Here is a 112,832-nt window from a genome sequence, read left to right on the forward strand (position 1 = left end):
ACACCCTCCCCTCTGCTCACACTTTTTGGAGGTTTTGTTGATGCTAAATCTCCGCTCCCCGCGGCTCCTCCCTCTGTGGCGGGCCCTGGTAACGCTGCCCTCAGACGAAATGTCAGCCGGCCCACGCTTTACAGCCACTGCCACCTTGTCCCGTTCCCTTTTTGTGTGTGCGTGTGAGGTGATGTGCATTCATTTCCATGTCTTAAAAAGGTCAACGCGGTCCTCTCTCTAATCCTGTTTCCATTGTCCCTGTTCCTGCTAATTCCATTTCTTGTTCCCTCAACGTTCCCTCAATGTTATCACTGGTTAAATGCTGCCTGGTAATGTTCGTAATGGAAGTCCATGTATTCTAAACCAGCAGGAAAGCATCCCGCAAAACCAGAACATTTTCTTTACATTGGAGCAGTGGTAATCGGAACGTTGCCGGCTTCAATCCCAAACTGGCAAGGTGCCACCGAGGTTCCCTGCTCCCCGGACGCCTGTCATGGCTGCCCACTGCTCACCAAGGGTGATGGTTAAATGCAGACGACACATTTCGTTGTGTCACAGTGTGCTGTGCTGCGGTGTTTTAAAGTCACAAAAACTTTTCCACTTTTTCACTTTTCACTTACTGGATGCAGATCTCCAACAGCTCTCATCTCCAACATTCAACCAGGAAATCGTGAAGGCCAATCCAGACTCTCGGATGCTTGATATAAGCCGTCTGCAGCAGAAGTGCAGAATAGTTACTGAGTTTAATTTGACCTGAACTTCCATGAATAGCACATCAAGGCTAGAATGTTATATTTTCAGCTCCGTGGTGCATTCCGATCTTCGGCGTCAGTGTTGGACGTACCTGCAAGGACTTTGAAAGAACTCAGAAAGAACACTTTGCTGCTCAGGGCCGAGTCAGCATCAGGGCCCGGATTACGTAAGCGGCGAGGACCCGGGATCCCGCTTTCCTCGCTCTCGACTGCGTTTCACTCCCACGCCGCTGCCGTTTAACTCGTTATTTTCACATCAGCGGTAGACAATTACGCCCCCCTCACAAATAACCTCCACGTTAACGCACCCAACGAGTGGCGGTTGGCGAGACATCCACGCGGTTATTTGTCCATCAAGTTCCAATTCCGCACAGCAACAGATGATGCAATAAAACCCAGTCTGGAGAAATGAGGTTCTGACAGACGTGAGAACAGCAGCCACCAGGAACCGTGAGAAGAACATTTCTGTTTTATTTTATACCTTGTTACACATGATTATTGCATTCTAGAATAGAACTCTAATTAACTAAATGATCAATCCTGGAAGTTGATGCTTCATGTTCTCACAGCTTGATTTTGGAACGTTCTGAAGAATAAGGATATATTTTAGATATATTTAAAGGAAGTAACTCAGTAATTTAATCATGTAATAAAACTTTACAAAAGGGCAGTGGTGGCCTAGTGGTTAAGGAAGTGGCCCCGTCATTTGAAGGTTACCGGTTTGAATCCTGACCCACCAAGGTGCCACTGAGGTGCCACCGAGCAAAGCAGAAGACACATTTCGTTGTGTCACCATGTGCTGTGCTGCAGTGTTTCACAATGACAATTACTTCACTTTCACTGGAACCTCCTCTTTATATTTAAACCACTTACCTAATGAATAAATTGTTAAATTAGAACCTTAAATAAATAACCGAAAGCTTTTTATGTGGAAAAAAACATTAGTAGGCCTGATAAGAGGAAGAAGGTTCATCAGGTTCTGCTTGTTGACCCGCCCTCAAACTGGTGTACTCGTGTTCTGGCCTGCAGAGAAAGCCGCCAAGCGTTCTACAGGCCCTCCGCTCCCCAAGAACGTGCCGGAAGCCGCCTGGCATCCGGTCCAGAGCCCGACCGAGAGCCAAGAGGCCCGGAAAGCTGCCGCTCCCCCTCCTGCTCGCTCCCTGCCAAACTCGGATTCCGGCAGCGGCCCAGAGAACCTCCTGAGAACCGAGCAGGTGTCAGTGTGCGAAAGCCACAGCGTGGGAGGAACCTTAAAGAGCAGCGATCAGATTAGACTAAACGACATCTACTCACACTGCTTCAGCTCCAGTTTATTCCCAAACATCACGAGCTTCCTAGAACATTAAGAATGTTTTAAATTGCACTCGGTACCCGGCAGAAGCAAACGAGGAGAACCACGTGCTTCTCAACGTCAAAACATTTACATCGAAACCCTGCTTTGTTTTTTCTGTTTGCTGTGCTTTATTCACTTTTTTGGACATTTTGAACGTGATGAATTTTTTACTTTTGAAACTAAATTTTTACTCTGCAGAGTTGACTATGTATCACAGAAGAAGCACTTCACACTGACAAATGGCAGATTTTATATATATATGTCCCGAATCTTGACATTTACCGGACATTTACCAGCTGAAATGAAGCCCAGTCCACCAATCCATGTGTGATATCATCACCATCTTCAGAGCTGGAGGAGCTAGAGACGTGCTGAAGTTCAGGCTCTAGAAAGCCTGCAGAAATCTGTTACGTGCGACGGGGTGCATGAATGGACGCATTCATGCGACTGGGAACAAACAGAGTGTCTAGTACAATAAACACGAGGACAGACCAATACAGGATATCAGTTTTACGACCCAACAAGGACATGAGACAACAAGCAAACATTTTTATTCAAGGCCATAGCTGTACACAACCAGGAGAACGACAAAGACAATACAAAAGTCCGGTCCGAATCGCCGATCCGGCGTCCCCTCCTGGGAGTCAGATTGTGAGGCCGAGCTGAGAAGGCTCAAGTGTTGGCTTCACTGCTTCATTGTGAACTGAAGGGTTCCTGGTGGCCCATCCATCCATTGATCCTTTTTAAATATAAGACATCATCTTCCTGTTCACTTGCTCTGGACCATCTGCTGCCCACTGCTTTGTCCATTAGGGTTCAGATGTGACCATGACGGGTGTACGTTTGTCTACACACACAAAGGCGGAGCTGAAAGCCTAATAAAGTGTCCTGCAAGGTTCTGCTAACAGTTTTTGCTGGACTGATGCTGTTTACGCTGTTAATTGGCACCACCGCCTACACTGGAGGACTCAGTTGTGTGTGTGTGTGTGTGTGTGTGTGTGAATTCACAACTTTGAGTTGTACGCAGGAGAATTTGACGATCTTGCATGTTGTGTGTGAGAAAGTGAGAGTTATTTTCGATACAGAAACAGAAGTGTGTGTGTGTGTGTGTGTGTGTGCGCTCTCACCACACGTAACACGATCTTCCCCCGCGGGGATCGTAATGGATTCTGTTGCCCTTGTCATTAAGGCTTCCCGTTAGATTAGGTGAATGAGCGGTGAGGGTCCCTCGGGCGTCTCTTACAGCCACTATCAGCACCCAGTCATCACTCCTCATTATCCGGTCAATCCTAATCACGTCAAACGTGCTACAGAATGAAGCTCCTGCTTGTTAAGGTAACCATTGCACAACCGTTTACGTTATTTCCATTATATTATATCTGAAACCGCAATATGGCACCCGCTTTATCTGCAACCTGAGGTCTCCTTTGGAGATTAAATACAATTTACAATAATTTAATAACAGATTCAATTCCATTCAAGCAATGTATTTCCACTGGTTGCCGGGCAACATCTCAGCGAAAGCTCCACTTTGACACATTAGAAACCAAATTTTTGCTGAGTTTAGGTTTTAGAACCTGAATGAAGGTTTAGAATTCGCTTCTTCTCTGGCGTGGAACCGCGCCGCGGATCTCATTTTTTGCCTGTGCTGAGTGAGGAACACCTGCTGGTTTGTTTATCGCAGGAACACCGACCCCTCCACTCTCACAGATCAGGGAATACTGTGGGCATGAAATCCAATAGTGAAGACACACACACACACACACACACACACACACTATAACAAATGATCTACCCCTTTCTGGAGGCTCATGGCTGAATAGCTCCACATATGGAGCACCAGATGCTGTTAATAAATAACATTACACACACACACACACACACACACACACACACACACACACACTTTGTCTTTCTGGGGACATTGTGAGAAGTTTCAGACAGACACAGACCTCCTGATCCCCACAAATTCCATTTAAATGTCCCTGGAGGCAAATGATTGGTGCCAAACGAAGACTGTAGAACAGCAGCTGAGTTTGAGATGTGGAGGATGTGGTTCTCCGGCTGCAGTCCAGATGTATGTGGCATGTTCTGGTCACATGACCAGAACCAGGGGAGACGTGGGCCCAGTCTGGCGGGGTTAAAAATACTTGCTGCAAGAGCTGGCCGATGGGAGCGGGACGATAATGCCGACAATCTGCTGCGCTGCTCTGCCAACGGGTGCAGGAAACACCTCGCCACGACGCCCGGACCTCACAGAGCCTGAAAACCGGGCATTAGCGGAACTGGCCACTTTGTAGCAGCAGATGTGATGACGCAGCAGCGGAGGGGGCTGGAGACAAGCCAGGACAAAGATCCAAAACGTCAGAATCAACATCTGGGGCCGGGAGAGACACCATCTGGTGACGTCTTCAGGCTCTCCAGACTCCAGGCCCTGAAACCGAAGTGAAAAGGGGGAGCGGGCGAATGTTGTTCCCTTTCAAGGACAGACCTCACCTGGAAGCCCCCGCAGAGCAGTGTCATCCCGAGTAAAGATCTACCCGTCAGCGCCCCGCCGCTGCAGCTGGGAGTTGATTTCCGCACACGCGGCAGAACGTTGCTCCAACGTTATGTACACGTTGCATCACGATGATGACATCACAGCGTGTCCACCACTGAAGGACAGGTCACCTTAACGTAGAGGCCGCAATCAGACATGGAGTAAAACTGCACATCTTCCGCACAGCACTGCTGTTCCCAAAACTGGGGGCTTGTGGGCGGGGTCACGCCTTATCTGTTTAGTCTGACAGTAAATTATGCACGTTTTTAAATTTGTGTCCTCAGATGTGAATCCGGGCCAGGTTTTGCTTCTGGTCGACTCGCACCTTTTTCCCAGGTGACACCGGGTGCATTTTATTTACATCCTCACATCACAACATTCCGCTCAGGAGACATTTTACAGCAGCGAGAGTGAGAGGCGGAGGAGGTCAGGCCGCCGACAGGAAGGACAGTTCTGCTGGACGCGTGGACACCTCCGGGGACAGCAGACACGCACAGGACGAACGGGAGAGGAGACGTGGCCTGAGTCACAACGCTTTAACCGTCGAATTCAGAGCCAGAGGGTGCATCACTGTCAGGGACGAGGACGGGTCCCAACCGAAAAAAAAGAGAGAGACGCCATCGTTGCCCCTGTCAATTTAGAGTGGACATTTGTCAAACCTGGCACCCCTTCTTGTGGCTGTATAGCTGGTATACTGTACAGCAAGCTGATAGAGATTTTTGGTATTTATGGTATTTTCTGTTCTTCTCCTCATTATGTTATTATGATCTGTTTTCATTTTTTTAACCAACTTGAATAGCTCCAACGGAGCTGAACTTCAGTTCTGGTTCAACAACGTGACAAAATCTCAGCTTTATTTTACACAAAATCCCGGTTTACTTTACATCCCACGTCTGATTCCAGTGGTAACGGGGATTCGCGTTGTTTCCCTACTTCTTCCGTCAACGCTCAGCTGTCTGGCAACAGGTGGATCTCCAGCCACTGCGCACAGAGAGATATTTTCATTTCATTTTTTAAGCATCTTTATCTGGACAACATCATCACTGTAAATAATTCATGAACTAGAAATATGAACTTATAACACCATAACACACCACCAGCGTTATAATGTAATAACACGTACACAAGAGGCTAGTGCAAGGGGGTTATGGGTAGACGCAGGAATAAGGGCCCAACAGCAGAACAACGCGGTGGCACGCGGCGGCACATGGGTGTTTAAAAATGCATGCCAGCGACTCTGGGCACACAATCCAGCCAAGTGGAGACGGAGGACCTGAGGGAGACCAGGCCTCGGCGGCCTCAATCTTCTCACTGTCCCCAATTAAGGTGCTGGGAAGAGATGGGCAGGCACCCCCCCGCAGGACCAGCATTGCTGTGCAATTATTTCTGTTGCCCAGAAAATGATCTTTGATGTTTTTATGAACAAAGTATAAAATGGGGAGGAGCCTGCGGGCTTGATTGACTTCCTCATTAAACCCCCTCCTGTAAAGTAAAGTGTAAAGTGAAGTGATTGTCACATGTGATACACAGCAGCACAGCACACGGTGCACACAATGAAATGTGTCCTCTGCATTTAACCCGGTTCGAATCCCGGTCCGCCGAGGCACCTGTCATGGCTGCTCACTGCTCACCAAGGGTGATGGTTAAAAGCAGAGGACACATTTCATTGTGTCACCGTGTGCTGTGCTGCAGTGTTTCACAATGACAATCACCTCACTTTCACTAATTGCTGTAGTAGAATAAAAGTGGCCGGAGAAGTTGGTGGCTGCACACCAAAGCTTTCCAGAGATTGAGATTGACGTTTCATTTATTTGCCTCCCAACCAAACCTGACTTCTCCACAGAAGCCATCAGTTTATTGTGTTGCCGGTACTTAGCATACTAAGTGGGAGCGAGTCTGTGATTTATGTCCTGACAGCCCAACTGCCTCGTGGCTTAAAATTTCATTGGAATTTTTTTAGTTTCATTTTCCAAGTGCACTTGGAAAATGTTACGATCACAATAATAGAAGCGCAGAAATATAATATTTTAAATAAATGATCTTCTCCCGCCGCAACTACAGTCTGCAAACCATAAGAGGACTTGAGAGGGCAGGAAATGAAATCTGCACTCTTTGTTTCTCCAGTGGGAAGAACCTTTGGAAAACGTGGCTCACAGCAATGAACCTGGTTCTGTTGGATTCTTCTTGGCTGGTGAGGGCCAAATATGGAGCAACATGTAATAATAATAGTAATAATAATCAATAATTACTCATAAGAAATGTGCAATGGTGACACATGGCCCAAACCTCAAGCCTCATAACCTACAAACTCATAAGGTTGCCCACCCCTGTTCTAACCCCTTCCCATTCAACTCATGATTGCCTGACCCATTATTCTCAACTCTACCCAACAATTGATGGTCCAATTCCCCCAAACAGACCAATCATCTTGAGGAACCATTTCTGATGGCAGACCCATGAAGATCCATCCCCCCGTTCAGGCAATGATGGTCTGCCTCATGAAGGTCCAACCCAACATAAAACGATCAGACTCTTGTAGGACTTCTGACCCATGATGGTCTCCCCAAAACGTGACTCAAAAAAGATCTCTGTTTTAAGAATAAGGTTAAAGAACTCATATCTAAAAATAGATTATTCGAACACACTACAGCACACGTGACAGAGAGCGATGCTGATTTCCGCCCCAGCCAGCGTTGTAGAAGAGTGGAGCGAATTATCACGGGTCACCAGGTCACGACAGGACTGATTTACTGCAGCCGCTGCACTTACATCTTTAATCCACTCCGGCGCCCCGGATCATGGGTTCGGCAACACTCCGGGAGCCGACCCCGACCTCAGAGCCGACCGCCTGGCCGATCACTCCGACACGTCTCCTTCTCCACTTCGGACATGTGACGATGCCAAAGCCAGATGGGATAAAACCACGAACACAATAGATGCATCTAGTTTCACAAAAACAAGGACAAATAAGGAACCCGGCAGCGATTTAGTTCTATTCCAATAATCAACGTGAACTTGACGTGACGTCGGTGAACGTGCCGCTTGGACTTAATAAACTCGTCGCTGCACCATCAATTCCATCATTCCAATTCTGCTGATGACCTCCAGCGGAACCCAGGGTTTGCAGAGCATCCGTCCAGCTCTCAGGGTCCAAGGACAAAAAGGATGGAACATATGCGTCTGTCTGAAGAGTCTATGTCTACGATGGTCTAATTAAATACACCTTCGTTAGCACAATGACTATTGATTCTCATTTATATTTTATTAACTGCTGTTTTATGTAAATGAAGAGGTTGTAATCAGTGTGCAGACCAGGCCAGGTCCACGGCCGGGTCTGGAGTCCAGTGGTCATTACGTCCAGACAGCCGAACGCTGTGCTCCTTATCCCAAGAGGTCCCCGGTCTCTCACCAGCCAGTCAGAGCAGGTGCTCGGCATTCTGGGAGGAAGGCGAGAAAAGAACCGAGGGAGGCGTTCTTGACTAAAACTGTGTTTATTCAGTGCATGGTGCTCTATTTTACAAATGCTCCTTTTTCCAGTGAGAGTGAGGAAACCGAGGCTCACAGGGAGGAACAGGAGTGTCGACCTGCAGCTCCACGTCCTCCAAACGTCTGGCTCAGGTGCCCGTCTGGACACCAGGCCCGTTTCAGAAGCCAGGGGGACGGAGGAATGTCACAAAGACGACGACGACACACAGAGAAACTACAACACATTCCGTGTCTGTACAGAATACTAATTCGCACTATAAAAAGAGGCATGTTTTTAAAATAGACATTTACAGCGGCATGTTCCGGACTCGAGGCGGGGGACGGCATGCGCCGCGCCGCAGAGGGGGCTGAGCTGCTCGATCAATGATGTTGAATTCACTGACTCCCCTGAGGTTGCCCTGGCAATGCTACAACCGACAGGTCAAAGGTCACGTAAGGACACGGTGGTTACGTTTGACGGGCAGGACCGAACCCAATCATTTCTGAAGCCTGGACGAGACTAAGCCCCGTCTTAAAGGGACAGGCTGGTGACAAATGACGGTTGAGGTAAGGTGGTAACTGGATTCTGTGGATATTATCATGGTCAATCGTTTAAACCAATTTTCTCTCCTTTTCTTCAAATGGATCATTTGATGGACAGATTCTAGTTGCCTCTTGATTAAGGAAGGTCCCAGCGTGAATCTGTTTGGCCTGTCGCGCTTCGGGCACTGCAGCCTATCTGGCCCCTGTGGTTTAGTGCACACCGCCCCCTCTGGTAGAAAAGTAGAAATACACCCATAAGTTCAGGCAGACGGAAAGACGTCTGCGATTTCTGGTAAAAAAAAAAAAAAAGAAGAAGAAGAAAAAGAAGAAGAAAGACTGTAGCTGGTGGCTGGAATGCTGTGTAGTGTCGAACTTGAAAAGAAAGAAAGGAAATTCAACTACGTTTACCTGCATTTCAAAAGGCAGTCTATCTAAAATGCAGATCACACACGAAAGCAGACTATGAGAAATAAATAGGCATAAAATGCAACACACTGCGTCCCCAAATCTGGGTCCGACGACAGAGTACGGTGACAACACAGACGGTGACAGTAGCAAACGAAAAACAGATAAAACAGGAAACAAACGTGAAGAAAACATTAAAAGGTCTGAAAAGTCATCATTGGCCCCCAATTTTTTTTTAAATTAAAAACATTTTTTTTACACAACAACTGACAATAACAAAAAATACTTTTTTTTCCAAAAGGAAAATAAAATTTAAAAAATATATGAAACACAGAAAAAATAAAACCAAACTGTAATATAAGGATTGAAGAAATGGAAACCGTGAGAAATGTTTGCCAGAACCCTACATTCTCCTCTAGCAAAAAAAAAAAAAAAAAAGTCCCTTCGTAGACTCAGAAAAATCCAATTACTCGCAAAAGTCTTTTCCTTTTAAAAAAGGTTCCTCAAACATCCACAATTTCATCGCGGTGAAATGAGCAAACCCTTTAAAAAACAGATCATAAATGATCTTTTATAAATTTTTACAAATTTAACTAAATTGTTTCCATTATTTTTCAACATTTTTGTTTCTTTTCTTACTTTTTTTTTAAGAAAATTTAATTGAGGCATTTGGGTTTGTCTGCAGAAGGTGAAGTGACGAGGGTCGGAAGGTCCTCCACGTGACTTTGTTTGTGGAGGTTCTGGCAGTGCTCCTGGCTGGGGGTGAAGATGGGGAGGGAGAGGTTCTCAGGTCTTTATGAGGGTGGGGTTTAGTTTAGGGGGTCGTGTAGGTTCTTTTCACAATCTTGCTGGGTTTCTTCATCTTCACTTCTGCATATGAAGGGAGAGAAGAAGAAAACAGACAGACATGAACCCAACTGAACATGGTCAGCGCTTCTAAAGCTGCCAACAGCATTTAATTGCTAAAAATTTGGTTTGTCAACATCCAACCACGACAAGGAATTTTTCCAAAATATCAAATGCAATAACACCTAATCTGGCAACACTGAACGCACAGTCCTGTCTCCTTCCTTCCTACAGTCTTCATCACAAACATAACATGGTGCTCATCAATTAGGCATGCATATCAATCATCAGAGATTTAACGGAAGAATTCCGACTGGCCAGCGAGAACGTCCCCGTCGCGCTTTTTATATAACTCCATCAAATTATGGCCCTGATGTGCAGTGATCCATCATTCTGAGAGGACAAGTTTCTCCACACGTTTACTCTGCGCAGTCCCTTTCATTCCTTCACTTGTGAGCGGGACGAACGATGGGACGACGTGAAGAAATAGAAGGTGTTTGTGGTTCCCCTCAGGTGACGGAGCGGAATCTCCCGCTCTGAGATGGAAAAACACCTCCGGGGATGGGGGGAGGGCGGAGAGGCGTGGAACGTCAGCATTCTTGTCCATCTGCGAGCGGGAAAAGGCACAGTGTGTATACATACCACCCTGGCGGCTGGTTAAACAGCACCAGGCCCCGCACAGCCTCACACGAACAGGGCGGCAATTAAAGCCACATGGCCCCGGAACATTTACAGGCCCCGTGTGGAGATCTCCGCTCCATTCCGGAACACGCTGAAGTAAACTGTGCTCGCGTCAGAGCGAAAGGTCGCGGAGTCGGGGTCAGGAGAGGACGTGTTTAGCCTCAGAACGATTACGGGTTGTTTGTTGCCTCTAACGACCCGTGTCGTCCCTCCCACGTCGGGGATGGAGCAGGCAGCGCGTTTACGTTCCGCGCAACCTTCCAAGCTGCCAGGCCAGAACGCTGCTGTGTTCTAATGGATCCACCTTTATATTCTGAGCCTGTTCTGCCTTCTGAGCTCTGGTCCCAGGCTGGTGAAACCAAGCGCCGGCCGGGAGATTAGAATGTGTTGATGGGTCAGACCAGGCAATAAAGCTCCCTGCTGCGTCTATTTCTTATTTATGAAATAATAATAATATTAAAAAAAGAAAGAGCGAAGAGAAGCTCATCCCCAAGGGAGTTGAAAACATGTCGGCCTGATAAGACTGAAGCTGAGCGCGGGGCTTCTTTTCCTCAACCATCAAGAGCACCATCGGAACATCAAATAGGCTGGGATGAAGAGCGGAGTTCTACTCTTTGAACTTGCAGAGTGCAAACTTGAAGAAACCACACACATACACACACACGCTGAATAATTTCATTTTCAAAATGCAGTCTATAAAATGAAACTATTGCACTTTATGTATACCTGATATCTCACTAATGGGTAATCTTTGTATTTTTGTGTATATAACAGTCAATTATATTGTATATTGTCGATGTTTTTATACTGTTGTACTTGAGAGACGCCATTGACCGGAATCAAATTCCTTGTATGTGTTCTCTGATTCTGAAATTTTAGAACTATTTGAAGCATTTCAATACTCAAGGGCTGATTGTAATAACAAGTGCATCTATTTTAAGTAAATACCGATATTTCATAACATTTGAAATTTTACTAGGCAACTTGAATGCTTCAATTTGCACTTGATAAATAGCACCATCTAGTGGCGCATCCTAATAAGACACTGAAATTTGATGAGCCTGGGTTTGTCTATATACCACTATTTATTCATATTGGAAAAAACGCAAAGATATACACACACACAGACAAACACACACATATACATACACATATAAATGTATGTATGTGTGTATGTATGTATGAAAAATTCATCCCAGCCAGACAAAATCTGCATGCCTAAAAATGCAGCGTTCCTTTTGGTGACTCTCAGGTTACCTTTACTTGGGGGTGATCTCCGTCTCCTGGTGCACCACCACTTTCGTGACGGACATGTCCGGGTGCTGCTCCTTGGCTTCCCTAATGGCCTGGGCCAGAGCCTGGGTGGAAGCGAGACGGGAGGAGAGACAGACAGACGGCTCAGGCGTGGCAAAGGGAGAACTGAGCTATCGGAATAATCTGTTCCCCTGGCAACAAGCTGCTCTGCGCGTACCCTCGAGACGGCAACAAAGCATGCGGTTAAAAGGAACGCAATGGACCGTTATTGGATTGTGCCTCAGCTTGTGTTTGGATAATGGGGGCCTGATATGCCTTGTTCTCTAATATCCCTGACATTTACAGCGCCGACTCACCTTATCGTGGTCGATCTCCGTGTCACCGGTGATGACAATCCTCTTCTCGATGCGGGTCTCCGAAATCCCTCCTTTCACCGTCTGCTTCACCCCGAAAGTGACAGAGACAGAGACAAAGAGAAACGGTGAAAGGTCAGAGGTGATCATGATGTTCTGATCGATCAATAATGTTCAATGATTCAATGATGATCCAATTTGACATAATGGGAAAGCACTAGCACACACACGTTGTTATTATCCAGTGTAATAATACATTCCTGCAGTCCTGAGATCCATGTGGGACCCGACAAATTTCCACAGGAAACTCATCAGTGAGGTGACAGGAGCTTCGGCTGCAGTGGCAATTTGTCTGTGGTGCTCACCTTGGTGATCTGGGTGGTGGTGGTGGTGCTGACCGTCTCTGAGGTGATGGTCTGTGCCGTCAGCAGCATCCCGGCATCCTTTTCGGCCACCGCGTCCGGCTATAAAACACAAAGTGATTATTATTCCATACCATATCTACAATCCTACATTACTGATCTGCATGCCAAATTTATCTCCACCCATATTGTAATATTCCCCATTTACATGAAAATTGTCAAAGAACGACATTAGTGAACAGTTCTGATGTTTGTTGCATGCTAACAGGTCTCAAAATACACCTGTCAACCTCAAGAGGTCCTGTAGCATCATGTATCACTCAATTTGTGCAAATTAAATTTGTGAATATAAAATACACCTCATCCAGAAAAAAACATGCTTCAGATTACTAAATCTCTCACAAAACAAAATGTTTTAAGGCTCCGCACCCTTATGAATTTGACTTGTTTCATGTTTCCTTGCATGTTTGACACTGCCCTCTAGTGGAGGTTTCACTTAAACGATGGCCAATGCTACACAAGGCACTGTAAAGCCCTTTAAAAGCCCCCTGACATAAAATATAGTTATTTTTTTTTGCTTTTATATCGTCTTATTGGTCCCCTAATACTGTATCTGATTCAGCCTTGGTGCAGAATTACAGCCACTTTGATCCAGTCCCACAATGAGATTTGAAATGAGAAATGAACTCCATTCACCAACCACAACGTTTGGTGCAAACAAGAAGTCACGCTGCCGTTTTTCCAGAAAAAAAGAAAAAGAACCCGCTGGTTCTTATTTGTATATCCAATCACCGAGCTGCAACTGCAATGCTTCGCACGTTTGGAAGCTATGACGGTCGGTGGAGATAATGTTTTAGGGGAGGGGTGGGAAATTCTCTGGGTGGAAAAAGCACGAGAAACGGGAGGTAACCTTTCCTGCTCATCAATTCCAGATCCGACCGTCTGAGCAGCCGCGCTCTGAACGGCGAAGCAGAATGACCAAAACACTCTTCACGCCTACCGCCATTTCTAGCCACGGCAGGACCACAGACAGGCCAGGGGAGCTCGTATTAACCTCACAAAGTGACATTTTCATGTCAGGGGAACGTTGCCTCTCACCTGTGTGGATTCGTACGTAATGGTCTTAGTCTCCGTGTGCATGAGCGGAACCTCCTTGGCAGCGATCTCCCCGCGGAGCGAGTTGGTGACGTCGGAAACGGTGAAGGTCTCGGTCTTCACCAGCGGAGACTGTGGGGGAGGATTTTAACAGGTTTCAACTCAATCTTTAGCCCAAAAGGCAAAAAAAAAAAAAAAAAAGATGCCGCAGGGGAATGAGAAGGATTGGACGTTAACGAACTTTAATCTGCCGGGGAACGTCTGGAAGGCATCAGGGAACACTTACTGCAGAAACCGCGGCAATAAAACACTCACCCTTTTATAAAAGTCAGCAGGGAGGAAATGGCTGCCAGTTGCGTCGCCGTCGCCGACGAGCGGTTAAGAGTACACGGGAAGTGGGGGGTCCTTAACCGACGCCTGTCCTAATGGCGGGGGGAGCTCGGGGTGTCAAACCGTGGGATGTGGCGCCCTGTGGGTGGTCCTCGGAATTTACCCACAATCCTCAGCCCAGATATGCAAATCGTGTAAATAAGAGCCGCCACAAATCAAGTTTCACTACGCCCGTTTTAATCTTTCATCTTCCAGAGTGCAGCCGAGGAGACGAGATTGATTTAATCCTGTTCAGCGGCACGCACACACACACACACACACACACACACACACACACCGTCAAATGCCACTTCCAGCCGATAGAACGGCGGGACGCTGCCGATGCCATTTCTCAGTGGAGGCGGCGTATTAAACGAGAGACACCAGAAAGCATGCCGCTAATTAAAGAGACGAGGAGGACGAAGGCAGCGGGACATAAACTGTCCATACTCTGAATACACAGCTGAACCGAGATCAGCTTTTTGTAGGTTGGAACCAAATCCATTACCCCCGACTTCAGAACAGGAACGTTTTCTCTAATTAGCCATATGAAAATTTAACTTCTCACAGGAGCCTGAATAGAAGCCTGAACATGTTCACCATGTCCATTCAGCACTGATAGCACGCCATAAATGTTTGACTAAGGGCCTTGTTTCGGGGCCACACATAGCAGGCTACGAAAAGTGGACATTTAAATGACGGCAGCACAATGTCATGAGAAATAAATAATATGCAGTAAGAATAAATGAGTTATTTAATTCAGCATGATGTTTCACCCACTACATACCACAACTCAAAACGCATTTTCTATGAATTATTCTCAATGTTTCTTATATCGTAATTGCAGGTGCCCTGCAGGATGCGTCATGTACTTAAGATGTGGCATATTTGAAAATAGGGCCCTCAGTGGAGGCGTGACCTTCAGCGGTCTCGAATATCGATAAATCCCGACGCAACCCATCAATTTTTCTACATTGCTTGACAATACATACGTCTTCCAACACGTCAGTGAGATGAGCGTTAAGGTCTGAACCAGGTGTCAGGTGAAAACACGTATGGTGTTCAGAGGGTGTTCATTTGAAATAGTCGAGTATGTTCTGCACGGCATCGACGCAGAATCATCCACGTCTGCGGCGTGATGTAATTATGAGATTCATTTGAACACTTCTAGCCCTAGGTGCCTGATCATTTTCAGTACAGACACGAGCGCATTCGCCGTTTTCGAACCCAAAAGGCCTGAACACGATTTCAATCAAGTAGAAAGGCCAACTGATCCCTCAAAATTCTGTGACGAAGCCCAACACTGATCTGCGAATTGAAATGCTCCACTTACGAGAATTAAAAAAAAAAAAAAAAACTGCCATTCAGTCATAAATGTATTTGTATATAAAATCCCCAGCTTTCTGCATCTAATTGAGGTCCAAAGAACCAGAAGCTCCATCAGCCTGCAGGTCAGCATAGGTGGCTGAGGGCAGAGGGTTTGTTCTGAACCACATAAATCAAGGTTGAACTTAAGCATGTAATGTCAAATTTCATAAATGTGTAAGACAGTCGGGTCAATTTTTCAGCATCTCCATGACCCAACTGGCCTTAATTCATCACTTTGAACTCCATGTCCTCCTCCATCTGGTCCATCTCTCTCTGTTCTCCTGTCCCTGTGTGTGTGAATAGGTGGTCCTCCCCATTCCCTCTCCAGTGAGGCTGGGCGGAGTTCTGATTGTCCTCACGCGCAAAATGAAAGAACGTTGATGCTCATCTGGTAGCAGTACTGCAGACCCGTCCTGATCTGGACAAGGAGACGGCGCCTGAGCGCAGAACCAAGAGCTCCAGACAAGATAATGGTGCTGTTCTTCAAAGAACATCAGTCATTTGTTAGGAGCAGCATTTCAAAGTTCTACAAAGTTCTCTGTAGGTTGGGAACGGTTTCTTTTTTCAGCCTGTAGAGATTTATTCTGTTGCGGTTCTTTAGAACGTTTCCCGAACATTCCCAATTAAAAGAAACTGGCATCTGAGACTGTGGGAACATGGGGCTGACCAGTCACTACTGATCTCTATTTAGACCATGCAGCCCTATTAGAACACTGTGGGACGTTGAATGTTCCGATGGTTTGTAAAAGACTGAATTTGAGAAGGTGAAATATTGTTGCATATTGATTCTTATTGACAATGAATACAGTAGATCGGGAAGCTCTGCCTGTTGTGACAGGGGGAGGAGCTTCTGAGAAAAGTGGTGAGTTCGTTAAAAAACAGTCCAAGATAGGAGACCGGAGTCTTTCCTTCAGATGAAGATCCACCAACACAGTGTGAGGACCATCACCAGCAGTCCAGACAGGAAGAACGAGACACGGGGGCGCCGAAGCACCACGGGATACAGGCGGCAGGACGGGGCCATGCCCCTGTCCTCATCGGGCACTGCGATGGACACCCTCAACGTGCGCTGCACCAGCAGCTCTTCATCGCCACAGCGGTACTCATCATCCTCCTCCTCGTCCTCACCTGGGAGTGGAGGTCCCCCCGGTGCAGGAGCCCACCTCACCCTTACCTGCCGTCCTCCCCGCCACACACCGGTCCTCCCTCGCTGCGCCCGGCAACGGGAGACGGAGAGAGAGAGACAGAGAACAGTGAAGAGACGAGTGAATGGAGGACAGACGAGGGGGGACAGGATGGATGGAGGAAGGGTGAGTTGGATGTGTCAAACTCTTGTCTCTGCTGAACTGCCAAGCCCAGAAAGCAGCGGAAGCGCTGGAACGTTTTTATGAGCTTCTGCTCTGTGGTGGAAATCTAGAGAAGCTCTTAGAACCAACGTGGTCTGGACACCACGGAAGAGAAACGCCATAAAAAAGTGGTCTGAGTGGGAGTGGGCTGGCCTGGGGAGCCGAAGCTGGGGACTAACGCCGACCTGGACATTCTGAGAGATGTAGGGGAACTGGGTTCTAACTCTTATTTCATGGAGATTATCTTTCTCCTAAAACAATGTGCTGATCCAGCAGGACCTCTTAAAAGTTCTGAATCTACGGTTCCTATAACTTCCCAGAAATCCGACAGTGTCCCCTTCCATTAGAAGTAATGACAGCTTGAGCAGTAGCAGCGATAGAAATAAACCTGCCAGGTTCTGGAGGGTTCTGAGTGTCCGTCACTGGAACGACTCTCCGAGTGACTCATCACGCGAGGAATGAAGACGGATTTTTGCTCTAAATAACGTCATTATGGTCGTTTCTGCCTCACTTTCCTACAAATCTGACGCGGAAACATTTTTGATGGTCCCGGTGTCCAGGTGCTGCGGTGCTCCTCACTGGTGTGATGATCTTCACAAGTGCAGCTGGCCTGCCTGGTTCTGATCACATTCTGATCACATGACTGTTTCTCCTGTGTGTGTGTGTGTGTGTGTGTGTGTGTCTCAGGTCTGGGAGTAAAACTGTTTTTTAAAGGTCTGGGTGCCTGCAGACACCTCTCTTGGGTTTGGTCGAGGTCTGGGGACGGGCGGATGAGGACACAGCAGGGAGGCGGTGCACGACATTGATTGGACGAGAGAAAGAGTGGCGGAAAGACAAAGACAACGTAAGACAGGGGGAGGGGACAGAAAAAGGACAAGACAACAACATGAAGAGGGGAGCGGGTCAGTTTCTCCTCGTCTCTCGTGGCAGTACGACAGACATGCAGCTGAGCTCGAGGGTCGAGGTCCAGCCATGCGATTGGAAGATGAAGCAGAGCAACAAAGCCCACGGCAGCCAATCAGAGAGCAGACATAGCCAATGGGAACGAGGGATTCTGTTAGAAGGGGGCGGGCCAGTGAAGCAGCGAGCGCAATACAACTGTTGCTTCAGTTGAGGCCAAGGTCGTAGCTAACAGCTGCCACACACACACACACACACACACACACTCCATTCTTTATCTCAGTAAAGAATCGCCAAAAAGGGTGTTTTTTTATTTTTATTTTAAAGTACCTTCACCTCCGTCACACCACCTACTGCCCTGTGTGCTGCAGCACAGGTGGAGGTCTTCACCTGTGTACACACACATGGCAACAGCGCTTTTACACACACCACCCGGAAAGTTCAACCGGCCACTTTATCAGAGACACCCTGTGCATTCCGACTGCACAAGTCAAACGTTCGTCCCTTTACCCGTGGTCTCATGTGGTTATCATTTTTTGTTAGCATTTAAATATTACATTTACGGCATTTACCAGACGCCCTTATCCAGAGCGACTTACAATCAGTAGTTACAGGGACAGTCCACCCCCTGGAGACACTCAGGGTTAAGTGTTTTGTTCAGGGACACGATGGTAGTAAGTGGGGTTTGAACCCTAGACTTTGTGCTCTTCTGGATCATATATGGGTGTGTCCGACAAGCACCCCACTAGCCGCTAGTTATCTTTATGTTGGTGAGGAGGAACTAACTACCCACCTAGCACTTTATGTTGGTGTGCAGATATTTCGGACACCCAAAAGATTTATGAAAACTTTAATGTTTAAATCAACAAAGTTTAAACGGGGGAGGAGCCTATACGACGACTGACAGCTCACACACCCCCTACTTCCCCATCCTGACGATACGTGACATACACGGGTGTAGCACATTTACGGCCTTATCCACAGCGACTTACAATCAGTAGTGACAGGGACAGTCCCCCCCTGGAGACACTCAGGGTTAAGTGTCTTGCTCAGGGACACGATGGTAGTAAGTGGAGTTTAAACCTGGGTCTTCTGGTTCATAGGCGAGTGTGTTACCCACTAGGCCACTACCACCCTCTATACACTTTCTCCTCCGTTTCCCTCCGTTCTCTACACCCCTAATACACCTTTTACACAAACGTGACCACGCTCACTAACAACACCAACATGCAGATAATCTTACACATTTTTACATTCATTTTCCATGACTTTTAAACTACAAATTTTCATGACCGTATGTTCTCTGTGCAAAATTTACATAAAGCCGGCAAACATAGACAACGTTTCTCACACAGTCTTACAGGGACTATGTACTTTATACATTATACACTCAGGTGTCAATCCAAGTTCAAAGACTTTTCCAGAACCATAAGAACCCTGATTGTGGCATTAATTAAATGAATTATTTAAATAGCTCTAATCACTGAGACTGTAGGTATGTGATAAAGGGGTTCTTAATAAATGTGTCTCAGAGCAGACATACTACACGTGATAAACACCAGCACCTACAAAAAAAAAAAAAAAACCCTCTCGATAAAGGTCGAAACCTCTCTATTGGCTCATCAATCATGCGTCTCGTTTAAGGAGAGCCCCACATCCCGACAAAGTTCCCGCCGAAAATCGATTCTCCTCATTGTGCCTCTGATGAATCTGTCAATGAAGCTCAGCGCTCCCATAAATCTCCGTAAAGCTCCCGTAACCCGACTGTGGCAGAGGACATCTGCGGTTTATTACGGATAAATGAAGTTCACAGACAAACTTCTAGGCAGATGGGGGGGGGGGGGGGGGGGCGCTGAGAAAAAGACGCGTCAGCACCACCATGTGCCGCAGCTACTCCCTGCATCCGGCCGCTATTCCACCGGTGACTCAGGGGGCGGGGCGGGGGCGGGACTCACCACGTCGGCTCCACCCTGCAGCTGCCCGTTGATGCTGGCCGTGCGGAAGGGCGAGTGGGTGGACAGGCGCTTGTCCCACTCGCTGGGCCGCGGCTCCGGCACCGACTCCATGAAGCTGCGCTTCAGCTCGCTGATGCTGGTGTGGTGGCGCATGATCTCCGTCTGGGTCTTCTCCACGTCCTGAGACAGAGACAGGAGGTCGAGGAGCGTGAGGCGGAGGAGGAAAGCACAGGAAATAAACATTCAAACAGGAGATGAAGGAGAAATGGACGAATATAAATGAACGGAAGCAAGAGGGGAAAATCAGAACCAAGGTCTAAGGTTCTGTTCGGTTCCATTCTCAGACGGATGATGTCGGGGTCACGTGACCTGCAGATGTTCTCTGGACCCCCCGGACACCTTCAGACAGTTATTAACATTCACGACCAGCAATATTCTTTCTGTGTTTCAATGGTGTGTAGATCTTGCCACCAGTTCCCAGCTCATAAATATTCATCACTAGGAAAGGAGAGGAAGTTCTTGTCACCTTCGGAGAGAAGGTCCGTGTCCTGGTGGTACGGAGAACATCTGTGAAATGGTCTCGTCTGGGATCCAAAATTCCCACCTGCCCCAGAACCAGGGTGTACACCTGAATGTTCTGAATGTACCTGGTACACCAGGAAGCAACTCCTGTGGAATTCTGGGAGGAACTGATCCCACACTCTCTGCAATTATTCATGCAAAACGAAGATCTAAACTAGTTTAAAAAATCAATTTCAAATCCATAACCAGCTGAAAAAAAATTTACTTTAATGCCTCAAGAGATTTATGTTACAGGGTGTCTTTAAAAACTATTGGATTTTTGGACTATTTCTAATAAATGTATTTAATGTGCTGCCATCAGCAGAATTTCATCAAAGCTGCAGTTTTCTCAGCTTTAAAGGTCCCCTATTATGAAAATGCCTCTCTCCTCCTCATTAGCATTTAAAGCTACAGACACCGAAATGGCACGTCCTGGGGGAGTCTCACTGTGAAACACAGTATTAGGGGACACTAAGACCAATATAAAAGCAAAAACAATTCATAATAGGGGACCTTTAACATCTCCAGCCCTGATGCACCAGGCCGTCTGGAAGTTGGACCAGGTCTGGTGGTCGAGGGTGGTGGTTCCAAGATGGCAGGGCTGTGAGGGATGACCCGGGCGTCCCATAATGCATTCTGTTTAGCAACAACCAACGGGACGGGCATGACATGACCACGAGACACACGACGGAGGAGATTCACCACGTTCATCAGAGGGGTGGGACATGATGAGGGCAAAGGTCACGGATTTGGATACATGGCTGGGGTGGGAATTAAGGTAAGTTTCAAAAACAGGTAGTCCTGTTTCCATGGCAACCACAGAGTGACCAGGGAACGATAACAACAAAACATGTACTCATACGGAAAATATATGACTGGGAAGGTAATTCATAAAAAATATGAATTTTAAAGACCAGAAAACATGCCCTTCCCAAATTACATATTTCATCCGACTCGGATTACTGGTGCATCTAAATAAGATGAGAATTTGGTGGGAAAAGGTCAACTGTTTCTGTAATTTTATTAAAAATGACAAACCTTCAAATACACTACAGGCATCACATGCAAAAAGCTTATGTTTTATATTTGATGAAAAAAGATTATTCACTGATAAAAATCAGTATTTGGTCAGGGTTTTAAGGTTTAGGTTTTGGTCTAAAAAACACAAATGACCTTTTTTCCACCATATTTCCATTTTTGAGAAGCACCAGCAGAGCTCAATCACACACACACACACACACACACACACAAACACACACAGAGAAAAGAAAGAAAAGCGAGTACTTGCATTAGTGCTAGAGAGGTAAATAGTGCATGCCAAGCCTTTAGGATTAAGCTACAGAAAAGAAGAAAGACAGAGCAGGAAGAGAAGCAGTGAGGAAAAAAAAAAAAAAAACGGAGTGGCGGAGAATACGGCGGTGGCGGATTCGCGCAGAACTCCCATGCAGACGTCATGCAGCGGCAAACAGTCAAAGGGCAAGAGGCCGGAGCGCCGCCCCATACCAACCTCCAGCATTAAATTGCTATGCCGGATATAAATCGTTTCGCCCTCAACTTTCTTTGCTCTTTTCTGCGAGACACAACAGAAAGGGAGAAGAGACAGAAGAAGGAGTTGGTGTCCTGACGTCAGGTCACCTCTGCTGTTTTTCCGTTTTGAACTTTTACTGTTTGACTTGCAGTCGCATCCAGTGCAAAACCACCGATGGGAGACGTGGTGACGCAACCCGGAACGCAGCAGACCAACTTAAAGCAGGCGGGCGGAAACAAACAGGGGAGTGCAGCAAAGCAGAGTGCAGGGGTCACAGGTCAGAGATGCTGGCTTGTGGTCGGGTGCAAAGGTGAACACTAAATATGCAACCATTCAGTGAAGAGCAGAATGTGCGGGAAAAAAAATTAAAACGTAAAGATTTAATTCAATTTTGACTGAAAATACAACTGGAGGAACCATTTATCACAAAGCTGACAGATTTATTTAGAATGAGCAATAAACTGGATTTTTTTTTTTAATTCCGGAATTTATTCCGTTGCTTGAGTAAAAGCTTGTGTATTTTATGCAAATTTTGCAGACAGGATTAGCATTAGAAGTGTAGTGAAAGTTGTTGTTAATTAGCGAGAGCCTGTAATTAATGTTAATGCTGTCGTGTGGAAATATGCATAAAAGAGTAAGAAGGCGGAGCGTAGCATATTCTCTAGCGTGCAGGTCCACTGCTACGGGAACACGAGGGTGTGAAGATGCTAAATGCCGCCCAGGCAGGGTGGAGACGAGGTCGCTCGGTTCTGCTCCAGGGGCGGAGTCATGGGCGGGGCCAACACTAACACTCAGCTTCCAGACATTTCATGAAGTGAAGGAGGAGACCTGCAGCGTGGGGGTCTTGTATAATGGTGCTTATACAAGCGTGAGGGGAACACAAGCAGACATGCGCACACACACCCGCGCATAAATGACACAGCCTCCGACGGGCGGAGCAGCGGGTGGAGCTGAGCAGAGATGGAACCGATGGCTCCTCATGCGTTCAGACGGACTGGAGGACGCTAACCTTCCTCACGCGCACCGTCTCGGCACCGACCCGAGAAGACTGAGCGTCCCCGGCGTGGGGCGGGGGAGGAGAGGCACGTAGGTTAACACACTTCATTTCACACACACACACACACACGCATGCACAGACATAGACACACACACAGAATAATCTAGTTTTTTTTTTACCTCCACAAACACACATGCACAGTCATACATAAACACACACACACAATAACATATCAACCTTTAAAGCACACACACACCTGCATATACCCACCAATGTACATTACTTATATTAAGCATTATTAGCACACATATGAGCGTTTATAAGAAGATTATAAACAGATTATAAATAAGCAGATTATAAACACACACACATCAAAACAACCCAAAATGCACACTCACACACACACACACACACACACACACAAACAACGTTCAGCATGCTGCCTGTGCTGAACACACACCTGGCTCTTTCTCCCGCCGTTGGTGGCCGTCACCGCCGGGGCATGATGCCGCCGCTCTCGCCGGGCCACTGTCTGCAGCAGCACACACACACACACACACACACACACACATACACACACTGCTACTAAACTGAAGGTTATGTGATGCAAGTCTGCAGACACTCAGCGTCCTTTAAAAACGGTAATGTGTGAATTAGTCCAGCCGGCCACATTACTAGAGATAATGAATTAAAATTCGAGATATCTGGTGGACGGAATAAATAGAGCGGAGCGTAAATTACATGTTTCTATTAAAGTGGCCAGGTGACTGGACTGAGTATAGTCGACCGCTCCATACTCAGGAATCTGAAAAAAACATGTATTTCATACTTAGGTTACATTAGCCTGTGGGAACAGAGAATGTACAAAATCAGACCACGTGACCTCCGCGTAATCCAATCAGACGCTGCGGAGAAGTGTGTAAACACGTGTGGAGGGTCTCTGTACCTTCACTTCAGGTGCTGGCTGGGCTCTGCCGCCGCGTGTTTTGGCCAGGTCCGGCGTGCGAGTCTCCACCTTCACATCCACCCTCCTCTCGGACGAGTGCCCCGCCCGGCTCGTCGGCGTCGACACCTCCTTTCGCTCCGCACGGGGTGCGGAGGACGCCACTGGCGACGGGGCGGAGTCTCCGGGGGAGATGGGTGACATGACGGGGGCGCTGACGGGACGAGTGCCCTTTTCTGGAGTCGACACCATGGCTGCAGGGTGGAGCACGTTTACGGTTTTAGCAAAAGCAACTTGCAAACAGGCAGCAAATATGAAATATTTTTCATAGGTGTCACACACACAACACAAACACACACAAGTAGTGTGATAATCAATGTGATAAAGAGTCATCTGATTTTGTTACACTGTTCATTAAACACATATAAACACACAAACACAGTGGGTGAAGCCCGACCTCCGTCTAGACTGCGGGACGCCCTCTTGCTGGCTGACCGCTGGAACAGGGGGGCCGGCCTGTCGATCATGGAGCTGGCTTGCCGGGTCTGCGCCTGCGTGCGGCCGCTGTAGCGGAACTTCGACCCCAGCGCCAAGAATTTACGCGGGGTGGTGGCGGCTTCGGTCGAGGTCAGCCTGGGAAAATAGTTTTCTTATTAATGCTCACCTGTGCGTGGTTTCATATTCACGTATCAGCTCCCCTTAAAATGACAGACGTTGTTTTTCAACCCCATCCAAGGCCTAGAATTACACTAAAAGATTAAGAGAAGAACAAAACCAAGACAGAAATATCACTTGAATCCATTCCTTGCTCAGCCCTGCCTCCCGGTTCACGGTCCCCGCTCGCTTATTTGGGGGTGCTAAAGATCGCGGGAGGGGCGCAGAACTGAATCTACGCTGAGGTTACCAAAATTATATTTGTAAACAATAAATCATATTGTTATAATAAAAACTCTGCATAATCATGTGCGCTATATAGTGAAAGTGAAGTGATCGTCATTGTGAAACACTGCAGTACAGCACATGGTGGCACAACGAAATGCTTTTAACCATCACCCTTGGTGAGCAGTGGGCAGCCATGACAGGCGCCAGGGGAGCAGCGTGTGGGGACAGCGCTTTACTCAGTGGCACCTCAGGATTCAAGCCGGCAACCTTCTGATAACGTGTTATTAATATTGTGCCAGTACCGTGGCTGCCGTGGGGAGGAACAATGGGGATGCAATAGCACTGTCGTGTGGCACAAGAAATGATGCCATGTCCGATACCACTGATTTCCTTTTCCATCCAATACAAAGTAAAATTTAGGCTGGTATCGACGATACCTGGTACAAAGGTGATTGGAAAATCGAAATAAAAATTTGCGTGTCAAAGGCTTCAGGGAAAAAACAGTTGGGAACCACTGTCTTAGATCCAGTAACGAGAGTGGAAGTGGATTATTTTGAATTATTGATAGTGAATAGTGAATTATTAAAAGGATAATTTTATCATGTGGCATCTCAAAAACCCAGAAAATTGTAAAACCTCTCAAAAAGAAAGTGGACGTCTGGTCACCCTAAATAGTACTCATCTCTCTTTGTTCTGGCCATCATTTACATTTACATTTACAGCATTTATCAGACGCCCTTATCAATTAATTCCATATATTGCAGAAAAAAAACCTTGAGAGACAGTGTATTTTCCCAAGGGTTGTTGTAACTCAGTAGTATTCAATTATTAACCTTTACCAAACATCTATTTATTGCTGTGTATAGCAACTAATCTAAATTAAGCAATATTAGCATTGGTGTTTCACTAAAGAATTATATAGTTTTATGTAGATTTAGAATATGACCAAATTTGATCAAATTTTAGAACCAGCACTAACCATTTACATTTACAGCATTTATCAGAAGCCCTTATCCAGAGCGACTTACAATCAGTAGTTACAGGGACAGTCCCCCCCTGGGGGGACGCAATGGTAGTAAGCGGGGTTTGAACCTCACAGGCGAGTGTGTTACCCACTAGGCTACTAACACAATCATTGATTAAAACGATGTGACAATGACAGCAGTGTTGTCTTGAATTGGAAATACTGCCACCAGCAGGTGATGTAGAAGAACTGTGACTTTAAATTAAGGAGTTTGGGGTAATTTATGCAAAAATTATGCAAATAGAATTGGAAAAATGTGTCTTGTGCAGACGATTTGCTGATTTTATGGGCTTGGGACTTACATTAACATGTAAATGGAAAGTAGGTGAGAACAGACTCACCTGAAGAAGGTGTGGTGCTCCACACACACTTTCCACAGCTTCTTGGCGGCTTTGTAGTTGGGCAGCTTGAAGCCGATGGTGCTTTCATAATGTTCCAGCTGTCAGACGAGAAATCTGATCAGAACTTTATACTGCTGCGTGCGGAACATTCCACGTCTGGAACCTCAAATCACGCTCAGTAGTTCTAGTTCAGCATTCTGGGCTATTCCGGGTACGGTGAGTACCTCAGACGGACGGATCTTGATGAAGAAGCTGCTGCGTTTGTAGGAAACCTTCAGCACTTTGGGCCACGGGAAGCGGTTGATCCGCAGCTTGTCCTTATAGACCATCAGGCCACTGGAGCACACGCCCAACATAATGTCAACACCATCCAGGTCCTGGTCGAGACGACAGACGGACGGAACCATCACCACATGCACTAACAACCACCGTCCACCAGGGGGCAGAGCACCACTCCGGATCGCAAGCTGATGATTCCCATATTTTATTTCAGTCCCTGGTTTGAAGTGAACAGATTGACCTCATTTCTGCCATTAAATCTGTGGTCGTGTTTACAGCCTTTTTTAGGAACAGAGACACGCTCTCCTCGGCTAAAAAAACGGAACATGATTCCCAGTCACCAGCACTGTTCAGGCCAACGAAGAAAAAGCTGTTATAAAAAGACGATATAAATAACGGAGCATTGATTCATTATACGTTGATGGTATGGGTGCTGACCAGCATACGGTCCCAATCACCGAACGTCTCGAAGCTGTAATCTGTCGGGGGCTGCGATCCCGACCCATGATTACCTTGGCCTGGTGGAGGTCCACGCCGTACATGGCCAGCTTCTTTGCGTTCTCCAGAAACATCATGTCGGCCTGGGCAGGGGTCATGGCCCTGATAGAACAAGGGGAAAAAATGCTTTAAACGTGGAGCTCTTTTTATAGCATAAGAAATGTTTCCATCGAATAAATGTGCTGACCTGTAGGTGCGGTGCAGCTCCACCATCTTGTCCTCCAGCTCTCTGCTCTGCCCGGCCGCCAGCCGCAGCTCCTTGGCGTAGTCGCTGCCGTGGACCTCGGGGTCGTACTCGCCCAGCTCCGACTGCAGCGCGTACGACCCCAACAGGGCCAGAGTGACGAACGAGCAGGGCAGACGCCCGCCCAGGATGTCCTTACGCAGCTGCAGGCACAGGTAGTACCTGTGGGCAGGGGTCAAAGGTCACCGAGGATTTTTTCTTTTTAATGATTAATATGCATCAATGGGTTAGAGAGAGAGAGCGCGGGAGAAGAAATCGTACCGCGTGATGTCTTCAGACAGCTGGGCGGGGTCGGGGGGGTAAAACTTCACGTTGAAGTGAAAGTCATAGTTGGTGCCTTCAATTTCATCAAAGTGAGAAGGTCAGCGTGAAACAGAACGTCTGATCGACAGCTTCCGTTTTCTGGGAAAAATCCACTTACCCTGAACCTGCCTCCGGATCTCCTTGGTGACGTCCAGCCAAGTCTGTGGAGCGCATGGAGAACATAGTCAACATTTCCAGAACTGGTTTTAATAAAACAGAATAAAATAAAACTATAGGACAGTAAACAAGACAACCAACAACATAAAAAAATGATTTTGATCTTTTTTTTTTGCTGATGAATAATTTTAACATACTGATTGGGGTAACAGAACAGGACAGAAGAGAAATAAAGTGACTTCCTGTGTTATATGGTCATTTCCATCCATTTAAATCTTCTGGACAGACACAAAACGACAAAAATAAAACATTTACATTTTATATTTACATCTACGGAATTTACCAGACGCCCTTATCCAGAGCGACTTACAATCAGTAGTTACAGGGACAGTCAAGTGTGTTAAGTGTGTTGTTCAGGGACACAGTGGTAGTAAGTGGGGTTTGAACCTGGGACTTCTGGTTCATAAATGTTTCATCACCCCTAAGCTAAAAACCAAAAACGGCTAAATTTAAAGTAACTTCATTACATCTGCATGGAATAGAATAGAATTTTTACCTTCGCCGTTGGCAAGTCGGAGATAACCAGGCCATAGTAGTCTCTCTCCAGAAGGTTCAGGTGGTCACACACCTTCGTGAACAGATCCTGGCCTTTGGCATGTTTCTACACACACACACACACACACACACACACACACACACACACAAATACACGCGTACAGGAATTAGCACTAACGAGGAAAGTAGACGGCTGTAAATTCAGCCTAGAGGGCCGTGCCAGTCTGGGAATTAATTAAGTGGTCTCTCTCTCTCTCTCTTCCCAGAGGGTCCCACAGACCACCAATCAGGGAACGTTCCTGCTCCACTGGGGACGGTCCTTCTTCGCGATCTGGATTTCTCTCATCCCCACTCACGGAATCATCATGCAGACCTGCTAATGTGGTTCTGGACAAACATCTGCAGATGCTTCAAGACAGATGTTCTCTAAGCATGCAGATGATCTTCACATAGCATAGACTCGTGATCTAAACCCAGAAGAACAGCGGTTCCAAATCCTGGTCCAGGAGGACCCCCTTTATTATTCATTATGATAGATGCTGTTAAGAAACATAGAGTTGTGGTTGGACTAAGAAGATTCTGGTCGGGGGTCCACCAGAACCAGGATTAGGGACCCACCAAGAAGCTCATTGGCTCCAGAACTCCATGAAATCCATGATGAAGAGTGGCTGTGTGTGTGTGTGTCTCTTACGTCCAGCTCGCACTCGTACAGAGCGTCGTCCAGCAGTGTGACCCTGCAGTGCATGATCTTGGGTCGGCGCTGGGCTCGCGGGGGTTTGACTTCGTCCTTCGCCGTCTTCTCCTTCTCCTCCTCCTCCACTCCGTTCTCCTCGCCACATCCCTCCCCCTCCACCGCCACCTCCCCCTCAGCCTGCTCGTCCTTCTCCAGCTCGCCGTCCTCTCCCGCCGTCCCCTTGGACTTCCCTCCCTCGGCCTCCACGTCCCTCTCAGCGCTGGGTTCCTCCTTTGGCTCCACCTGGACTGGCTGTAGACAGAACCGTTACATCCTCATCACTTCTTCACGTTCTGTCAAATTAACCATATATCTGCCTTTTTATATTGATCATGACCCGGTCTCACATTCTCTATGTTCTATCGGGAATAAAATGGACAAGGTTTACAAATCATTTTGGACAGTAGAGGTGTGAAACTTCAGTGGTCTCATGTTTCGGTGATCAAATCAATTATTGCATCCCATCAATTTTTCTACATTACTTTACATTATGTTTTCAAATACGCCAGTGAGATGTTTCAAAGCGTGCAACGCTAAACAATGACGAGTGTTAAACAGCGTCAAGCGAATGCCAGTGAGACGGCAAACGAACGCAGCTACGAGGCCGAACTCCTACCCAGAGCGCCGCTGTACTCAGGTCAGGCCACCACGGTCACTACTGGCTCTACTTTTTAACTTGAAAATCACCACGCAACGTATAAAATAATCAATTACGTTCTGTACTGCATCAATGCAGAATCATCCTGCATCGTTTATAAGATTCGATTAAAAAACAATTAAAAAAAAAACTTTATTAAAAGACGCAAAAGCAACAATTATCATAAATCACTGAAATTTTAGCTACTTCTGACGTCATGCTTCGCTGCGAGAAAGCTTGCAAAACTTCCACATGCATGTTGCTGTATGCCAGGTTCAGCAGCTGGGGCCATACGGAAATGATTATTTGTAGAAAAGGGAAATATTAATATTTCGTTTTTGTACCTGGATCTCAGCGCTGCTGAGCGAGTGCAGGTCGAGTGCAGCGTCCCCCTCGATGCGCAGCTCTGGCTCCGGGTCGGCGATGGGCGCCTTGGGCTCGTCCTTCTCCCGGGCCCGTTCCGTGTCCGCCCCCTCCCCCTCCGAGCACTGCGAGCGGCGCTTCAGGAAGGAGGAGAAGAGGCGGGACAGGCCACGCCCGGCCGAGGTGCGCGTACGCGGCTTCAGCTGCTGCTCGTCCTCGGGGGGGCGCGACGAGGCACCGGGGGAACCGTCCCGGGGGTCCGAGGGCCCGGGGTCCGGAGCCGCCTCCTCCTGCTGCTGACACGCACGCTTCTGCTGGCTTTCCGCCTCGTCTGTCGTCATGGCAACCACTGTTAATAGGAAGTCTGTTTAGAAACTTGAAACTATGCTGATTCTCTTAGAACCGAACCCTGTTCTAGACACCTGTTCTCTTCCAAAAGAATTACATAACCTGACCTTATGATGCTGTCCTATTTCCTACTTTAAAAATGCATCATTAACTAGGTTCAGTAGACCAAGGCTCTTCAGTAGAGTACTCACACTCAACTAAAAACCCAGGTTCAAACCCCACTTACTGTCCCTGAGCAAGACACATGGGGGGGGGCTGTCCCTGTCACTACTGATTGCCAGGGTTGCCAACATGCTGATTGTGAGCGTGAGACCCCTCTGAAGGCCACCGAATGCACTGAAAAGGACCACATGCAGCATTATTCCTGCTCATCAGTGCAGGAGTAGACACGTGGGGTCACATGACCATCACCCCGCTTTCCCAGACCTATAGGGACAGAGACGCCTTTCACCAGATCCGGGCCGAATTCCTGGGAAAATACATGCATGCAGGGGGTGTGTGGTCATTACGAACATCCAGATCATCACCAACATATGACGATGATGGTAAAATAGCCTGCATAGTGTACGTTAAACTGTTCACAAGACGCAGAACAAACACATTCCGTGAAAGAAATGATTTAAACCACCTTGAATAAGTGGAATGGCTGATCTGATTTCACGTCAGAAATCCCAGTTGATCTGGAATCAGTGACTGGGCTGAGATGTGCATTACTCAGCATCCGACCGCACAACAGAGAACGACGCCCATCCCCCAGCCGAAAATCTGTCGGCCCGCCCCCTGCTGTTCCCACAGCTACGCCCTCCCACACACACACACACACACACACACACAGCCTGATAATAGTAATGAGGTCCTCATCACACAGAGTAGTTTGCTTAATTGATCCACTGTAAGGTCACGGCTCTGTGTGTGTGTGTGTGTTAAGAAATATTTAGGCTGTTTTAGGCTTAAAGGTTCTTAAAAAAAACTAGAGTTACACAGCGTTCAGAAATCTCTCATTAACGAAACACACACACACACACCAGGCTGGGTACTTCATGTGTGTGTGTGTGTGTGTGTTAACCCAGACACCTAATGTGTAACAGTCAGAAAATAGATCAATTTATTATAGGACAGAACTCTAGAGTCCAGCCAATCAGAGTAAGCATGGCAGGCCACGCCCCCTCCCAGTGACTCACCGCTCCCGCTGAAGTGTATTGGTTTACATAAAGAAGCATAAGAGGATCACCCAGCCAATGACACGAGGTCAGGGCCGCTGGCTGGGAGAGCTTTCGAGAGAACCGAGAGGTTATTCTACAGAACACGGCCGTGAACGGACTGGGTGTGGCGATCTGTATGTTGGAGAGGAGGTACAAACTTCCCACCCTGCACTTCATGTTGGTGTGGATTTATTTCTGGCACGCAGAAGATGAACTTTAATGATGTTCTATAAACAAAGTATAAAAGGGGAGGAGTCTGTAGCATGACTGACAGCTCTCACACCCCTACTTCCTCATTCTGGACGATTTAAGCCCCCTCCTGTCAACGCGTGACACGCCCAGGTGTAGCGCAGCGTCCACATCCTCGCTTTCTCCTCTGTTTCCCTCCATTTTCTACACTCCTAATACCCCTCGTACACAAACGTGACCACGCCCACCACCAACATCTGTCATCTGACCTGACCTTCCTCCGCCGTTAATCCAATCACACACACCATCACATTAGGTACCATGAAGATAACACCTACCCCTCACATCACACTACCCGGGTTGAGGGGCGGAGCTACATCTGGCCTCATTTCAGACATGCCTGGCCTTCCTAATAAATTCAAGCAACATTTAAAATAGATTTTTTTATGAGGTTCATACACAGACAGATCTCATTAATACGAGTATTGAAAGGTCTGCTCTCCAAACACTTTATCCCATTACATCTGACACACACACACAGATAACAGATGGTGTGTGACCGACCGCCGAGCTAGTTAGCTTAAAGGGGCGGCAGCGCTGCTGTCTCAGTGACCTATGACCCCTGCCCACAGCAAAATCAACCCCAAAACGGCAGCAGCCGATGGATCAATAACTAGTAGCACATGGACCAGACTGGGGGTGGAGCTAAAGTGAAGACAATGTCATTGTAAAACACAGCACACACACACAGTGACACAACAAAATGTGTGTCTTTTAACCATCGCCCTTGGCTGAGCAGTGGGCAGCCATGACAGGCGCCCGGGGAGCAGTGTGTGGGGACAGTACCTTGGTCAAGGGGACCTCAGTGGGACCTTGGTGGTTCGGGATTCGAACCAACAACCTTCTGATTGAGGGTCCTTACCTGCTAGGCCACCACTGCCCCAAATTCAGATGCTAAGAACTGAAGACACGTCTATGCATGAAAGCTTGCCACTGAGGTTCTGTTCCTCCAAACATGATGAACATCTCACCCAGATGTTCCTGGTTAGGCCACCAGGGTCACTGCTGCATAACATGGACACAGACGTTCTAGAGTCTTTTTTCAACCTATTCTGTTCCCTGCTGCTGAGTTGGATCAATCCGAACCAACGTTGCTGAAGCTAGAGGGATTTTCAGGTCACCAGGAGCCTGCCTGTACAAAATGGAATAATATTTTATTATTATCTTATGCACCTATTCAGAACCAGAATCATAAAAATGTATTGATCCCAGAGGAAACTGCTTATGCCCACTAAGACCCAACAATAACCATATAAAAATATACACAAATATATACTAAAATAAATAGCTTACCCCGTCTTAAAGTAACTGTACCAAGGCTCAGGTCAGTAGGAGAATAGTACAATACACTAATAGCACACCATCAGTACACCAGTAGTATCCCAGTCCTAACCCAGTAGTACACCAACAGTACACCAGTAGTAACCCAGTCCTAACCCAGTAGTACACCATAAGTACACCAGTAGTATCCCAGTCCTAACCCAGTAGTACTCCAACAGTACACCAGTAGTAACCCAGTCTTAACCCAGTAGTACACCATAAGTACACCAGTAGTAACCCAGTCCTAACCCAGTAGTACTCCAACAGTATACTAGTAGTAACCCAGTCCTAACCCAGTAGTACTCCAACAGTATACCAGTAGCATCCCAGTCCTAACCCGGTAGTACTCCAACAGTACACCAGTAGTAACCCAGTCTTAACCCAGTAGTACACCATAAGTACACCAGTAGTAACCCAGTCCTAACCCAGTAGTACTCCAACAGTACACCAGTAGTAACCCAGTCTTAACCCAGTAGTACACCATAAGTACACCAGTAGTAACCCAGTCCTACCCCAGTAGTACTCCAACAGTATACCAGTAGCATCCCAGTACTAACCCGGTAGTACTCCAACAGTATTTTCCTATAATTCCATTTTATTTTTCCTAAATTCTTCTGAAGTGGAGTGGATGCGGCAAAAAAGAAAAAGTGCAATGTGACAAATCACATTTAATCGCTGTTCTACAACATGCTTGAGCACATACTGTTTGCTTTCATAAACCATTCATGTAAATGCATGGGGCAGTGGGGGTAGTGGTGCGGTTAAAGAAAGCGGCCCCGTAATCAGAAGGTTGCCGGTTCAAACCCCAGTCCGCCCGGTCTGCCACTGAGGCACCACCGAGCAAAGCACCGTCCCCACACACTGCTCCCCGGGCGCCTGTCATGGCTGCCCACTGCTCATTGAGGGTGATGGTTAAAAGCAGAGGACACATTTCGTGGTGTCACTGTGTGCTGTGCTGCAGTGTTTCACAATGACAATGGTGTGAGAACGTCCCGCCTCAACAGGAAACACAACGGATTCCATTTTATTTGTTGGATTCTGCGATCCCGTCCGTGTTCAATATTGCACGAAAGATTTTACACGTGATAATATCATAAACCGACACTGCAGCTCATTCTACCCTGGAGGGGCGGGGCCAGTCGTCAGGGTCTGTTAATTAAGGTTGTTCTGTTGTTCTGTTGTTGTTCAGGAAGTGTAATTAACCGACAAGAACCGGAAGAAGGGTGGAAGCGGGCTGGCGGTCGTGAAACGCGGGTTGAAGCCCCGGGACGTGGGGACGCGCTGCTGCTGACACGACATAATCCAGCACGACTGGGGGTCTGGAGCTGCAGGTGCAGCGTGTGCAGGAAACACACACACACACACGCACACACACATACGCACACACGGAAGGAAAAAAAAAAAAAAGCACACATATACACCACGAGACAAAGAGACGCAAACACACACAGTATCCACAGGACACAGGGGAAGACAGCTCATAAGATGACAAGCACACACAGAAACCAGGAGTGCAAAAGGGGGGACAGACGCGGCCCGCGGTGGGACCAGAGGACACCGCTGCTTGTTGTGATGTAGGAGACGGTGAAAATGGCCGCGGCGGCGCTCAGGCCAGTAGAAAGTGAGCTTAAGGATTGCGGGGGGCTTTAAAATTAATCTGACTCTGAGCGGGATTACATGTGCTGATGTGCGGCGAGAGGGCGGCAGCTGGACGCGTCCGGGGGCTCCGCCCCCTCCCCTGCTCCGCCCCGCCCGGGCCGGGCCAGGAAGAGAGGAACGTGACCCAAAAAACGTCTCCCGAGTGGCCCAGATGTATGAAAACCGGTCCGAGGCGACAGGAAGGGACCCTCGCGGGGGGGCGGAGACCCACTGGCACAACACACCTGATCACCATGGAGACGGCAGCGTTCTCGGTACACGTAAACAGAACGCCAGACTAGGGGACCTTCCGCCATTACAGAACCCCCGCAACAGACAATCAGCCGACAACACAGGCCAACACATACAAACTGCTGCAATGCCTGATGGGAAATTCTGTTTGTCACCACCCACTTTGTTCCCTGTTCCCTACGCACGGACCAGAAGGGATGATGGGGACACGCCCAGACTAGAGAGAAGGCGAGGTTGCACCCAGGGGACCGGGTGGCACTAGCATGGGTGACACAGGACAGACTTTTCGCACCGGCCGTCAAGAGGATGGACACTGAGGGCCACATGGAACCTGGACACAAACACACACATAGAACGTCTGTCCAACAGAAATAAAAACACACACTCACACTGCCTTCATGGCCTTGAAAGGGTATTGTGTGTGTGTGATGGAGTGTGTTCTGTATTCACATCTCTGTGTAGTAAACAGAGCGAACAGAAAATAGTGACACACACACACAGACTCTCTCTCTCTCACACACACACAAACAGAGTGAGAGACAGACTCTCTCTCTCTCTCACACACACACACAAACAGAGTGAGAGACAGACTCTCTCTCTCTCTCACACACACACACAAACAGAGTGAGAGACAGACTCTCTCTCTCTCACACACACACACACTCTCACACACACACACATTGAGTAAGAGACAGACTCTCTCTCTCACACACACACACACGCACACAGGGTGAGAGACAAGACTCTCTCTCTCCCACACACACACTCGCTCTCTCTCACACACACACACAAAGTGAAAGACACTCTCTCACACACACACACACACACACACACACACCCACGCGGGCGCGCGCTCTTAAGTGCACGAGCGAGCCGCCACACCAGCTTCCATTGTGGAGACGTGACGCGCGCGCACGCGAGCAGAGGTTCATCAAAAACAATCAGAAGAAAAACAGAACAAATTCGCTGAAAAAAGGCGCGGGTGATCCAGTTTAGAATTATTATTCTTATGATTATTGTTTTGCCCCCCAATAACACCCCCCGACATTCTGCAGCACGCGGTGTGCAAAAAGCAAAGCGCGGATTTTCCCGAAAATATCACCCATTTCCGCTCATTAATAAAGAAAGTCGCACAAATCCGTGCCGCGACTCCGCGTAAACAGCAGCCGAGCTCCGAGGCGCGCAACTTCGGCTTTTTTGGGGCTTTTGTTTTTGCCGCGTTTCATTTTATTTTATCGTCGCGCGCTGGCAGGTGCGCGAATGGTCCGAAAATGGCGCCGAAAGAAGGGATATAAAAATAAAAACGTCAACAGATCCACCCCCGACACACGCACACACACTCGCCGAGTGTCGCGGTTTCTCACCTGTCCTCTTTATTTCATGAAAGGCGCGGGACGTTATCCGCTCTCGACGCTTCTCTCTCTCTCTCGTTTTTTTAAACCGCTGTTTAGATTCGCGTAAAAAAGGGGGGCGGGGCCTCCGTATGCAATGAGGTACGGGTATTTACGCAGGCGACCAATCAGAGGCGAGCAGACGCAGCGGCGGGCCAATCGGTGCCGAGGGCGCCGCGTCGTAACCAAGGAGACTCGGTTCCACGTTCAGTGGGTAACAAAAAAAAATAAAAAAATAAAACTAATTGTTCACCCGAGTTCGTTTAATAAAATCTTTAATTCCTCTCCGTTAATTAACAATTTATTCGCATCCCCCCCCCCCCCCACGCACGGACACCCTGAAATAATCAATAAATTATGAAGCAATAATGAGCAAAGAAAGAGAGAGAAGAAAAACTAATAAAATCCGATGGTTTATTACCGTAAGTATTACGATTTGCATTTCTGTGCTGGATATAGTAAAGCGACTTTGGAGTCTGGAGGCAGAAGGACGACGTAACCCCGCCAAATATGAAGAGAAATCTTTGCAACTCGAAATGCTGTCTTATAGTAAATATCACCTGGATTTATTTTTACAGGAAGGAGCTGGATGAAGTAACGGGTTTCTGGCGGCAAACACTGTGCTGTTGTCATATGGCGACAAATACAAACTACAAACTTCATAACTACACTCAAGCGGCTAATTAAAAAAAAAAACATAACGCACGAATCTGCCTGTTTTCAGAAATCCGGATCATCGTGAGGAGGAGGCGGAAACAACGGGGATTTTATTATAAAGAAATAACGGAACAAAGGGGTTCCGGCGGGTCCTCGAGTGGAGAAGGCCCGGGAGTGCGGCCCCGCCCCGCCCCGCGGGGAGCAGGTGCTCCGCCAGACCGTCTGCTGATGCTAAATGACGGCGCCAACCAGGCGGAGTCCCCGGAGGACCGGAGCCCCGCCCACCTCCGCCCGCCACACTTCTGGAAGCTTCTGCTGACAGCTGCGCCGCGCGCAACCGCTCCCCTCCCATCAGCGGCCCCACCCAGGGACTTCCGGCTCCGCCCCAAAACTCATTTGACAGAGGCGTTTATAAATTCTAAAGATAATTTGTGATAAATGTTCTTTTTTTGGATGGAGCCCTCGTCGCAGATGGGGTCTCATCTGCCGCAGCACGACTCAATCACGTCCGTCGTGTCGCCGTGGGAGGCGCAGTGGCGCCCCCTTGCGGGCGGCGCGGGAGCGGCGTAATCGCCGCGTTAATCTCCGCTCTAAATCTCCTGCCGCCGCCATTTCTCTTGTTTTGTTGGTCTCGTTGCTCTTCTCGAGTTAAAAAAAAAAAGTGGGGAACGATTCGTGTCGAACATTTGACATTTTTTAGACGTCGGCGAGCCGCGAGTGGGACGTGGCCGTCTCTCCACGCTGACAATCCCGTACAGACCACCTGTAGATCTGTGTCGTTCAAAAGATCGAACCGTGTAAGTGAGTGATTCGTTCGTTTCTCAGCAGCGCCGACGCCTGGATGAACGGATCACTCGGTGAACTACACTCTCCTGAATCATTTTGCATTGAGGGCGGCCGTTGTTCTCTGTTTTAATCAGTTTCCAGATAAACGAGCCTTAAACGTTCGACTGGCAGTAATGAGACGAGAATGAGACTCACCAGCTGTAGGCACAAGACGGGAGCGGTGGAGGGAGAGAGGGGTTCAAGATTCATATTCGATTCAGATTCGTCATAGTTATATCAGTACAACTGTATGTATCCTGAACAGCTCTGTTCTGTCTGTGCATGGTTAAAGTAACATTTATTTTAAAAATACATTAAATAAAGGGTAAATTAAAATGGAATTAAGGAAGAATATGTATGCCCTTATACAGAGGACCTTAAAGTCAGTAGTTACAGGGAATGTCCCCCTGGAGACACTCAGGGTTAATAGTCTTCCTCAGGCACACAATGGTAGTAAATCAGGTTTGAACCTGGGTCTTCTGGTTCATAGGCGATTGTGTTACCCTATAGGCTACAACAACCGAATGAGAGAACATGTGACACCCATCATTTAGTAGTGGCTATGGATTCTGCTAAAGCGCACTGTGCATAGATTATGCATAGACCAGTGTAACAGATTGAGGGGTAGTGATTAAATGAGCAGTGAACATGCAGATGGTCAGGGTGCGAGGTGTGGCGGCATGTCCTTGTGTTGTGTTCAAGTGCATGCTGCTTGATCGCCACCGCAACAACTCATGTACAGTAAGACAGGGTGGGAGTAGCCTTGTGGGTAACACACTCGCCTATGAACCAGAAGACCCAGGTTCAAATCCCGTTTACTACCCTGAGCAAGAGACTTAACCCTAAGTTGGTCCAGAGGGACTGTCCCTGTAACTACTGATTTGTAAATCATTCTGATAAATGCCGTAAATATAAATGTAATTGAGGGAGCAGTGCATATTCAGAGTATATGTGATGTGGGGGATCACTCACTAAGCCCAATTTGCTGAGTAGACCAGTTAAATAGCATACCATAGGACAAGACACTTAAAAAAAATCATGATTTATAAACAATTTCAACACACAACACAACAGGAACTAGGAGTCACACTGAATGATCCAGTGATTCGATGATCGAATCTTTTGAGCAAATTTCTAAATTGATCCTAAAGAAAGAAAGTGAAGTGATTTGTCACATGTGATACACAGCAGCACAGCACACAGTGCACACAGTGAAATTTGTCCTCTGCATTTAACCCATCACCCTGAGTGAGCAGTGGGCGGCCATGACAGGCGCCCGGGGAGCAGTGTGTGGGGACGGTGGTTTGCTCAGTGGCACCTCAGTGGCACCTTGGCGGATCGGGATTCGAACCGGCAACCTTCTGATTACGGGGCCGCTTCCTTTTACCGCTAGGCCACCACTGCCCCAAAGATTCAGTACATCTAAAAAAAACTGCCCTGCTCAACACTACAATCTGTTCACCCATTCACCCGGGTCCCTACTGCTCCCTCATCTCCCAATCATGAATTTCATGGATTCTATACAGTACATTGTATACAATGCCCACTGCTCACCAAGGGTGATGGTTAAAAAGCAGAGGACACAACAATCACTTCACCGATCAGTAGTTATTTTGTATGATTTAAGGTTTTTAAAAAAATGCTTGATTAGGGCCTGGAGTCCTGCTGCGGTAGGGTGGTAGTGGCCTAGTGGGTCACACACTCGCCTATGAACCAGAAGACCCAGGTTCAAATCCCACTTACTACCACTGTGTCCCTGAGCAAGACACTTAACCCTGAGTGTCTCCAGGGGGGACTGTCCCTGTAACTACTGATTGTAAGTCGCTCTGGATAAGGGTGCCTGATAAATGCTGTAAATGTTTCATTTCTGGGCTTCAGTGCTGTCCACCACACCCGCGCACCTTCTCAACACCACGTTCAAAACGTCATTCCCCATAACAAAAAAGAAGAGGCTAACATCACATACTCACCGCGTCCGGGGAAAGCGGCCGCCATCGAAGGACAGAGGTTCCATGTCAGCGGGCCGTGAGGAGAGACAGAAGGGAGGCGAGTCAGCAACATTTTGTAAGGCGAGTAGGCGAGCATCACATACTCAACCGCATGGCTTCTGGTATTTTTATACTCACTACAGGCACATTCAAATGCAGTTCAATTAGTGTGTTGTATTTCTGCCAAATTTTTTTATTCACCTGCACACATCTATAAATCTATGAAGCAATCGCATGACAGTGCAAATAGACAATCGGGCTGCGCCACCTAGTGGTGCTTCCAAAAATGAGAAAATGAACTCAATGTATTGCAGGTTGTTCCACGTGCAATGGGGTAAATGACGATACCGTGTCCATCGAGTATACGCCCTAACAATCACTTCGCTTTTGAGGTTCGCAGGGAGCTCAGCGACCAGAACACTCATCCGGCACATGTACGTTCTCCCTTGCGGTGTGGCGATAATGTCGTTTGCTATAATCAGACTGTATTCCGGTTTGGTTTGAGAGCCGATTTGATGCCCTGTTTCTATTGTTTCTGTACGTGCCTCAATGTGCCGCGACGCTCAAGGTCCCATGAAGGTGCCAACAATGGGTGTCGCAGCACCGCGCTTGCCACGTTCAATCCGCAACAGGTAACAGCAGAGCAACGTGAAAGCCCGCGAAGTTTCAGCAGCATTCACTGGGAATGGAGGCAGTCGACTTGGTTCTGAAATGTATTAAATTGGTGTTTTAGCATTTAAACAGGGATTTAGAGGTACAGCTGAAACCAAAAGTTTACATACACTGTATAAAAAGACAGATAACTTTTTTTTTCTTACTGTCTGATGTTAAATCATACAAAACCCTTTCGGATTTAGGCCGGTTTCGGATTCCCCAAACTAATTTCAATTTGCTAAATTTTTGTATTACTTTCTTTTTAAAAGACAAAAGTTTATATACACTAAGGTTACTGTGCCTCTAAACTCCTTGGGAAAGCCCAGATGATGGTGTCATGGCTTTGGAAGCGTCTGATAGGTTTACTGACTCCACTTGAGTTGATTGGAGGCACACCGGTGGGTGTATTTAAAGGCACATCTCAGCACGCTGCTTCCTATTGTGACACCATGGGAAAGCCTAAAGAAATCAGCCAAGACATCAGGAAGAGAATTGTGGACCTCCACAATTTCCAGATGCCTGAAGGTGCCACGTTCATCTGTTCATCTGTCGTAAGAGAGTATCACAGTGAAACATGTCCTGTACCGACGTGCGCTTAAAGGCTACTCAGCGAGGAAAAAGCCATTACTCCAAAAGCGACATAAAAAAGCCAGATTACACTTTGCAAATACACACAGGGACAAAGACCCTAATTTCTGGAGACAAGCCTGAGAACACCATGCCATCTGTGAAGTACGGTGGTGGCAGCATCATGTTGTGGGGGTGTAACCCCACTTACTACCATCGTGTCCCTGAGCAAGACACTTAAACCCTGAGTGTCTCCAGTGGGGACTGTCCCTGTCACTAGTGATAAGGGTGCCTGGTTAAATGTAAGAGATATATACCGTGTATCGTGATGAAGATTCAAAGGTGAGGAGGAAACCTGGGCCGGGTGCGGAGATGTTCTCAGAGCGTCAGAGGTGAACCACCGTCTGATTCATCATTATGCTCTATAAATAGAGTGAACTGTTCAATATTTCATACGATCCGGAGTGGAACGTAATTCCCGTCAGGCTCGTGTTTCATTTTAACCGATCGCCTTCGCGTTCCTCCTGCACAGAAAGCCATTACCAGGAGACGCGGGGGGAACAGGAGGTGATGGATGCAGACCTGACCCCCAGGGGGGTCGGTGGAGACACCAGCATGCTGGCTGATGGTGCAGGAGCACCCGGAGAACACCGCGTGGAACGCTCGGCACCTTAGTCCATGTTTCTTGTGGACAGGTCCAGCTCAGGTCCTCTCAGGCATCTTTCTAGGTTCTGGGATCTGAGAGGTCCACGTGAACGTTAAATCTCATGTGTGATGGTGATGATGATGGTGATTAATTTGCTGTTTCTTCAGAATCATCGATGCTCCTCCTCTCCAGGAGCTTCTGGGGATGGGATGGAGGCAGGAGGCGAGGATGAAGAGGATGAAGCGGATGATGGTGGGAGGCGGAGCTCCACTGTATCCATGCAGCGCGCAGGGGGAAGCACGACGCTCCAGAAGATGAAGCTCCACCATCTCCACCGCCCCGGGTTCCCCTGCATCCACCACCGAACCGAACCCCGAAAATTCACGCCGGGGGAGCGATCGCGTTTCGCGGCCCAAAATGAACAAACAAATAAATAAATAAATGAATCCGTCACCGTTCGAAGTCCACGTCCGTGTTTACGGTTCCCCGCACGGCCCCGCCGCATCCCACCCGGACCACCGACCCACCCGGACCGAACCCCGCCGCTGTACCTGCAGGATGCCGCCGCCGCGCTCCTTCCGTAATCCTGCGGGACCACAAAGCGGCGTGTGTGTGTGTGTGTATCTGTGTGTGTGTGTGTGTGTGTGTGTGTGTGTGTGTGCGTGTGCGTCCAACGTGATTGGAGCGTAGCGCGTCATCACAGGTGCACGTGTCCCGGTTTTGCTCGGTTCTGCGAGCGCATGTGATGACTAATAATAATAATAATAACAATCTGGGTCATAACAAGAAGATGATCGCAGCGTTATTATCATGATGATGACTATTGCAACATTAATATTTTTTTGGTACTGTCCTATGATGAAGCCCCCGGAAATCACACCAAACAGGAAGAGAAGGTCCAGGCAGTACAGTCAGAGCCAGTTAATTAATGAGGGGGGCTGGTTATTGTTTTCGACACCGGTAGATGGCGCTCTTGTCTTTTTTTACTCGCTCATTTTTCAAGGGGTAGGACGTACACTGATCAGTCCTAATAAGGAAATATAAAGGAGACATATTTGTCAATTTCAGCTTTTACTGTACTTTGACACTGAAAGTGGCCCTGGAGTGAATAGTTTGGGGGCTCCATCCTGTGCTCCACCTGAAAAATCAGAATCCATCTTCCCCCAAACTCAGAGCCGGATGATGGCGGATAACAGGGTGGAAAGTCAGTGAGAGAAGCAACTTTGGGATCTTTATTTCACCCAAGGCGATGACGGAAATGATCCAAGACGGGCTCCGGTCAGCAGTCCTGGGTGGTGGAGACCATCGCCTGATCAGGAACCATCGTCATCACTAACGCCCCTATGAAATCACTTCGTCCCCTCTGCACAGCAGCTGCCTGTTCTAACTCGGTTCTGCTGACGAGGGGGTTCCTTCGCAAAGGAGAACATCTGATTTATTCGTATGATTATGGTTTATGAATAATAAATCAGAACAGAACCCCGAAACGATACTGAGGGGGCGCTGGATACAGTAGACGACCACGTCTGGTAGGCCTCAGGGCGTCCAAAGGGGATTATAGTCACATGAAACTGGGAGAACTGGGGTCATGTGATCTGCACGGTGAGGATCCCATTGTCTCCAGTCAGAACGGCACCTTACGGTATTTCAAAGTGAAGTGAAGTGATTGTCACATGTGATACACAGCAGCACAGCACACGATGCACACAGTGAAATTTGTCCTCTGCATTTAACCCATCACCCTGAGTGAGCAGTGGGCAGCCATGACAGGCGCCCGGGGAGCAGTGTGTGGGGACGGTACTTTGCTCAGTGGCACCTCAGTGGCACCCTGGCGGATCGGGATTCGAACCGGCAACCTTCTGATTACGGGGCCGCTTCCTTAACCACTAGGCCACCCCTGCCCCAGCGCTTCTCACGACGGCCGAGGAAACAAGACGTGGACACACCCGGGCATACGTATAAAAATAGATTGTCTTTATTGGAAACAAACCGATGTGCAACAAAGGAAACTCACCAGGTGGTTACAGTGGAATCAGTATGATACAGTACAAATACAACTACAATACAGAGCTAATCTGGTACATAAATTAGTACAAAACTGTACACAACTGTCTTCTTACACTATTTACACGTGGTGTATTCGTCAAAACAAAAAAAACAAACTTTTAAATAGTCAGCTAACATCGTACCTGACAGGTATTTTCGCGAGAATAAAGCCTGGACACGTGACAACATCTCTCAGTGGCTGAACGGAACGATGTTCACGTCTCAAAGGAGAGCAGGAGAACCGTCCCTGGTCCTGGAACCGTTCTGAAGACATGGTGCCCGAGATCAGTGGACAACGTGGTGGACAGATTCTACATTTTATTATGTTTTTTTTTTTTTACGGAAGATCCCGATTTTTGGTGTCTGGTTTTGGCAGCAATTTCGTCCTGCTGCAGTTCAAACGATGATCCTGTAGGTGGCAGCGAGCGTTAGCGATGCTGCTACTACTCCACACATCCTTCTAATAGTTTTTTTTAAATAAATATCTCACAAATGTGCATTTCAGAGGAGCCCGATGGAGGTCCCTCGTGTCCCTGGGCCGCAGGCAACTGGGCGTTACGGTCCCCGTCTCATCAGGGTTCTCAGTGCTGTAGGTCTGCGCTACACGTTCTGCGCGTGAACAGACCGGTCAAAACAAAACACACACACACACACACACACACAGAAAAGAAAAGGTGACTTCAGAGCTGCGCGTAAAAAGTAAGAGGAGTAAAGGGGACGCAGGGAAATGTCCACTAGCTACACAGTCCGCACTCTTCGTTCGTCTGGTCGGGGGACCGGGTGCTACCGAAGCTGCCAGTGTTTGCGTCTCATGGACCTGTGGTCCCCGCTGCAGTCCTGGTGACCCCTGGAGGGTCCGGGTTAGAAGCCACGGTCCTAAATGAAGGTGCGAGTGTTAGTGTGTCTGAGCTACATGTCGTTTTCGTAGTCGTCGGCCATCCGCCGCGAGTGTGACGCCAGGAAGATGTCGTTCTCGCGCGGGCAGTCGCGGCGGCAGGAGCAGGTCTTGATGAACATCATCTTCCTGCGGAAGAGGTCGCCCTCGGGACAGCGGAACTCCACCTCGGCCGTGACGGTGGCCTGGGGGGTACAGCAGCGGCCGTCCGTGCACGCCCCGCAGAACTTGGGCTTGTAGATGCGGGCGCTCCTGCAGCCCGAGAGCTCGAAGCGGATCCCGCGGGCGCTCTTCGGCGTCCGGATACACTTCTTCCCCTTCTGCAGGAGACAGGAGACATGAAAGCATTTCATCATATCGCTATCAAAAATATTCTACAAGAATTTATCATGGAAAGGATTATAATGGGACCATTTAAAGATTTACTCTGGTGTAGAAGGATGATGGATCAATGGACAGAAATAATGTTACGGTCCGTTCTTTGAGAAGAAGACTCGCGAGGTAAAAGAAACAGTCCAACTGCATGTATTCTAGGGAGTTATGTACTATACTGTTATAGATAAATGGTTTAGATGCCTTGTTTCTCAGACTTTGGTACCCGGGTTCCCTCTACTGATTCTGGCCAGGAGACTCTGAGATTATTTTTAATACTCACAGCTGCAGTGTTTAATACTTAAACTGCATTGTAGTTATTATTAACATCCTCACCGACTATGTGTTACTGCTGTATTAAATGTTAAATAATGCATCATACAAAAAGCCTCCACTTGGACAGTAAGTTTGCTGTAGTTGCAGTTTTTGACCAGAGGGGCAGCGCAGGACACACCTTAATAGCCTTCTCCTGGTCCAGCTGACACGGCCTGATCAGACACACCCGGGTCTGCCGCTCCAGCTGACACCGCTCGTTGTCGTTGGTGACGCGAGAGGACACGCCCATGCCACATGTGGCCGAGCACTCGCTCCAGTCCGTTGTCTGGACGATGCAGTTGTCCCGCTGGCTCTCGGGCTCCAGGCCCTGGGCCGACACGGTCCTGTACACTGAGCCGCAAACACACATCTTAACTTTGTGATGCAGACACTTTCACAGATCTTCTAGTAGCCTGAGACGCTTAAACTTGAGTGTCTTCAGGGGGACTGTCCCTGTCCCTGTAAGGTGCTCTGGATAAGGGCGACTGGTAAATGCCACAAATTGAAATGTAAATGTTTAGGAGGACAGGGAGCAGAGTAGGACAGAGAGAAGGGGACCTACCAGCCATGGCCGACTCGAACGGGAGGCCGTGAGGGCTGGTGTCGCACACCCACTCCTCGCAGCACTTGCCGGGGATCTGGACGCGCCGCGGGTACGGGCAGTCGGGGGAGGGTACGCGGATGTCACCGACGCAGGTGGGCACGCAGCCGATCTCCCCGTTCATGCAGACGCACTGGTGCTTGCAGCTGGGCTGGAACGTCTCGCCGCTCTGGTAGATGACCCCGCCCAGGTCGCAGCTCTGGCCCTCCTGGGCTGAAGGGAGCAAAGTTGTTATAAACGCCGCTCACATTCGGCCGTCCACACACGGAGGACACACTCACCCATGCAGATGCCATGTTCCGTGTCGCTGAGGATGGAGCGGTCGCAGAACAGCGCTTTGTGGTGGTCGCACGGCTCCAGGAGAGAGCAGGGCTCACCCGCCTGCCTGGCGCACACCTTGCAGCAGCCGCAGCCGTCCAGCACCAGGCTGGTGCCGACGGGGCAGGGCGGGGATTCGGCCGGACAGTCACACGACTGGGAGCAGTCCCGGGCAGCGGCCTGCAGACGCGCAGTTAATACGCGATTAAATCGGCGCGCCGCCGGGCGCGGCCACCAGGGGGTGACACAACGCACGTGTTTCCGCGCCGCCGATGTAAATAAATCCGCGTCGTCGTTGGTGTTTACTTCAGAAAACACTAAAGTCTGCTTAACGCAATCGCTTTGTTGACGAACATAAAAAAAATGGCCTGTAATGTGTTTAAATACGAGGACAAACATTCTGGTTAAATGTAGTTTTCTAAATGTTGTTTTTATTTATTTGTTTGTCCGTCTCTGAGAATAAGAACACGGCGGAAATTCCCACGTGTTTCGCTCCGATCGTCGCAATAATAAAACAGCAACAACAACAACAACAAAAAAAAAAGTGAAGTGAAAATGCGGTATTTTCGCGTGAAAACGCGCTCACCAGGTAGCCGGAGAGCAGCAGCACTTGCAGCAGGCGGACGGCGGTGGCCATGTCGCGGGAGGCTCGGACGCGGCTGCGGGTGCGGATGCGGGGATGGACGGACGCGGACTGGGGCGCTTCGGAGGCGCGTCCGGCTTTTTATGCTCGGGAGGGTGGGGTGTAGCCCCGGCGGAGGGCCGGGAATATCGGAATTCCAGATGTTTTTCGGAGGGGATCTGTGCACCGCCGGACTGTGCGTGGACGGTGGATGTCATCGTGGACCCCTGCAGGACGCGTGGGGGGTGTTGGATAAAAGGTCACGGCCACGAGGCGCCTAGGTCGTCTGCTACGATTTTAATCATCAACAGAATCCATAAATCGGTTATGTTTCCGACAATTAGTTCATAAGCACAATAAAAAAAATCCTGTACAGTCGCATTTACATTTACATTTACAGCATTTATCAGACGCCCTTATCCAGAGCGACTTACAATCAGTAGTTACAGGGACAGTCCCCCCCTGGAGACACTTGCTCAGGGACACAATGGTAGTAAGTGGGGTTTGAACCTGGGTCTTCTGGTTCACAGGTGAGTGTCTTACCCCACTAGGCTACTGCTACCCCCAGTCAACAGTCAAACCAAATAGAAAAAAAAAAATGACGCCGAGCTGCACCTTCAGATGCCACATTGTTGTTTTCTCGTTACGTCTGCGAAAGCAAAAAGAAATAAAAGGTAGAAAGTGAAGCACGCAGGTGAAGCCATCGTCCCCAGAGAGACTCTTGCATAAGAACAAAGGCTACGACCCGGGTTTGAATCCCACTTACTACCATTGTGTCCCTGAGCAAGTGTCTCCAGGGGGGGACTGTCCCTGTAACTACTGATTGTAAGTCGCTCTGGATAAGGGCGTCTGGTAAATGCAGGACCCGGAGAAACCAGAACGCTGGTTCTGGGATCGACGCAGTGTTTTTGGTCTGGCCCCAGGTGCCACACCAGTTTGGCTGAGGCCAGTTGCAGTTGGCTGTAGAGTGTTTTGACCTTCAGCGCACGTCTCCCTGCAGGCCCTTGTGGGTTTGTTCTCCTGGTTGGGAACCGGAGGCCTCCCGCTCCTCCGGCGAAGCCGAGGGATATCGTGCCTTGGCAACGCCGAAGGCCGAGCCCCGAAACACGTACATAACAGAACCGTAACTAAGGAGTGCCGTAAATTTCTCAGGCTGGCTTGCCTGGGACAGAACCTCCCGACTCCCGGCTCCGATGACTGCAGTGTGTGGAACCGGAGCGGGCGAGAGACCCCCGGAGGTCACCCCGATTCCCCGCCTGGGCCGCAGAAGGAATGCAGCCGGCGTAGCCGGTGCGGAGGGTGGCGGTGTTTGGCAGCCACTTTCCACGTGCGCAAGTGTGTGTTGTGGTGTGTGTGTGTGTGTTTTTACGAGGCAGGAGTTTGTCGCTGCAGTGTTTATATGGAACGTTGGCGTTTTTTTTTTTTTTTTACGATTTCAGCCTGTGAGTGAAAACAAACACCCGTGCGCCATGACGGCCACTGGGAAGAGCGCCATGGCGTGGCATAGCTTGAGCTGGTTTTCCGCTCAAAACAGGATCTGGAACCGGAACCAAGGATGTGGCAGTCGGCTAACAGGGTGGGCTGGTAGTAGCCTAGTGGGTTAGGCACTCGCCTCTGAACCAGAAGAAGCACAAAGTCCCCGGTTCGAACCCCACTCACTGCCATCGTGTCTCATTTACCGCATTCACAATCAGTAGTTACAGGGACAACAACTTAGGGACACAATGGTAGCAAGTGGGGTTTGAACCTGTGACGCTGTAGTCTTCCGGTTCAAAGGCGAGTGTGTTACCCACTAGGCTACCCCCACGCCATCTCCAGGGGGGGCTGTCCCGGTAACTGCTGGTAGCAGCCACGATCGCCTGATGGTAGTAAGTTCGTACGGTTCTACATTCCACGTTGCTGTAGCACTTTGTTCTTTTTAAGAAAATGGAACCTTTGATACTGGGGCAGAAAATGACGGTTGCCAATAATTAGTTGTCTGGAGTCAATAACTTGTGATGGTGCCTCTGATCTTTTTTAGGAAATACCTCAGTTCAAAAGCATTCACGGACAAAGTGAAGGTCTTCACTTACAAATCATTTCACAGCTCATATATTTTCACCACGTGTCACAGCTAATCTTCCGACACTCCCAAACGATTTACTCCACGGAAAAATGCATCCGTCAAACGCTTTCGTAACCAAAGCCTGAAAAATCTCCTCCCAAAAGGATCATTACTGTCGGCCGGGCCGCTCCCTCACGCGCCAGCGCCTTTCATCTCTTATCGCCCACGATTTCATCAGGAGCGTCTCGGGCCTCCGGCGGTGTCCCGACCTCGACCTGGAACAAGCTGCCGTCTTCGTCTCATTTCCTGCTCCGTGGCTTCACGAGTCGGTGCGGCGACCGTCGCGACCGGGGGCGGGAGAGGGGAGGGTAACCTGCGGTGAACGGAGACGGTGAGTCAGGTGCCCCGCTCCCGTAAACGCAGGCTGAACAAGAGGCGGCGTTGTTTTTCTCGGCCCCAAGTGACCTCATTCCCGGCACCCAGTCCAACAAACCCTCTCCACTCTCCACAACCAGCAACGTCTTCTTGTTCTGGTTCTGGACAAACAGCCGAACAGTCCAACACAACAGTGTGCAGAGTTGCTGACGGCCGCGCCTGTCAGCCTTTTTATGTCAATATTATTCTGAGCTGTCTGGGCTGAAACAAGGAATACAGTATGAGGGAGGGGCAGATATTATAATATTCGCCTCTCCTCTGTCAGCCCGACGTTATTCGAACGCTCTAATCCCCTCTATTTATTGTTTTGCGGCCTTTCCCGTGGGACAGTCTCTGGGTAGAACCCCTTCGGCCCTCGAGTCCCTGTTTCCACCTCATGTCCTCCGACATCAAAGCCTCGCACCGAGGGCGGGGTCCTCGCCCCGCGTTTTCCTGCGGTCGATGGAAGGTCCGAGGCGTGGTCCCGCGCCAGTTCGTCCTCCCCGCTGTGCTGAGGCAGGCACCTGTTCCCATGGGCACAGCAGAGGCCACTGGTTTGTTTCTGTGCTGGTTTGGGGGCCGCATGGATCCACGTGGTTCAATAGGGGAGCAAATTATTTCATGGCTGTTTAATGAATCGAGGTGACATAAAACCAAACAAACGACAAAACAAATATATTTTGACATTTTCTGGAATAAAATTGTACTGCACATGACATGGTGTAACTTCTGTTAGGCTAAAGGGTCTGTTTAATGTGTGTAATGTGCAAAGGAACGTTCTTCTGGTGCACATTAGTTCACATTTGAATTAAAGCGCCTGATAACCTGCGTGATGGTGGTGGGCGTGGTCACGTTTGTGTACAAGTGGTACGAGTGTAGAGAACGGAGGGAAACGGAGGAGAACGGGAGGCGTGTCACGTATTGACAGGATAAATTATCCAGAATGAGGAAGCAGGGGGTGTCAGAGCTGTCAGTCATGCCAACAGGCTCCGCCCCCATTTAAACCCATAAGTAAAGTGACGTTGGCAAACACATCTCACATGCTGGAGGGTTTGGAGGTACAATTCACGCAGACCAGCATCTGCCCTGTCTTCCCTCTCGGAAAAAAAAATCCCAGCAAAGATGAATTAGAAAAAGAACATTCCAGAAAAAAAAAAAAAAAAACGCTCCCACTAAAGAACTCGGAACGTTTCTTTTGCCAGCGTGTCGTCCACGTGTGCCATGTTGTTGTGCTGGGAAGAGGCCGGCATGACCTCTCACCCACCGGCGTTTTCTAATGAGCTGAGGTGGGCCGGCTAAAAATATCCCCGGCTCCTGGACGGGAGCTGCGCCCCGACTCCGCTGCCTCAGGATGTTGTCGAAGTCTCCGGCACATTCCCCGCACGCTTGGCCACTCTTCGCCTTCGCCAGCCGCCCCCTCCTTTGCCGGCCTTTCGGCAGGATTTTCGAGTGGGACTCTTTGTCCCATAGTTGTGGTCTGGTGGTGTTCTGGTGCCGCAGAACACCGTCGTTAAACTCCTACCGTTAACCTCAGCTCATGAGCCTCTGAGACGGAATCATTAAGACACCGTCTCGATAAATTACAGCAATTCTGCGGCAATTATGCCAATTACTTTTTACATCATCCTTTACTTTTATGCATGTGCTGAGGCAAGCTGCCATTAAAATATAATGGAAGGACCATAAAAGCAGCAGTTCTCCAGCCCTTCTGCAGGTCTTGGACCGGGATTTGTTTGGTGCATGCGGCGCTTCTCCACGAGGGGAAATAGAAAGCTGGAGTGTTCTCTGTCCAGTTCAAAACATCTGCCTGTCCTCCTGCTCACCCTGTCACGGGAAGTGCCAGTGACAGTCAGGCACGGCGGTCTGCAGCACAGATGTTCCTTCCATACCCCGTTTTGGAGAACCGGCTCTTCACGTTGCAGCCCTCGCAGGCCCGGCTCTGGGCCAGAACAACATGGCTTTTATCTTCTGGAACAAACAGCAGTCATGAGCGTCGGGACGGACCAAGCGCAGCAGATACTTCACGTTGGAAGGGTGAGGGTAGGGTGACCAAACTGCTCCTCGAGCGCCTGTCCTGGCTGCCCACTGCTCACTCAGGGTGATGGTTAAAAGCAGAGGACACATTTCGTATCACACTGACAATCACGTTCACTTCATCTATCTGTCTATCTTTGTTAGGCTACCAAAGGAAAAAAAAAAACATTGGGGCAGTGGCCCCGAAATCAGAAGGTTGCCGGTTCGAATCCCGACCTGCCAAGGTGCCACTGAGGTGCCACTGACCAAAGCGCCGTCCCCACACACTGCTCCCCGGGCGCCTGCTCACTGCTCACCAAGGGTCATGGGTTAAATGCAGAGGACAAATTTCACCGTGTGCACCGTGTGCTGTGCTGCTGTGTAGGGTGACAATCACTTCACTTTGAAACTGTGGACCTTCTCAAATGCACACCTGTCCATCATGCTGTCCAGAAGGAAGTAAACCACGTCCACCCCTGGGGCCGTTTCTATAAATACCCCAACACCCTGTCCCACGTAGTGGAATGAGCAAAATGCGTGGAGGCTCACGCTTTCTACCACACGTGGGACATTTACAGCAAACACAATCCCTGGCTGTCAAGCGGCTCGAGCGTCCTCTTCAACAGGAACGTGGATTAGAAACGCTAAATCAAACGGCACCGTTTTTATAGGTGCATTGCTGCGCACTAAGCACCGCCTCTCTTGATTCATCCGACATTTAGAGCCCCGCACTTCTCGCCGTTCTTGGCACGTGTTTCCGTTCCGGAATGGACTTTTGCACGAGTGGGGAGATTTGATGAAAACACAAGTTGAAATGCATGAAGCAGTGAGGAAAATGTTGGAGCGGCGTGACCCCCGTCTGTCTCGGGGATAACCGTAGGAGGCGGAGGGCAGGTCTGCAGCGCTGCCACCTCGCACGACGCCCCAGTGAATTACGGCACTGAGATTCGCGCTCAGGACTCCCCCACCAAGTCTCCGGGGTGGTCTGTTTCCACACTCCAACATCCATGGAGACGGAGCAACGTGGGAGCAAGTTGTAACGCAGGAAGGCGTGCCCACCAACTTTCGAACCCCTTTCGAACTGTCCGGCATGAAGAAAGCGATAAGTGGCCATTTTCAGGGGGGCGCGGCCCGAAGGGCCATAACTCACCAGCCGCCATCCCACGACTGCAGCTCCAGGCGAGGGGTTAAAAAGCCCGCTCCTGAGGGGTTATTACGGCCTGGAATGGCTGCCTGATCCAGGCTCTGATTGTCGCTCTTTGATCCCTGTTGGCTATGGAGGGTATTTCAGACGTCTGTTATCATCTTATTATTTAACGGGGACATTACGGCTCGATCTTCACGTTTGAGAGCTGTAGTTCTGAAAGCTCTTCCATCGCATCTCTCTTAAAGAGACTCATGGTTCTCCGTAATTTGATGTAAAAACATTTTTTAAGAGCCTTTTTTTTTCATACTTTGAAGATGGACTGTGGCGGTAGCAGACAGCAGTGCATTGTGGGAAGTGCTTTGAGTCTCAGTTTTTAACCGAGAGAGACAGGATGTCATTTCCTTTGTCTCCTGCCGCTGGAAGGTTATTATCTCCGACTTGCATGACGTGATGGACGGTACATGCAGACGGCGGACTGGTGTGAAGTGCGACTGCAGACATCTGCCGAGGAGGAGGAGGAGGAGGAGGAAAGCCCAAACATCTCACCGTGAAAGCAGGTTATGTAACACGGCAAGCAGGCGTGAAGACAGAGACGGGGCTGAACAAACAGCCTCGCTGCTGATAAGAACCCATCGTCTTTAGAACCTCTGTAGCATAGAGAAGGCTCCACTGCAGATACACTTCATATCAAAGGCATTGTAGAAAACGACGGCAATATTTTGTCCAATAGACAAATGCCGGTCACCTTGACCTGTAAAACTGAATGAAGTTCCAGATTCTACTCAGACTAGTAGAATCAGACTAGTCATGTCAGACTAGTCTGTGCATTTCCTGCATTTGTACAAAGTCATGGTCATCGTTGAAAATTAGCAGCCTAATTACCGTGATTATCCTGAGATTTACGCCAAGTGACCGGCTTTCCAGCCGCCCCTGCTGAGATACAGGACACAGGACACAGGATGGACACAGCAGATCCGTGGCCCGCTGACCTCCTCCTGAGGCTAAAATAACAGCAGGTGTTGGTGGAAATAAGCTCTTTTTTCCCCCCATCCGGTTCCTTCTCCGGTTGGTATTTTTCTTTCCTCTGACCAACTTGCATCGTTCAGTTTCAGGGCGAATGGGAAAAGAAGCAGAGCTGTGTGTGTTGGTTTTAAAGGCGCAGCCCAGTTAACAGCCCATCAACAGCAGATGTCTGCAGGGGATGATGGGAAGCGCATGGGGTGTAATGTTGTCGCTGGTTTGCCGTTTGCCGTGTGGAAGTTTTTCCTTCCGGTTTAGCCGGCTTGCATCCGGCTGCAACACAGCTGGAAGTCTGGAAGATGGAAAAACATGGATGGATGAACAAAAGGATTAAAAGAGGGCAGGTTGGGGGCACACGATGCCAGACACGTGCGATGACCAGTGGTGAGCGCTGTGGGTTACTGGTCATCTGGCCAATTATTCCAGTTGCTAACTTTGCAAAACTGGGTTTAATGGTTTAGAAAGTTTTTTGGGTTTTTTTGCACATTCATACATAATATTATAAGGACGCGCTTGCATGATTAAACCATTGGAAAATAACTGTCTATTTGTTGATATGTCGCTCTGGATAAGGGCGTCTGATAAATGCTGTAAATGTAATGCATTCGTTTTTAATATTACATTCACACACATCTCAAACACATGCAAAAGCCATTTGTTTTGGGGATTTTTTTTTTTTTTATTGGAAATCGCGAAATATTTCAGCATTACTTAAGATCGGTCAAGAAAGGACTTGCAATGAAGAAATGTATTTAAATTCCCGAAATATATGTTCCTTAAAACCAGTGGTTCCCAAAGTAGGGAAATGAATGCATGTACACAGATATATGAAATATATGAAAAGTGTGAACAATAAGAATTTTTACTTTTTTGCTTGAAAGACATTTTTTTTCCTTTTATTTAAAATATATTACAGTGTCCATAGTCTGGACTCAAGAGATCTGTGGTTGGAGTAATGATCTTTTTCCACCATTAACATTTCCGTTAGAAGGTGCACACAGATGCACGTGACCACAAGGCTCTGGATTAGTGTTTTGCACAATGAATGCCAACCCAATGAGGGTCAATTTAAATCTAAAGTAGCCTTCATGTTGTAACCCAGTGGTGCAGTGGTGGCCTAGCGGTTAAGGAAGCGGCCCCGTAATCAGAAGGTTGCCGGTTCGAATCCCGATCCGCCAAGGTGCCACTGAGGTGCCACTGAGCAAAGCACCGTCCCCCCACACTGCTCCTGTGCCTGTCATTGCTGCCCACTGCTCACTCAGGGTGATGGGTTAAATGCAGAGGACAAATTTCACTGTGTGCACCGTGTGCTGTGCTGCTGTGTATCACATGTGACAATCACTTCACTTTATTTTATTTATTTATTTAACCCAGCTGTTTCCAGCAGTCCCGTTTTAACGCCGGTCTGGCGCGCCATGAGAAAAGTCGACAGGAACAGGTGTGTGATGCGCTGTGGGCGTGTCTCGTATATAAACTGCAACTGAAGGTGGAGGTCTGGTCTTTATATAGCATTACATAACCAAACCGACGGGGAGCCCTATGGTGCAGCCCTATGAACACACAGATCCAAAACATCCCCCATAAAGTGCACAGGAGACGCCTCGGGGCTCGCTAGCCCCCGTTTTTATCTCACGAGGACAAACTGAACTAATAAAAAAAAAGAAGAGAAAGAGAGAGAGAGAGAAGGGGGCGGGGGGGTCTATGAGTGGAATGTTCTCCACCGCCGCACTTCTCGTTCACGGCAGGAAGTGCCAATCAAACCACAGGAATGCAAAAACGCTACAGCAGACATGGTTTTCCACATGAGCTCGATTAGTGTGTGTGTGTGTGTGTGTGTGTGTGTGTGTGAAAGGTATGCGCTCGCAGAGAGGCTGCCGCGCTATAATGAATAAAACTACTGTACGGACCGTCTGCAGTCCTGTGCTTGGACCAGAACAGCGCCGAGCGTGAGGATGGCACCGGGGGCGGCGGGTATAAATAGCAGCTGAGGTGAGAACACAATGTGCTAAATGGCATCTTTTCGCCGCCATTCCCGGCCGTGGAGGGTAATTGCACATCACCACGTCCTCCCGGCCTGTCATCAGATCTCCACAAGTGTACATTCCCATGTGCAAACGGTCTAGAGAGCAGCATGCGCGTCCCCGGGGCCGTTTCTCAGGTGGTCAAATATGCATGCCATGCATATCGAGCGGATAAATGATGTAATAATTTGATTGGCTGGACACAGGATTTCGGGTTAAAGCTGTTTAACGGTATTTCATGGTTTGGAGGGGGTTTGTCATCTGCCGTTCGGGAACAAGCGTTTTATCTGTCGCGATGGCGGGTCATGGAGCTGGCGCGCCTGCAAAATGCAAGAGACTGGCGCATTCCAAGCTGTCTCGGACACGACGGACGGGTCTCGTTCCAGCGGCGCAGGACTTAATCATCGCTGATGGCGGGAACAGGGGCCTGTTTTGACTGCTTAGCACTGGCAGCAGTGGCCCTGTCTCTTTGTGGAAATACCGCCGGCACCAGCCAGGGTAGGACGCTGGGCGGGGCCTCCACTGAGCGGACTCCGCAAAAGAGGGAGAGAGACCAGGACAAAAAGGAGGACAACAAGGAAGGCGTCTGGGAAGCTGATGTCACTCAGATGTGAAGTTTAGCAAGTTTTGACATTTTCCGGCCTAGTTTGAGTGCCACGTGTTCCTCCTCCCAGAGACGAGAAGATCAGATCAAGGCTGGTGTCAAACTAGTAGGGCCGCAACCTTCCCGGACAAATGACAAAGCTGTCATGGGAACCATCCCGAAATCTGGAATGACTTTGTTAAACGAGAGATCCTGGTCCTGAAGCCCGTCGGGATCAAAATGGCGTAATTAGCGAACATAAATCGCCGCAAGGAAATGAAGAAATGAGGGGGGGGGGGGGGGGGGGGGGGGGGGGGCGGTTCTCATGGCTGTGACCAAGTGTACTTTTTCCCACCATAATTTCACAGGTGCTGTGTGGAGGACGGGGTGGCCTGTCGCGCTGCCCCGTCCTGCTCTTTCATCCGAGCGCATTCACACCTCCCAGGAGACAGGCGAGGCCCTTGAAGGCCTTCCAGCCTCAACATTCAGCCCGTCTGGAAGGAATTAAGCATGGGGGAGAAAAGGTGGATGAGGCAGTCGAGCCAATTTCCCATAGTCGGCCAGACACACCCAAAATTCCGAAGTCCACACCACCCTGGTTTTCGCTCTGTCCCCACGATTCTTGAGTGACACCTTCTCACCCCATTGTCTGTACCACACCTAACTCGAAACCCACTTCTGCTCCATTTCAGAACCATGGAATACCAACCAGGGCCTTCCCTGCACCCTGTCACTAGCCCCGGGGTCCACGACATTCCGATTCAGTCTGGCATGGAAAGCCGCCTCTCCATTACCGTAGGGTCCAGGATGCCTGGCAGGAGAGGACTATCGGAGCGCCGAGCCAACTGGCCCACAATCAGTCCCACCTACTGGCAGATAAGATCGAGAACATTTTCGGCATTTTCCCTTTTCCATGCCCGTCGCTACGGAAGATTAACAGCCTCCTTTTCCCGCTTGTCAGTCTTGCGATTTCTGAAGCTGAAGGTTTATTTACCCGAAGTGACCGCAGCCGTTCGAAAAAAAGGCAGCAGGAAATGAGTCTGGGAAGAAGCAGTCAGCCCCTGATGGGAGCTCGGCGCACGCGGCCCTGTTTACATCAGCTGGGGCAGAGCAGGTCGTCTCCAGGGTTACGGTCGAGGAAGAGTCGCGCCCAGTCTGTGCCGTCCAGCGTGATGTTCTGTAACACTTCTAGGAAGAAGGCCCGGTGCAGCTAGTGATGAAACAAATCCGCCCACTTTCGCTTCAGGCTTGCGCCACGGTGACCGTGACAACGACTGGGACGACACGAACCCGGGGCCGTCTCCGCCCGACGAGCATGTGCGGCGTCCGGTGCGTCCGGGTTCTCTTGAACAAAACGCCTTTCGGAGTTTTCAGCTATTTTTAGCAACACTCCTGGCAAGACGGTGCAGGAAAACTGATCTCCTCGAACTTCGACTGGTGTAGGAGTGCTAGATTTAACGTTCTTAAATGTTCTTCCCTGCCCCTTTTTATCAGTGGATCGTTCATGAACGTTCGTTCGTCTGCGTTTTTAGAAATAAATAAATAAATAAATAGACCTAATCGCCACCGCATCCTTTTTTTAGGTGCCGTTTTAAGCCATTTTTCTCTCTCTTTCATTCTCGGCCTGACATCTCTCCCCCCTGCGTGAGCAGCATGATGGATGGATGGTGGCTCTCCAGCAGGGAATCTGTATCCCAGAGTCCTTGCTCTCTGCCTCATCTCCCGTCCATCTCAGATAAACTCCAGCATTCCTCTCCGCAGAGTTGGCTTCAGGCCTGGCCTGGTCTTCCCGCTCTCGGCTCCGACCCGGGAGAGCACGATGATATAGTGGATGGTGGCTGGGGAGTCATCCGTCTGCCGTGCGGAACGTGCAAGCAAAGTCCACCAGAGAGAAGGTGAATGTCAAAAATCCGTCGACTTTCGGGACGTTCCATGGAAAATGATTTAGCAGGTTGGGAAAACAGGCTCACGTTACCCCATCCCTCAGCATGCGCTGTGTTTTCACAGCAAACGAGCACAGTGTGCTGGAAGAAGCCGCATTAATGAGCGACTCGGCTGCAAGGCACTGTGGGATGTGGAATAGGTAAGGGTTAGACAAAGGTTGAAGGTCACCTGGGGGTTGATATCGTAACCTTTTTCAGCTCACTTACTCAACCAGGTGAAAAACGAGAGAAAAGAGAGAGACGTGAGACACGGTAGTGTTCCCATGAGTCCCTTCAGAGAGAGCGACAGAAAGATCCGCTTCCTCTTGGGGGAATCCTGGCATCTGGATCGCGTTACGTGGAACCTACACTGATCCGGCATGGAGAACACAGCGGAAAAGAGACCCAAGCGAGGCGGCGCGTTTCCAGGGGAGAGACGAGGGCGTATTCTCCCCTGCAACCAGTCTGCCTGCCAAATATTATTACAAAAGCCCCAGATTTTTTCCAGCCCAAGTTGGAGAACAGGAGGGAACGCGGGTTTGTTGCCAGGCGTGCGTTGCAGGAGAGGTGGAAGTGACCCGGGGAGGATTGCTTTAAGCCGGGTACAGTTGATCTCCCATCACTGACGCCGGAAAATGTGACGGAAACGTCGAGGCCCATCGGCTCCCCAGTGGGCAAGACCCCACCGGCCCGCAATTCCATTTAGTCAAGGGTTGCAACCAATATGGCATGTTAATCCATGGTGGGAATTCTTCTCAGGTCCATAAATAAAAATCGCAGTTATTTAGGAGCAGTACATCAACGTGACGCTCCGGCTGGTTCCGTCATGCATTATACTGTCACCAGCTGTGCTGGGAGGGGTGACCCATAAACGGATGATTAAGGACACATTTCATGCGCGGCATAATGTCACGTTAGTCAGCGGCATGGTTGGATACAAGCGCGTATCTGCTCCCATTTTTAACACCAGTTATAAATCAGAGGAAGTCCTGGCAACACACCCTGTGCAGAGGGAGCAAGAGAAAGGGCTGCGGGGGGGGCGTGGCCAGGGAGCGGCCGATATTTCCGCAACTCCCAGAACCCCTCCAGGGACGCTGGGCGGGAACCGATGACAGGTTTGACACAGAGCGGACCCTATGATGGTGCCACCTCAGGTCATTTGACCAATGTGGTCACCACATGTTCGGAAGATAATGGTGAATGTACGGCCTGCCCTAGTTCTATGGATAAGGGCATCTGATGAAATGCCATAAATGTGCATGGGTTAAAACATGACATGCCAGGTGTAACGTTCCACACACAATCCACTTCTGAAAATAAAGCAAAACCTGCCTTGAAAAGAACAATATCCTTATTTTCTGAAACCATGGACAGTAAAAAGGAACTCCAGAAGATGGAGAGTGGAAAAGTGAAGTGATTGTCACATGTGATACACAGCAGCACAGCACACGATGCACACAGTGAAATGTGCCCTCTGCTTTTAACCATCACCCTTGGTGAGCAGTGGGCAGCCATGACAGTTGATCGGGGAGCAGTGTGTGGGGACGGTGCTTTGCTCAGTGGCACCTCAGTGGCACCTTGGCGATTCGGGATTCGAACCGGCAACCTTCTGATTACGGGGCCGCTTCCTTAACCGTTAGGCCACCACTGCCCCACTAGTAAGGTCTTCTTCTGGCCTGATCTCGCAACGCGTATTCTGCTTGGATAGGCGCGCCCGATAACCTCGCGGGTCTAGACCCGGCCTTGTGGTGCTCAGGCAGTTAGAATAAAGTGGGCACGTACAGGTCAGCCACGCACCAACTGTGACCGACATCTGCAATCCATTGCGTCCCCCAATTATCCTTGGGTGAACCTCGTGGAAAATACAACACAAGCGGTAGGAATGTAAACACAATCCTGATGGGAAATCCCATTATTTTTGCTCTTTCATGAGCGGCAAACGTTTGTTCTCCCCTCTGTGCCCCACCCCGTTTACATTTTTTCTTCATTATTTTGGAAGCGTGGAAGAGGACCCATCAATTACTCCAGCGCTTGGAGTAAAGAGGCCGTGCTGGCGTAATAAATTTGGCGGGGGCGTGAGAGGGTCATGGTACGCCGGCTGCAAAAGAACAGGCCCGAACCCCACAAAACGCAACATGCGCCGGCGCACGTGTGGGGTAGAACCTCGGAACGGCACGCGTCGGCGGGACAGCTGGCCCGGTGTCTCTCGAAGCGCTACCGGCTTTCAAAAACGCCGCCGGCCTCTCCGCGCCATCAAAAGCGGGCCGGCTGGAATGCGCGCGGCGCAACATTCTCAAGCGCTGAAGCAATTACGGATCGAGACGGCCATCAAGCCCATCAAGCCGCCGATGGGATCTCTCCCTTTCCCACGCCACGGAATCGTAAATCAGGCGGGATCGTTTGAGGAGGAAGTTGATCCGCCGGGAGGGCAGTCTCGATCGCAAACGCACTAAAGAAACGGCGGCCATTGTTGTTTTAGGCCAGTTGCGTACGTCGTCCAAACAAGTCTAATAAATAATAAAATAAATAAAATAAATAAAGTGTAGTGATTGTCACATGTGATACACAGCAGCACAGCCCACGGTGCACACAGTGAAGTTTGTCCTCTGCATTTAACCCATCACCCTGAGTGAGCAGTGGGCAGCCATGACAGGCGCCCGGGGAGCAGTGTGTGGGGACGGTGCTTTGCTCAGTGGCACCTTGGCGGATCGGGAATCGAACCAGCAACCTTCTGATTACAGGGCCGCTTCCTTAACCGCTAGGCCACCACTGCCCCTAGTCTACATTCGGCTCCTTTTACACGACCTCAAGGGGAGCACGTGGGGACAGAAAGGGCGCAATAATCTTTAATCGCGCTTCGGTAAACTTAAATTTAGCCATGCATTCACAGTGCGGAGGTTTCACAAGAGAACCTGAGGGGTCGGCTGCGCCCAGCGGGCGCCCAGCAGGCCAATCGAAACCTTATCCCCCGTTTCAAAAGAAAAGTAAAAAGAGACTCGCGAGCTTTACATTTACGCCCATGTAACGTTTTACTCTCGGATTTTTCACTGGAGACGTGGGACCGGCTCTGCAGCTGGACCTAATTCCCGCCCAGGCCTCATTTTTCACCGCTCCGCCCATGTCCCGCACCTTCTGGGAGAGCCGGGTCTGGCCAGCGTTCCATTCTGATGTCTGTGGAGGAAATGGACGAATCGATAAATCGAGCAAAAGATGAGCGGCTGAAGTGGACCTGGTCACAGCCGCGATGCGTGAGCTCCTCCAAAATAGCAACGGGGCTGGAGGTTCCTTTACTCCTCGCTCAGCCTTGGTGCACCCAGATGTGGCACGGAAGGATCCGAGTGCCAGGAGTGAATATGTGGCACGGGTCCAAGCAAGCGGGGAGCCGGGGTTTAATAACTGGTCCCCACAGTCCTGACGCTTCGTTACGTAACCGGCAGCAGGAGACATGTGATGGACAAGGTGCATCCTGGGAAAACCGGCTGCGGCCGAGTGCTGATCGGCCAGAACGTGTGAGGTCTGGACGTTAGATGTAGACACAAGGGACACTTGAGTTGGCAACAACCAATGTAATGGAGGCAGCTTCCCGACCGTTTCTTTTTCAACTATTATCGCTTCGATCGGACACGAAAGGAGCACGGCGAAGAGAAAAAAAGGAGGCCCAGGACCTAAATGGGTACCAGATCAGGATGTGACATCATGCTGGACTCCAGGGCGACGCCCCGGGTGTTTCCCCTGCCTGCATCGTCCACACGAGAGTCAAGTAACGTGATATCCAGCCTAATTAGGCACGCCTCAACACCATTTCTACAGAGTTCAGTGGGCCTCGTATTCGTCAAAGTTCCACACACAGGGTCACCGGGATTGGTCAATTGTAATGAACCCACCAGCCATTTTTCAAGACATTTATTCAGTTTCTCTCTCCTCCAAGCCTAGTGGGTAACACGCCTATGATCCAGAAGACCCAGGTTCAATCCCCACATTGTGTCCCTGAGCAAGACACTTAACCTCGAGTGTCTTTCCATCGTTTATTGGCAGTAGATCATTGGCAACAAGCCTCTTTGACCACATTCACATATTTATCGGCAATATCTGCTCAACATCCAATCAGCGAATGGCAGCAGCCGCTAAATTAGACAGAACAAGGTGTAAGCAAGGAGATGAGCTCCAGCAAGATATAATGCACGCACACAAAACACGATTGTTTCCAGGAGAGGCTTCATTTTCACTCCAACGTCTGGCCCCATCACACCACACTGGGCTGAAAAAGTCCAACAGAACTTACTGTTCTCCAGTCACAGCAGCCATCCAAGACGTTGCTCAGATGACATTCATTAGATGATGAGGGATGATACAGCACCAAACCGCAACCACAGTATCAAGCCCAGTTGGACGTCTGAAGATCTTCAAAGCATACAGCTGTGATGAGAAGATCCTCAAACGATTGGACTCCATCCATGCAACTGGGAGAAGAGTCATAATGTTGCTCACTGACGGGAGCACTTATCTGGATTTAGTATGAAAGGACGCTCATGTCCCAGTTGTCCATTCTCTGGGACATATTTTCCTCTGCACATTTTTGTACACATAAAGCACAAATGAAACATCAGGACATTCATATTCAGACATTCCGCACCTGCGCTGAGACTGCAAGGCAAAGTGACCTCGGCTACCAAGCTCCTACAAACCCGTGCTACACTGACATCTACTGGACAAGCAGAACTGATGGCCAGGGGAACTCAAGATGACAAACAAGTTGAGTCGCCTGGGGACGTTTTTTTTATTTTTTTTTATTTGACATGATGTTGGAAAGTACCCGCAAATTCTAGCAAATACACGGCCATCAGTTTGAATGAGGGGAAAATAAAGAGAATGAGAGCATTTTCATTTTGACTGATGTATTATAATAGAAGTAATACAAATCAATAAAAATAATAAGTAGACAATCACTTTGTGTTCTGTGAGGGTGCTTTTTTTTTTTTACATGTTGTCACCTGCCGCAATTTGGCAACTACGCTAATCTAGATAGAAATATGTACACATACTCACTTATGCCATTCATGGACAATAATGAATTTCTGCTTTACAACACATTTACAGCTGTTATTACCTTATATGAAAAAGGCTTAAATGTACAACCAAAAGAAAATATATTAAGTGTTAAATACGCATTCAGTGTTGTCTCTGTATGTTGTCTCAGGTATGTCTCTGCGTTGTTTTATTACACAGCGCCCTTCATACGGCGTGTACTGACTGGTTAGGCAGAGTGTGACTGAAAGAATCCAAAGGGGGGGGAGAAAAAAAAAATTGAATTTACATTTTCATTGTGATTACATTTGCATATGAAAACCTGTTGTACACATCAACATCAGCATTAAAATTTAAATCAAATTCTTTCCATAAAGACAGTAATGTTAGTGTTAGTGCAGTAAATACATCAAGAATGAGGGTTATAATGAACCTGCTCATCTCAGCACATTCCCCAACATGCTGCATGTTCCTTCATTTCATCACAGTCCCTCGGATAAGACGTCCAGGGGATGAGAATAAATTAAACAGGAGAGGAAGACAGACGACGGGGGAAAAAAGACAAGAGACTGAAACGAATGGCCTGCAGGACGCTCTCATTGGGAGACTCGCCAGATAATGATCGCCAGGATGGAGACGACTACAGACAGGCCCAGCGCCAGGATGCACATCTTCTTCCGCGACTTTTGCTGAGGGCAGGACAAACAAATCGATTAAAAGCCTGAGCGGCGAAGCCGATAACGCGTGGAGCTTCTCCAGACAGCTTACCTGGTAGTAGGCGGCCCTCTGGAGCTGCTCCGCTCCTCGTTCCACGTGGACCTCCGCGCTCTCCACATTCGCCTCTATACTGTCTGTTTACACAAGGGACATCGCCAGAGACCGTTAAAGCTCAGAGTATCGATTTTTTAAAAGAAAAAGAGTAGCACTTACCGATCATTTCTCCCTGGTCGTGAATCATTACAGCGAGGTCTTTAAAGATCTGGTTCACGTCCATGATGTCCGACTGAAAACCAGACAGAGTGAAGAGTAATGTGATTCATTAAAGTTTCCATGACATGAAAATGTCATTTCATGTGATTTAACATTAATATGAATTCCCCTAGCCTCTCAGGTTCTGCAGTGGCTAGAAGTGGTGATATGTATAAAGAGTGCTTTGGTCGTTCTGCTTCGTCGTTGAGAGAGTAGCAGCTCAGACGGTCAAGATCTGGAATTTCTCCCCTTATGACGTCATAAGGGGAAAGGTTACCTCCCGTTTCTCACCCCTCCCATAAAAAAGGATTTCCTACCCCTCCCATAAAAAAGTACGAAGCATTCTAATTACTCTGTAAATTAGAACTCTGTTACTCTGGACGTACAAATGAGCACAAATGTGTGTTTTTAAATTCCATCATGTGAGGCTCTGAAGAACTAATGGGTTTGTTTTATTTATACCAATACGACTTCCTGTCTGTGCCAAACATTATGCAATTCACAAACCACACACATAAACAGTAGATGTCACATTCAGCCTCTCAGTATATATCAATACCGCCGCCATATTTAGACGGGGTTCCAAGCTCATTCAACCACGCTTCTCTATTGGTAAAAAATGTACACGTCAGGGGACCTTTAATAAACTCTTGATTTCAGGTTTCACAGATGTGTGTGTTAGAGACCCACCTCCAGCTGCCGGATGTTGGTCTCTCTCTCCTTGATCAGCTCCAGATCCTCCTCAGTTATGGCAGCCTCCTCAGCTTGTGTGGTTGTCTGGCCCCAGTCATCGCTGCAGGTACAAGAACTGCAATTTTACTGGCTGTTCTCCCACAAAAGACTGGAACAGTGAAATTTGAGGCAGATAAATAAGTGGCAGAAAGCTCACGTACTTGAAGGAAACAAGCTGTTCGTCACGAGTGCCGTCCTCAGCCTGTAAAATACACGACAGAAACACACTGCTATTTCCCACAATGCCTCTGGGTAAACACCTGCACGATGAACAGTCCAAATCAGGCTCACCGAGAGGCGAGATCCAGCTCTCGCCCGGGCCACAGACTCCTTCTCCTTCTCGGCCGCACGCCTCTGTACCACCTGGAAGTTGTTGAGCGCGGCGGAGAAGTCGTTCATCAGTCGCTCCTTTTGGATCTTCTGCTGTCTCTGCATGGACACGGAAACAAACGAGGAAAAAAAAAATCAACACGTGGGGAGACCAGCAAAGAGACAAAAGTCATTCTAGCATCCAGCACCCACCTGCTCAGAGGGTGACATGGGTAAAGGAAGGGAGCCCAGGTCCTTCAGGTGCTTGTTGGTCTCTTTCGCAAGCTGGTTGGTATAGTGCTGAATCTGCTGACTAGAGAAAGACATACAACCGGAGGCATGAAAGGGAATGCATGTTTGGGAATTTCATGTTATCCTTCATTCCATCCATTTAAGCAGTTATTCATTTACTGTTGTACTTTACTCCTTTTATTCGAATATATCCATCTATATTTCTTTAACCAGCATATATCCAGCTATTTAATTAATTTCCATATATAATGGTCACATTAATCATATCTGTTTCTGGTGGAACTTAGGAAGATTCCCTTGCAGACATGTGACACTGAAGCATGTTTAAGGAAGCAAAATATAAGACTTTTAAAGACCTTTTTAAGGCCATTTTTATGTAATTTAGGAGTCATCGGGGTCATCAGCTTTTTTTGGCAAACATTGTGAGAGCCATATGCACTTCTATGCATCAATGAAATGATCTCAGTAGGTCGCTTTGTGACAGGGCTGAAATGCAGTGAAGAAAAATAAATGTTTTTTGGGGGATTGAGTTCAGTTTCATGGCAAAGACGCAATTTATCTGATAACTCTGGAGTATATGCAAATTGCCATAAAAAAACGGAAGCAGCAAAATTTGTGAAAAAAATGCGTGTGTGTCATTCTCAAAACTTTTGGCCACGACTGTATGCGGCGATGGTTGACAACTAGTCAAAATAACATTTCACCTAAATACATTAAATGCATTTATTTACAACATGCAAAAAACTTTTACCAATCACCGAAAAAAAAAAGTACAAGCAGCGAATCATACGGAAAGGACAGACTGGAAATTTGTGTTTGCAAACCAATCATTTACCACACAGGCTCGACCCGACTGCAACGATGGAAATGAATTTCCTGCTCTGCCCTGCGTTCCCTGACTCCAGTCCAGAGCACGGCGGGAACAGCTAACAGCCTGAGACGAGACTGAGCGGCCGGCCTCAGTTTAGTCAGTTGGTAAACTTCGAGATACTAATATACTGTATTGTCACTTCAGTACATGTTCTCATAATATAAATCGCATCATTTTTGTGTTCGTGTAAGCACACAATCTGACATTGTGATTGTGCGGCACTACGCTTTGTGTACCCGGAAGTGTGCAGCGCGCCGTGATCAGTGGATTACTGACAGATTGTCGGAACGTACTTTTCCCTCCTCGCTCCTGATTCGGTAATGTCAGAGAAACTTTTGATATAAAGAGAACTCCCACTCCTCTCAGAACACGTCCGCCTGCGAGTGCAGAACTTAACCGTCTAGCTCCATGGGCGGTTCCGCTAATCCTGATCTCATACACAAAAACACAAAAAATATGCTAGAAACTTGCCAAATTATTCAGAGGTTACCACTAAATAAATGTATGGGGTCTGCAGCATTTTTAAGACCTTTAACTCTGGATTTAATGACTACTAGTCATTTTTAATGATATTTAAAGGCCTTTACTTTTGGACAACCTGCTGAAGGGTCGCTCGTAAATGAAACCGAACTGGTTCACAACCAGTAAAACCTTGATAAAAAAAAATTCTCCGCTGTCTCTGTACTAATACTGCCTGTATAAAAGGAACAGGCCGCCTGGTCCTCTTCAGGCAACCCTGTACCGCCGTGCTGACTCGTCTCCTCGTACAAGAATAAACGCTCTCATCTTTGGTCCAACGAGTTGACTCGACATTTCCTGTTAAGGAGAAGGATGCAGTGTGGCGGTGGGGGACAACTTACAGCTTTCCCTCCAGCTCGCTGCTGTCTTGCCTTGTGCCCAGCTGGTTCACCATGCTTTTGATCTGGGCGGCTGAGACAAGAACACACAGGACATGGCGCGCGCGTTACGGAATTTGCGTAAGATGAGTAGAAAAAGACAGTTCTAATGGGGTCGGGGTGACATTTGAATTCTGTCTCTCACTGTTCTGTGTGATCTTCTGGATGTTGGCGCTGCATGTCTGGATGAGGGAGTTGAAGTCCCGCGGCGGCGTCTGTCCGTACGACATCTCTGCGAGTTTGTGCTTCGACCTTCAGCTAAATAAAAAAAATCAAGACGGGAGGAAGGGGAGCTGGAACAGGAAGAAGGCAGGGTCGTTAAACAACAAAAAAACCCATTAAAGACTACTTTTTAGAGATTCAGAAGGTCTTTCCAGCCAAATACACAACACACTCTAAACTGCAATATGTGTATATTTGCCCACTCTGTGTAAATGTAAAATCTACATACATGAATATAATGACATATTTTATTTTTACAACTCACATTTACAGTTTTATTTTTTCTATTATAGGACTATTTATTTTGCACATTGAACTGTTATATTACACAGTGGACATAGTGTCTATGCTATTGCCTTTGGCTGCTGTTGTATTGTCCACTTGTGGTACTAATAAAGGATCATCTCCTCTCAACTCTTTAACGTACTGCAGCCTTTCATTTTATTTTACTTCAGCTCGCAGGACGAGAATAAATGAATGTGTGTTCTAATATTCGTTTTTTGAGTGTCGAATTATATTATCGCGTCAGACAACGTGGTCCAGTCCCTACCGCCCTGCGACTCGGTTTCATTCGTTCTCTAACAGTTTTGAACGGGAAACCAGTTCAGAAATCGGATGTTCTGGTGGATCATTCTCCATCCTCATTTGCAACGACGAGGCCAATCCGGACATTTGGAGGCGCGGCTCTTCCTCGCCGACTTTTCTCCGGGGGATGGAGACCGCAGCCCGGCCTGTGGACGGGGCCGCAGGTCGGACCGTGCCCCACCCTGGGGTCGCCAGGAGCAGGAAACGCTCCCTTTACAGCCCGGACGGCAGACGGACTGTTGCCGAAACGCCAAAATGGCCGAGATAAGCGCGCCGACGCACGGACCCAGCGGCGCTCCTCGCAGCCCGGGCGGCGGGACGGCGCGGCGCGTTTCACCGGCGAAATAAACTGGCGGAGGACGCCGCGAGAACCGGACAGTGGCCGTTAGCCTGTAGCATCCACAACGCAGCGGAGGCGCTGGCCTAGCGTGGCCGGCGAACAGGGCCTCGCGGTGGGCTCAGGGCGAGTCGCGCATGCTACGATACGAGAAACGTGTTATTTAAAATAAATCATCACACAGCGGCCATTTTAATGCGCCCTTCCTCGGCGACAACTAGCATTCTTACTCGTATCCAGGCAGACCCGGGTCCAGCGCGATCGCCCTCGTCCGTCCGCGGCCCCACCCACCAACCCGCCGCGCTGCTGACGTCATCACGCACTCGCTCCGCTCTCGCCCAATCCGCGGGGCAGCGCGGTCAGGTTCTCGCGAGAGGACGTGGGAAACGCGTGGAACGCTTCGGCCCGTTGGAGTCGGGGTTTGATGGCGGACCCCCCCCATCACTCAGGCACCTTGTGACCATCACGCAGCGCCAGTCATGGGGCCGGGCTCGGTAAGCCTGGAGGGAATGTTGCGCTGATAGGAGAACATGAATGACCACACAAAACACGTGTACACCAAACACTGCAAGGGTGAAGTTTATGCAAAAGAAAATATCCATACATACGCTAACAAAAAGTAAGCGGTGCTTCCCCAAAACGCACCACAGTTATTAACATTCACAGTGAGAAGCCGTTCCCGTATTCCTCCTCGCTTGGAATCGGCTCCGGGAGGCTGCAGGAAACCGTGCAGGTCACCCCGTACCAGGACTCGGGGGGCTGCCAGTAGCAGTCGATAAGGGCATCATACAGCTCCTCGCTCTGGTCCATGAACTTCCTGTTGGCCTCGGTCACGTCCAGCTGAGGGTTGGGATCTGAACGATGGACGAAACGGAAGAACAACCAGTTGAACCCCATTTTAGGGAGCAATGAAATGTCCTAGTTAATTTCTGGGCCACAATACATTTACTGACCGATTTATATAAAAAAAAAAAAAAAAGTCACACTTCATTGATCCCAAAGGGAAATTTAGGATTTATGATATGTGATTAGTCACCCTTCACTTCATGGGAAGGTGACTCACCATCCAGACCGTCTTCTTCGACAATGACAGCACCGTCACCTTCCCCACAACTCTGGTAAAAACAGAAATAGAACGTTGATCCACCCCGCAACGCTGCAGAGTTAGCTGGCAGGTCGTCCTGTAGCGCGTGGAAGGATGTGCACCTGAGTCGGGGTGTTCTGAAGGTGGGTATACTGGCTGAAGCTCCAGTCAGGGTTCACGTAGGGGTAGTAGTTTGGGTACAGCTGGCTGTAGTGGGTCATTAAATACGGCGTGCCAGCCGGGTTCTCCTGCGAGGTTTTATTGTTCCTGCCAAACATCAAAAATGTATTTACCGTCACGGAGAGTAGACTAGAGCTTTATTGTCATTTCAACCATACGCATTAAGTGCACAATGAGACAAAACTGACAGCACTGGGGACAAAATCTGGACAAAACATCTAAATAAACATAAGTAAATCAGTATATCTATGCCTAGTTGGAGTGACAAGAAATAAATATGTACACACAGCCTATAGACTGCAAGTTAAAGTTGCTTTGCTTTTATATCGTTGTGGTGCAGAATTACAGCAATTTTGAGCCAGAACCACAATGAGAGTTCCCCAGGACACGCCGTTTCGGTGTCTGCTGCTTTAAATGCTAATGAGGACAAGAGGCAGGACAAGGAGGAGAGCGGCCTATAGAAGTGAGGGGGCATTCACAGAAATGACATCAACACCATTCACCAACCACAATCTTTGGTGCAAACAGGAAGTCGGGTCGGCGTTTTATAGTTAACCCACTGGTTCTTCAGAGTCTCAAGCAACTGCAATTCTTCACACGTATGTAAGCCAGAAATCGGTTCAGGATTCGGCAGCTCAGATGGTCTGATCTGGAATGTGTCCCCTTATGACATCATTTTCCACCCTTCCCCTAAAACATTATCTCAAAACATTATCTAAAACAAAATTCGGTGGAGATAATGTTTTATGGGAAGCGTGGAAAATTCTCTGGGTAGAAAAAGCATGAGAGATGGTAGGTAACCTTTCCCCTTATGATGTCATAAGGGGACAAATTCCAGACCCGACCGTCTGAGCTGCTGATTTCTGAACAGTGAAGCAGAATGACTAAAACACTCTTTACACCTACCGGCATTTCTAGCCACTGCAAGACAGGCCGGGGAACTCGTATTAATGTTAAATAATCTCACAAAGTGACATTTTCATGTAAGGGGACGTTTATCTATAGTAGGCAGAGGTTTATGTCAACATGTATTGTGCAAATTCACTGTGCAAGTACCCTTTTGGTTAAGATGAGATATGAATATAAAGAGTTTGTGTCCGTGTGGCATATTCACCGTGTATTGTGGGTAGTGCTGAGTGGAGAAGACAAGGTGACGGGGGCGAGGTGAATTGCTAATAGTCTTTGGGGACAAACATACGTGTAGTTAAGAGCCGTGCTCAGCCTCAGCGCCTTCGTCCCCAGGCCAACAATGCCCTGGCACTCCGACAGCGCCCTCTTCTGCTCCCTTTGACTCAGGAACTGAACAAAGCCGCAACCCCTGAGAACAGACAAGGGCCTCACAATCCTGCAATCCTTAAAGCTTCTGCTAGATGATTTCATGTATTTAAAATACATGAAATGTATTGAAATAGAACACACTGGGTGTTCTGTGTTCTGATTGGCCAGCATCTCCTCTACTGCGCAGTTCTATTCTCACTTGGAGTGGCCTTTGTTGTCCAGCACCACCATTCCGCTGCGACAGGACGGGAAGAGGTGGCAGAAGAACTCATACAGCATCCCGTCGTCGACATCGGGCGAGAGGTCCCCCACGAACAGAGAGTACAGCTGACTGCACAAGACACAGGCGTCAGTCGGATGCTCCGACGCCCCGACCGCACGCCGACCGGACGGCACTCACCCCTCCACAGCTCTCCCGTGGGACGCCCGCTTCAACTTGAACCTCCTGGGCTGCACATGGCCACATTTCGAATGTTGCGGTGGTTCAGTTCTGTCCCAGTCCCAGACAAAAAAAAAAGAAAAGAATGCCAAGGTCACTTACCGGCGTGGCCCCGGGGAGGGGCTTCCCGTTGACCTTGCGGAGGCATCGTTCCACGGTGGCCTCATCCACCAGCTCCACAAAACCATAGCCAGCCACGTCGCTACAGGCCCAAACTCAAACTCATGTCCGGCTCAATACAAACCATACAAAGATGTCAGAGAAGTCTAGGCATCCTCACCCCGTGACCTTACTCCTGATCAGCCGCACACCGACCACCGACTCACCCATGGTGGCGAAAGCTCGGATGACGAACATTTCATCCATGTACGGCTGCAGCTGCACCCGAAAAAACAATCAAACACGGAGCCCCTACTTGACACTGGCTCAGAATGAGTCCCTACGCTTAAGAAAAAAAGAAAATGAGAAATACTGCTAATAGTGATTATAATGACACTCACATTGCCCATCCACAGGCTGCTCATGTTCACAGGTCCGCTCAGTGCCAGCAGAACGGTTTTATTCTAGTCACCAGGTCCTTAATTAGACGCCATCGGGCCAAGTGGCGCTCGCAGCAGCGCCGCCTGCCGGCCGGAGCGGTAACTTCTTTCTTTTTTTTTTCGGGTCGTTTGTGATGTTTGGAGGAAAGTCTTTGACATTTCATGACACCGACACCCCGACACAGCACGGCCTGAGCCAGGATCCGGTGCGGCGGCATGTGACGTCACAACGCTGTTCAATCAGTGGTCAACGGGCGGTTTATCTACCACTCGCTGCTCCCTTTCTTTATCCATCCACTTCCTGCTATTAATAGCCTTTTATCACATATATATTTTAACGTCGTGTTACTCTGTAGTAACGAAATTAGTGACGAACTAATCACAGCCCGGACACCTGCGGTGAAAACTCCAGGCCACGCCCCTGGCCCGGACAACGCCGGGTTCTGATTGGCCGCAGTCGCGGCCCACGTGACGCACGTAGCTTTATTACAGAAATAATGTAACAAAAGTTACCCAGCATTCCTGCGCCATCAAACTCGCCAACAATTATTCAGCTGTTTGTTACTTAGTTGTCCCAATTTCATTAAATCAATATTAATACTTATATTTGGCGCGTCCTTCTTAATTCTCTATTACATATTTCTTCATTTGCACCAAAAATTTTAATCGTCTTTGAATTTGAATCAAACAAACTTACACTAATGATTCAGAACACAAATGTGAATAATGAAGACACCATATAGCAGCCAGTAGAGAACTGTTTCACTTTATTCCATCCATGAATCACCTTTCACCATCTTCGTGGAAGACAACATAATTTCTCTCTTCTCCTTCGTGTCATCTCATCCCTTCTTTCAATTTGGCCAAAAAGGGCGTTGGTCCGAAAGCTTAAGTGGAAAGACAGTGGCGGCGGCGACGCCGGACACGGACAAGACACGGGCATGCAGGACCTCTGGTCTTCTCACGTTCCCATGTTCCGTGCCTCACCAATACAGACTGATCTGGGACCTCCACCATACCACACAGCGTTAACTAGACAAAGTTTCAGTGCATATTCATATTTTTACACGGCCAGATGCTTCTGCTGGTCCTGACGAAATGTGCCGTGATTTGGGGGGGTTGTGGTGTTGGCACCAAATGCAAACCGCTGTGGGGAATTTTCGGGCTGGAGAGATTTTAATTTGTAGAACATGGGAATGTGCAGGCCCATAAAACCACACACACACACACACACACACACAAGCAAAATCAGACAAGGAAGGGAAAATCATTAACGTCTGGATTATCCATCTTATTTACCGATCATCCTGACGTTTCATTGATCCGGACAAGATTAAGACAAATTAGTGATACACACACACACACACACACACACGTTGCACAAGGTCCAGGAAGTAAAGAGCAGAAAGGAGGCAGAGGAGCTCGGGCGTGTTGGATAGAAGGTAGAGAACCCAGCAGATGGACCATTCGGAACGTTCTGGAACAGTATGGGGAACGTGTGCTTTTTTCCGTTGTGGTTCGGTTGGGGATGAATATACATACATATGTAAGTTTTTTGGCATTTTTCATGGCGTGGAAGGCGGGGACCACCAGGATGGGTAGTACCGGGTGAGGGGTATTAAGGATGCAGTGGGTGGGGCTGTGGTTAGGGGTCAGGAGGAAGCGGGGCGCTACCAGTCGCGGCTCTCATGCCATCTTCAGGAACTGCTTCACCATGTCGGCCTCCACCGCCTCGGAAAACATCTCGTAGTCCTGCAGAGGAAACGGCCAAGTCAGCGTTCGCCCAAACCAAACTTGGAGTAACACGTGAAGACAAACAGATCGTTCTTACCCCGCAGTACTGATCCTCGTTGAATATTTGCGGGGGAGCCGCGGTGGGGTTCCCCGATTTGCTCCTCATCTCGTCCCGGATGGACCCGCCTGCAGAAATGTCAATCAGCTCGTACTGGATGCTCTTGCTGTCGAGGATACGCATCACCTCCGCCTGCTGGGACTTCACCTGAAACAGGGAGGAGATTCACACTGCGGGTCACATGACTGGACACACACACATTGTTGTTACTAAAGCAACCATCAAAACTTCACCATTTAAGGCATTTATCACAGCGACTTGAGTGTCTGATTGTCTCCAGGGGGACTGTCCCAGTAAATACTGATTAAGAGGTTTTGGAGAAGGGCGTCTGGTAAATGCTGTAAATGTAAACACCAGTCATTGACATTCCATATAATAAAGTGAAGTGATTGTGAAACACTGCAGCACAGCATACGGTGAGACAACGAAATGCATCCTCTGCATTTAACCATCACCCTTAGTGAGCAGTGGGCAGCCATGACAGGCGCCCGGGGAGCAGTGTGTGGCACCATGGCAATTCGGGATTCGAACTGGCAACCATCTGATTACGGGTCCGCTTCCTTACCTGCTAGGCCACCACTTAATGTTCTGTTCTGATTCAGAAGGTTGCCGGTTCGAATCCTGATCCGCCAAGGTGCCACTGAGCAAAGCACCGTCCCCACACACTGCTCCCCGGGCCCGTCATGGCTGCCCACTGCTCACCAAAGGTGATGGTTAAAAGCAGAGGACACATTTCGCTGGGTCACCGTGTGCTGTGCTGCAGTGTTTCAGAGTGACAATCACTTCACTTTCACTGAACGTCTGTGAACATCTGCGGACCAGGGCGTGGCCGTGAATCGCTTCTGGACCAGAAGAGGTTTAATCCTCCATCCCAATCCGCGGACAGCAGACAGCCCGTCCGTCTACAGTCTTTTACGAAAATTTCATTTGTACAGATGTAAGCGTAACGTGAACGGGTTTGACCTCGGATCTTTACAAATGTCGAGTTAATTATTAAGATTCCCGAGATTCAGGAAGTCTGGAGCGGGAAAAAAATCCCGCTCCGGGGCCATCGTGAATTTCGCACGAATACTCGGCACCGAACCTCCGCAGAATTCGCGTCGGTGACGTCACAGACGTCGGAACCGAACCGACACCGGTCCGGAAAATAACCGCGCCCCTCCTTCACGTCCAGGAACAAACGTCGGACCGGAACCGGAACGTCGACGCCCGCTTTCGCACCGTTGCAATGAAGGCTGCGTGTGTGTGTGTGTGTGTGTGTGTGTGTGTGTGTGTGTGTGTTATTCCCCAGCGTCGCTACATTGTTGCACTGCCTGATGAAGCAACGCGACTTCCGCTTCCTCTCGCCGTCGCCCCGCGGAAACGTCGCACGCCGTCGCACCGTGCCGCCCGGCCGCGGCTCACCTCTCTGGACGCCGTCACCGTCGTGTAGTACAGCTTGATGCCCATGGTGGCGGCTCTGCGGTCGCTTTGTGTGTCGGAGCGCAGCTCTGTGGCCTCGGATCGCCTCCGCCCCGCCGCCCGTTATCCGCGCCGCGATTTAAAGGAGCCGCGTCGTGCAATGCGACACACACACACACACACACACACACACACTCATAACATGTTATTTAAATGAACCGTATGCATTTCTATAAGGGCTGGTTGTAGCAGGTAAAACACTCTACTATAAACCAAAAGTCCACAAAGTCCCAGGTTCGAACCCCACTTGCTACCATCGTGTCCCTGAGCAAGGCACTCAACCCTGAGTGTCTCCAATGGGGGACCGTCCCTGTAACTATGGCGCGTCTGATAAATGTTGGAAATGTAAAGGTATATATCTTCACTTCTTTCTATTTCATTCATGTGGCCCGTAATTTGTTTTGGAGGACAAGGTGGAGGAACCTGAAGTCGATGAGCAAGGACCCATGAGCCTTGAGTTTTTGCCGGAGGAGGTGTATGGGTGACATTGATATGGTGAAAACAATCTGGACCGTTAAAAAGATTATATTTATAACTTTACATATATATATTATTCCACCAAACTGAAAAGGATCCTAGCATCTCCACTTGGAGACCCCCATCCTACCTTCCATGTTCTCCTGCTGGCTCGCCGCTGTGGCCTCCATGTGCAATATGTAGATAAGGCACGTGTATACGCCTCTGATAAGATGTTATGTATTGTGTGATCACGCCACAGGCTCCGCAGGGTTTCATCTCATGAACCTGGTGACCGACCTGAGACCTGCTCACCACGGCCAGAAGGGCAGTTATAGGCTTAAAGGGCTGGGTGTAGAAAATAAAAGATGAAACACAGCTTTATTTAGGTCAAAAAGACATTTATTGGTTGCTTACTTCAGGTCCACGGGTCTGGCAGAGCAGCCAGTGAACTTGAGCTTTTGGTGGGGAGGAAGAAGAAACGTTGTGGTTTCTTGGTGAGCGTGTTGAACATGTTCTTGAGGAGAGAGAGTGTGAGTGTGTGTGTGTGTGTGTATGTGTGTGCTCTCAACTCTTCTTTAAAAAAAAAAAAAAAGAAACAAAAGAAAGAAAAACATTTCCCCAGTCCTACCCCCCCTACAGAAGGCACGTTTAATTAAGCATCGCCATGGTGATCCACAGCCGAGGACCAATCAGAGCTCATGTCCAGCCCCTGGCTTGCGTCAGCGAGGGCGTTACAAAACAGAAGGAGTGGAAGGGAGAAGTTACAGCGAAAGGGAGGATGAAGGCAGGCCTGGGGCTTGTGTGCAACTCATCTGGAACATTCCGGGGGAGAAAAAAAAAATAAAAAAAAAAAAGACCTTACGCAATAAAATACCTGAACGCGGCCGTCACCGAATTAAAAAAAAGTAGAATTAAGTAGAATTCGAATGCCGCTGAGCCACTGCTCCTTCCCAACTGGAGAGATTGCAGCCGAATGACTTTCATTTAAAGAAAATGACAGTTGACAGATACGTTCATACAATAAGCAAGGCACCGGTTTCCTCGTTATTTTGCGTCACTCAGTCAAGTGCAGCCATTTGTGATTGAAATTAAAATGAAGGCAACAACGATATCATTTGCAGGTACAATAGAGGAAATTAGACATCATAAGAATCAGCTAATACAATCAATCAGAACGTTTTACATTAAGTGCCATTAAGTTGAACCGAAATTTTATGCAAAAGCCTGTGAGAGCTGGAATTAGATTGGCTTTGAGAACATCTAAAGTCCATTTGTATAGTTCTACCTAGTGCACGCATACCGGTAAAGTATATTTCCTCTGATTAACATCTGGACAAACAAGTAAATCCATTAGCACAAGTGTGCAGTAATTTTGCTATTGGATTATATCTGGCTTGGCATGATTAAATGCAGATCTGCCTCATCCTCCTAACTGTACCTAATGAGGGGCGAGACTCCTCCATTTTGACGGGTGTCGGATATTTTAATTACCAAAAAGACAAAATTCAGCTCCTTTATCGAAAAACATGGTGTATACTCAAGTCTTCAGAAAGGTCTTTAAAAAAATATGCATTTGTAAGAATTAACAGTGCTTTTGAACTTAATTCGGCTGAGAAAAGTGAAGGAAAATCATGTGTTTTGTCACAGCAGGGCTTAAGAAATTGAACGTAAATTTGGGAAACGTACCAGGTATACCAGGAAAAAACACAGACTGCAGCCAATGTAGCTCTAGCGCCCTCGCTGGCTGGCTGCAATCTTTTGTTGTATATTTTACACTCCTAACAACAGAAAATGACTTTTTTTAAAAATTAAGGCTATTCCAATTTGAAATCTTTAAAAGACAGAGAGCACAGTAATGTGTTATTTTAACACTGGCCGTCATACAGTGGTTTCACCAGTCTAAAATGAAATGTACGTACTTATTTTTTGCAATTACAAAAATGCTGCATTTTTATAATCCAAACCAGTGGAACCATATTAGTGCATTTACTGCATTTCTAAATCGCTGCTCAACAATGTGGTTGGAAGTCAGGGCCGAGGGTCACATTTTGCCGCCCGCTCTGCTTCACTTGGACTTGTCTCTGTTGTTGAGCAACTGCCTGACTTTCCTTATCATGGCGACGGCGATCCCGGCGCAGGCGAGCAGCGTGAAGGCGTACGTCCCGGCGAACAGCTCCGCGGCGCCGTCGGTGTGGAGGCGGGTGTACAGCGCCCGCCGGCCCACGTAGTCCAGGTAGGAGGCCTGGATCTGGCAGAGGGTGCAGAGGACCAGAAGGACGTGGAAGATCTGGTGGCCCTGGCCCAGGAAGTCGAAGTGGCCCGGGAACCAGCGCTCGGGCAGCGGGTGGGTGAAGAAGAAGGCGCTGCAGAGGAAGAAGCCCACCTGGCCACAGTGAAAGGCCAGGGCGGGGTCGTCACTCAGGGCATTTCCTTTGACCAGCAGCCAGCTGAAGAGCCGGTGGAAGACCGGACTGGTGTCCCAGGCGTAGGCCATGGCCGAGGGCATGACCTGGCCCACCTTGCGCACCCACGTCGGCAGGGTGTGGTTCTGGTATTTCCCGTAGCAGCAGCCCAGGCAGGACAGGCAGCAGAGCAGCACCGCTACGGGCATGAAGACGGTGCGGACGTGGGTGTGCCAGTCCTCCTCCACCGCGTAGTAAAAGTGCACCGCCGCGCTGCCGTACTGGTACTGGGCCACCCCTACGTAGTCCAGGAAAAAGAAGGCGTAGTGGCAGAGCTCGGACTTGCTGCCCAGTAGGTGGGCCGTGGCGCTGAAGGTCATGTAGGCCCAAGAGGACAGCAGGAGCACGAGGAGGGGCCAGGCGTGCGGGTCCCCGGCGAAGTCCACGGTCTCCGAAAGCCGGCCGAGCTTCTCGAGGACCAGCAGCGCGCCCACCAGGTGGCTCCACACGTTGACCGTCTCGTTGTGGCGCTGGAACATTGACAGGAAGTAGTAGCGCCAGCCCTGGTGGAGGGGCCGGTAGCCGGTGTGGACGTGCGTCTCGCGGAAGTAGACGGGCACTTCGCTGTCCAGCACCGTGCCCGGCATGGACGGCGTGGCCTCCGTCAGAATCCGAGGCACCTGCCTCACCTGCTGCAGGTTAATGAACAGGCGGCCGATGGTTGCCATGACTACCTGTTCCTGAGGTAGCTACAGGAAGTAATGAAATATGCGTCAGTCCAGCATCACGCCTCGTAACACCTGATTCTGCAACATTAGTAGAATTCACGTCCGGGTTCTAAATTGATGGAACATATCTACACGTGAAATAGTTAGAGCAACTTAAACTACAAACTTCAAAATTTTACTTTTTTTTTGTGCAGTGTTGCTTTGAAAACTAACAGCCGTTTGGGGGCTGCTGATGGGCAGGTGAGTCTACCTGAGCGTCCTGTCTTCAGAGTCGAGGCCAGATCTGAAGGACCACGGCCAGGAGCTGCTCCCACCGGGCCGCGCCGATCTGTGGACCCTCGTCTGACTGGCGCGCTCAGCGAACCAGCTGCCGGCCACGCCCCCTCGCTCCAGACTGACGGCGGCCGCAGCCAATGAGCGCGGTTGGGAGGGCCGCTGGCGGGGTAGCCAGGTCACAGGTCTTTTTAGGTATCGTTTTTTTACTCCTTTTTGAAACGCTTAGCTTTTGTAGCGATGCTGAGGAACGTCGACAGCCGCGACTTACGGGCTTTTCGTGCACCGCTTCAAACCGCATTCTGCGAAACAAACGCACGAACGAGGTTTTCACGTAAAAAAAAAAAAGGTTCCCGTCTCAACCTGGCAACACTGGTCACCGAGTGCGAACTGCCGCTTAACCTCACAGACCACCCAGCCCTGCAGCGCGAACAACTCATTCCGTTCAAATAACTACAAAAACAACACCTGGAATCGAACAGCTTCTCGTTTCTTATTCCTGCGCCATTAACTGCCAGGGCGAGTTGGGCCAATTAACCGACAACGTTTTTCGCGACGTTGTTCGGTTGATCCGATCGTGATCGATCGCAGACTTTTTGATGAATAACCTACTGGCCGCCAGGTGGCGCTGTTACTACACTAGTGACCGCTTATTGGAAACTACTGTAAATCGTAGGCCTTCCTTTTTTAATTGACACGGAGCGACGACTGTGACGTCCAGGCCGCTAAAGGTCACGCGTGGCCCCCACGGACGTCCCCGTCCCGAGGCGGCCACCTGCGCCAGGTGGAACGCTCCTCGTAACTGCGGCGTGTAAACGGTCCCCGGTGGGCCGGGCGGGTGCCGTGGGGCTCTGGCTGGCGAGCTGACGCTTGTTTGCGCTGCTATTTCAGGCCCGTGGCGGCGTCTCCGGGGACGAGCGTGGGCCGCGCCGGCGAGCTCATAAAATGTGACACAGTGAGTCACGTAATCGTCCCCTTCTCCTTCGCTTTAAAAAGGTTACCGACGTCGGCGGGCCCGGTGCGGGCAGGCAGATAATCGATGTTCCGACGGGAATAAAGAGCAGTGTGTGTTCGGGGGTGGGGGGGGGTCACCTCCTCCATTCTTCCTCCCCCCCGATCACCTGCTCTTTAATTCCAGAGCAGCTCGGTTGTTCCACGCGGGACGGTTGCCGGTCGCTCCGCCGCCGGCCTAATTGGGCTGGAAGTTCTGGCACTTTTCCCCGCAGAATTCCCCCGACTCGCCGCATCCGCGCCTCCGTTTGTCAACGTCGCGCCGCCTTCTGCTGAGTCGTTTGTTTGTGCCGCCGGCGCCATAAATCACCCGTCACTTCCAGCGGGGACGGGGGACCGAGATGAGGGACCGGGGATGGGGGTCCGGGCCGGAGGGTCCAAAACGCACATATTCTGATGCGGAACAGGGCGGCCTCGCTTGTAGTTAATCTACATTTTACTGCGGCGCACTAATGCTTTACGAAAAAGTTACAAAAATCGTATCTCTGCCGACATAAAGCACTGTTTTAATAAAACGGAACAAAACAATTGACGCTGGTCAAATATTGATTTGCCTAAAGCGTTTATTGCAGAATTTCCTTCTTTTCATGACACAATGATGCTCTGAGCGGCAATACAACACTGTTCTCCATCTGTAGACCATTCACTAGCTAACAGAGTTGGGGGAGACCGACACCCGCATATCTTTAAAGCGAAGCGATTTTTCACTGTGAAGCACCACGTAATGTGTCCTCTGCATTTACGTTCACAGCATTTACCAGACGCCCTTATACAGAGCAACTTACAATCAGTAGTTAAGGGGACAGTCCCCCCTTGGAGACACTCAGGGTTAAGTGGTAGTAAGGGGGATTTGAACCTGGGTCTTCTGGTTCATAGGCGAGCGTGTTACGCTCTAGGCTACTGCCACCCTAAAAACTGAAAACCATCACCATTGGCGATCAGTGTCTCTAGTTGGAGCAATGGGGACGTGGGGACATTATAACCACTTTTACTTTTTAACAGGTTACTGTTGGGGAGACGAATAACGCAAATACATCAGCAGTCTCAGGGACACTGGGTCCCCACTAGGCCAGAAGTTCAGCTACACCCAGCAGATTTCATAAAAAATAAAAAATTTAAAAAAGTTATTAAAATGTGTTCCTAACTCTACCAGGGCTGCGATCGAATGAATTCGGCACAGAAATACGAGCGTAAACGAGTTTTTATTTATTTTTATTTGTTTATGAAAATGTCCCACATTCTCACATTTGGCCTCTCGCTCTGGCTCCTCCCCTCCTCCGCGGGGATCCCGGAAGCGGAGCGCACGCGGCTCCCGTCCCGTCTGTCCCGTCCCGTCCTGGCGCAGCCGGCGATGGCGGACGTGGCGGAGCCCGACGCCGGCAGCCGGAACTACCAGATCGCGCTGGAGAGGATCGACCCGGGCACCAGCCGGTACCCCTACTGCATCGTCTGGACCCCCATACCCGTCCTGACGTGAGTTCCGCAGAAAGCGCGTCGGAAGCGGGCTCTCCGCTTCCTCGGTTTATGCCGGAAGTAAGACAGGAAAGCCGGTACCAGCAGCGACCTCGACTTCATTTTTTTTTTACGTTTTGGCGTATTCATTTTCCCATGTAAACATATAAAAAAGATGCGTCGTTTTTATAATTTTTTTTTCAACAACACAGTGCAAATTAGTGGATAATTAAATTAATAAGTGTAACACTTCTAGGCAATCGACCTCTGATGATTATTATTTAGTTTAATTTTTTTTTTTTAATTCTCAGGTTAATATGCAGATGTACTAATCCTGTATTTCTGTGACGCGCATCTGTTAATCTCCAGCTCCACGCAGATGTGTCCTGCTCCAGATGTGGCATCATATCTACACACGTGGCCCTGAGCAGCGTATTCGGGTCAGAAGTCCTCAGACATTTGTAGTACCAGCCTCTGTCCTACTCCACTTTTCGTTTTTAACCATTTCCCTAAAATTACGCTCAGGACTTCATCACTCGCACAACCGCTGGTGCGGTTACTTCACAAAGAATATGGACGAAACCGGACGCTGGAAAATGTCCCATGTCCTCTTTCACACTCTTGGCTGTGTTGAGAAGTTGACTCGTGTTGATGAAGCTGTTCATGATGATGATGATGACATTTTTTATTAGTTCATGAATAAATAACACATTATACGTCTCTTCCTGTGTTTCTCGCAGTTGGCTTCTGCCCTTCATCGGCCACATGGGAATCTGCACCTCCGCCGGCGTGATCCGGGACTTCGCCGGGCCGTACTTCGTCTCGGTGAGGCGCGCGGCTGATCTGTGTGGTGTAGCCCGTTGTAGAACCGCAGGGGCCAGAGCAGCGGCTCCAGCATCAGCACCTCCCAGATCATTAAAAAAAGAACCTCCAGTCCCTGCATGGTGTGAACACTGTGGGCCTTTGCTATCGATTGATAATGAATAGACTTCATCCGGCCCTGGATGAAGAGCCGGGCGGAGCGGGACCTCCCTGTTCTATTTAAAGTCCGGTCGGAGGTGCGGGACGCCCAGATGCTCGTGACATTTACAATCTCGGCTCCTCGTCTGAAGGAGCAGGAGGCGGGTTGCCGAGTTCTGTTACAGGAACGTTCCGGGACGTTCCTAACCCCCCAGGATCGATGAGCTGCTCAATATTATTTTTCCGGCGGCACGGAGCTTCCCAGTGCGCGCTGGTTCCTGGAGGCTGCTGGTGAAAGTGGATCCTCCCTCAGAGGGCGCAGGGCGTTTGACCCGCCGCCATCAGCAGCTCGGGTTTACTTGGTGGTAGTAGCCTAGTGGGTTAGACACTCGCCTATGAACCCGAAGACCCAGGTTCAAATCCCACTTACTACCATTGTGTCCCTGAGCAAGACACGTAACCCTGAGTGTCTCCAGGGGGGGACTGTCCCTGTAACTACTGGGGCAGCTCCTCGTTAGTATAGTGGTGAGTATCCCCGCCTGTCACGCGGGAGACCGGGGTTCGATTCCCCGACGGGGAGGCGATGCTCTAGGGGCAGTGGTGGCCTAGCGGTTAAGGAAGTGGCCCCGTAATCAGAAGGTTGCCGGTTCGAATCCCGATCCGCCAAGGTGCCACTGAGGTGCCACTGAGCAAAGCACCGTCCCCACACACTGCTCCCCGGGCGCCGGTCATGGCTGCCCACTGCTCACTCAGGGTGATGGGTTAAATGCAGAGGACAAATTTCACTGTGTGCACCGTGTGCTGTGCTGCTGTGTATCACATGTGACAATCACTTCACTTTTTTTTACTTTTTACTGACTGTAAGTCGCTCTGGATAAGGGCGTCTGGTAAATGCTGTAAATGTAAATGTGATGGAACCCGGCTTGTATAGTTACGGTAAGAGACGTGCGTCTCTAATAACACGTTTTTTTTTTTTTTTTTTTGTTCCAGGAAGACAACATGGCGTTCGGGAGGCCGACGAAGTGAGTGAATCCACCTCATTCTGAAGTGAGCGGTGTTCTCCAGCATGGTGACCGCGGCGCTTTTCTCCGCAGGTACTGGATGCTGGACGTCAGTAAAGTCTACGCCAGCGGCTCCGACGCCTGGGACTGCGCCGTGCACGACGCCTCGGAGGAGTACAAGCGCAGAATGGTACCGGTCGGTGTTGCGCAACGGGCCGCGCGGAGTCGTATTTTTCCTTCTAAAGGCCTTGCCGGTTCTTGCCCTCAGCACAACCTCTGCTGCGACAACTGCCACTCTCACGTCGCCATGGCGCTGAACCTCATGCGCTACAACAACAGCACCTCGTGGAACATGGTCAACCTCTGCCTGCTGTCGCTCATTCACGGGAAGCACGTCAGGTGAGGCGAGGCGGCGTCCGCAGGCCGGTCCCGGCGTCTCCGCTGCGCGCCGTCGCCTTTAAATAGAACTCCAGGGCAGCTCCACAAATCAATACTGAGAGGTCTGAACGAGCGGAAGTGGCGAATGAAAAGATCCGGTGGAGGCACTAAAGTACGAAGGTCCGTCAACGGGGATGCTGTAAGGCGTGGTCGCCGGGGTGTAGTCGCTGATCTGAGATCAGCGTGGGCCATACAGGGTCACTGGGAGCTGCTTGGTGTTTAGTGACGTCAGGCTGACAGGGTGGTAGTAGCCTAGTGGGTAACACACTCGCCTATGGACCAGAAGACCCAGGTTCAAACCCTTCTTACTACCATTGTGTCCCTGAGCAAGACACTTAACCCTGAGTGTCTCCAGGGGGGGACTGTCCCTCTAACTACTGATTGTAAGATGCTCTGGATAAGGGCGTCTGGTAAATGCTGTAAATGTATGTAAATGGTTTGCAATCGTGAACCAAACGGTGAGTTTTTTTATGGACGACAAATCGTTTCCTTTTTACAGCGAATGAAAAACCTTCTATATTCTAAATTCTAAAAAGTGATCATGTAAATCAATTCTAGTCAAAGTCAAAGTCAGCTTTATTGTCAATTCTGCCACATGTACAGCACATGCAGAGAATTGAAATTGCGTTACTCTCAGACCCATGGTGCTTACAAGTAACATTTAAATACAAAGTTGTAAATACAATTTTAAAAACACAATATACAAATAAGGGCACATGGTGGAGAGTGCAAACCATGTAAACAATGTGAACAATGTAGTGCAACAGAGCTTGTAAGTGTAAAAGTGACAAAGTGAGGTAGTTGGCAGACCAATGCTGCACAGAGTGACTGGTGCGCGGTCAGTTTGTGTGTGTGTGTGTGTGTGTGTGTTAGAGTTCAGAGAGTTTGTGGAGCGGAAGAGGGGAGTGAGGGGAGTGGGGGCAGAGCCGGGAGAGAGTTGAGCTTCCTGACCTGAGCTTCTTGTTGTGATCAGATATTAGTTGTTATTTATCTGCACCGTGGGTCTAGTTGATGGTTCCCGACTTCTCCTTCCAGCTGTTTTGCATTCCTGAAGACCTGGCTGCCGTTCCTCATCCTCTCCACCGTCGTCCTGACCGTGGCGCTCACCCTCAACCTCCGGTGACCTGAGGGACGCTGCATCCGAGGGAGCGGGGACAGGAGGAGGTCCCTGGTCTGACTTGGACGGCTGCTGGTCACCTCATATCCAACGATGGACCCCGAGTCAGAGATCCCACCGCGCAGGCCGCGGGCTCGCTGTCCCCGGCGTGACCCCCGGTCTGGTGGGGTGTCGCTGGCGTTCTTTTCTGTTTCTTTCGCTAACATTTATTGTGTACAACTAGGGCTTCTGATTCATTTCTAACCTGGCTTTCGGTTTGCCGTGCTTTCTGAAGTTTGACTTGGTTTGATCTACTTTTTCATCCTGGTGCTTCTCGAACTTCCAGTAAACGTTGCACCGGACTGCGGGCTGAAGAGGTTTAATCCACACTTGTTGCCCGAGAGCAAGTCCTCAGCTTTGTTGGATTTAGTGCATTGATTCCAGTCTGTGGGGGCCGAGGAGGGGATGGAACGCCACCCCGAATCCAGTCATTTTGTTGCCTTCTTTATCCACTGATCTATGAAAGTAATGAATTCAGTCGTCCGCTCGTCCCTCGACGCTGAATGTGTCCGCACGGTTCCGGGATTAGGAGAAGAAAGATCTAAAGGTCTGGCCGAACCGCCAGTTGAACCGGCTGTAATCCGTTGCCATGGCGACGCTGGCAGGACCAGACCCCCCCATCTTTGTTTTGTTCGTCCCACCCCCTCTGAAGCAGCGTGGTCCGGTGGGGCTTCCCTCCAAATATCAGCGTCTCCCCTGCCTGCGTTCGCCACCCCTGATCAGATTAGCGCCACGCTGCGAAGTGGAAATGCGCCCCGGGGTGCTGATCACGTGCTCTTCTCTCTTTCTCTCTCGTGTAATTTGCAAAAAAAAAAAAAAATTGCCTTTATAGCATCGTCGAGTGGATTGCGTTCACGGGTGGGCGTGTGCGGAACGTGTATTATTAATGCCTTCTACACCACGCACTTTACCGACAACAAGCGCAATAAAGCCGATAGTTGCCTGATTGCATCCATGAGAGCGTGTGTGCAGGTACCTCCGATACCCCGACTCCGTTAGGTGAAACACTGCAGCACAGCACACGGTGACACAACGAAACGTGTCCTCTGCACTTTAACCATCACCGTTGGTGAGCAGTGGGCAGCCAGGACAGGCGCCCGGGGAGCAGTGTGTGGGGACGGTGCTTTGCTCGGTGGCACCTTGGCGGATCGGGATTCGAACCGGCAACCTTCTGATTACGGGATCGCTAGGCCACCACTGACCCTTATACCACAACTCCATTTATACTCCTCTGCAATACACGTCGTGTGGAATATTCCCGTCCGGGTATAAGCGTCTCACTCCGGACGTGTCACGTGGTCAGGTCGGACCGGGACCCCGCCAGCGACGACGAATGAATGTATGCAAGTGGCGTGGAACCGATTTTTCCATCATTTACATGCAGTTTCCAGAACCCGTGTTTCATCTAGACTCCATTTTCCGCGATAAATAAAAGGCGGAGCGCCGCCCTGCCGGTTCCCGCTGCTCATCTGGCGTGGACCGCGGGGCCTGACGCAAGGCCACTCCAAATTGACGTCCCATTGTCCTCCCACAGGGCCCCCGGGGGCCGTTTCGGGGGGGGGGGATGGGCGGCCAAAAACAAAAAGGATTGTTTCCGCCGCCGGCACTTCAGAGGAGGCCGCCGACTACGCGACACCATTGTCCCCGGCGAGGTCTTCCAGGGGGTCTCTCTCTGTTCTCCACCTGGAATTAACATCCACCTACGGCCACGTCCCGCTAGATTTAAACAGCGTGGAAAAAAGGTCAGATGGCTATAAACCCCCGCATAAAACCATCGACTTCATTAAAAAAGTGAAAAGTTTGTCTCGTGTCGATTATTGCAGATGGGATCCGACATCTCTCAATAACCGATTGGAGTGTTGTATTCACGGTGCAGAAATGTCTGACTTTTGAAGAAAAAAATTAAGTCTTCTTTTATGCCATCGAAGCTGTACTGGGGCAGTGGGTTGAACTTTTGTGAATTAAAACAGGTCGATTGGATTTGTTTCTTAACCCCAAGTGTCCCTTATGATGACCGCAGCATATCATGAAATATGCATAACATGTACGGGTTTCGTTTATTGGTTCCCGCAAATGAAATAAAGACATGAAAAGTATTTAAATGGAGTGTATTTTACAGTTTGCATGATCCGTGCGCTCCGGCCTGGAGAGGGGGGGCTGAAGTCCACAGGCTCCTCCCCGGCCATCGTGCCGGGCGGCGCCGCCGCTTTCATGTCATTGTTCCGCCGCGGCGGGGCTCAGACGCGCCTCTCTCTCTCTCCCTCCCTCCCTCTCTCCCTCTCTCTCTCTCTCTCTCTCTCCCGTGGAAACCGAGCCGCGCCGCGTCGCGGTCACGCGTGGAGCGCGTAGAAAAGGCTGCGCTTCCTCGCCGCGCAGCGCAGACGCGTCCCGGGCTCCCGCCAGAACCGGACCTCCGCCGGACCCGGGCCCCCAAGTTCCCGACGAAGTTTCAGATGCCGGTGTGACCCCCCCCTCCTCTCTCTCTCTCTCTCTCTCCCTCTCCCTCCCGAGATGATCCGGGCGCTCCTGCGCGTCGCCCTGGGCGCCGTGCTGCTCCGCCCCGCCGCCGCCGCCGCCGGCTGCCCGCTCCGCTGCGAGTGCTCCGAGGCGGCGCTGACGGTCAAATGCGTCTCCAAAGACCTGCAGGGCGTCCCGACGGGAATCCCGGGCTACACCAGGAACCTCTTCATCACCGGCAACCAGATCGGCCGCGTCGGACCCGAGTCCTTCAGGGGCTTGGAGAACGTGACCACGCTGGCGCTCAGCAACAACCGGTAAGGACAAGACTTACAGTTACATTTACTGCGTTTACCAGACAACCTTGTCCAGAGCGACTTACAATCAGTAGTTACAGGGACAGTCCCCCCCTGGAGACCCTCGGGGTTAAGTGTCTTGCTCGGGGACACAATGGTAGTAAGTGGGGTTTGAACCTGGGTCTTCTGGTTCATAGGCGAGTGTGTTACCTGCTAGGCTACTACCACCCTTCTCTTCAGATTCCCGAGAAGTTGGGATCAATATAGAAACGATCGCTTTGAAAAAAGGGGAAGATGCTGGCTTTCCGCCAGAATTCCTGTTCATTTCCCCCCTTTTCGCACCCTCCAGGATCACGGAGATCCAGTCGCAGACCTTCTCCAGCTTGCGTAGCCTGCGCTCCCTGGACCTGAGCAGCAACCAGCTGGTGCTCGTCCACCCCGAGGCGTTCTCGGTGCCGAGCCGGACGCTGCGGGAGCTCAACCTCAGCCGCTCCCTGTACAACCACTCCTCCGTGTCCGACCTGGCCACCTCCCTCCGCTGGAGCACGCTGGCGGGCCTGCAGGGTCTGGACCTCTCCGGGAACGGCTTGGTCTACCTGCCCGACCGCATCTTCTCCCACCTGAGCAGCCTGCGGCGCCTGCAGCTCGCCAACAACTCCCTGGTGGCCATCCACAAGGGCACCTTCTCCGGCCTGGACCTCCTGGAGGAGCTCGACCTCACCGTCAACTCCTTCAAGACGCTGACCGCGGGCGCGCTGCAGGAGCTGGACGGCCTGCCGAGGGCGCGGCTCCAGATGAGCCTGAACCCGTACACGTGCGCCTGCGGCATCGAGCCCCTGGTCTCCTGGCTGAACGCGTCCCGGGCGCGGGTGGCCGACTCGGAGCGGCTGGTCTGCGTCTTCCCCGCCGGCCTGCGCAACACGTCCCTGCTGGGCGTGGCGGACCTGCCGCTGGGCTGCCATCAGGCGGAAGAGGGGGCGGACCTCGCCCTCCAGACCTCGTACGTCTTCCTGGGCCTCGTCCTGGGCTTTGTGGGCCTCATGTTCCTCTTCGTGCTCTACCTGAACCGCAAGGGCATCAAGAAGCGCGTCTACGACATGCGGGACGCCTGCAGGGAAGTCTGGGAAGGCTACCATTACCGCTACGAGATCGACTCGGACCCCAGGCTGTCCCAGGTCTCCACCACGGCCGACATGTGACTCGCCTGTGCCACACGCTGTAAATATAGACGACCGCATTATCGGACAGGTGAACGCATGCGCTGCCGGGGCTGCGGGAAGTGTCCCTCTGTCGTGTAGCGGAGCACGTTGGCGTCTCCGGTTTCTGAGAGGCCACGGAGGAATTCAGATGCTGCGGCCCTCCATCTCCCCATCTGAGGCATTTCCTGTCTGCAGCGGGCAGCTCCGGGTTTAAGTGCCTTCCTCCCCGATGCATTTAACGCCATACGGACGGTCGGCCGCCTTCGCTCCGGCGTTTGATGTGCTGCGCCCCCCCCCCCCCCACCCCCCCCACCCCCCCCAAACAGTAAAGCGGCCAGCGGCGGCCTTTTCAGGAACATCTGCGATCCTCTTCTGTCCCCGCACCCCAGGGATCTGGGAAGAATCTGAGAGGCTTATTCTCCATGGCATTCCGAGAGCGGGATCGCCTCTCCAGCCTTCCGAGGCTCCTCGCAGGGCTCCCTACCCGCCGGGCTGTTGGGGGGGAGGGGAGAACCTTTTCAGCAGAGGGGCGCTTACGGAAATCTCAAGGCCCTTTTTCTTCTTCTTCTTCTTCTTCTGAGGAGGAGGAGCTCGGCTTTGTTTTTATTCCTCCACTTTTATTGTTGCTGATGAGAACCAGCTCCAGACTGGCGCGGCCGACAGTCGTCACTCCTCCTCAAAGACGGCAGACGCTCTGGAAGCTCTTTGAAGGCGAGCCCGGCCCCGGCCGTCATAAGCCGACCAGCTTTTTCCGTTTAAGGGGGACTCCTCATTGATCAAACGCAGATGAGTCCATCTGGCTTAAAGAAGCACAGCGGAGCGGGACATTTTTGAGCACAAAGCGCCTGTGTCTGGACTTTGTTACGTGGGACAAAAAAACAAAACAAACAAAAACCTCAGGATCTGATTAAGCGCCGTTTTAGCATCTTCTGTTTTTTTTATGGGGTACAACGATAATCTGTATTCTTGTTGTTTTTCTTAATATTAGTCCTGCATGTTTTTGATGCATCTGTGAAGGTAGCCACTCGTCCACCCGATTGGTCACTTGCAGAGAGCTGCCAAAAGAGCCAGTATTATCGTCTTGGTATCAAAGTGTAATCTTTATGAGATGAAATGCATCATTTCATGAGTGATGTAACTGGAAGTCGCTCCTTCTGCTCTTCGCGCGGCCCGGGCCAGGAAGTCTCGGGCGCTGGTGCAGGTGTGGTCCAGGGCCCTACCAGGGTCACGTTTCATGGGTTTGCATGGTCTGTTAACGGGGTCGGACGTTTTTGTCCTACTTTAACTAGCCTTTGAAATAGGCATGCTGGAAATAATAATAATAATAAAAAGAAAACTGTCTGAATCACTTTATTCTGCATATCATTCACCTTCATCATAGGCTAATGGGGACATTTTCCAAGTAATATATTCACCAGTTCACCCATCAGAACACTTTAAAGTATGGTGTGCCACAGGTTTCAGTGCTTAACCCCTTATTTTTTACCTTCTCCTTCTAAATCCGTTAAAAATCCACACGATGGCGTGGATCCACTGACAGGCCCTGGTATTCAGAGGGGAAAGCGAGTCTCGCCTGAAAACAGACTTGGTGTGGGCCAGCGCTCCCAATACACTTCATCTTATACGGTGGCCGAAAATTTAAATGAACCAGCTGACAAAAAAACTCACAAATGACTGAAAAATGGAACCATTTCCACACCAGACATGTGTTGCATGTGAAAGGTTTATGAGACAGTCCCTTCAAAGGGGCCATTTTGGAGTAAACGAGCAGCATAGTGCATGCCCGCTGTGCTTCATGCACTGGGGTTTTTGTCTCTGTCCTCTGTCTCATTACATTTGGACATTTAAATGCAAAGGAGAAAACAAATAAGCCCGCGGCCCGACTCCACTGGCCGACGTCAGGTCTTGTGAAAAGTGCTTTGTCCTTCAGACCCAAAGATGCCTTGTGCCCCCCCCTTCCCCTCGCCTGCTGCACAGTGGACCATTATGCTGTGGAGTGAGGGACACGCGGACAGTTGCTGGTGATACAGTCCCTCGGAGGATATCTGACCTTGGCCAGGGTCAGACCGGAGACGGACTGGCCGACGCCGGGCCCCCGGATCCGCTGATTAAACCAAGGCTACAGGTGGCCCGAGGTTGCCGCCGCTGGTCCAGGACTAATAAGGAGCTTACAGATCCCGGCGCAAAGGGGGACAGGCAACAAATCGTCCCAATTAGCAGCATGTTGATGAGAGGGGTCGTGGTCTAACCCTCCGTCACGGTGCCCAGGAGACGCGCTGATGTTCCATTTGTTTTCCTCGCAAAATAGCTGCAGCCCTTTCCCTGCCGCCGGCGGTCCAACGTTCTGAGAGACCACTGGGCCCCCCCAGTCCCCAGAGCCTCAACGTCTGGTCCCTTCGCTCGGCTTTGAAAAATGTCTTTGTCTGCAGAATATTTCTATTAAAAAAAAAGAAAAGAAAAGCTCTTTCGTGGCAGTTAGCAGCTTGCGTTCTGATGTGGGAGGCTAGCGGGGGTGCGTTTCGGTACAATTACGGGCTCCGTCAACTAAAAAAAAAAAAAAAAGTGATTCCCACATCTGTAAGAAATTATTTAACAGACTTTGGCATGGCAGTGGTGCCATCTGACTCAAGGCGACATCGTCCTTTCTTTTCCTCCCAGATCCGTTGCTCTTGTTATTCCCCGTGGACGCGGTGACGTTCGAGGCACTGACAGGGTGGGGCAACATACGTTGGGAAAGCAACACCGTGAATTTGACCAGCAGTCACATTTCAGTACGCGAAGAAAGAAATTGTGCTTCGAAAAGCATGCAACACAGCAGTGGTTGAATCCCGATCCGGCCACCGAGCAGAGCACCGTCCCCACACGCTGCTCCCCGGGCGCCTGTCATGGCTGCCCACTGCTCACCAAGGGTGATGGTTAAAAGCAGAGGACACATTTCGTTGTGTCACAATGACAATCCGCGTCACTTTCACTTGGACAACAGGAACATGATCTTTTATTGACTGTCATTTCATAGCGCGACGGATATTCTAAAAATGCGCATTTTCGTGGATTTTGAACACCAATCATCGTTACGTGGGTAGCGAATGGTGGAAATCCCAGCCCCGCCCCCTCCGGTTGTCCAGGTTGGCCCGTTTATGCCAGTCCAACTGTGGGACAAGACCTATTTGTTCTCTGCCTTTGTTCCGTGGTTCTCGTCGTCAGTAGGAACTAATTGCAGCCGCTTCTCCACCGACGTTCCACGCCCATGTGCACATTGTTAAGAAGCAGACTCGTATTCCAACAAGAACCACAGCTATGCGACGGCTGCAGATGCAAACCCAGAACGCCGCTTTGATCTCGGCGGGGTGGGGGGGTCCGCTGCGACTGAGACCGTGCCACCAATGCCGGATTGCCAGGTCCCCCAAGAATTAACGGCGAACCCCGGGGCCTGGCCGCGGTGGCTCGGAAGACGAACGCTCCGCGTTTGTTGGAGGCCCGTCATTCACCGTGCTCTTTGTCTCTTGAAATCAGAGCAAGAGACCGTTTATACGGGGTCACGCCAGTTCGAGGCGCACAGTCTGGCCGCCGGCTGCCACTCACCGGCAAATTAGCCGCGAGTAACAGAAAATCAAGCCATCAATCGATCCGGCCACCTCCGACCAAGAATAATGGCGGCGGAAGCTGCAGTTTGTCGGAGTCCGCCGTTAATTCCGCGGCAGGAGCGGGGACCATGTGTCTCCTTAATCACTCCCCCAACGGATCAATGGTGCGCCGCTGAGGTGAGGCGGCGGGTCAATAGAGCAAATTTTCAAGAATGAAACTGCACACATAAGGAATTTAGTGGTCGGCCAATTAAACTGGGCCGGGGGGGGCGGGGATAGATTTCCCATTTCGCTCTCGCAAACGAAGGTCCCCGCATCGGCGCGGCGCCATCGAAGCGACCCTTTGATTCGAAATCAATCGCGGGGGGTTACGTGGCGAGGGGCAAACTAATGATCCGCGCGACGTTACTGTGGCTTTGTGAGGCGTTTTTAATAGCGGCCGAAACCGACATCAATCAGTGCTCCTCCGCGTGGGTGTGGCTCTCCGCCGGTCGAACGACCTCTGGCACCTTCGGAGGGAGGAGCTCTGAGCTCATTATTAATCAGATTACGGTTGCCTTCGCTATTCGAAAGGGACGACCAGATGCTTTAGCAGGAGGGTGCTCTCCGCACCCAACCTGGAGCCGCCTTGTTTGATTGGCTGGAAGAGGCAGCGCGGTCTGGAGGTCAAAGGGCAGATTCCTCCAGAGGGGAGACGCCATCTGTGCAGTGATGTCTGTGTTATGAATATGACTCCCGTTGTCAGGCCTGGAAAAGGCACAATCGGTTGCACGGCCACTTTATTAGGAACACCTTCTGCGTTCGCGGTCGCTGCCATGAAATGCGACATGCATCTCCAGCCGAGTCCTGCGCAGTCGAACTGCGGCGCTCGTGTGTAATAAATGTCTCGGCTGCAACTTCCGCTTCTCCGCAGCCGACCGCGCCCCTGCGTTGTGCTGTGGCAGCACATTTTACATCTGTGATGGCGACACCGAAGACTCCTCGTCTTTTTGCCAGATTTATCAAGGCAGCTTCTCTCTTCTTTACAACGGGCACAGTGAAATGACCTGTCCTTTCGTTTATTCATTATTAAAAAAAGATCTCGAGAAGCATTTGAAACAGAATGATTTAAATTTGAATGACAGGTCATATGGCGTATAGTACTTAATTCATGATATTCGTGGATCACTATACGTAGATATTGTGTCACTTTTGACGCTCTAGTCCACACATTGAGATAGAAAGGACCTCGACTCCTGAATATGGGTTATGACTTTAAATAACCTCCGAGCCTGGCTTTGTGAAACGAGGAGCCGTGCGCTTGATGAAGTGACGTGACAGCGAAAGTGGGGCAGCGAGACGGATTTTCTCACCGCGAGGACGGACAGGACCCTCTCACTCATACTCTCCCAGGCTGCAAGAGCATGACTCTAATGATGCCCATCCATCAAGTGTGTATGTGTATGTGTGTGTGTGTGTGTAGCACTAATTTAGGATGAAATCCTTGGCTTTAGACGTCTGAACAGAAATGGATGTACTTGTGCACAGTCGTATGCACGCACTTTCTGAGATGAGATTTTAGCATAAAAACTTTACCATTGCATAATCTCAGTTGCATTCTGAAAAATAAAAAAAGATGCCTGATCTGTGGCTTCCCCAGAGCAGGAGGATTGGGATTATGGTTAAATAAAATAAAAAAGTCTGATTATATTGCATCCATATTGTTTGAAGGACGGATTCATGTTTTTATTTTGTTCATTTATTTTTAACCGCTGATGAGATTACCAGATTTGTCCTGGCACCGTTTCCGTGGTTTGATGTGGATTGAACGGTAGGTGCGTGTCAGAGCCATGCTGGATATTGGGTCTGTTCGGCGTTAGGGGGGGTCTGTACAGCACCATTTATCATGTTCATTTAGAAATGCAGGAGGAGCAAGAGCTCGGACATTAAAACAATAAAAAAATCACTACACAGTCGGACAAATGGACAAATAATCAACTAAATGAGCAAAACACACAAGATGCACAGACGAACGCACAAAATGAACGCAACACACAAATTTTACCATAGAATACCCTGATAAATGGACTCTGAAAGGCAGCCGGATTAGAAGTTCCAAATCAGCGACTCAGCGGCTGTGCATAATTAGTTCATTAAGTGCTGCTGGAATTAAGGTCTGGAAGGGGGCGGGATAAGACCGAGTCAGTAATGGGGCAGCGAGCTCAACTGGAAGCTGGTGGCGCGATGAGTTTTGGTGCCTGCTTCCTGTGGCTGCTGCGAAGGGACTGTTATGACTTTTGGAATATGCGTATGGTGAGGCTGGGCAGTTGTTAATTGCCATTTTTCTATGGACTTTTATTTCTTTATTTTTATGTTCCTCAATATTTTCCTTCACCTAGGATGTTGTTCAGCTTCAGACTAGCTGCTCATGGCAGGTCTTTGGCAAATACGGGTGGTAAGTTCTCAGTTCAAAAATGCTTTTAGTCTTACAGCTAAGCTTAATAAAATGGACCCATAATGTTTCACAGCAGCTTCTTTTTCTGTTTACCACATAGGTAAAGATGTGACTGCCTTTGTGAGCCAGAACGATGCCAACGCTGCCCGATACGGCTTCTATCAGGTGATAGGCGATCAATCATCTGGTGTGATCCCAAATCAACAAAGCTATGGCCAGGACCTTTATAACCAGAGGTTGTCCACCAATGAGATGCTTCCTTACCCTGTCTCAGACCCTTTGGAGGACCTCAGTAGTAGACGACAACATCCCCAAAGGTTGCATGATGCTGCCCAACCACCCCAGGGCACTTTTGGGGATGTCACATGGGTAAAGGTTATTCCGAATGCCCCAACTACTAGCAGCCTTCCTTCAAGCAGCTTTGGTTCCACGGAGAACCAAAGGGCTCTGAGTGAAGTCAGTGGAAGTCTGGAGACTCAGAATGGACCAATGTCTGCTTTTAGGCGAAGCCAAGCACCTCTGCAGAGCTCCTGTCAAGAAAAAGTCTTCAGGTTTACTTCTAGCACTTCTGCATCAGTCCAAAAAGTCATTGGGAGTGGCAAATGCAACTCAATCCAGGGTACAGGCCAGTCCTCTATCTATGGTCTGGGTGGAACCCATGTGTCACATGCCGTCGTTTCTGCCTCAACTAGCCAAGATGTCCCTTACCAAAGCTCTTCCCAGTTGTCACTGAGCAGGCCGCTGTACCAAACATCTAAACCAAGCAGACTTTCTGAGCCATGGCAGTCTGTTACATGGCCTTTGGAGGTTTCTAGGGTTCGGGGTAAGGTCGACGTCCCAACATCTGGTAGACCCTCTTCTAGAAGCTTGGGCTTTGTGACCCAAGCTGTGGACAATGTAAATGTTTACGACCCACCTGGGACAATTGGTGTCCATACTCACATGGGGGATTCTGCTTCTCGTTCCTCCTTTGAAATCCCCAGTCATTTAGGCCAAGGCACCATCTGTCGCTTGGCTCCACACCTCGCTTCAAGCCATCGGCAGAAGTCCAGACAGTATTCTGTTCCTTTCGGATCGCGTGAGCAAGTCCAAGCCACCCCAGTTCTTGTCAACTGGCATCCACACAGTGGCGTTAAATCCCAAGGTGTGCCCCAGACTGGAGGATCAGAATCTCCTCAACCCCACCAAGGAACCAATCAGTGGCTTGGTTCTGCTTTCTCGCAAGGATCTCTCCAGCCTGTAGAGTCGTTAACTAGCATGGCTCCATCGACCGCAAACCTGCTTGGTACTGGGTTCAGGTCAAATCCTGTGTACCAAGGCCCGGGACCGAACCAGGGTTACACATGGGGGTCTAGCAGTCGCTTTACTGGTTCCAACAAGCAGCCGGTCCTGAAGCCTTTTCAAAACCTGTATGGTGCTGCTGGACAAGCTGAGGCCTCCAACCCAAGATCTTGGTCACATGAAGGCTTCCAGCCACACGGCTCTGCTCAAGATTCTGCAGAGATGGTCTTTTCAAGCCATTTCTGAATGTGGTATTTGCAACCCATTACTGCCAAGATTGCAGGCATAAGGTATGCAAAGGTCCTTTTGTATGTTTTATATTAATAATAAGGTACTGATTTTTTATTTATTTAAATTTTTATTTATTTTAACTTTCCCCGTTTTAGGATCCTCCTGGTTCCATCCGGAGAAAACATGAGCGGTCTCCTTGGTAGAAAATAAAGTTTTTAAACCTCCTCTCTGCACCCTGTCTCAGATATATCTGCTCTGGATGTTACGTACATACGAACTACGGCCCCCGCTGTGGAAACTGTAACGCGACACCAGCGCCACCTTCCGTTCAATCAGGCGACACTGCAGTGCTTTGCACTACAAAACAAATGTAGACATATTAGTTAGGTGGGTATAATTACTAAATATCAACACTATTACCTTTTATTGCCTTATAATGTGAAATAATTAAATTATATATATTGAATAGCATGTGGTAAGACTACAACAGAAGGGGTTCTTTTATAGTAGTAATTTATTTAGCTGGACTGTGGAACGGCAACGCCGTGGATATGTATTTACGTTTTGTGTTACGTCATCGCGCTCCTGTGGAGGATGTGACGTCACAGCGGCTCCTACCTGCCGCTGCAGGTAAACTTCACCCTACCTGCTCGACTTTTTTTTTTTTTTTTTTTTTTTGGAATCCTGTCGCGAAACTCGTTCTCGGTGTTGGAATTACGTTCCCAGAGGGCCCGAATTAGTCCGCGGGCCGGATCGGATCCAGCAGCTACAGGCAAAGAAAACGTCGGACTTCCGGGAGGCTCCCCCCCCCCCACCTTTCTTTTAAACCAACAAATTACCTCGACTTGTTCGCCATATGCCGTAAGTCACGGAACACGTGATCCGAGAACGACGCCAGGGGTCCGGGGTCTTTATATTCGTTCTACAAATCACCGCACGACGGTCGTGGCGGCGCCTGGAGGACGCGGACGAGCAGCGGCTCCGCGCGTAATTCGCGCGTAATGCGTAATGGGTCTGGAGATCGACGAGAACGTTTCACTTTTTCGAACGGACCTTTGACCCGAAGTGACCTTATCACCAACATCAAAAAGTTCGTTTCCTTTTTTTTTGTGTGTGTGTGTGTTTTTTTTTTTTTTTTTTTTGTTCCAAATGGAGGCGTAAAGTGACCTCGGCGTGTTTACTTCTTGTTCGGGGGTAAATGTTGAGTAAACGTTGACGGACCCGCTTTCTCTTTCGCTCCGTCGTGCGACCGGTTTACGCGCATCAGTTTATTCGATTTTTTTCCTTATGCCCTTTGGTTTGACTGTTCGGTATGATTTCCCTACAATTAATGAAGAATCGCTGGCCTCCTGGCTGGTGCTTTTACTCTCGCAGGGTTTATGCACTTCATTGTAGTTCTCAGTTTAAAAACTCTTAGTCTAGAAATAGGATTAATCCATGACTGTTAACATGTATTTATTGTCCTAGTGCCTTGTCGCCGTATTGGTGTAAAGAACTACGGTACTAATGTTACATAACATTCTCATGTCGGCTTTAATATTGGCGCCTTTTCTGTTTGTTTCAGGCCCTGGACGCGGTAAATCATGTCCGGTCGTCACTCCGAGAAACGGGGCCTGTCTGGGCCGGGCGGCCACGTCCGGGAGAGCAGCAGAGGCGGCGGCCACTGGACTCCTCCATATCAGGAACGATGCGTGGACCCTCCGGACGCTTCAGCGCCGAAGGGGGCGGCGCACAAAGCTCAGCACCAAGACGCCAACGGCAAGGAGGCGGAGATCCAGGAGTTCCTGCCAACTGCAGCCGAGTCGGCGTCCGCGGCGTGCGCGTGTGCACCCTGCGTGTCCGTCGCCGCCTGCCGGAGGATGGCGTGTAGCGTGCTGACCTGTGGCCTGTACCGAACGTGCAGGCGCGTTCCGTGTCTGGGGCCCGGCAGCGGCTCTGCGGACGAGCTCAAGGCCGTCCGGCCGGCCGCGCCGAGGAGCCCGTCAAGGTCCGAGACGGAGTCGGATTTCCGCATCCGCGGAGAGAAGGTGGTCGGCCCGCTGCCGGTTATGGACGACGTCGTGTTTGTCGGCCCGTCGAAAGCGGAGAGCGCGCGGCCGAGCGTGCCGCACCCGCTGGACAGCTTGTATTGGGACGACGACCCGGAGGACACCTGCGGCGACGTGGACTCGCTCATCGCCCGGAAGCTGCTGGACCTTTACTCGCTCATCCAGATCGAGGAGCTGGCCAGGTGCACCTCGGACTCGGTGTTCCTCAAGCGCACCAGCGAGATCAGCCAGCTCATCGCCGACGTGGTCAAGCAGCACAACCTGGAGGAGCAGGACGCCGAGTGTCGCGTGGTGCACGGCATCATCCGCCTCAGCACGCGCAAGAGCCGACACCGGCCGCCCGGCCGCCGCCTGGACACGCCCCCCGACAGCGGCAACGACACCATGCGGCCCAGCGCGTCCGTCACCGACAGCAACTGCAGTAAATATGGGGCTCGCTGCCGAGGCGACGGAGCGCCCGCGCGCCACTAACCTGTCCCTTCCTTCTTCCCGTGTCCTCTAGATGACCTGGAAATATCAAAGGAGACGTCCGAGGACGTGAGAGCCAGGAACATGCGGCACAACAGCGGCCAGGGTGAGGAGTCTGTTACGTCCCGTGCTGTTATTGCGCGTGTTTTTATTCTCTTTTATTTTCTCGATCTAAAGTGAAGTGATTTGTCACGGCAGCACAGCACACGGTGCACACAGTGAAATGTGTCCTCTGCATTTAACCAATCAACCTTGGAAGGAGCCCGGGGAGCAGCGTGCAGGGACGGGACTTTGCTCGGTGGCACCTTGGCGGACCGGGATTCGAACCGGCAACCTTCTGATTACGGGGCCGCTTTCTAGGCCACCGCTGCCACAGATCTGCGACTGGCGTAGGCGCGCTTCGCCGCCTCGTCTTTCTCCACACGCGCTTTCATTCTGTGGCAAGCGAGTGAGAACGGTGCTCTGAACGTCTATTCTTTTCGGCGCGGACAGTCCCTCGTTGTGAGGAACAATACCCTGCTGTCCTGCGGCCCCCTGACCGCTTTCAGACAAGTTACGATGAGGTTTCTGATCCTCGTTTCCTGATTCTGGCTGTCAGCGGTGGGTATAAATACGAATAAAATGCCATCCAAGATCAGGGAAATCTCATTTGTTGTTGCCGCATGGACTTTTTATATTAAACTATCTGACCGCCAGTTATCTACAGATGTAGGTACTTTTCTTTTAACTCCGCTATCTGATTGGAAGCTAAAGTCATCTGATTTTACAGATTTATTAAGTAAGTACGTAGACGAAGAGTCACGTAGACACCTTGATCTGGAAAGTTCATGCCCCTGGGAACAATTGTTGGGAGGTTTGGGGCGCGTCTGTCGGAACAGCGGGAATGGGGGACCGATCGGGGAGAAGTGTGAAATAAAATCTCCTTCTGCTTCCAGCCCAGTCCTCCGGCTCCCCCACCACCTTCTCCCCGGCGTACCGCGACACGGACACCGACTCGTCTGGCCTGCCCCTGCTGGCCAGGTGCCGGCAGACGTGAGGCCGCGGCCCGACTTCTGCCGCTGAGGAAGCGGACCTGGACCGGGAGACAGGGGGGGGCGCAACGGTCGTTTTTACGTGTACGGTTACGGCCGTTTTTTTTTTTGGTGTGTGTGTGTGTGTGTGTTGGGACCCGAGTGGGCGAATGAGGGACGACTAACGGAAAGAAACCCAAAACCCTGTTTATTTCTCTTGCTTTGTGCTGCACCAATAGAAAGGTGAAGTAAGTCACGTGACCAACGGGCCGCTCCGGGAGGTGCAGCTTGGCCGTCCCTGGAAGAAATCCGACACCCGGTGTCCTGCGGGCACTGCGTGTCTCTCGTGGCGCTGTGTAAATAAATGAAGGCGAATGTCAATCACAAGTAACTCCTCCTCCTCCTCCCTCAGGCTTCTGGGGGATTTTGGCACATGAAGTGCAGTAAATAAGATGTGTGTAAATAAGATGTCGCTCTCTGTTTGTACAGTTTTGTGTGTAATTGTTGGGCCAGTGTGGGAGCGATGGCCTTTAAAGAGGACGTAAGATTAATTGTCCTGGATGAAACTAGAAGGATCGGTCTGACTGAAAAAGCACACTTTGAAGAAACTTCAGCATGTTGACAAGCGAGGGCATTAGAAGGGCCTGCGGCGCTACAATAACCTGAATAGAATAGTCGGTAGTTCTAGCTGCATAGTTTTTGAAACGTTTATGGCAATGTGAAAAAAAGAAAGTCACCGTTACCGTGGCGACACATCACTAGAAAATATGCTGTCCTTAATGGAGCCAGAATAGTGTCATATATAGTGCAAAGTTCACATACAACTATATATATATATATATATATATATATATATATATATACACACACACACAGACACACTTGTATGTGAACTTTACACCCGTAAAGAGAAGTTTGCAATTTGTCTTCGCGAAATACAAAAAAACGTTACCAAGTAAGGTATGACCAATCCTGGCAGCGTTGAATCATTGGTTACCTTACCTGCAGCTTCGTGATTTAGCTAGAAAATGAATTAATCTGATTGGTGGAGAGAGATATAAAAACACATACATCTATAATTTTCTGCCAGCGCTGGGCAAGTTAGTGCTAAAACTAAATAAAAAAAAATTGCACTCAAGGTTGCTATTTGCAAGAGCGCTTGGATTCCTGAACTCAAGATTTCAAGATTTGCACTACGTATTTTGCATTTGAAAACCATTCAAAAATTTCATACAAATACAGATTACTTGACACGCGTTTCTGTTCAGTATTTCGCGAATGGATTTCGGTGCGAGCAAACTTCCTTTTTGCAGGTGTAAAGTGCAACGTACACATACGAGTATATACGGCACTATCCTGTCTCCGTCGTCCTTTACGTTCCTTCATACCGTGAGGAGCACCCCACCGTCTGAAGCCATTCAAGAAACAGACGTGATGTTTGATGGTGTTTGAGCGTGTGACACACTGACGGGCACAGGTTTAAATTCATTGTGGATGAGAGCTGTCAATCATGATGCTCCTCCCATTTATGAAAACATAATTAAACATGGTGTTCCCGGTGACAGAAATAATAACACCCCAACAAAAAGGGTTCTTTTCTCCATTTTATATATTGTCGTAACCCACGTCTAAATGCTATTTGGAACTCTCCTGTATCAGTAAACCAATTTAGACTGTAGCTAATTGTTGCAAAGTGTCTGTTTTGTAAAGTTCAATATTTATTGTGAACACAGTATCTGTCTCATCGTTATTAAAGGTCATTCGAACAATGTATTTGGATTATTATTATTAAGTTTGTTCTGAAAAATGGTGAGATTCGATCTGTTGGCTAGTGTCACTCTAGTAATGACTTGTCTAAGGTTACACTTGAAATGTACTTTTTTTTTTTTTTAAAAGCTTCTAACTCATAATTTAAGGGGCGGGGCTTGATGGCCACACCTTAGTTGTAGCTCAGTGGCTGCTCAGGAAATTTCTGCACAGGAACTTAAGAGCTGTAGGTTACTTCACTGTTCATAGTGTGTTGGTTTGATTTGTCTAAATTCTGTATTTCTGCAAATGCTTGTGGTAGAGCAGTTAATGTCATGGCGCCAGATCAGAATAAAAGATATTGAAAGGAGTGATCAGGGCTTTATTCATTTCCACGGAACTTTCGTCCGATCCACCACAAAGTAACATTTATTTGTTTTAGCTGTTCTTAATTAAGCAAACTACAGACTCCTCAAAAGAAAGAATACATTCAGGTTGCCCTGAGGTGTGATCCGTCGCCGTTCCACATGTGCACACAGTGCGCCGCACAGGATGAACGCTGTAAAAGGAAATGTACACAGTTGGGCAGGTAAATGTTACCTGAGGGAAGTTTTTGGTACTTCCCTGTGCACCTGCTTTCCCTGCTGGTGCCTCACTGGATTTGCATCCTTCGCCGTCAAATCGCCCTTTTAAAAAAAAATTAATAGAAATGTATAAGTAAATCAAAAATCTTTCCTCGTCTCCTGGTTTTATTGCACTAGGTGTGACTGGTATGTGCCTAGTTTGGATGTTCTGGAAGCACAACCCATATAACAGAATGAATATTTGTGTGTTAAGCTTTTGTTGTCCATTTTACAGGTCCCTTCACCACGTTTGCTGCCCCCAATTTCCTTCCTTCACTCACTAAATAAATGTTGTGAGAGATGACAATTTACAGTTCATCTAGGAGGAGTGTACAAAGCACAGTTCCTACAAATACTCAAATACCTGCTGGCCAATGAGATGAAGCCCCGCCCACACGAGAGAACTGCCAGAAGCCCAAACGAATCCTCAGGCAGCGTAAATGTGAAACGGGGCGGAGCAGTGAAATTGCGTAACTCACAAGCGAAATGAATAAAAGGTGTAAATGGCCATAGGTGTAAAGGTGTAAATGGTGCAACGTGCACCTTTTTCTGCATGAAGTGCAATAACGTGAGAAATAGCAGGATTATTAGTTCAGAGATGAAGTTCCCAGCAGCTCTGGAGTTAAACTCCTACAAAATACAAAAGCAGGGAAACAGTCCATGCGGATTTTTTTTTTTAAAAATGTTCGTTTGACTACTGTAGGCCTCTCTGGGTTAATCAAAGCCTCTATATAAATAAGAATTCAGTGGATGCTGAAGAGAATGTAAAGAACTGAGCAGACAGCAGATCGGGATCAGGATCATTTATTTAGGAATAAAAAAAAAAAAAAAAAAAAAAAAAAAATCACCGCCACACATTCACAACAGGAACAAAGAGAAAAAAAAAAAAAAAAACAGAACATTGAGGTGCAGGCCTGACCATGTCTCCTCAGCTGAATTTAGCTTTTGAGAAGTCCATCTCGGGGTGCTGATCCATGAACCTGGAACCACAACAAACAAGCACAGTAAACCCTACAGCCAACAATCGTTCGTTGTCTAGATTCTAGAACATTAAACGGAACTAAGACGGTTTACTTCTTCAGGATGTCCTGTTTCTTCTGCTCTTCGGAGGTGGGGAGGCCCATGGACTTCTGCCGCTGGTCATACATCATCTTCTCCACCATGCTACGCGTCTCTCCATCCAAATCTGACAGCTGCTCCACAGCAGGACAGAACATGAATGCAATTAATAAAGCAGATTCTGGACGTTGATCAGATCGTGATGACACTGGAGACATGATTAAAAGCTGCATTGTAATTAGTGGGCGGAGAATGTGTGTCGTAAACAACGTAAACAGTGATGTCAAGCTACGTCCCTGCTGTCGTCAAATTTGACATTTTCCAAAAAAAATTCAAACCAGATCCTAGTGCCGCAGCTGTCGTTTCAGCAACGTTTTCCTATTCTTATCCCAACTTCTCTGCACTGTTACCACATTAGGCAACTTTAATATTAAATGCTAAATTATTGATCATTTTATTTAACCAGATGCTACAGATGTAGCTTTCGTTTCAGCAACAAACGTTGCTCTTCTCGTCTCGCTGCTGCTAAAAAGCTGGATGCAGAAGTTTCTATTGACCGTGAGTTACAAATGAGAAGATATTCCATGCCTAGTAGTGAATAAATGGCTTTTGTCACATATTTCATATTGGTATCAGAGCAGAAAATATGATGTGCAGTCATGCGAACCACCTTTGAGTTCTCTGGACAGATCTTCTTCGTGTTAATTTCAGGGTCGGTGGAGATCATCTTGCTCCACCACTCCATCTTATTAATCTGTAAGAACAGGAGCGCAGCGGTGAGGCGGCGGCAATCAGGCAAAGTGGCCGGAGTCTACGTTTCAACGCAGGTACTAACCTTCTCTAGATGGAGGGTCACCACCTTGCCGTCGTCGATGAGCCAGGAGCTTTCTTCCACCTTCACCTCGTTGTACAGCTGTCCATCAATCACGGGAGGGTGGCCCTTCAGGCCCACCTTTAGAGAACGTCTCTGGACGTCCACCACCACGTCCCGCCCCTTCAGACGGAAATTCACGTCAAAAGGTACCACCAGCTGTTTGAGGAGGATCAGAAAGATGTCCGTGAATGAATAGAATGTTCCAGATGATTCCCATATTGAAGCGAAGGACTTCAAACTCACGTCCAGTTCAGACAAGGTCTGTGTCCACCTGTAGCTGGGCAGGTCGGCTCCGTTACCAGCGTTGGGCTTCAACTTGCCTTTGTCCTTCTCATCCTCCTCGCCTTCCGACTCTGCCTGGTGGGGTGAAAGATCACATGAGTTCTGAAAATAAAAGCAGAAAATGACGACTTGTTTGGCAGATGTGGAGGAACCTCTCCAGGATATTCTAATCTGGGTCACAATATCGGCTGTTCATCTCTGGTCATTATCTAATTATTCCTGTAATAAAGTGCAGTTGAAGGTGGGATGCCCACTCACCCCTTTATCTCCCTTATCTGTTGGAACCATCTGGGCGTCTTCCGGGGTCCCCAGCTCGCTCTGCTTCTGCTGAGGTAGGGAAAGGGTGGGGACCATGGATGATAATAAATGTTAAAAGCAGACTTTATATGTACATTATTGTATATTAGGGTTCCAGAATCCCATGATCACCTGGTCGAGCTGCAGCTGCAGCCTATCTGCCTCTTCGTCCGTCAGTTCGCAGATCCTGGGCTCCTCCGCGGCCTCCTTCTGCTTACGGGCGTCCTCCTCCTCGGCGAGCTTGGCCGCCCTCTCCGCCTTGTCCTTCTTCTCCTTCTCCTGGCGTGACCGGACGTCCCTCTGGGCCTCCAGAGCGCGCTGGCGATGGCTGGAGAAGACCTCCTTTACCAACTACCAGCAGAAAAGGACCGACCGGCGGGTGAGAATCGATGAGGGTTCGGGCAGAAATCACGGAACAGTGTTCTGCTGATTGACTCACCTTCTCCGCGGCATCTGGGTCTCCGCCCGTGAAGAAGTCGGTCTTCCGCCTCATGAAACTAAAAAACGTGTCAACTAACTGGAAAAAAAAGAGGCCAGAAAGCACCATGAGAGCTGAGCTGCCTACTAAAGACCACACCAAACATATCTCAGGATAAAATAAAAAGTGAAAGTCAGTGGCAAGTTTCTGGAAAGCCAGCAGCAGCCAGTGTCGTAAAACATCTGTTGCTATGCAACGGAACGATACAGACCACGTCGAGCATCATTATCGCATATAACAAATACGAAGACTGGGTAAAATTAAGAAACTGAGACGATGTCAGATTCTAGGTTGTCAGTGGAGAGCGGGTAGAATTCCACACTGTAGAAATCGCTTTAAATCGATTTACGGTCGAAGAAACACCGGCCAGCGGCGACGCTTAGCATGGCTAGCAGCCTCGTGTCGACACATCCCCTCAGGGACCAGCGCCGTGCTTTACCCGCTTCCACGGTCCCGCCGCGGTTATACCTGCTGCACCCCTCCTTCGTGCTGCTGCGCCATGGCCAGCAGCATCCCGTCGAACTTCTCACTGTCCTCCATCCTCGCCGCGGCCAAGCTGCTCTCAGATCACGCGGCGGCCGCAGACTGGCAACAAGAACCGCCCACAAATCCAGAAGCCGGCCAATCGGAAGCCAGCGACGTCAAGCGACGGCCGGTACAGCCAATCAATTTCATTAAACGAAAGCGGATGTGAGATTCCGCCCGTGTGAGAGCGCCGTCGGGAAACTGGCACCCTGAAGGAGAAGAACGTTCTGGAAGGATCTGGAAAACACACACACGTACACACACACCGAGACACTTCACCATTTACATTTACAGCATTTACACAGACGCGCTTATCCAGAGCAATCTGTAGTTACAGGGACAGTAGTTACAGGGACAGTCCCCCCTGGAGTAACTTAGCGTTAAGTGTCTCAGGGACACAATGGTAGTAAGTGGGGTTCGAACCTGGGTCTTGTGGTTCATATGCAAGTGTGTTGCCCACTAGGCTACTACCACCCTACCTTCACCAAGAACATTAAAAACAGCAGCGTAGCTCTATTACTGCCGTAAATGTAAACGTTTAACTAGCTAACGCGAGAATGTATTACTTATTATTGATTGTTATCCACACAAAGTATGTGAGGGAATTAAGAATTTTAACAAAACTGCACTTAAAACAGACAGTACCTGGGAATGTGAACAATTACCCAAGTCTGAGCCTTGCAATGATTAAAAAAAAAAAACAGTAGCGAAATTAAAACGGTTCAAATGATTAAAGAAGGAGTAAAACCGGACTTCTTCAGACTACTTGAAGTTCTGGTGCATCAGGCGAACACAGTTTCTGTCCCACTGCCATCAAAGTGCTAAATTCCAGCACACGCTGACCTCCGAATTAACACCGGGACTCACATCATTTATTCCACACTTTCATAATCAGCAGCAACTAGCCTAGATACTTTCTCTCTCCCTCTCTATGAAGCATTCAAAATAATTATAATACTTGGTTGGTGGTGATGGACTAGTGGATTAAAACACTCATGGCATGCATGGGTTCAAATCCGGTCCCCACTACCAAACAAAGAGGTTAAAATGGCATAGACTGGCATGGCACTGTGGTAACTCCCAGCAATGCTAGATCATCTGCTGTAAAATCCCGCTTGTGTTTTTTGATGATTCTGGTCACACCGCAAATAAAACACTTGTCTAAGTTACAAGATCTTTTGGTTTTGAGTCCATGCAGGGTTTATGTAGATGGATCATCTTGCAAAACAAATTCACCTGTAATTTTTGATTGAACATAAACATGAAAAATCCTGAACAAATTCCTGAAGAGGTTCAAATCATGAAATTTGAAAAAAGTTTATTACATTCAACTCTCAGAGATACATCTAGTTGCAGAGTCTCTGAGAGCAGGTTCACTTACATTTAGCATTAGACTCATTTACTGAGAATTCTTTAACTACTTCTTTAACATTTAAAGCATTCAAAATAATTATAATATTTGGTTGGTGGTGATGGACTAGTGGATTAAAACACTCTCTCTGTAAATATATCTGAGGATGCATGGGTTCGAATCCAGTCCCCACCACCAAGCCACCAAGCAAAGAGGTTAAAATGGCATAGACTGGCATGGCACTGTGGTAACTCCCAGCAATGCTAGATCATCTGCTGTAAAATCCCGCTTGTGTTTTTTGATGATTCTGGTCACACCGCAAATAAAACACTTGTCTAAGTTACAAGATCTTTTGGTTTTGAGTCCATGCAGGGTTTATGTAGATGGATCATCTTGCAAAACAAATTCACCTGTAATTTTTGATTGAACATAAACATGAAAAATCCTGAACAAATTCCTGAAGAGGTCTATTACATTCAACTCTCTGAGAAACATCTATTTACAGAGTCTCTGAGCAGCAGGTTCACTTACATTCAGCATTACAGGGAGTGCAGAATTATTAGGCAAATGAGTATTTTGTCCACATCATCCTCTTCATGCATGTTGTCTTACTCCAAGCTGTATAGGCTCGAAAGCCTACTACCAATTAAGCATATTAGGTGATGTGCATCGCTGTAATGAGAAGGGGTGTGGTCTAATGACATCACACCCTATATCAGGTGTGCATAATTATTAGGCAACTTCCTTTCCTTTGGCAAAATGGGTCAAAAGAAGGACTTGACAGGCTCAGAAAAGTCAACAATAGTGAGATATCTTGCAGAGGGATGCAGCACTCTTAAAATTGCAAAGCTTCTGAAGCGTGATCATCGAACAATCAAGCGTTTCATTCAAAATAGTCAACAGGGTCGCAAGAAGCGTGTGGAAAAACCAAGGCGCAAAATAACTGCCCATGAACTGAGAAAAGTCAAGCGTGCAGCTGCCAAGATGCCACTTGCCACCAGTTTGGCCATATTTCAGAGCTGCAACATCACTGGAGTGCCCAAAAGCACAAGGTGTGCAATACTCAGAGACATGGCCAAGGTAAGAAAGGCTGAAAGACGACCACCACTGAACAAGACACACAAGCTGAAACGTCAAGACTGGGCCAAGAAATATCTCAAGACTGATTTTTCTAAGGTTTTATGGACTGATGAAATGAGAGTGAGTTTTGATGGGCTTGATGGATGGGCCCGTGGCTGGATTGGTAAAGGGCAGAGAGCTCCAGTCCGACTCAGACGCCAGCAAGGTGGAGGTGGAGTACTGGTTTGGGCTGGTATCATCAAAGATGAGCTTGTGGGGCCTTTTCGGGTTGAGGATGGAGTCAAGCTCAACTCCCAGTCCTACTGCCAGTTTCTGGAAGACACCTTCTTCAAGCAGTGGTACAGGAAGAAGTCTGCATCGTTCAAGAAAAACATGATTTTCATGCAGGTCAATGCTCCATCACACGCGTCCAAGTACTCCACAGTGTGGCTGGCAAGAAAGGGTATAAAAGAAGAAAAACTAATGACATGGCCTCCTTGTTCACCTGATCTGAACCCCATTGAGAACCTGTGGTCCATCATCAAATGTGAGATTTACAAGGAGGGAAAACAGTACACCTCTCTGAACAGTGTCTGGGAGGCTGTGGTTGCTGCTGCACGCAATGTTGATGGTGAACAGATCAAAACACTGACAGAATCCATGGATGGCAGGCTTTTGAGTATCCTTGCAAAGAAAGGTGGCTATATTGGTCGCTGATTTGTTTTGTTTTTGAATGTCAGAAATGTATATTTGTGAATGTGGAGATGTTATATTGGTTTCACTGGTAAAAATAAATAATTGAAATGGGTATATATTTGTTTTTTGTTAAGTTGCCTAATAATTATGCACAGTAATAGTCACCTGCATACACAGATATCCCCCTAAAATAGCTAAAAAATAAAAACAAACTAAAAACTACTTCCAAAAACATTCAGCTTTGATATTAATGAGTTTTTTTGGGGTTCATTGAGAACATGGTTGTTCAATAATAAAATTATTCCTCAAAAATACAACTTGCCTAATAATTCTGCACTCCCTGTAGACTCATTTACTGAGACAAACCCGCTTATTTAACATTTATATAAATAAAATGTTTATGTTTCACTTAGTTGTTGTGACCGAGTCTCATCTAGACTCACAGATCTTCAGGTTCAAATCCACCTCTGAAAAGAACACTTCTCTATTATATTTTTAAAAATCATGTCTTATTCAGTATCTTTGCTTTCATATTTCTCATGTCAAAGAACATGTCTTTTGCATTGTTATACAAATATTCTTTCATTCAGAAATGATCTTACCCACAAATATTTTTTTATGGATTTGTGACTAAATATACTATAGTTTGGTCCCATGTTCAAATCTATTTTAACAAGAGATCAAAAAAATAATTTGTTGCATATTAACGACAAATTTGGTTGTTACAGTATTGTTGAGTATCCCCGTCTGGTTGGTTGGTTGTATCCCTGTCTGATTGTTGGTCTCTAATGTGGATCATGAGGATTTATGGATCTATATTTAATCTTAATTTCTTTTTTTTCTCTGCATCTTCTGCAGTGGCTGCGCTTCATCATCCCACCACATGAGTGTGCTGCTGCATTTAGGAAATGTGCTGCACATTAACAGCATACTCACATCTTTACATTTGTGGCAATGGGCAGATGTCCTCATCCAGAAAGCTTAACAACGTGCTTTCATGTCACCGTCAGCAGAGTAACCAGTTCTGGTTCAGTAGGACTCAACTATGAATACAATCGTTTTATTCGCTCGAAAATAACCATTAGCCTTCTCTAAAGTATTCTCTCAAGAAGAAGTCCTGAAGTTGTTAGGGTGGTAGTAGCATAGTAGGTAACACACTCATCTATGACCCAACCCTACAACTATTTTTTTTGTGTGGAGTTTTTCCTTGTGTGCAGAAGGGTCAAGTGTGGAGGGGTGTCAACTGTAGTGCCTGTCAAAGCCCATTGAGACATGCTGAATGTGATTTTGGGCTATAAAAGAAATAAATGCTGTTGTTGTTGTCGATCTATGAACCAGAAGACCCAGATTCAAATCCCACTTACTACCAATGTGTCCCTGAGCAAGACACTTAACCCTAAGTCGCTCCAGGGAGGGACTGTCCCTGTAACTACTGACTGTAAGTCGCTCTGGATAAGGACAAAGTACAACAAAGTGAAGTGATTGTCACATGTGATACACAGCAGCACAGCACACGGTGCACACAGTGAAATTTGTCCTCTGCATTTAACCCATCACCCTGAGTGAGCAGTGGGCAGCCATGACCGGCGCCCGGGGAGCAGTGTGTGGGGACGGTGCTTTGCTCAGTGGCACCTCAGTGGTACCTTGGCGGATCGGGATTCGAACCGGCAACCTTCTGATTACGGGGCCGCTTCCTTAACCGCTAGGCCACCACTGCCCCGTCTGATAAATGCTGTAAATGTAAGTTGCAATTTGAAAATACTCTGCATTTTTTGCATTCATCAGACGCCCTTATCCAGAGCACCTTACGACCAGTAGTGACAGGGACAGTCCCCCTGGGGATATTCAGAGTCATGCTCAGGGACACATTGGTAATAAGTGGGGTTTGAACCCCAAAGACATTTTTTGTTGTTTTACCCACTAGGCTACTAACACAGTGGTGGGGCAGTGGTGGCCTAGCGGTTCAGGAAGCGGCCTCGTAATCAGAAGGTTGCCGATTTGAATCCCAACCTTCCACTGAGGTGCCACCGAGCAAAGCGGTGTCCCACACACTGCTCCCCGGGCGCATGTCATGGCTGCCCACTGCTCACCAAGGGATATGGTTAAAAGCAGAGGACACATTTCTTTGTGTCACTGTGTGCTGTGCTGCCGTGTGTCACAGTGACAATCACTTCACATTCACTTCACAGCCCTGTCATGTTCTATTATATTATCTCATGTATTTTGGTGGCAGGTTCACAAGGGGATTTTGCACCCAAATCCCTTCTGGAGAAACTGGATTCTAGAATTTTGGAGAAATGTTTGTTGTAGCCCCTACTGCCAGTTTGTTTTTGTCACTTTTTCGATACAGTGCTACGGCTCCCAGTCAGGATGGCCGGGTGGCTGCATTCCACATTAGCCGCCTCCTATTAAACAGAAAATAATCGTTCTGTCATACTTGCTGTATTTAAGTTATGAAAATTACTGCCACATGTTTCTATATTTATTTCTATTTTATGTAGTCTGGGGATTTATATTCTGTCCATTAGATTTGCTTTGCGTGTGTGTTCTCCTGCCATTGATAAGAACATAGTCAACGTTAATTGGATGAATTTGACAAATTTTTGATGTTTTAAAGCTTTTGACTATAATAGAAATGCACAGTAATAACTGAAGATGTGATTTTATCGCAATGGAAAAATTAAATGAGATTTTTTTGGTATTTTTACCAAATTTCAAGAATCCATGAATTTGTTCTTTTGAAAGCAGACGGATGTGACCAGATAAAAATGCATAATAAGCGTTTGTTTTGTCACAATATTTCGACTGTGACGTGACCTGAGAGACCTGAGGTGGACGGTGCGCCTCCTCCTCCCCGCTGGCGGCAGGGTGGGTTTAGGGCCGGGCAGAGTGGTCTCAGCTGAGAATAATCTCTCACCCAGGTACCAGAATTTCTTCATTAACGAAGGCACACAGACATCAGAGGACGAGGAGGAGCTGGGGTGGACAGGAGAGGAGAGGGTGGTCTGCAAACACACACACACAGACAACTCGCTCATAAATCACCCAGAAGCCCCTGCTCTGTGACTCATAACCGGACTGTTTGCTGAGGCCGCCTCCCACCCGTCTCCGTCCTGGACTGAAATCAAGATATCACTGGAGAACCCATCTAGGATCCTTCAGAAGATGTTCACAATAATGCAGTAAAACCATCTGAGACTAGGACCATCAGACCCTTTATTAAAACACCAGTCTGATCTTCTCTGAACTTAAAAGGCGTGGATCAGCTCTTCAGACGAGACTGTGGAACGGCTAACAGAGTCGAGATGTTCTTTAGGTGACATCAAATCTTACAACCAGACATTCAACCAGAAGCCACTGGTCAGCAGTCACCATGCAGGGGAACTCCAGACGGTGTGTGTGTGTGTGTGTGTCTCCTCTGTTTGCAAGCCTGTGTCCTCAGTTTGGCGCCGACACACTCTCGCTGGGCGTATTTGGAGGGGGGAGGAGCTTGTGCGGTTAATCAGCGGCGCTTCCTTAACGAGGATCAGTGACTGCGGGCCGCTGTCAGTGGAACAAACATCTCTTGTGTGCGCAGACAGTGATCAGATGTCGTCCACCTCTGTCCAGCAGGGCATGTCCTTCGTTCTCCAACTTCAGCAGTCTCTTCAGTTCCTCCAGGGTCTTCTGTGCTTTTTGAGGGGATTGTTGAGCCCTGGATGAACAGTACCGTCATGTCCATGTCCTGGTGTTCAAATGTCCTCGTCCGTCTTTGAATAAACATTTACATTTAGGGCATTTATCAGACGCCCTTATCCAGAGCGACTTACAATGAGTAGTTACAGGGACAGTCCCCCCCTGGAGACACTCAGGGTTAAGTGTCTTGCTCAGGGACACAATGGAAGTATGTGGGATTTGAACCTGGGTCTTCTGGCTCATAGGCGAGTGTGTTACCCACTAGGCTACTACCACCCCATATAAACAGCTTTGGGACGTGAGTCTGACAAGATGTAATGTAAATATGTCTCCATCTCTCCGCTGATTTTTTTGTGGTCAGAGGAGCAAGGAGTGGCTATTTTGAGTGTCTGGCTCCGAGGACAAGGACAGGTCTGGAGTCACGTTGGCCCCACCCCTTCATTTACACCCGAGTGTGGGGCAGTCAATCGCAGCCCAGTGACTCCGCTGTCCAACCGGCCCTAGCCCTGTGCTGACGGGAGGGTCGTCATGGTTACATTGGTGTCATTATTCATGATTCGGTCATGTTATTAACGCTGTCCAAAAAAGTTTTTACATCTGTATTTACATCCAGGAC

At 49.0% G+C, this 112,832-nt stretch overlaps 10 protein-coding genes and 1 non-coding gene across 35 annotated transcripts; 4 read left to right on the top strand and 7 right to left on the bottom strand.

The window, feature by feature from the left end:
- Positions 1 to 8,090: 8,090 nt before the first annotated feature.
- epb41a (erythrocyte membrane protein band 4.1a) lies at positions 8,091 to 39,961 on the bottom strand. Of its 17 annotated transcripts, none has more exons than XM_028963248.1 (22): positions 39,415 to 39,961; positions 29,544 to 29,911; positions 28,521 to 28,814; positions 27,831 to 27,935; positions 27,276 to 27,318; positions 27,116 to 27,191; positions 26,798 to 27,016; positions 26,625 to 26,712; positions 26,058 to 26,210; positions 25,834 to 25,931; positions 24,044 to 24,219; positions 23,590 to 23,840; positions 23,104 to 23,175; positions 22,656 to 22,694; positions 21,626 to 21,688; positions 21,407 to 21,454; positions 19,558 to 19,737; positions 13,623 to 13,751; positions 12,528 to 12,626; positions 12,166 to 12,246; positions 11,813 to 11,913; positions 8,091 to 9,898 (listed from the first exon to the last, which is right to left on the bottom strand). In XM_028963248.1, the coding sequence occupies exons 1-21, from the start codon at positions 39,527 to 39,529 to the stop codon at positions 11,815 to 11,817; spliced, it is 2,796 nt and encodes a 931-aa protein (XP_028819081.1). In that variant the 5' UTR covers positions 39,530 to 39,961; the 3' UTR covers positions 8,091 to 9,898; positions 11,813 to 11,814. The 17 variants fall into 17 exon arrangements, with proteins under 17 accessions (XP_028819081.1, XP_028819080.1, XP_028819092.1 ...); XM_028963247.1 differs by having other exon boundaries at positions 12,166 to 12,249; XM_028963259.1 differs by lacking the exon at positions 39,415 to 39,961 and adding an exon at positions 35,936 to 36,166 and having other exon boundaries at positions 12,166 to 12,249.
- A 3,291-nt stretch (positions 39,962 to 43,252) lies between these two features.
- Positions 43,253 to 46,667, bottom strand: ccn2b (cellular communication network factor 2b). The gene is made up of 5 exons (XM_028963638.1): positions 46,433 to 46,667; positions 45,810 to 46,026; positions 45,490 to 45,741; positions 45,067 to 45,278; positions 43,253 to 44,560 (listed from the first exon to the last, which is right to left on the bottom strand). Exons 1-5 carry the CDS (start codon positions 46,481 to 46,483, stop codon positions 44,255 to 44,257), a joined length of 1,038 nt encoding a protein of 345 aa, XP_028819471.1. The 5' UTR covers positions 46,484 to 46,667; the 3' UTR covers positions 43,253 to 44,254.
- A 15,843-nt stretch (positions 46,668 to 62,510) lies between these two features.
- Positions 62,511 to 68,181, bottom strand: stx12 (syntaxin 12). The gene is made up of 10 exons (XM_028963888.1): positions 68,061 to 68,181; positions 66,832 to 66,979; positions 66,651 to 66,720; positions 64,881 to 64,980; positions 64,650 to 64,787; positions 64,520 to 64,560; positions 64,317 to 64,419; positions 63,588 to 63,660; positions 63,426 to 63,508; positions 62,511 to 63,346 (listed from the first exon to the last, which is right to left on the bottom strand). The coding sequence occupies exons 2-10, from the start codon at positions 66,914 to 66,916 to the stop codon at positions 63,254 to 63,256; spliced, it is 786 nt and encodes a 261-aa protein (XP_028819721.1). The 5' UTR covers positions 66,917 to 66,979; positions 68,061 to 68,181; the 3' UTR covers positions 62,511 to 63,253.
- Positions 68,182 to 68,386: 205 nt separating this feature from the next.
- On the bottom strand, positions 68,387 to 71,887 carry trnau1apa (tRNA selenocysteine 1 associated protein 1a). Of its 3 annotated transcripts, XM_028964014.1 has the most exons (9): positions 71,312 to 71,887; positions 71,092 to 71,189; positions 70,914 to 71,013; positions 70,773 to 70,822; positions 70,572 to 70,703; positions 70,209 to 70,412; positions 69,037 to 69,181; positions 68,894 to 68,945; positions 68,387 to 68,684 (listed from the first exon to the last, which is right to left on the bottom strand). In XM_028964014.1, the coding sequence occupies exons 1-9, from the start codon at positions 71,333 to 71,335 to the stop codon at positions 68,491 to 68,493; spliced, it is 999 nt and encodes a 332-aa protein (XP_028819847.1). In that variant the 5' UTR covers positions 71,336 to 71,887; the 3' UTR covers positions 68,387 to 68,490. The 3 variants fall into 3 exon arrangements, with proteins under 3 accessions (XP_028819847.1, XP_028819846.1, XP_028819845.1); XM_028964013.1 differs by lacking the exon at positions 70,914 to 71,013 and having other exon boundaries at positions 70,293 to 70,412; positions 70,773 to 70,862; XM_028964012.1 differs by lacking the exon at positions 70,914 to 71,013 and having other exon boundaries at positions 70,773 to 70,862.
- Positions 71,888 to 72,097: 210 nt separating this feature from the next.
- Positions 72,098 to 74,745, bottom strand: sh3bgrl3 (SH3 domain binding glutamate-rich protein like 3). Its single transcript, XM_028964015.1, has 3 exons — positions 74,607 to 74,745; positions 73,182 to 73,349; positions 72,098 to 73,102 (listed from the first exon to the last, which is right to left on the bottom strand). The coding sequence occupies exons 1-3, from the start codon at positions 74,649 to 74,651 to the stop codon at positions 73,037 to 73,039; spliced, it is 279 nt and encodes a 92-aa protein (XP_028819848.1). The 5' UTR covers positions 74,652 to 74,745; the 3' UTR covers positions 72,098 to 73,036.
- A 1,014-nt stretch (positions 74,746 to 75,759) lies between these two features.
- paqr7a (progestin and adipoQ receptor family member VII, a) lies at positions 75,760 to 78,589 on the bottom strand. The gene is made up of 2 exons (XM_028964064.1): positions 78,503 to 78,589; positions 75,760 to 78,273 (listed from the first exon to the last, which is right to left on the bottom strand). Exon 2 carries the CDS (start codon positions 78,250 to 78,252, stop codon positions 77,188 to 77,190), a length of 1,065 nt encoding a protein of 354 aa, XP_028819897.1. The 5' UTR covers positions 78,253 to 78,273; positions 78,503 to 78,589; the 3' UTR covers positions 75,760 to 77,187.
- A 1,513-nt stretch (positions 78,590 to 80,102) lies between these two features.
- Positions 80,103 to 86,639, top strand: tmem222b (transmembrane protein 222b). Its single transcript, XM_028964066.1, has 6 exons — positions 80,103 to 81,009; positions 81,729 to 81,813; positions 82,939 to 82,970; positions 83,043 to 83,139; positions 83,218 to 83,348; positions 84,423 to 86,639. Exons 1-6 carry the CDS (start codon positions 80,702 to 80,704, stop codon positions 84,508 to 84,510), a joined length of 741 nt encoding a protein of 246 aa, XP_028819899.1. The 5' UTR covers positions 80,103 to 80,701; the 3' UTR covers positions 84,511 to 86,639.
- On the top strand, positions 82,457 to 82,528 carry trnad-guc (transfer RNA aspartic acid (anticodon GUC)). The gene has a single exon. It is a non-coding gene; the product is annotated as a tRNA-Asp (tRNA).
- A 134-nt stretch (positions 86,640 to 86,773) lies between the features above and the next one.
- On the top strand, positions 86,774 to 89,843 carry tpbg1b (trophoblast glycoprotein 1b). Its single transcript, XM_028964063.1, has 2 exons — positions 86,774 to 87,317; positions 87,646 to 89,843. The coding sequence occupies exons 1-2, from the start codon at positions 87,055 to 87,057 to the stop codon at positions 88,493 to 88,495; spliced, it is 1,113 nt and encodes a 370-aa protein (XP_028819896.1). The 5' UTR covers positions 86,774 to 87,054; the 3' UTR covers positions 88,496 to 89,843.
- A 6,774-nt stretch (positions 89,844 to 96,617) lies between these two features.
- kdf1b (keratinocyte differentiation factor 1b) lies at positions 96,618 to 101,309 on the top strand. 4 transcript variants are annotated; one of them, XM_028964507.1, is made up of 4 exons: positions 96,618 to 96,655; positions 97,590 to 98,494; positions 98,576 to 98,647; positions 99,477 to 101,309. In XM_028964507.1, exons 2-4 carry the CDS (start codon positions 97,609 to 97,611, stop codon positions 99,575 to 99,577), a joined length of 1,059 nt encoding a protein of 352 aa, XP_028820340.1. In that variant the 5' UTR covers positions 96,618 to 96,655; positions 97,590 to 97,608; the 3' UTR covers positions 99,578 to 101,309. The 4 variants fall into 4 exon arrangements, with proteins under 4 accessions (XP_028820340.1, XP_028820339.1, XP_028820337.1 ...); XM_028964506.1 differs by lacking the exon at positions 96,618 to 96,655 and adding an exon at positions 96,727 to 97,115; XM_028964504.1 differs by lacking the exon at positions 96,618 to 96,655 and adding an exon at positions 96,727 to 96,886.
- A 1,462-nt stretch (positions 101,310 to 102,771) lies between these two features.
- Positions 102,772 to 105,514, bottom strand: nudc (nudC nuclear distribution protein). 4 transcript variants are annotated; one of them, XM_028964512.1, is made up of 9 exons: positions 105,379 to 105,514; positions 104,872 to 104,949; positions 104,565 to 104,783; positions 104,394 to 104,459; positions 104,097 to 104,210; positions 103,815 to 104,009; positions 103,650 to 103,733; positions 102,995 to 103,113; positions 102,772 to 102,900 (listed from the first exon to the last, which is right to left on the bottom strand). In XM_028964512.1, exons 1-9 carry the CDS (start codon positions 105,448 to 105,450, stop codon positions 102,849 to 102,851), a joined length of 999 nt encoding a protein of 332 aa, XP_028820345.1. In that variant the 5' UTR covers positions 105,451 to 105,514; the 3' UTR covers positions 102,772 to 102,848. The 4 variants fall into 4 exon arrangements, with proteins under 4 accessions (XP_028820345.1, XP_028820343.1, XP_028820344.1 ...); XM_028964510.1 differs by having other exon boundaries at positions 104,097 to 104,237; XM_028964511.1 differs by having other exon boundaries at positions 104,394 to 104,462.
- Positions 105,515 to 112,832: the final 7,318 nt, after the last annotated feature.

This window comes from Denticeps clupeoides, chromosome 20, assembly GCF_900700375.1.
Source record: "Denticeps clupeoides chromosome 20, fDenClu1.1, whole genome shotgun sequence".
Taxonomy (NCBI): domain Eukaryota; kingdom Metazoa; phylum Chordata; class Actinopteri; order Clupeiformes; family Denticipitidae; genus Denticeps; species Denticeps clupeoides.

Coding starts and splice junctions, on each gene's coding strand:
- tpbg1b (XM_028964063.1), top strand. CDS start 87,055: ATGATCCGGGCGCTCCTGCGCGTCGCCCTGGGCGCCGTGCTGCTCCGC. Junction 87,318..87,645: donor CTGGCGCTCAGCAACAACCG/GTAAGGACAAGA, acceptor CGCACCCTCCAG/GATCACGGAGATCCAGTCGC.
- sh3bgrl3 (XM_028964015.1), bottom strand. CDS start 74,651: ATGGGCATCAAGCTGTACTACACGACGGTGACGGCGTCCAGAGAG. Junction 73,350..74,606: donor CGGTGACGGCGTCCAGAGAG/GTGAGCCGCGGC, acceptor TCCCTGTTTCAG/GTGAAGTCCCAGCAGGCGGA. Junction 73,103..73,181: donor ACGAGGATCAGTACTGCGGG/GTAAGAACGATC, acceptor TTTCCTCTGCAG/GACTACGAGATGTTTTCCGA.
- tmem222b (XM_028964066.1), top strand. CDS start 80,702: ATGAATTCGGCACAGAAATACGAGCGTAAACGAGTTTTTATTTATTTT. Junction 81,814..82,938: donor CCGGGCCGTACTTCGTCTCG/GTGAGGCGCGCG, acceptor TTTTTGTTCCAG/GAAGACAACATGGCGTTCGG. Junction 82,971..83,042: donor GCGTTCGGGAGGCCGACGAA/GTGAGTGAATCC, acceptor TTTTCTCCGCAG/GTACTGGATGCTGGACGTCA.
- trnau1apa (XM_028964014.1), bottom strand. CDS start 71,335: ATGAGCAGCCTGTGGATGGGCAAT. Junction 70,413..70,571: donor GACAACAAAGGCCACTCCAA/GTGAGAATAGAA, acceptor GTCTGTTCTCAG/GGGTTGCGGCTTTGTTCAGT. Junction 68,685..68,893: donor CGAAGAAGACGGTCTGGATG/GTGAGTCACCTT, acceptor TCCATCGTTCAG/ATCCCAACCCTCAGCTGGAC.
- kdf1b (XM_028964507.1), top strand. CDS start 97,609: ATGTCCGGTCGTCACTCCGAGAAACGGGGCCTGTCTGGGCCGGGCGGC. Junction 98,495..98,575: donor CGTCACCGACAGCAACTGCA/GTAAATATGGGG, acceptor CGTGTCCTCTAG/ATGACCTGGAAATATCAAAG. Junction 98,648..99,476: donor GCGGCACAACAGCGGCCAGG/GTGAGGAGTCTG, acceptor TTCTGCTTCCAG/CCCAGTCCTCCGGCTCCCCC.
- nudc (XM_028964509.1), bottom strand. CDS start 105,450: ATGGAGGACAGTGAGAAGTTCGACGGGATGCTGCTGGCCATGGCGCAG. Junction 104,010..104,096: donor AGACCTTGTCTGAACTGGAC/GTGAGTTTGAAG, acceptor CTCCTCAAACAG/CTGGTGGTACCTTTTGACGT. Junction 102,901..102,994: donor AAACAGGACATCCTGAAGAA/GTAAACCGTCTT, acceptor TTGTGGTTCCAG/GTTCATGGATCAGCACCCCG.
- epb41a (XM_028963247.1), bottom strand. CDS start 39,529: ATGCTCGCCTACTCGCCTTACAAAATGTTGCTGACTCGCCTCCCTTCT. Junction 29,912..39,414: donor GGCCGCTTTCCCCGGACGCG/GTGAGTATGTGA, acceptor TCCTATTAACAG/TGGTTGCCATGACGACAGAC. Junction 25,932..26,057: donor TCAAGATCCGTCCGTCTGAG/GTACTCACCGTA, acceptor CTCGTCTGACAG/CTGGAACATTATGAAAGCAC.
- paqr7a (XM_028964064.1), bottom strand. CDS start 78,252: ATGGCAACCATCGGCCGCCTGTTCATTAACCTGCAGCAGGTGAGGCAG.
- ccn2b (XM_028963638.1), bottom strand. CDS start 46,483: ATGGCCACCGCCGTCCGCCTGCTGCAAGTGCTGCTGCTCTCCGGCTAC. Junction 46,027..46,432: donor TGCTGCTCTCCGGCTACCTG/GTGAGCGCGTTT, acceptor GCGCGTCTGCAG/GCCGCTGCCCGGGACTGCTC. Junction 44,561..45,066: donor ACCAGGAGAAGGCTATTAAG/GTGTGTCCTGCG, acceptor TGTCTCCTGCAG/AAGGGGAAGAAGTGTATCCG.
- stx12 (XM_028963888.1), bottom strand. CDS start 66,916: ATGTCGTACGGACAGACGCCGCCGCGGGACTTCAACTCCCTCATCCAG. Junction 66,721..66,831: donor CCAGAAGATCACACAGAACA/GTGAGAGACAGA, acceptor TTCTTGTCTCAG/CCGCCCAGATCAAAAGCATG. Junction 64,788..64,880: donor CCATGTCACCCTCTGAGCAG/GTGGGTGCTGGA, acceptor GTGTCCATGCAG/AGACAGCAGAAGATCCAAAA.